The sequence below is a fragment of the Hippichthys cyanospilos genome, chromosome 22 (assembly GCF_059441005.1).
Source record: "Hippichthys cyanospilos isolate Australia breed blue-spotted pipefish chromosome 22, RoL_Hcya_1.0, whole genome shotgun sequence".
In the NCBI taxonomy this organism is placed as follows: domain Eukaryota; kingdom Metazoa; phylum Chordata; class Actinopteri; order Syngnathiformes; family Syngnathidae; genus Hippichthys; species Hippichthys cyanospilos.
This window is the reverse complement of record NC_142390.1, coordinates 3520943-3665121: the sequence shown is the minus strand read 5'-3', so window position 1 is coordinate 3665121 and position 144179 is coordinate 3520943. Positions and strand designations below refer to the sequence as shown.

The 144179-nt window shown below is 43.5% G+C and overlaps 3 protein-coding genes and 1 long non-coding RNA gene across 7 annotated transcripts; 2 read left to right on the top strand and 2 right to left on the bottom strand.

The window, feature by feature from the left end:
• The first annotated feature begins 3087 nt into the window (after positions 1-3087).
• On the top strand, positions 3088-11380 carry tmem168a (transmembrane protein 168a). Of its 3 annotated transcripts, none has more exons than XM_088405770.1 (6): positions 3088-3147; positions 3561-4491; positions 5281-5556; positions 6388-6527; positions 8299-8576; positions 9834-11380. In XM_088405770.1, exons 2-6 carry the CDS (start codon positions 3658-3660, stop codon positions 10382-10384), a joined length of 2079 nt encoding a protein of 692 aa, XP_088261896.1. In that variant the 5' UTR covers positions 3088-3147; positions 3561-3657; the 3' UTR covers positions 10385-11380. The 3 variants fall into 3 exon arrangements, with proteins under 3 accessions (XP_088261896.1, XP_088261894.1, XP_088261895.1); XM_088405768.1 differs by having other exon boundaries at positions 6385-6527; XM_088405769.1 differs by lacking the exon at positions 3088-3147 and adding an exon at positions 3271-3378 and having other exon boundaries at positions 6385-6527.
• A 3274-nt stretch (positions 11381-14654) lies between these two features.
• Positions 14655-16021, bottom strand: LOC148405473 (uncharacterized). The gene is made up of 2 exons (XR_015864266.1): positions 15497-16021; positions 14655-14896 (listed from the first exon to the last, which is right to left on the bottom strand). It is a non-coding gene; the product is annotated as an uncharacterized LOC148405473 (long non-coding RNA).
• Positions 16022-27019: 10998 nt separating this feature from the next.
• On the bottom strand, positions 27020-31231 carry ifrd1 (interferon-related developmental regulator 1). The gene is made up of 12 exons (XM_088406943.1): positions 30991-31231; positions 29927-30031; positions 29527-29608; positions 29223-29347; positions 29001-29158; positions 28884-28934; positions 28642-28820; positions 28415-28523; positions 28191-28325; positions 27611-27739; positions 27446-27541; positions 27020-27372 (listed from the first exon to the last, which is right to left on the bottom strand). Exons 1-12 carry the CDS (start codon positions 31019-31021, stop codon positions 27286-27288), a joined length of 1287 nt encoding a protein of 428 aa, XP_088263069.1. The 5' UTR covers positions 31022-31231; the 3' UTR covers positions 27020-27285.
• An 8409-nt stretch (positions 31232-39640) lies between these two features.
• Positions 39641-95817, top strand: dock4b (dedicator of cytokinesis 4b). 2 transcript variants are annotated; one of them, XM_088406323.1, is made up of 52 exons: positions 39641-39943; positions 57803-57886; positions 59360-59400; positions 59515-59667; positions 60042-60190; positions 60548-60632; positions 61780-61931; positions 63824-63905; positions 63981-64041; positions 64284-64416; positions 64596-64684; positions 67225-67350; positions 68960-69084; positions 69180-69342; positions 70045-70151; positions 71836-71989; positions 72672-72769; positions 72846-72929; positions 73247-73347; positions 73964-74045; positions 74136-74306; positions 75273-75465; positions 75530-75678; positions 76209-76343; positions 76679-76777; positions 77025-77119; positions 77599-77674; positions 77799-77899; positions 77959-78017; positions 78323-78471; positions 78563-78648; positions 79701-79727; positions 79883-79978; positions 80172-80232; positions 80312-80405; positions 80611-80759; positions 80927-81013; positions 81079-81183; positions 81658-81799; positions 81969-82135; positions 83461-83547; positions 84811-84987; positions 86196-86279; positions 87543-87662; positions 88108-88229; positions 88993-89113; positions 89709-89790; positions 90663-90772; positions 91754-91826; positions 92412-92528; positions 92939-93000; positions 93920-95817. In XM_088406323.1, exons 1-52 carry the CDS (start codon positions 39907-39909, stop codon positions 94346-94348), a joined length of 5931 nt encoding a protein of 1976 aa, XP_088262449.1. In that variant the 5' UTR covers positions 39641-39906; the 3' UTR covers positions 94349-95817. The 2 variants fall into 2 exon arrangements, with proteins under 2 accessions (XP_088262449.1, XP_088262451.1); XM_088406325.1 differs by lacking the exon at positions 79701-79727.
• The last annotated feature ends 48362 nt before the right edge of the window (positions 95818-144179 follow it).

Sequence of the window (144179 nt, the reverse complement as noted above, 5' to 3'; positions counted from 1 at the left end):
GATGCTGATTTGTCAAACCTGAGAAAGCACAGCAAGAACCCATATTTTCCCTCCATGAGCCGACGCATGTATAGCACAGCAGAACAGAGCGGAGGGATCTCGAGTGGCCAAATCCTTATCCCTCATCCATCTGGCGACGGGAGGCTGAACGCAAGCAGGCGGCGTTCGTACTCTGACAAAACGCTGACTAATCCGGGCCAATTACCAAATGAGCGCGTTGAGGTTCCGACAGGGACGGAAATCAAAATCGCTGGTTTGTGAAACGGTGTGTTTAATGAACAATGCCGTCATCTTCGGCGCGATTGATCACATAGCGAAGGTCCATTGGGTGGCATCGGGCCGTTGGCTTTAAGGCGGCGTACGGAATTTCGCGTAGACGGGGGGCGCAAACAAATTAATTGTTTGGACCGGACCTTTCCTGCTGTCAGCACTCTAAGTTCATTATCAAGAAGTCAGTCCGGTTCATAAATTCAAGGTAATGAAAAAGTTCGTCCAAAAGTCCAATGAAAGGTATATATTGGGTATATAAAAGGTATATATAGGTAAATAAATCAGCGAGAGAGTCACTTTGCAATGTGCCCATAGGTTGCTGGAATAAAATAATTTCTTTGCCCGCATACCAGAATGGTTTGTTCTTCTGTGCAAGCGATTTATTCATTCAAATCATATTTGAAAAGCAAAATATTTAAACTGGCGTATATACTTCCATGCTTCCAACAATAATGACGGATGAACATTTTTTTGGGAAGATTAGGGATCAGTTTCCAACAGTGAAAGGTGATACAGGTGGCGACAATCCCAACGACGGACAAAATCAACTGTTTTCCCGTCGTCCGCCGTTTTTCAAATGTTTTCATCATTCCGCCGCCCGTCATCAAAATGTCTGTCAGCATCGACGAACTGCCTTCCTGTACTGTTTGCACCTTCCGTGATGAAGACAGCGTTTTCGATATAGCGCTCATGTTGAATCTTACTAGATTGTGAAGCTGTAACTAAAGTTGCAATGTCAAATGGATCTTTTTCCCAATGATAAAAAATAGCAGCAGTCTGCAACAGGGTTTGAGTAACCTTGGGGGTACAAGAAGATATTTCACTGGTTTGTGAGATTTAAACAATTTCTGCATGAGGTTGGGGGCTGAAAATATATTTCACAGGTTGCAAAGGGTGATTACAGGCATATCTTATCATTCACATTGTTTCTTTCATTCTCATTGTCTTGCTTCCAGCATCTCTTTTATTCTCCTCTCGAGAGACAAATAAAAGTCAAGAGTCTTATCCTGTGTTTTTTCTATTCAAAGCAAAAGCGTTTTTCTCTTCTGATTCTGACTTCATCATCTTCCCCTTGTTACATTCTCTCAGACTGCCGCCTGTGAAGATGAGACCAGTGATTGGACAGACCTCTCCAGGCAGGCTGAAGTGAAGAAGGCCACTGAAGGTGGCCAATCACCTGCCAGATGATGCGAGATTTTTGCATTTCGCCCAAGAACCGGCGCCTTTTCTTTCATCAATCCACAAATGACTCTTTCATGTATAATTAGTTCTATCTCATTTCCCCTGAAGCAAACTCCGCACGGCCATGACAAGCGCTTAATGGCTTTACGTCTTACGCATTTACACACTGCGATGGCTCAAATCACCCAAAATGGAACATATTTGGTCATTTATTTTATTGTGTTTTGATGATTTCACGCTTGGCAAATGCGCATTTTTGAGCCGGACTTCGATGTTAAAGTGTGAAACCGTGTCAGGTCAGCCTGGGACCATGTTTTTGTCTATGCCGATGCTTTGTACAGTATCGTGAGGCACATGCAAGGGGTGGTCTAGGTATGTCTGACATTAGAATGAAGGTACCTCCTGCATAATTCAGGTGGACCGGTATCCTTTTTTCCACTACATCCCCCATCCTTGCTTCTCTCTATCATTTTCTCACACGCTTTCTCTCCTGTATCCTCATGCAACCTCTAAAATCTCTCAAATCTCTCCCCTGCTGAGATCCTTCAGCACTTTAACCTTCAGAGGCAAAAGCAACATATCATTTTTACAAGCTCTGATCGTGATAAGGAGCCGCAATGATTCCTTTTCCTTTGGAAAGTGTATCGCTGTACTCAACACACACATGCTACAAAATGATTTCATCACTACATGGGTTAATTATTCAGAGATGTCACATTAAGGTCTAATTGGATAAATGTGACGACGCCTTCATTGTGTTAGCGATCTTGTTACTCAACCAGATATGAATGGAGATGATGAATTAGGATGAACAAGGGCCCTAATGACATTTTTTCTCAGTAGGAATGCCTTATCTTTATTAAGTATATTGTGATTTTTCTCTTGTCATGTTGGGTGAATCATAAAGAAAGTTAGTTTGTTTTCTAATAGGAATATTTTGACTTCTAGCTTCTTTTGCAATGATCTGGATTATTTATTGAACAATTAACAGAAGTAAACAGGACATCCATTTGGCCTTGGCTTCTGTCAAGATTGTATCACTGGAGAGAATTATTGTCACGTGCATAGCACGAAACCACAAAATGAAATTCTTACTCTGTTCACCTCGGCGAACAGGAGACGGCAGCCGTGATGGGCGCCATCATGTTAAACATGTTAGCTAATATAATCATCATAATAAGATAAAGAAACCAGACATACTAAACTATGTACAATACATCAAACTAAAGACTAAACTGGAGACAATAGAGACAATTATTACATGTATTAAGTCATTCAATTGCAAAGATGTTTATGATGTTTGAATTTAAGTTGGGCTTCTGAAAACCGTAGCAGAGCTCATTATGGAAGAACAAAATGAACAGAAATAGTTGAAGGCATGAGGTCGTGTTGATGATCTAAATAAAATTACAGTAAGAATACAATTGTCGCAAATAGTAATAAAGTGCATAAAGAGAATGTTATCAAAGTCACGCAACGGTTTTATTATAAAATTTATTTTTTTTATGATTACTGTATGATTTTTAATTATTACTAACCTGCTGTAAAATAAATAACTTGCTCGAAGCGAAGTGTCTTTTTTCAAATATAATAAGGTAAGGCATAAAAATAGGAAAAAAGCGAAAGGTATGATTTTGACCCTCGCGTTTTCATGTACTTGAGAATCCGGAAGTACAGCTACACATTGTCCAAAATGTAAGTTTAATTTTCACGATTAATATTCACTAAAGTTTAGCGCTGACGTCAAGCTGTCTGCTCTATCATGTGTAGAAACCCGTCGTCTTCATCTTTCTCCATAAAAAGTTAACGAGTTAACGTACGATGATTGGTAAATCAGTGCATATGCTAATGTTGGTTAGCATTCCGTCTCCCTGCCGAACTGCCACATCGCCAGAAAAGTGTCAGCGGGACTCCGGTTATTTAAATGTCAGGTTTTTTTGTTGTTGTAAAACTTCTGTTATTTGATAATGTTCAAAGATGTTATGTGCTGATCGCTTTGTTTTAGTTGCAGCATTAGTAGCAAGTAATTTCGCAGCGCATCTGATATGAGGCTGTATGAAAATCAAGTTCTTGAGTTAATAAATGACTCGTTTTTTCTTTGTTTTCAGGGGGTGATTTCCTACCTAATTTAATTGCACTAAAAGCTCTGCACTGACAGTGGTAGATTCAAAGAATCGATTGCGTTTGGGTCAGGCATTGTCAGCCATGGCTCACGACGAAGAGGAAGAGGAACTGAACGTGGAAGGACCCAAGCAGGTGGACATGATCACATCAATACGTTGCCTCGGTTACCTGTCAAGCCTCAACCTCCTGGCGGCGGTCTGCGTCGGGATGTACTTACGTTGGGAGTTGACGAGCGAGCCCATGATCCTCGTCATCTTCATCCTCGGCCTCTTCGTCCTCGGCATCGCCAGCATCCTCCACTATTACTTTGGAATGGAACAAGCAAGCCTGAGCCTCTTCCACCTGTGGTTTGGCTTCCTGCTCGGTCTCCTGTGCTTCCTTAACAGTCCCGCCTTGGATTCCAACGTCAAGGAATTGGTCGCCAACTATCTCCTCTTGGGCAGCGCGGTCATGAAAGCAGTGTGGGCCGCCACGGAGCGAATATGCCACTCGGTCCGTTACAAGCCCGTCTTGTTGAAGTCCACCGAGTTCCTGGAGTTGCTCGGGTTTGCCATCGCCAGCACCGCCATGCTTCTCACCAAGTCAGCCGCCATCGTCGGACTCGTGGTGGCCTTGGGTGCTCTCATCGTGGACTTGAGAATGAAGTCCCTCCTGGCTTTGCCCAACTTGGTCACCTTCTCCCTGGTCACCTCGTTAGTGTTTTTCCAAGCACTGGGCATCGCCGCCAACCCCTTTGCTTTAGGGTGCTACTTGGGCAGGCTGCTGTGCGAGCCCGTGTTGGACGTGTACTTCAGTGCACTGGGGGCCACTGAGCGCTGGATGCCCGTTCTGACTTTGGGGAACATGTGGCGGAGGCTGTCCCTGCTACCGCTGAGCCTGATGGAGCTGACGTTCATCGTCCTGGCTGCTTTTAAGGTACGAACGAGGGGGGAAGGGATTTTCATGTTGCTGTGAATGAATCCAAAGCCAAAATCAGGGCTGAATTTCGTTTAAATTGACATTGCATACTTTTTACACGCAGTACTAGTCAAACACCCTCTCGTTACCCTTGATTGAAACGATCAGCTCATCTGTAGGAGCCGCATATAACGATCATTTGAATTAGGTGTGTTGAAAGGGAGATAGATCGAAAACAGGCTGGATAGTTCATGCTAGGATGAGGCATGGGCAATCTACGGCCCGGGGGACATCTGCTGCTCGTTAGGCCTTTTAATCTGGCCTGCCGAATTTGAAGAAATTATCAGTCAGGAGGAGAATGATAATGTTAATATCCTGAAGGATAGCAGCACTATCAGTGCTTTAAAACAGTAACTGTCAGCATTTATTTTTTATTTTTTTAAAAGCTATTCTGTCCATTTGATTTGCGGTGTTGTAAGAGTGATTTTAATAAATAGTTAAATGCATTATTAATTAATAATTAGTTATTTCTTTTTGATAACAGATTTCTTCTATGATCCAAAACAGGACACTTGAGGAGGATAATTTTTTGTGGACCAATTTAAATGAAGTTTGAAAGGGTCTAAAGTATAATAAATCAGACACTGATGGGACGTTTAAAGTTTTTTTGTTTTTTTTTTTAAACCCCAAAATGCTTTGCACTGGTTAAAGGGTACTTGGCTGAGAACCACTGCTCTAAAAAGCCTGCAAAATCCACATGGTCTATTTTTTTTAAAATAAGCATGTCATGATTTTCCTCTTCCACAGCTGGGCCACTTGGAACTGTGGTACTTGGTGATCCCAGGCTTCTGCCTCTTCGGCCTCTTCTGGTCCATCTGCCACGTCATCCTCCTCATCACGATCTGGGGCTTCCATACCAAGCTGAGCGAGTGCCAGCGAGTATGGCGGCCCCAGCGCTCCGGCAGCCGCAGCTTGGAGCAGGTCATGGCCTCCAGGGGCATTCGACATTTTTGCCTTATTTCCGAGCGGCTGGTGCTCTTCAGCCTGTTGTCCACCGTCATTCTGGGTGCGGTGTCATGGCAGGTAGGAGACCTCGAACGAGTTGCAACGAATTATCGAACGAATTATCTTTTAGCGTTGAATACACGAAGATAAAATTCTTCATATATATATATATATATATATATATATATATATATATATATATATATATATATATAGGTACTGTGTGATAATGGAAAACTTCTCACTGTACACTTAATAATTACTCACGTCTCACTAATGGTTGGGAAACACATTCAGTGTTTTTGCCACTATTTTGGAATTTATTAGCATTCTGAGAAACAGCAGCATGTCTGCTTGAGAATTCTAAATGAGACCACACGGCCGTGACTCATGGAGTTGGTTTTACATATCCACTTGAGAAACAGCCTATTGGTGTTTTTTTTTTTTTTTTTTTTTAATTTTCCGTTTTGTCTCAGCAAGACAGCAAAATGAGTGTCATGCCACCCAAACACTTGAGATATATTTCCAGTAAATTCCAGAATGTTCTCTACTAAGCACACTATGACTGAGTTGGGAAGCTCAAATGGATCGAGGATATAGACCAAAAGTAAATGTCCAATCCAGTGGACAAAAATGAATTGGCTAACTGTCAAACATAGTGTAATAAATCTCAAGTTCGCATTTATTTTTTTCATTCGTTAAGTGTTCCGTTTTGGATGAAATCATGTTCAGACAGTCATAACAGCGCATGGTGTCTTTTCTTGCATGATCTCGCAGTCGGTCCCGTGTTGCGTAACTATCTTGCAGACTGTCACCACCAATTAGGCGCCTGTGATTGTTTCTGCACAAAGCGCAAGTGACAAACGGAAGGAAATGACTTTGCGGTGCTCTGTTCTGTTGGCGCAGCAGACCAATGGTCTCTTCCTCAGCGCGCTGCTGATCGTGCTACCTCTGGAGTCGTTGGCCCACGGGCTGTTCCATGAGCTCGGGAGTTGTCTCGGGGGAACCTGCGTTGGATACGCTCTGGTCGTCCCCACTACGTACTGCAGGTAGTTTTTGTTTTGTTTTAAGTTAAAAAAACAGTTGCCCATTAGCAGCGTGCTAATGTGGAAAGATCAAACCAGACATCTCCCAACTGGTTTCTTTCTTCCTCATACAAGGAGAAATCTGCATTGCATATTACAACATGTTTTTTTCTGCATTTGCGTTGCACTGAAATTCACCATAGTGAAAACGAGCCTGCTGCAAAAGTCTACCTTGGATTTTTCAGCTTGGTTTTTGCAGCACTTAATACTCGGAGTCCAGATAAATGCTTTGCGAGTAGGACATTAGGACACTTCGAAATTCTGGGAAGAAAAAAAAAAATCACATCCAACTTGCAATTGAGCTTCATTTTTGCTCCCTTCTCAAGCCCTCTCTCAGTTAACGCAAAACCAACCGGATAAGTAGGCCAATAACGATGCATAAACATGCTGCTAATGTTCCGCCCCTAAAGGGATCATTCTGATGCTCCCTTGTGCAGAATACTAAGTCGTACAGCGGTTAGCCATTAGCCGCCGCCACCCCCAACACCTCCCTCACTTTGCTCTCGGATGGCCTGGATCTTTTTTTAATAGGCCGGTTAGTTTTGATGATCTCCTTCCCGCCTAAAGCGTGGCAGCTCTTCACCATATATAAATTATCGCCGTCACGTGAGTTTCACTCAAATGAATTTCCTCCTGCGCGTGGAACCTCTCCGCATCCAGCTCCCATCCCGTCATGGCCGCCTCTCTATATTCGTGGCTGCCGGGCCCACGGGGGACCACTGGGGGCATGATGAGAATGCAGTGGTGTGTAATAGGCAGTTTGATGGCTGCGGATCGTGTTGCAACAATGACAAGAGCCCCACAGGGAGATTACTGCAATCGGGGTGAGAAGGAGAGACTGGAAATAAAAAAAATAAAAAAACACGGGAGGGTGTGACTGTTGGGAGGAAACACACGGAAAAGCTGTAAAGCAAGTGAGCGGGACGTGAGGAGGGCCGCTATTTTGACAGAAAGGGAGGGGCTTGGAGTGAGGATGAAAGAGCGAGATGACATGATGCGGCGTGAATCTCAAACTACGGGCCTTTCCTCCCCTGAGTGCCATGAGATCTAAAAAGATTAGATGAGCTTGCCAAGACGCGGCGAGAGGATGAAGCATGTCATTTTTCTTATTAAAACTCCTGCGTGGGTATGTGGCTGGGCTCGGCATCGTCTTTGCATAGACGGTTAATAAAAGCGAGTTTTCGGCCTTTGGACAAAACTGTCCTTCCGGTGATACAAATTTCCACTGTCTTCCACTAAGCTTTTTAATCCGGCCCGCCAAACTTTCGGAAATAATCATATATCAATCAAATAAAGTGGACGCAATCACACTGACACGTGATCAGAACCCAACAACTCGAAAAGCGTACACTGTCTTATACTGTTAAAAGCAACTTCTTCCTGTCCTTGTAAAGGCGATGATAGGGCGCCAGGCGTCATGTAACGACCCCCCGTTATGCAGATGTCCGGATTGGAAGCGTCAGGTATCGCTTTCATCCCCTTGGCCATGAATAACATCATGCCAGCAGATTAAAGGGGAACGTATGGCTGTGTGATTTGCAGCCAGCCTTGACTTTGTACGCGTGTGTATACCGCACACGTTTTTCCATAAAATGACTTTGCCCTCGACTTTGGTTTTCATTCTCGCTTGTCGTCAACCTGCTCGCCTCGGCCTTCGCTTTCCCAAACTCTGCAATGCGCTCCCCACGAAAACCATCTCTGTAGTTTTTGAAGATAGCAACTCTTCTTTCCTTAGCGCCGAAGGGCAGCCCACCATGCTGCCCCCGGAGCAGGCCCAGCAGTTGAACCTGCGCTCCACGGGCATGCTAAACAATGTGCAGCGTCTCTTCGCGCACCACATGATCCAGACCTACGGCTGCGATTACTCGGCCAGCGGCGTCAGCCTGGAGACTCTGCACGGCAAGCTGCGCAACTTCTTGGAGTTGCGCACTGCCGACGGGCCGCGCCATGACACCTACGTGATCTTCTACAGCGGGCACACGCGCAAAGATAGCGGAGCTTGGGCGCTAGCTGGTAAGACATGTCTTTTTGTTTTTTTTGTTTTTTTTCATTGTTTTTTTTTTGTCCTTAGTATGCGTGTGTGTGTATGTATGTGTGTGTGTGTGTGTGTGTATATATGTATATATATATATATATATATATATATATATATATATATCAATGCTTTTAATCTTCATAGTACCCAAGAAGCATCTTTTCTTATTCAGTAAACCTCCCTAAAAAACATAAACCACTTATTCTCCCACACGCACGCACACACACACACTTGGAGATTGCCATCACCCTGAAAACGGCATTTGCATCCCACTCCGCTTTGCATTCTCTCCCTCCTCCGTCAGTCATTCACAGGCTGATTTGTCACGGTCCAGACAAGTGAGCCAAAGGAGTTAAAATTGCTGTGAAGGACAGAAACCCAGCGAAGGATTCTGGGAAAGTGGACGCTCTTACTGCGGCACCAGTGACAGCTTGACACACTGCCTTTGAACAAAGAATAATGCTCATGAAATTTTTATTTGCGCATCCCAAATAATGCTTGGAGCTGTAATTTACCTCCACGGCACTGCAGATCATGCCCTTAGCTGATTTCACATTTGTTGGCAGGGCAACACAGCTCTGCACTCTGTGCTTTTAATCTGTCATTTTGGCCGCCCCCATTCTGTTAAAGTCTGCCATCTTTGTGCAGTTTACACATCTGATGCGGTTAGACGGACAGTCGGGCAAGTGGAAGTTGACAGGTTTGATCCACGCAGACACATTCTGTCCATCGAGAGTGACGGGATGAAATGTCCTTGAACCACCAACGCCACGGCAGTTAATCCTCGGTCTTCGTGGGGGATGGAGGTTGTGGGTTTCATTTTAGGCTCTGGCGACCGACTCGTCCTTGAGCAAGTTAGCAAACCCTCAGTTCCTCCTGATGCCGGCTCCAGAGAATTGTAGTCGTGATCGGTTCTTACTTGAGCCCAGACAAACCGCGATGTCATTTTCTGTCTATAGCAAAATGGCTGCCTTATGATATGGATGAAAACGTTTTGCTTGATGAACAAACGCAATATTAATGTAGAGGGCCGTGTTTGGACAAGTGAGCCCGCAAAAAGCATATCTCTGTAAATACATTTTTTCGGTTTGACTTCCTTTTAACATAAAATTAACACATTTATTGATTAATTTCACAAACCCCACTTTGAAGAACCACTGTTATATTCACAGGAAACTATTCTTTATCCTCTGCAAAAATTGCTTAATTTAATACGTTTTATTTTTTTAATTAAGGAGGAGAAAGTCTTCATCTTTCCCAGCTGTTAGAGTTATGGAAAGAAAAAAACGCAGGCCACTGCTCCCGTCTAATCCTGGTCCTGGACACAGAAAACTCCCTACCCTGGATCAAAGAGGTACGTAGGATGGATGGGGTCTACATAGCCGTGCAAACAGCCGACCTGTCCGGCGCCGGGCCCGACCCAGAGGCGGGAGAGGCTCCCGTACTCGGGGATTTTACCTCCGAATGGGTGGAGTTCAACTGCAACCCAAACGGCGACACGCAGTGGTCGGACAAGGGCCGCGGCGCGGCGCCCGTTTACGCCGTGTCCAAACGCTGGAGCGACTACTCGCTGCACCTTCCCACGGGCAGCGACGTGGCCAAGCATTGGAAGATCCACTTTCCCAAGGCGACATATCCCATGGTGCATTTGTCCAACTGGTGCTGTGGCCTCAGCCTCTTTTGGTTCTGCAGCGTGTGTATGCGCTGCTTCCGGAGGTGCAAACTGGCCTGGTTCCCACCGGCTATTTTGGACACTGGGCAGGGCCTTAAACTGGTGCACTCGTAAAAGTCACCTGGACTAGTGCAGCACATTTAACCACGCAAACATAATGCTATTGGGTTAAAAATAGCCCGCATCGGGGCAAAAAGGGGTTGACCTAACCCCTTTTTGATCCAGTTTTCAAGCAACCTGAAACAATTCGCTAAACCAATTGTGTTGGCCACTTTTTGACCCAACATGGGTTATTTTTGAGTGTGTGAGACTAAACGTCTTTTTCACCAAAATATGAGTTTCAAGGCATATTTTTACACTCATTTAACACTAATATTCCTGAGCAATTTTCTTCTATTTTTTTTTTGCCCCTGATTTTTGCTTATAGTGCCTTCATATTAAATACGTCACCTTTTCACTCATTTGTTTAATTAGCTCTTGCTTTTGAGAACTTACGGTAATGGGGCTGGCTTTTAATGCACAAAATAATGAGGGCTTTGAAATGTGACGCGATAACACAGCAGAACTTGTCCTTTTTGCTGTGCACGGAGTGCTTCACTGTCATTTTCAATCCAAAACGGCCGTCATGGCAACTTAGAAGAATGACACTTTTCTCCCAGCAGCTGCAAAAACTGAGACATACGACCTAGATAATACCAGCTGTTTGTCATTATGATGCCAAGTAAAATAAAAATGATTAAATTAGCATACAAATCCTCTTTCGACCTCACTTTTTTATTTGTGTCCACTGTGGCGCACATTAGATTTTGCGCCGTATCTTTTGACTCGTTAAAGCAGCTTTGCAATGATGTCTGATGTGTTAACTCTGCTGTCTTCCTGAGACAAAATGGACACAACAGTGGACGCGGATGAATAGGTTGGGTCTCAGGAGGATAAAGCCTCTATTTCTTTTCTGTTGCCTTAATAAGAAGAGTGTCGAAAATGTATATGATGCACATACTGTATATTAACTGCAATGGGCTTCTTTCATGGTTGAATGGTGTCTTTCCCTCATGTTCGTTATACAAACTTATGTCAGAACAGAAGGTAATAAAGTCCTTTTAACAATCATTCATTCATTGTGGTTCCAACGTGGAATTTGTCCGGGAGGGAAATTGGAATGTAATGATGAATTGAAAAAAAGGGAAACTGTTTGAAGCTTTGGAAACTGAGAAAAAAATGTTAGCGAGGTTGCGCGTTTTCATTCGTGCTCCTTTAAACTGCATCCTCAGCAAAGACCGGCCTTAGATACAGTCCAGTTTGGGATACGCCGACAATCATTCACCACAGTATTAGATTATGGGCCAAATTCATCTCCCAAACCGAATTAGGTAATAAAAAGAGCCGACTCCTCTCTCGAGGCCCAATGAGGATGTGCTGAGTCAGAGGCGGCCGATCACGTGCGCGTTCTCGAAGCATGTAAACACACGCCGCTGCACACGTCGTCTGTGGCTAATCACTTGTCACGCAGCGTTAGCTTGCACTACCGGCGAAGTGACGCAACGCTTCACTGCGGTTGTTTGAGGAAATAAATGTGCTTTTATGGGCTTCCTTTTTTTTATCTGACAGCCAACAGTTCTCTGAAGGCAAAGCGAGGGTGGAGGGCAATTTTACGCCCTTTAACACAATTCTCGCTTGCGAGTTTTGCTCCAGTAATTTGGTGCATTACCGCAGGTCCATTCATTAAAATTGCAAAGGGTGTATGAACTCGGTAAAGGAAGACTCGCTTCCGTGCTGATAATTGCTTTTTAATACCTATGAATGAACCCGGGGTGAGCTGGGCGCGATGGCTTTTTGTGTTCCACTCTTTTTGCCATCACTTTCACACATGAGCTAAGCTAAATGTACTAGAAATGGATATAATGATGAATGCTGAATTTCCTTCTTTTATTTCTGCATCCTCTCAGACCGGAGAGAAGCGATTACTGCCTTGTCCCTATGTTCTGAGGACATTACTGATCCCAGTAGGCTCCTACTGTCCACGACAATGAAATGTCAAAGCTATTACCTAAATTCACTATGGGATGGAGTGATCGGAGGATGTGTCCACTGATGGGTAAGCCTCTTTGTATTCTAGCTATGTCGCCATCTCTGGAATTTAATAGGATATTGACGAAAAGCCCACAAAAAAGTAGTGTTATTTAAAAATCGATATTCCCTAGCGCTGTAATCCAAATCCTTTTAAATTATAAGTATCGAAACAGAATATCTTTATTGGCATCGGATGTACTGGCCCGCAATCGGGTATAATCCGGCCGTAGTAAAAAAAAAAATGATCTGAATTTTTTCAAGAACAAACACTTGAAATGCCATCCATCCATTTTCTGTAGCCACTTACCCTCACAAGGTTCACAGGCTTGCTGGTGCCTATCCCAGCTTCATGCACTGGGCAGGGGACACCAGCCAATTGCAGGGCACACAGAGACAAACAGCCATCCACGCACCCAATCACACCTAAGGACAACTTAGTATGTCCAATAAACCTGCCATGCAGGTTGTACCCGTAGAGAACCCGCGCAGGCACGGAGAGAACATGCAAACTCCAGAAAAACTGTTTCATGATTGACAGTAAGGTTAATGTTTTAGGAATAATAGTCATGTTGTCCTATTTTGGACAGTATGACAGAAGAATAATGAATTAGAAGTTTTTGTTTTAAAATTATATAAATATATACCATGATCTTCTTGGTCCAGCCACTTGGGAGTAGCTTTTCCTCCATGCGGCCTCAAGCTTTTTGACACCACTGTTTTAGACAGTTTTTCATTATACCCCAGACAGTTTTGAGACACCCGGTGACTATTTAGTAAAGCATCCCCTCATCTCCAGCCTCCTTGTTATTTTACAGTATGGACTGTATTCATTCCATGCTTCATTTTTGCTTCTGTAGGACTTTCTCTCAGAAACTTTGGGAAGTGGAGCCTCTATAGTCAAATGAAGGTCAAATTTATTAACGGTAAATTAATCATTGGCTCTGTATAACCCTGAAATCACAGTCCTCTTAAACGGGGGTAAGAAAAACACAGGCTTTATCAAATTAAGTCAGAATTAGTTTAAAAAGGGAGGGATTATCTTGTTAATCGGTGCTGTAAATGTCATCTTACAGGTGTCAGTGTAAATAGATTAGTCGTCCCTAATCAAAGATGTAAGTACACTTGGATGAGGCAGATGAGGCAAGAGCTCGCCTGACGGCATTAAAAGTGTAAATGGAAAACTAACAAGACATCATGCTCTGCGGGAGCCGAGTGCTTGGTAATTAGCGGCCGTGTCACAGTCGGGTTGAGGCGAGATTCCCGTTGTGTTTCTGCATCTGGAGTTCAACGTGAGTCTGAGGGAGATGTGATTGACTTTGCTGCATTGAAATCCTAGAGCTAATTCAGTAGAATTTGCAAAACATATATAGAGGCACAGGTCGTAACATCAGTTATTTACGCAGAAAAATGGCATAGTTAAGTTAAGTTAAGTAATCAATGCTTTTTTTTAATTGCCAACAGACTGAACATGTCTGCATGTTTAGCAATATATTTGCAGAAAATCGATGGATGGATATTTTCAACATAACGCCTATCAATACTTTCATAACGTCTTCTTCTGTCTCCCTTTATTTCATTGGCTGAATTTTTTACTGAACATATAAACACAATGTACATAATTAACATATCAGATCATACCTATATACCATCATATACATAAAAAGAAGTATTTGTATTATTTTGCATGCGCCCTTGGGAGCTTTAGGGGCATTACGGTAAATGCAGCAATACACACTCCTCCTCCGACTGTCCGTAGCTATGACGTGCCATTAATATAATTTAATGATAAATAGCCCTACGATTATATTTAAAACATACTGTTGGTCTTTAAGTACACAAATATTTGCAAGTTTTTGAAATGTATAATCGTTTAATTGATTCCTTTTTTAATGGAAACTCTAAATCTTACACTGTGTCCCTTTAACAAGCAACAGTACGCTTTAAATATAATCGTAGGACGAATTATGATTATTAGCGGTATATATCATTTTAAAGGCCGTTGGCTGTAAAATTAGAATATGTCCATTTCTATTTAGTATTTCCATTTTTGGACAGTAAGCCTTTTTTGTGAAAATATACGCACACACACTTCTTAGTACGCCTGCTTTTATACAGCTCACCTATTTACTGTCCGTCAGCTCCCAGTGTTCCCCCTCAAGACGTTTTCTCCAAACGTTTCCTGCACCTAGCGCAACGCTATGCATGACTCACATACATACAAGCGCTACCCGAACTATCTGCAGCCTGTCATACAGCGACACAGTGGTAACGGAGGTATCTCCTCAACCGTGACACAACAAGGCACTCAGGCAGCGACTAGTCAGGACTTTTATATGTTTACTTCCTGGAAAACAAGTCGGCTCCACTATTGAGAGAGGTTGACTTGACAGGGACCAAACGTATGCCGCGATTTGATTTCTTCCACATGATTTCAGCCGGGACGTGTAGTTCATATTCCTCTCGTCTCTGCGTGGATGTGATTGCGTGCACGTTGTCAGTAGGACCCCAGGGGTCCATCAGGAGCTTGTTTGATTGCAGCTTTGAAGCTGGCTCTCACTGAGGAGAAGGGGCAAACAAAGTAGAATGTATACGCATAAAAAGGAGTTATAAGCATGTGAGAGTGGCTCCATTGTAATTATGCTTTAATTAGGACATCCCGTCTCGCCAAAAGTAGCTAGTGTTCAAATATATCATTGTATGTCTAATTTTCTCCAGTTCTTCACAAACAGCAGTAACAGGAAACGATCATCCATACTAATCAACTTACATACTTATTGCAGAAAACAAATATGGGATAACCTATATAAAATTATTCCAGCTCATTATATTGCTGATGCCTTATGCACTGTTTATTTCAAAGAGACAATAAAGGCCCATCTCACATGACACAAATCCAGAGTTTATGTTTCTAATATTGTGGAAATTTTGCCGCAACCGCTCCCCGTCGTTGTTTTGCCATGAGCACGGCCGCACGGATGTGACACAGGACCCCCATTTAACGTCACCCCAGGTCAGACTGCCATCTTTTTATTGTTGTTTATGTTCTAATCGGGGGAAGATAAACGAAATCCGAATTTAGACCCGTGGAGACAAGCGTTTGCCTGCGGGGTCCCCTACCCTTCATGTTTTCTTTATTTACTCATCAATGATGCTTACGTGAGGCCTGGAGATTGGAGGTGCGACATCGGGGACCGACTTTTATCACCCCGGGTGGATGTGGAAGGAGGGAGGTTGGGGGGCGGGCTGCTACTTGGTTCTCGCAGCTAGCCACGATGTGGAATAAAAGCTTTTTATCGATCGTCCCCGAGCGGAGTCGGACACAGCAGTGATTGCGTTCTTCTACAGAGTGCATCAGTGACGAAATGACTTAAAAACGACTTTATGTCCCCGTTGTTGTTTATTCATCGCGGCGCTGTGTGGCCATGGCCTTCCAGATGTACGCCTGCTTTCACTGCGCTAATTAAAACAGCTTGCACTAGCAGACATAGCCCCCACCACTGCTGGACTGTAATTAATTTGCCTGTTTTGGACACATACACTGCCCATGTCAAAACAGCCTAAGGTTCCGTCCTAAAAACACGGGCGTTAATTAATGTAGAACCACGTTTAAATGATCACATTTCCCTATCAATACCGCCGCAGGCCAAGTGTTTATCGTTCCCCTCTGCTGATCGCTGACAGTTTCCCCCGATTCAACATTGCTTCCCTGGCACGTTCGGTTGCCTCATCCGGCACTTACATCATATTCCCGTGCCCGACGGTCGCCAGCAAGGCGGAGCTGCCAGGAAGCCCATTATCAGGCGATAATGAACGGAGACGACCCGATATGAACGGGTTAACGTATGCGAACGGTGGAGGATCATGTGACTATCGGCCTCCGGGACAAACACAGAGCACCTGACCCAGAAAGTCGTTTATAGCAAAGTGAAGCATTACCCCGTCGCGCTCTGCGCACCGACATTCATTTCCATCACGCTTCAGAATAATGTTTCTACTTGGGAAGCGTGGACTGAAATTGCTTTGGGGTCAACTGGACCGCAAGACTGCGTGAGGTGTTTCTGTGTAAGTATAGTAGAGCGCTGGTCAGTCACCATGCTACTCTCATATTAGCCAGGTGATTTATCCGTGCGGACATGCCAGGCGGTCCTCGTAATGGAGGCTTATGACAGCGTGACCGAGTGGTTTCTCGCCTGACTCCCGTTTCCGCATTTCCAACATTTTTGCCCCTAACCCACTTCCCGTTGCCATGAGACCAGCCCTTACAGTGAACCCATAAATATGATTGGGGATTCGTTCATCCCGCGAGATGCCGAATGGTCGGCCGCCGCGGTTATCTTTCAAAATAACTGCTTGAGTGATGATCAAGACGATATCTAGCTTTATTTCAAGGTATCGATACGAATATCGGCCACTCGACTAGTTTTACGAGCACCGACCAGAAATTAAAAATGAGAAAAAGATTTCAAAACTGCCATTATTTTCATGAAATTAAAGGGTATTTTATAGGAATACGCACCATAGATTTTGAATTTAAGCGCCGACTTGACTTGGGATGATTCAGCGGGGTGTATCTGAATTTTTTTAATTTTTCAACAGCCACCAGGGGTCACTGTCCTGGTAAACAAATGCAGCCGCACATTACAGAAGGCTTCATTTTGAGCTGCTATTTCACCATATGAATCCACTGGAGTCCATTCCTATTTTGTACAACTCTCGCTATCGACGTTTGGATGAGTGCCGCGTGCATGTCTTACATTTAGCTTTTAAAAAGTGCATCCCCGCAGAGGCTGCTGGAGATGTCCAGGAGCCATCGGGGAATACATTTTCTATTTGTTGCATCAGTGCTTTAGTGGATGCAAGCCCTCCAGGAAGCATCGGACTCAGCACTTTTGGCAACGATTATCGGCTTTTTTTTTCTTTGCAAAGTGGCTCTGTCGGACACTCGTGTCGACGACAAAACAGGAAAGAACTTGAATGTGAGCGTAGTCGTTTCTTCGATCAGTACGTGTTCCTTTTTTTTTTCATTGTGATTTACCTTGACAACTTCATCAGATTGAGCACGTCGGCGAAAGCATTTTCTCACGTGATTTGATAGAGGCTTTTGCCAGTTCTGATGACATCATTAGAATGAAAAAGAATCACGCAGCATTAATTGAAGAACACATATCGAACGATTCACTGTTCAGTGTGACGTCTCAACACTTTTCTCATCTTGTCAGTACGGCACTAATATTAGTCATTTGAGGCAGAGGATAAGGAACGCTTGATTACTGTTCTTGTTCTAATTCATTCATGTTTAAGACTTTGCTTAGTTCTGCAATATTATGACAATTTTTGGGTCATTTTTATATATATAATTAATCTTTTTGACAAGTCTGACATCATTTTTGTGAATAGATCTCTACTGTGATCCCAAAACAGGATACTTTATGTTGAATATTTCAGGACAAATATTTATGCATAATTATTTCTTTTTGAGAAAAGGTTGAGAACCAATATACATACATACCAATTAGCGTTAGCTGACTTAATCATAAGATATTTCCTTATATTGGATACAGAAAGTTTTATACCTCATTTAAACAGCCGACTTGTATTTTTTGAACACATTTTCCCAAATTGTACCTGTCAAACAGCTTTATGTTGAGACTTTGATTAATACCCGAGTATAAAAAATGTTTCCGCTTATTTTAGTAAGTGGCGGATGCGCCACAAATTTTTCCATATCCAAACGCCACTGTTTTTGTTCATTAATTCTCCCTTTAAGTGCACGTTTTAAGAGCATCTATAAATTCCCGAGGCTTGACTATTGATTAAGATTCCGTGCGTATCCACACAAGCGATTAAGTGCTGATGCTCTGGGGGTTGGGGGGGGCGACTCTGGCTGCAGGTGCAGTTCTGTCGCCGGCTCTTGTCCACATTGCAACCACCCAAAATCGAATACAGATGACTTCATCATTTTTACCTTTCTGGCATCCCTTTTTCTGCTCCGTCCACTTCTCCCTGCGCAACGTTGCTCAAATCCCATTCGCTGCCTCTCTCCCTTCCCAAAGGGCGTTGGTGGTCCGACCCATTCAAGGTTAAGTGGCGCGTGCAGAGAGAAACTCTGCTGAGTCGCGTCCGGGGCCCGCCGTGATCACATCTCATCCCATAACACCCCCCTACACCTCAGCTAGCGATCAATAGTATCCAATATGGCTCAGCTGGCGACTGTCAGCCAAACTCAATTTTATTTTGCAAGATGTGTGCATCTATGAGATGAACACATATTGATGGCTGTATTGGCAGGCGGCTCGTCGGCATCACAGGCACATGCGCGCGCACAAGAGCGATTTTATTTAATAGCAAAGACTTTAATTTAACTATCGTTGCTGTGAAGAAGATGGACAGGCCGATCGGTGCGGCGTCGAGAGAGTTGAGCCCAAAGGCTGTGGGTCGCGACCGAAAGAAGGATGTATATTTTACTTCATTCGGTACCAGTGCTTTGACGCACACGCGGAATTGCTTCTCTCATACCTTTTGGTGTTTTCTTGATCTTGTGCCCTTCATCATCGTCTCCCCCATGATGAAGTCGGGCACTTCCAAGGTGTTTGGGAGCAAATCGCCTGTGTTTGCTCACTCGCCATGTACCGCTTTCAAGGCTTCCCATATATCCTGAGGCGGATGTCCACTTAGTGGAGATATCTGAGGAGTGATGTGTAGAGTTTACAGCAAAGACGCGCGGAACGGGGAGCTCTGTAATGGCATGTTACGAACCAAATCGGGTCATAAATACGGAGTGATCATTTTGTCATCCTGGCACCCTACGCATTGGAAAGGGCGGGATGTCCTCTATTGAGCACACCGGGCTTTATTTGGGCTTCTGGTTCAATTTTGACCGTGTTTTTGTGTTTGTTTTGATGTGACCGTCTGTCTCAAGAAGTTTACACTAATCCAACAGCAAACTGCCGGTGGCTGAAATCGATTTTTATCGAGCCTCATAATTCCATCGCTGTATTTGAGATGGCCACCTTTCTGAGCCTCAATCGTCAATGGGCACAAAGGATTGAGTTATGACTTTCATATGTAGGAGGAAGAAGTGAGATGACTTACAGACCAGAACTCTGCTTCGCGTCCCCGCTCATTTTCATCTCCAAATTACTTTGCTGGCGATAACTGTAAATCACAGCGTGGGAAGGAACGATTTTGCTATTTGCAAAGGGCAAAAAAGTCAAGGCGGTTGAATAACAAGAAGGGGAGATCAAAACGAAGCTAAAGACTAATTAGAGAGCATCAGTTGTGAGGTGGCTGCTTGGAGGTTGAGAAGTTCAGGTTGTAGACCACCTGTCCACAGGTTAATAGATGAAAGGAAGTAACAGTGCATCCCATTGACACCGACACCCTTTGTGAGGGATATGCAATGAGCTTGTTATTTGTTCTCCCTAGACCCTTCCTCTTTGTGTCCACGGTAGTGGACAATTTTTGTTCTTTATATTGCTTTTTTATGTTGAAAAGATGACAGATTTAGGTAAAGGCAATTTTTTTATTGATGATCTTATTTGTAGTCAACAACACGATTAGGAGGGCATGAAACATTTTTCCATTATCTGGCTGCTTGCAAGATTCGAACAAATCTTGTAGTTTTAGGAAAATTGCGAACCTGAGATACATACGTCTGTATTCAAAACCTGTCTGGGTTTTTCAGAGGTAAATTTCATGCATCAAAAGTATTTATGGTATCACTACTAGGTATTAGTTACTAATCACACTGAGAACTCGTTCTGGTATCGGTCTAAGAAAAGTGGTATCGAACATCCTCAAAAGTAATCGTTACTCGCAACCCTAATATCTCATTCGGTTTATCAAATCAAAACCATTTTTCCTTTTAGGTTCGCGTTTGTTACATCCCTAATATAAAGCCGTGTTCCATAACGCTACTCTGTAATGAAAGTGTCGCTCATCATCACTCTAGCACATTCAGAGCTGTTGCGTCCGCCAGTTTGGCGCCGCACAGTTGCCATGGTAACATGAGCAGTAAAGCAGGGTCAGCAGAGGTTGTTCTCACAGACTATCTGATATTAGCACGCTTCCTTTTTTTACGTTAAGAAGTCACAATGTCACCATTGTGCAATGTTTATATGTGTTACATTATGGTGACAGAGGCTGCTTGTTAGTCTTTAAAGGCTCCAGTGAGTTTCCGCGTAGATCATCACTGTTTAATGAGCTGTGAAACGAACCACTGGCCTTATTTTCCTATATGCAGATACAAGCTGCTGTACATGTTTTTTTTTTTCGCATTGCGGCCTCGTATCTGTCACAAGACATGTGGAATGTAAGCTAAAAGGGAATAAACACATCAGTGTGTGGTTATTACACGCATGGTAACGACCACCAACGCAGGTCGGTGATGGAAACGAAGACTTCTCGCACTCAGGCTTCTCGGTTGGAAAAATATCGAGTAAAAGATCAAATATTTCACCTTAAAATACACCACGTAATTCTATAGAGAGGATAAAGAATGTATGCCCGCGAGTATCGTTTTGTTTATCTCCGTTTACGCTGCTGCTTTGTTTGTTCAGTCCGTTTACATAATATCAATTTTCGTCACCTTTGATTTTTCTGCCTTGGTTATGACGTTCCAACCCTGTGACAAAAGTAGTGGCTCATGTTTATGAAATTGGAGGGCAAAACAGCCCAAGCTGAGTGAGACCAAAAAATACAATTTATGATCTGGTAACTGTTTATATGATTACCAAAACCATTGTATAAGGCACAGCAGCAGAATATGTCGTTCTGACGTAACCGGGAATTAGTCATGGCCCACGCATCACAACACAGACAGCCAGGAGATGCGACGACTTCAAATGCAATCCCCGGCCCGATTGAGACTATCGGCGTCATTTTTATCTCTCCGGCGAGGGCCGGCCTTTATTGTTGTGACAGACGAGAATTTATCACCGAGATTACTGGCAGGCGCGGCACCTTACGAGGAGACGAAGCCATCGTGAAATTCCGCGGCAAGCCGAAGAGAGAAGTTGCGTGATTCATGGCCGAGGCGTTCCGATTTAGAATCAGAAAAGCTGATTTATTCGCAGGCTTTTCCACCACAACAAAGTGGGGAAATTTGCCACTTATCGTTTTTTACGCAAACAGCCAATGAGTGAGTGCCCTTGTGTTCGTCATTTTGCTCCGGGTTTATCTGTATTATTGCCTTATTTTTATTTTTGGTGTGTTCTAGCTAGCAACAACTCAAGCTCCTGTTTGATTCCTTTTCAGATCCAGTCTCATAAACAAGTTTATTTATAGTTATTCTGAATATCAGTTCAATTCAACTGAAGGCCTCTAAGTGCTACGATTTCATGTATTCTTTATCGTTTTCATTTCATATCATTTTTACGTAAGCCCTCCTTAACGTTAATGTTATATCTTCAAAACTGCGGGAAGATTGAAGATCGGTATTTAAAATTAATATGTCGATTTTTTTTTTAAAAGGTCGCTTGTCGGCCTCAGAGTGCTAGAGTGAAAGGACAAAGATAAGCAAACCTCGCCTCAGATAATATAAATCTCTCGTCGAGCTTCTCAGCCGCGGTTGCCATGGCGACGCGGCCTGCCAAAAAGCGGACCGGATTTGTGACGCTGACTTTGAACCGTCGGTTTCTCAGCACGGGCACACAAATGATTTTGTTCGCTCTTGTTGCTTTTTTAATAACATCCTGGCATTAAAAATGAATCAACTCATGAATTAAAAATAATAATGAGGTTTTATATTTGAATATCTTGGCATGCAGTGACAAAAATATAGCCCCTTCTTCGCGTGTCCCCCCTCTCACAGGAGAAAGCAATAAAGATAAGCTTGCCGCTAAGAGTGGGTGAATGATGGTCAATTTGGTGGGGCGAGGGTTTTCACATTCATCATATAAAAGCACTTCACTTCGTCTTTTTTTATTGGTGGCGTCGGCCGTCAACCTGACATGCATGGAAATAAACGATCGTTGCGTGTCGTAGTTATGCATTTTTAAATATGACCCGCGGTAATTAAACCATGACCTTTTCAGATATAGTTTTCAACATAGCTTCTTGGTGGGTCAAACAAAAGAAATGTAGATCATCTCTCAACAGCGAATAACAATTAAAATTGCGTTTTAGGCTCTGAAGATTTGAGAGCAACAATGCCATCTACTGCATTGGAGGTGCAATGACACTTTTTCTACTATAACCAAAGCGTGGATTTTTTTTTTTTCCATGTAGATGCTGTTGTAAAATAATTCTCTCGATGCAGTGACTCACATATTTTTCGTGCAAATATCTTTCAAAACAATCTCCCCATCCCTTTTTTGTGTTTGCCGACCGGCTCCTTTTTCTTATTTGTAAAGCGACCGCCTCCCCGCCTGCGTTACAGCCTGCACCGAGTGACCTTGTTTAAATCAGCGCATGCATTGCAGCGCTCGGACTCGCACGCAGCCGGCGGCCCGCGCCTCTCGCGTGCTCACCTTGAGGCCGAGGACATGTTTTGTCTTGTTTATCAACGGCTATCATGTACATACGGCGAAAAGGCCACGCGTCCATGATTATATCACTCCCTCCGTTTTTTGCGATCCACCTGACTGCATCTCGTGCGATGCGGTCTAGATGGTTGCCTTGTTTTTAATTTACCTCCAAAAGACGTGATAAAGGGACTAAGCGGAGTGCAGACGCGCTAATTAAATCGCATGAGCAGCATCTTGCGGTAATGAGATGGCGAAAACATCTTGAGGAGCTTCCTTTATGGGAGCAGCCAATCCTACGGGCGAGTTCGCACGCTGATGAGCCGGCTCGACCAATCAAGACGCTCATTCCGAGCCTTGGCAACAACCTCCGCGGCAAAGCAGAAACAGCAGTGTGATGTGTGCAAAGAGAGGGAGGGTGTCTTTGCACGTGTGTGTGTGTGTGCGCGTTTGGCTCGTAGCGCCTCGTATAAAATGTGTCTGGACTCTCTTGTATTCGACTCTGGTGTGTTTGTGTGTGTGCTGATTCGCCACGCACACGCAACACAATTCCATGTCTTTTTCCAATCTAGTTTCTAAAGCGGCTGGCGCATTACTTCAAATCTATAGTCTGCAAAAGCACACATATGCACTGCAATGCACACGTATACTCAGGTGTGCACACGCATAATTAGGATTGAGCTGGAGATTGGTCAGAGTCAGGAAGGGAAAGAAAATTGATTGTTACAACAGCTGATGTACAGATAAAGGTCCCCCCTGGCCCATATGAATGGAATTCAATTCGGGGTTTGATTGGACCAAACAGTGAAAAGAATCCAAATGAGGAAAGGGGGCATGTGCCTATTACGGCACATTTTCACCCTCTTTTTACAGCCCTGTTGAAAGCACCTAGTTGTAGGGCGTAGTAAATATGTTTGGGTGTTTTTTTTGTACCCTTTAATAATTATATAGTCCTAATGTAACATATGTTTTCACAATTTTAATAATCCATGAATCCAAACAATTGCCAAAGGAACAGTTATGGGCTTCCGTCCATTTTAGCCGCCTGCAGCGTGTACTAAAATTTACATCCGCTACTAATAAATGTTTTAATTGCCGTAGCGCATACGTAAATAAACCATTTATAAGTAACTATTTCTTTTCATAACACTGATGTGGATGATGAAAAGATAGAAACATCATTTTTCATATATATATATATATATATATATATATATATATATATATATATATATATATATATATATATATATATATGCATTTCCCTTCTAAAATATTTTCTAAACTCCCAATGCCCTCAATGAACCTTGAATGATTCAGTTTGATCAAACTATAGTCTAATGGTCTAATAGTCTTTATGAATTATTGAAGCGCTTATAAAAAATTGTGCACACTTCCTTTTTGTGGCAGTGTGACAATACATTCGCGCACTTGTAACTCTTTATAAAAAAGATAAGTGGATGAAAAACTAAATTCCTTCACATTTATACGTTGCACGATCATGGAATGCCGTCTGCTGCTCGGGGAAGTGAACAGAATAAGAGTGGCATTGTGTGGTATAATAATAGTACACATTTGACAATAAAACTCATGAGTCTCGAAGTAATCGTGCCATTTTGATGGTGACGTGTTGTCACCATCTGGGTGAAATTTCAGCTCTTCTTTCTTTGTCTTCTTTCAATGATTTCGCTTTGGTGCAAAACGTTTGTTGTTATTCTTCGGATTAACCCGAACGACGATCAATATTTTTGCCTTTTTTTTTCCCCCCGGCGTTTTACAGACCTAGCAAAGCGAAACAAGCCATCAATTTGAATGATTGTTCAAATAATTGTTAATTGCAGCCATAATAGGGAGGCTATGGTTTTAAAAGCGCTAGCGAGATGTAAATGTAGCTTCTTTCCAATGCATTTCATGAATGCGGATGATGCTTTTTTTTTTTTTTTTGAAACATACTACGCCTCAGCACAGTAGTAGTGAAATGCGTACCCCCCCCCCCCCCCCCCCCCCCCTCCCTTCCTCCCACCGGTGGTAAGTGTATTCCTCCTCAACCCCCAACCTTCATTACTCCGGCCTCATCCGGAGAACAGTTGTCGGCCCTGATGGGGGTCCGCCATCATCAGTGGCCCACATCACGGCGAGGCGGCATGGAACAGAGGGGGGGGTTGAGTTGACGTGGGGGGGGTTATGAAGAGGCAGGAGTGGGAGGTATGATGTGTCTGTCCGTGTTCATGTGTGTGTGTGCGTGCATAACAGCAATGAGTCACAGTGTGGGGGCTGCACTGCATCTGCGCCCGGCACGACAAAATGTGCATGGCTGCACTGCGTTTCAAGGCTGCGAGCACCTTCCATATGCTTTGTTTCCACTCACACACCAATGAAATCTTCGTTAGCGCCATTTGATGATTATTATTCGGGGTTGCTTAGTCACGGCAGCATGGGGGGCTGCGATTTGAAGCACTTTGAGGATTGTGTAATGGAATTCTTTTTAACCTCCAAACCGGGTGCTCAGTATCATCACTCATGCTCACTTTCGAGCGGAGACATGATTAGTGTCAAAGCGAGGGGCGCTGCGGCAGCCAGGCACATGGAGGGAAAGCGCCACCACTTGGCCAGTTTTGGAATCACTGTAAAACGACTGTCTACAAATACTCCTAATTAAAATCCTGTTATTATTGTAATCAATTAGGATATTAACGTTGTAAATTGTTGTAACCATCAGTCTGTGTGTCCGGTTAGCGTTGCTGTCCGTCTGTCGAGTTATCTGTTTGTCTTGTGTCTGGCTAGTTAGCACCTGCTAACTTTCGGTCGGTCTGCCTACATGCCTGTCGATCCATCTTGCTCGAATCTCAGTTTGTTCATATTTTATTCTCCTGTATTTACATTTCTTTGTATAGCTGTGCAGGTAAATTGCCACGTTTTTTTATTTTGCAAACTTGTGCATACTGGAATGATGCTGCATCTAGTTAGCTAGCACTTAGCTGTCTGTCAGTAGGTCAATCGCCAGATAAGATGAACCGGAGCGACAGACCTAATGTTTGTGAAAAAAAATGAAGCAAAGATTATATCCTGAATCATAACAAGGAAACCCTTCCCCATTCCCTAAAATGAGCAAATGTTTCAAAACTTTCAAATTGTAGCCTTTATCTGTTGTAAAATTGACACAAGGCTTATGAACGGACGTCGGTACTATAAATACAATATATAAGTTTTATGATTAAATGTAAGTGGACTACACACACACACACACCCCTTTCCCACATATTACTGAGTTCAATTAGTTTGCAACTGATTACAATTCACGTGCTTTTGATTGCATGCAATCCAACGCGGTATTGTTTTTGCAAATCCAATCAGGATGATCATGTTTGCCGAGCAGACTAGCTGCTACTAATTGTTGATAACCGGGCTTCGCGGTTCCTCTTTGTTTGCGGCAGCCCGCACCAACTCGCAATAACAACAACCTTGGGGATTTCACCAGTGTGTCGGGTACAGGGAGGCGGGGGGCCACAGTGTTCTGCTGGGTACCCTTTATGGGCAGATTCCTCACTCTGATACCAAGTCGTAAAAGAGATTCACACACGCGCCATTGGCGCACAATGACCTTCTCTCAGTGGAAGGTTTCTGCTCTTTAAACGTGCTAAGCAAAGCAAAAATATATACATCTACCCATTCCTGGGGAAATTCATTTGACGGCCCGTTTTGTAAATATACTGTACAGCTTGAAGTTTCTATCATTGAGGTGAAGATTTTATCCCTTTTATTCCCAAGGTGAACGTATGACTCAAAAAAGGCTTTATTATTACAGTTCAAAAATTTCAATCTAAGGAACAGGTACTTTTAGGAATAACTTTTGAGTTTACTTGTGCATTTGTGCTTAATGTGTAGTAAACTATTTTGGCTTGATATTAATTTGAGTGCTATTAAACACCTAGCATTTAGCATGTAAATGCTGAAGCAAAACAAAAAAAACAAAATACCCCCCCCAGTATTAAATCTATATTAAAGACTAATATGTTCCAACACTACTGTAAGTTATGATTTAATGTCCGTTTGACTTTTTTTCCTCCTAATACCTTGCGGCAAAAAAGAAATGCTATGCTAGCATGTAGCCTAGAACATTCCAAAGCTGTAAATTTTTAAGTGCATTATAAGTACTTGTACATTCAAATGAGTTTGCCAATCATGCTGTTTAAAAAAAAAAAAAAAAAAAAAAAGACATTGTTTAGACTTTATTTTCCCATTTTACACCCAATACAAGACAATAAACACCAGCTTCAACACAGTTAACTAGCTAATGCAACAAAACATATTCATAAAGAGGGGTGAAGCAATAATAGTCAATGCTTTGAATCTAATCTGATAACAACTGGAATCTAACGCACTATGTACAATATCACTTCATTCAAGTGATAAACTGTACAAATTACTCAAACGTTACACAAAAAGTATGTGTTAAAATAAGTGATGAGCGGAAAAAAATAATTAGAAGTCGCCCACATCGGATCTCTTGTCTCGAAACTTGCTTCTAGCTTTGGTCCGAGCTTTGAAGGCGGCAGAGTTGTGAAGATGCTGTTGAAACGGAGGTGGGCTTTTAATTGGGGGGGTTAAAAAAACAAAAAAAAACGCGTGAATTGTTGCTTACCCTTTCAAAGCGGGATATTTTCATGGCCTTTATTGTGGCCGAGTCGACCAGCACCGGGGGTCCAAGCCGGAACACATCTCGGATGAATTCGTTGGCCTGCCGGGGCAAAGTTTAACAGTCGGGTTTCAAATTCATGACGTGATGGTAGCGAGAAACAAAACACACCTGCAAGTGGTAGTTCATTCCGGAGCCTACAAACTCCCTGAAGGCATCGTATGTCCTCTTTCTGAGCCAGCTGTCGATGATCATGCGTTCTGTCCCGAAGCGGATGCACTCGCATTGGAAATCGCCCTCCTGGACAAAATAAAAATGACTTTTGGGACGCGCAATCGGTGCTCATTTGACCTCCCAAAACCTTTGCGCCCCGGAACTCACAAAAGCTAAAAAATATATTGGTCCCGACAGAAATGTTTAGTGTCTCAAAAATTGTGCAATGAAAAGGACAAATGAATATGGTTGGCTTGACACAAGGAATATCGTTAGCTAACTTAGCATGAACTTATGTTGCTAGCTAGCTAAGGCTTCATTTACCTCCCTCGTTCCTCGCTGCTGTGGACGAATACATTTCTGATATCTATCTCAGAGTTACACTTGAAGTCAAAATAGTAAACACTGACTTCTACTTGTGATTGTCATCTCCTGCCAACTCCCGTAAGCTGGGTCGTGGCAACCAACAATGATGCGTCTGGGACGCGGGGATGCAGGCAAACAAGAGCGCCGCTCAAGAATTTGCCTTGAGGCTCACCTCAACGGCTTTGAGCACGTCCCTGAAGACGGAGCGTTGCTTCTTTTTGTCCGTCTTGGCCCTGTGCTTGTTGCAGTCGGTTGCAAGCGCGTTCAGTTTGTCGCACAGCTCCTCCCAACCCTCAAACTCAAACTCCTACAAAGACGATGAAGACCAGGAGGGACCTTTAAGATTCTAATGAGGCGTGGAATATTTTGCGGGGGTATTTCATTGTGGAAACTCACCGGGTCCAAGTCCCTGGCCAGCTCGAAAAGCAGCGCGATGGTCTCTCCTGCGGCAATTCTCATGTTGACGTCGTCGCTCTCCAGCAATTTCGGAAGCTTGGGCAGATGTCTAAAGTAAAAAATAAAACGAGGGATAAATATCTATTGGCATCATATCGGCAATTTGGTGATCGCCGTGGTCTACTTCAAAATAAAATTGTAGCAATGAGACCGACGGCGTAACATACTTGTGCAAGATGTCTTTGAGCTGGCTGCCGGTGCAGATGGTGAGCAGCAGGGCCCAGGACAGAAGGGCATTAGTGTGGAGCTGGCTGGTCGGGGCGCCCACGGAGGCGCAGGTGCCGTCCGCCCTGGCGTAGGACCGGCTGAAGAGGTTCTCAAAACACTCCATGGTGGCGCGCACATCCTGGAGAAGGCAAATGCTGGTCATTCCAAGGACTGACCCAACGGCATTCCACTTAGAACTTACCAAAACGTCATCTTCCGCTACTAACGTACAGAGCCCCAAACTTGTGGCCACCTAATGGGAGAAATTGATTTCAGGTTGGCTTCCAAAATTGCCCCGTGGCCAAAAAACGCAACTCACCGCCTGCCTTCCTTCCATGTTGGCCGAGCCGTCCGCTAGGATGTTCCTGAAAACCGGCTTGAGGGTCTTGAATACTTCCTCGCTCTCAATGCCGGAGCCAAGCTGGATGCACAGCAGGCAGGCTAGAGACGCCGCAGCTCTCTGCTCTTCGCCTTTACCTGATAGCGGCACCCCGTTAAAATTTGACCCGAGCCTGTGCGTCTTCATTTTTATTCCTCCTACCTTTCTTCAGACTGCGTTCGATGCTATCGGTGATGGTCATCCTTCGCTCTGAGATGAACTCGTACAAGATGCGCGTGGCCATGGCCGTCTTGAGCCCGTCAAGCGCCCCCTGTCTGGTCTTAGCACTGGGGAGGGAAAAAATGTTTGACGTATTAAACTTCAAAACAACGTGCAATGGTATCTCCAGCGATATTTAATTCAGAAACTCCAGCAGATAAGTTACTTTATGTTCCAATCAATCATAACCCCTGCAAAAACACTTAAAAAGTTAATGTTCCCCCACTTATCCACTTTATCAAAATACCTTTTGTCCACTGTGCTGTCTATAAACCCCTTGAGCTTGTACTGGAAATCTTCTTGGGCTGCATCCTCATTGACCTCGCCACCTAAAAAAACAAAACAGTGTTTTAGTACTTTATCACAAGCTTGCTTTTGCTGCTGTAATTGCACATCCACGCCACCAAGCGGTGCTGTGGCAGTCTCGTCAACAATTTTAAATTGCTGTCCACTTTCTTTTAAAATCACATTAATGATTCAAAAAACTGCACTATTTTTTACACCCTTCGGGTTAAAATGTTTACGATATTGGTGCTCCGGGGTTAACATTAGTTCTACATCAACTTTATTTAATTTCATTTGGGTTAGATAGTAAACATGAATGTATGACATGAATGAGTTAATTTACCATTCCAAAAGATGCTTACCTTCATCCACCACACTGGTGACATCACTGAAGCTGCTGCAATGACTGAGCGTCTCGACCGAGGCGTCCTCGTCGCTGAAAGGCTGCACGTTTCCATGCTGCGCCCCTGGGGAGAAAAAAAAAAAACAAAAACTTATTTTAAACTTTTGAAGTACGCACACGAGACCTGCCGCGACTTATGTAATATTGGCACAGCATCGGTACAAAGCAAACGCCAGTTATCTAATCTGTTCCACTACGCTGCTAGTTAGAAGATAGCAACATGCCGAGGTGATTCGGTTTATTTTAGAGGCGGTGCAAACAGTGAAAGGGCGAGACAACCAGACTTTTTTATTAACCACTACACCTTGAGTAACATTCAAAACCAGCAGTGGAAGAATGTAACAAGCGTGCTGTGGGGATGACAGTCAGACAGGTTGGACGCGAATCGGGGTTATTTGAGTGCATGTGTTGACGTGGACTGAACAGCTGATGTATGTGGGGAAGATGCCAGCACCGCCTTCCAACACGCCCAAAACAACCAGCGAAGAATGTCCGCATTCACTTCCGTCACATTGTTGTTCCAACAACAGGGCGTAACTGCTCAAAACTTGAGAAATAACCCACATTACGTCAAATCAACAGTTTCAAGTCACTTATCGTCTCGGGTTATTCTTTAACGGGGGGGAGTTACTCGCGATTAAAGAGCATTAACAAATGATCTAACGTAAACTAACTGACACTTAGCCAACGTGTGTTAACGAACACTAAAAGTGGATGATCGACTTTCATCGAAGTTCAATCTTTGTTAGTGTCCCTGAGAAAAACAATCTTGTTAAAATAAACATTTTAAAATCAAACAAAAACGTTTACTATCGTGCGTTGGCTCGATTTTCTGCTTTGTTAGCTGCTACGTTAGCCGCAAAATGTGGTCGGAAGAATGCAACTCCATGTTTGTAGTCCGCGCGTGAGACACGTTCAACGCTTGCTAACGACCCAGCGCCCCCTTAAAGAACTACAATTCCCTTCGCGCCACGCTAGGCCAAACAAGGCCGCACTCAACGAGGCCCACTCAAGCCCACTCACCTCTGCCACTCTTCTTCTTGGCCTTTCGCATTTTTTTCGCCTAAAATCTGCCGGGTTTGATCCAAAATCAGCCAATACACGACCAGCTTTTACTGTGCTGTCTTTCAAAATGAAAATAACCTCGCGGCACCGTGAAGAAAAAGGAATTGAAAGCGATCTGGGAGGTACACTGTTGTCCGAGACGATACATTTTCCCTCATACACGCCAGTGCTGCGCTGATCACGCGACCCCACCACTTTTTACCGGCAAAACCGACCAATCAGGGGACAAGGATCTCAGTCGCATGCGCGCACGCGTGACGTGTTGGGCACTTGTGGGCGTCTCCTTAAACGGTCACGTTTTTGCGACAGTTCTATTTGCATACTCTTGATAACGTGTACACGATGTACCACCATGTCCACGCTTCTACCTGACTATCAAAATTTTAAACAAGGACATAATAAGTGCATATATAACAAGTTGTTTCAAAGGTGATAACTGCATATGAAAGCACATACTTTTCAAATTAAGTAAAGGCTAAATATAAAACTTTTACTTCTAAAAATGGCAAAACAAAAGGACTCCCGATAAGCAAGTAATGCACAAACTACGAATGTTAAGTTTTTATTCAAACTTATTTTAAATCATTGCGTCAAAATGTTGTCATATATATTGTGCATGTTACTAACATATACAGTAATATTTTGCATATATCTTATTGCAATTCTTGTTAATACCATTGTTCTTGTTTGTTGTTTTATTGCTATGTATTTATTTGCTCGATTATGCAACGTAGTCTCCTCAGGGAAGTGAACAGAATAAGAATTTAATCTTGTGGTATAATAATACTCCACACATGACAGTAAAACTCTTGAATCTTGAATCTGAAATGCAAATCACGTAAATAACCTAAGAAACACAAAGAAAGCAAACACGAAACGATAAATAATACTAAAAAAAATCAGCGTGAATAAAACTGCATGTGGCTTTTCAAAAGCATCTTTAGCCCACTAGGGGGAGCCATTCCGTTTGAAATTCAAATCTGCGACGCATAATTGAATTTGACCGAGTGTGCGCTCCAAGCATAGCAGACAACCCAAGTAGGATTTATGCATGCAAGTGCGGGGTGTTTATTGGAGCTTTTATTTGAAGTAACAGGAAGTCAAGAAGAAGTGAGCGGATAATCACAAGAGAGAGGCAGCACAGAAAGGCCAGTGTGATGGTCACTCGGCATGCTGCGCACGTTGCATGGGTGCCATGTTGAATCAAAGTGACTCACTTGTTCTGTTTTATAATGATGAGCAAGTATTTAAGACTTCTACAAGCATTTGTGTCACCAGTCCACAGGATAGTTACTGGATGAAAATCCAGTTCTGGTTGTTCTCAGTGGCTCCCATTGCTGTTTGAAAATTCACTTTTCAGCATCAGTGACTGTAAATAAGGTAGTTATCTATAGAAATGGTGTATTTGTGCCTAAAACTGTTAAGAACGTTATCAAATGAAAAAAAAAAAAACAATATAAATCTTCTTTCTAAAACATTTTTTACCGCATAACAATATAAATCTTCTTTCTAAAACATTTTTTACCGTATTTATACAGGTTACAGTTAGTCTAAAACTGAAAAGAAAATAACCAAGTACATCATAGTGCCTGAATTAAAAAAAATAAAGACAAAAGAATAATGTGAATCCTTATTTTATTGCAATCTATAGTAATATTATTTGTCAATTTTGGTAAGTGGACTGTCCTACCATTTCCGACGCAACTCTAATCGATTTATTCATTCGAATTGGATTTAAAAAGCAAAATAACAGAAAAATAGATACATAAAAAAATGTAATTTTAAATTAAATGAATGTGATGAACTCTATTGTTGGTAGTATTTAGTTTCAAAATGTTTTCTTCACTTTTTGTCGCACAGTCCCGTCATTTCCGAATCAGGTGTTCCAGTCACCTGTTTTCGATAACCTTGTGCTTTTTTTCTTGCATATTCAATCTCGGGTCTATTCATCTTTTAGGGTGATGGAGGCCTTCGTCGGCAACACGCCCTTTTTCCTGCGAGTCGCGATTTAATTGATCAAAGCAAGCGAGGCGCGGTGGGAGTGGAGCGACGGGGGAGGGAAAGGAAGGTCGGTCAAAAAGTACCCACTCTGCTCTGCCTTTTCATCTCAAAACTTCAAACCTCATCACCCTCCAAGAGCACAAAATCCCCGCCTGTCTATTTGCAATTCGTGTTTTTTAAACATTTATGGGAAGGCCCACTTGTCTGCTTTAGTTTCCAAACGCAAAGCTCATCAATCAAAAACCCACTAAGCCCTGGAGGTGCGCATACAAATGCTGATAAGGTATTGAGAGTCATTCAGCTGATTAAATAGATTATGCTTGTGCAGTCTAATAAATTGCAATTTATTAGCTCTTCATTTGAAAAGAAAAATATAGTGTTCCCCCAAAAACATAGATTCTACTGTAACAAAATAAATGTGTACTAAATTTAGGAGATGAGCCACTGTAACACAATGTAACAACTAGCTTCATATTCCAATTGATTAGCTCTTCATTTGAAAATGGTCTTTGAGTAAAAAACCTAGATTAAAGCCTAACAAAATAGTGACGCCTAGTGGCTCCATTGACTCCTTACAACAACACAATTAGTAGCACAACAAATATTTGCTTCATGTTCCAATCATCTCTCAATTTGAAAAGAAAAATGAAGTGCTCCTGGCAATGCATTGAAAGTCATTAAATTTGACGATGAACTGCCTTCATGCACCCCTAGGGGTACTCGCACCTCCATTTGAGAACCGCAATGCACATTGAATACAAATCCCCTAAAATGAGAATTCCATCTTTCGTGCCTTGTGTCCAAATAAATTCAGCAGGACTGTCAAATGTGTAGAAGTACAAATTGTATGAGCGGGGACGGGGCTGGCCGGATGAATTCATGCGCTTTTTTGTGCGAGGTTATAACTGCTGCTTGTGTGCACTCCAGCTGCATTTAACATACAGAAGAAGGCCAGTGTGTGTTTATTTTGGCACCCGAGCGGCGGCACACTGCGCGGATTGTTCCGTAGCGGGGCGGAAAGTCACATTTTACAGAAGCAAAAGTCGAACGCGCCACTTTTTGCGAAGCTGGCTTTCGCCACTTTGGCAGCGGCGGCGATCCGCTCGTCGCAAATCATTTGGCGTCAAAGCGCGGCGTGGCACTCGAAAAGGCCGCCGTTTGACACATTTGAGGATGCGTGGCTAAAATAAGACGGAGCACAGACAATATGGCTCCGGGTTTGACGGGTTAGACAGATGCCGCTACTTGAGGCTCGGTTAAACAAATGTCACAGGCTGATATTTATATAATAATCTAACTTATTCCTTACTGTATTTTCTGCACGATATGTTCCTCATTTCTGATTGATCAGTTTGACCGACTTATCTGATAGTTTTGTTGACGTTCCCTTTAGCGCAGCTCCATCTAGTGGATGCATAAGGCAACACCAGCTACTACTGTAGCTTCTATTCTATGGGCCTTATAATTCGGTACACCCTTTATGTGAAAACCGTTTAAAAATAGGCCATTCATTGAAGGCGCACCTTATGGTAGGGAAAATTGAGAAAATAGTTTTATAATTATATATGTGTGTGTGTGCGTGTGTGTTTGTGTGTCTGGCACAAAAAGTTGCAGGGACACCAGTAAGTAGACCTTGTTGGAGTTGCCTGGCAACCCTCTAGGCCACAAAGAGGGGGAAGATTTGGCATTGGTTAACATCTTACGCAAGACCAGGTTGAATTAAGGCTACACGTAATAAAAAAGAATTAGATGAAAAACAATATCTGGGCTATCAGGAGCCCACGAAGGCCTCATCCCCGATGAAGGCCCTCATCCATGCTGGTGTTTCGGTCGTAATAGGTCACGGTGCACCCACTGCGCTCTGCGGGGGTGCGGCCCTCTCAAGCCATGGGAACCTCCTGTGAACCTGCAGTGAGGCCCGCGGGGGGATTCCGCGCTCGCTCGCCAGCTCGGAACTGTGGAAAAACACAACGCCACGGGTGCCCCTTGATGGATTTACCTGTTGAACTCAATCAATAGATGAGAGGAGAGGAATATTTGAAATTGCTCGGATTGTGCAAATGTACCTAATGGCGTGCCAGGGGAATCCGTGATATAACGCGCGGCATCAGAAAGTGATGGATGGAATCGGAAATAGAATATAAATTGCCTCAAAACAGCGGGATGGCGCAAAACCTACAGAAGCGGCTCGCCTGCCTGCGTATGCATTCCAAATGATATCCTGCGGATTGTCGTTGGCTTTTCAAATACAGTATTGAAACACCTTCCACTTTTAAATGCTCTGAAACACATGAAATGTTGGCCTCAGTCATTCTAGGTCATTTTTATTCCCTGTATCGAGCATGCTAAAATCTGCCAATCAACAATTGGCGATGTTGTTTATTGATATATTACTGCTTTTTTGTGAAAAAGCTTAATATGAGGCAAATGGTTGAGCAAAACCTTCATTTCATCGCTTTATTGTTACACAATCTATCAAGTGTACCCCCAGCGTGTCTCCAGAGGGCTCCTTCAGAATCCATCATTTTTTTTTCCCCCCCTCCCTCATGATTCCATGCTGGTAATGTATGCAGACAAGCCAAGATCAAAGATCCATGGAGTGCATTTCGGTGTGTGCGTATGTATGCGAAGCTCTTCAAAAGCGCAGGCAGAGGGCGTGGCCAATTCTTGACTTTCGATGCCCCCATAGCGTGGAAGGGAAGCGCTGCGTATGTTTTTTATTTTTTTGTGGTAATGTGTCGTGTTTTTTTTGTACAAAACGACCCAATGAATTTGTTTTTGCGACCTGTGACAAAAGCGCAAAGAGTTATTTTCATAACACCGCATGACCCAAAACGTTGGGTTATTCCCAGTCCCTTTTTGACCCAAATCGGGTTATTCTTGAGCCAGCTGTTTTTCGACTTTTCGGAATACTCCTTTATTCGCGTATACCGCCATGACTGGACTTCTCCAACCGGAGCGCCGCACATTGGTCACTGTCATCATCAGCCCGATATAATGACCGCGCTAATCACATAAGGAAGGAAATGGCAGATAGCGATCGCCAGCAGGATTTCATTAAGTCAACTTGTCTTATTGGTCCGTCAAACAAAATGACTGACTGTCAGCAATTACAGTTTGCACATCACAGCCGCAAATAGCGAGTTTTGTATTTGGATGGTCTCAGTTAGGCCCGCGGGTAGGAGGGACTTTGCGGCAACGCCCACAGACCGCGCCATGTGCTGATGGAACAGGCCGGGCAGATAAAGGGCAAGCGTGCCCGGGCCTTTCGCCACTCTCCGCTTTTTACACGTATGAGTAAGACTCGTGACTAAAGCCGAGAAACAGAACTTAGTCTGCTCACGACGCTCATTCCACAAGTACTCTGAAAAAAAGAAAGAAAAAAAGGAAACCCCAACCGCATGATTCAGTATTTCCTCTTTTTTTTAGATACACTTTACACAGGGGGAAAAAAATGGTCGAAAAAAAAATGCTCATCTGAAAACATTGGATTTTTCCATATAATCCAGCCTGACTATTAGTTTGTGTCCACCGTTGTGTCCATCTCGTCTCAGCAAGGGAGCAGAGTGAATTGCATCACAAACAAGCATGAGACATCGCTAGAAAGGCCACGATGTTCTCGACTGAGCGCACTAGGTCTTAGCAGGATAGCTTCAATAGCTCAAAAGGTATGGAGAAAAACAAATGTCCACTACAGTGGACAAAAATTGGGTCCCAGGAGGATATACTCCCTGTTTCGCGATGTTACCCGAGACAGTGGAGTCAACTTTCACACTTTTTTTTTTTTTTTTTGTCAAAGGAATCCCTATAACGCAACTAAACAATAAATTCTTCCGTGTTCCATTCAATTTGCTCTTAATGTGAAAAGATGCACTGTTCCTGCCACGTCATTGAAGTGCATAAATTTCAAATTGCTGGTACTAGCAAAAAACCCTGACATGAAGTGCCTTCAAGTACCCCCAGGGGTATACAAAAGTTTTTATCAGCCCTCGTAGTTGGAGTACATGTCATCGTGATAAGGCAAAGCCATTTATGACTGCCATCTGTCCAGCATGTGTGTGTGCGGTAATACACTTGAGGGCACAATGGCGTTTTTCGTCGGCGGGCGTTGGGGGATCCAGGTGGTTGTATACTGTAATTTTGCGCCCACAGAGCGCAACAGCACGGAGCGTGTGAGTCATAAAAACACACTCAATCTGGACCTGCATGTCACCAAGCAAGCAAAAAAAAAAAAAAGAAGCCTTCTGGTTTTATGACTTTTTAAGTGGTAATATGACACAAGTGAAAGCACTTGACCGGTCCGGTTTCTCATGACCCCATTTGTGACGTAGAAATGAACGAGGCCACCACAAATCTGCTCATTTGCTGCTGTTTTTCCATCATGAGATGACTGGGGGAAAAAAAAATTTACCTGATGTCCACTAAACGCTATAAAACCAGTGCTTCTTCACCTTTATAACCCTTGTGCTGTATTTTCTTTGTCTTTACATTCAAGCATTGAGCTGATTGAGCAGCTGAAATTTCACCCAAATATCACGTTTCAACATCTTTGGAAGTACATTTGAAGTGGTATCTCGTAGGGGCGCTGTTTTATTTGGCGAGTCCAGAATATCATGTAACATCAAATGTGTTATTTTTGTCTCGTTTTTGGCCAGAAATTTGTATTACTCATGAAAATGCCTATTGCTATCAAACTTTACAGAATAAACGCATGCTCTGTTTTGCAAAGAGGCACTAGAACAAACTTTAGCAATTATTTGCCACATGCTCCAATTACTTTGCTCTCAATTTGAAAAAAAACATATACAAATCTTGCATTGATTCGTTCAATCCCAAAGATACTGCAAGTAAATGCTTACTTTAATACTTAATGACCTAATTGAATATTTTTATTACCTAAAATTAGTACTCTTTTCATTAATTCCCTAATAATAAAGGTCTAGAGTGCCCCGAGTATGTGACATTTGAACATGGTTTCTGCAGGCTTTTTCATATCACAAATACAAGAAACAGAAATGTTTTAAAATATGTTTTAATAGCTCAAAGGCTTAACGAGAAATGCAAAATCCGACATGAGCCTCTCACTCTTTTGACTTAACATCATCCGGGCTCGTCGTTGGCTATCCTGATGCATCTTCAGAACTGTGATGTGGACAGGAGCCATTATGAAGATTTTTTTTTTTTTTTTTAATTACTATATTTTAAAGCACGCTGCTTTTGTGGGTGAGGATGTTGACTGCTGCGCCCAAGTTGGCGGATGTTTTTGCTATCTCATCCACACTTCCTGCTTTGTGGGAAAATCATCAAGCAGAAAGGCAAGTGATTTCTTTAAAAAAAAAAAAAAATCCTCCAAATCAATAGTTATTACAACACAAAACAAATTACGTATACTAAAAACTATATACCATAATACTATAAAACAGATGATTTAATTTTCAGATGAGACCCTGTATTCTATATATGTTTGAGGAGTCCCTCAAGGTACGATCTCCATTACCCTTCTAATGAAATGTTGAAAAAAACACAAACACAGCAATGTTTTTCCTTTTTTTTTCTCAGCGTTTCCATGATCTTCTGTTTTCTTGTTTATATTTGTTTCCGCCCTGTGTTGCTCCGTCGTTATAATGACAGCGCAATTGATTCACAGTTGCAAAACATCGTTTGGCTCTAGTTGCAAACAAGACCACCTCGAGTCCTCCAAGGGATGAATGTGCGGGGTTTCTGTTTTACTCTGCTACTCCCCCTTCTTCGGCTTATGATTTATTCATATGCAGAGTAGAACATTCGACAATCCAACAATTCACCCCCACAGCTCCAATCACAATGACGGAAGCGAGGCAGCGTGTACTGTACTACTAATCCTGCTCGCTCTGCTTTCTTTTAATTAAAAATGCCCGTTGGAATCTTTCTGTGCAAGAAACGGATACTGTAAATGACAGTCGGGTGACAACCGAGCTCTGACCCTCCCAGCATACAAGTGCTAATTTTTTTCATGGTAAATTCATTCATAATTCACCATTGCTAAAAGGTTTTGAAAACACACACGCAGGAAAGATTTTGTGTAGAATTAGAATACATTAATCTCAGCTTTCTTAATATATATATATATATATATATATATATATATATATATATATATATATATATATATATATATATATATATATATATATATATATATATATATATATATATATATATATATATATATATATATATATATATATATATATATACACACACCTCTTTCTTTCCTGCTTGATTTCTTTCTTGCTTTCTTTTAAATGAACTGACTAAACACCACTTCCTAACCACATTGACGTCACCGGTTGCTACTACAACCCCCACAATGCAGCCTGGTTGTTACAGGCTGTGTTGGCTTTGTAGTTGCGTTCAAAGACACTTCAGATAGCTATATATCTAAATGTTTGGATGCTTAACTTTTAGCGTTAACGCAAATAAAGCGATGTTTGGTTTATTCCGCGTAAATATCGTAGGAGACGGTTAAATCCAAATACTGTTAGCAATGCACGAAAATGGTAGACGTTTCATAAGAAATCAGCTTGAACCTCGATCAATCCGCAATATTGACTTTTCACTTGCTATTGTTCATATGAAAACAACTGTGATTGAATTATTGGTAAGAAGTAGTCACCAAGTCGTCTCCTTTCGCATCGCGTCGGAGTGGTGGCTACATTTCCGACGACACATGAACGCACCAAGTCTCCTTAACGCTACCAGCTGCGGCGGCCGTGGCAGCGGCGCATTCTCGCCTTGTAAATCCAAACAATGACTCCTACTACGGATCGGGGAAAATCACGCCTGTAAAATGCCTCTATTCAGACGGCAAACTTAAAAGCACCGGCCGCAAACATGTGGATAGCCACGGAGCAGGAAAAATACGGCGTCGGTAAGTTTATTGCCTTTTTTTTGGTTGTTGCATGCATGAAAGTGCAATACGCGTGGTGCGTTCACTGTTGTTTGTGTTGGAGGATTTAAGCTGCCAATGATTGTTTACTATGAACGGATGCTTGTTTGTTTTTTTCCCCCCTCCCCGTGCAACAAAAGGAAGCATCCGAGCTGATGATGAGAGCTTGACTGCCACATTGCAAAGCACAGTGTTGTCGCCGTGACCCCCCCTTTTCCCCTTTCGGGTCGCAAAATGAACCGCATCTTAAATATCTGCTGTCTCCGCGGTCCGATTTTGGCCGTTTAAAATTTCTCACTTTGTTTCCTCGTTCATCACAACGAAACGCTTACTTTTGTGTAGATTTAACCTCGCGGCATTGTATCGACGCGTGCGCATCTTTAGATTGTTACAGTAATCAAATAGTGAAGTGAGACCAAATTAGGCGCGACAAACCAAACGTAGGAAGCAGGAGAGGGGGTGTTGGAACACAGCCTTTTATTCCTGCTTGCGTGGTGAGAATTCCTATTTGCTGCCCCCTCCTCCTCCACCGCCTCCACCTCTTCTCCTCCACAATGACATGATCATTGAGATGTGAGAATGTTAAACGTCTCGTAATAATATTCCCTTGAGATCTTCATCTGCATTGTGGGAGTTCTGCTCTACCAATCTAAAATCCGCCAGCGTCAATTTATTTTTATATTTTTCTTCTATATTTTCTATATTTTTCTACTGGTGTGAGTGCACCATCCTAACCTGCACTTTTCGGCCACTTTACGGAAAATCAGAGAAACACTGTGAACTAGGAAGTAACCCCCCCTCATCACGTCACAGACTCTGGTCACAGGATTCTTTTCCTCTTTTATTTTGGTCAATTTCCCCAATCTGCAATCAAAAACTGTCCGGTTTCCGACCACAGTTCCTCAATCCAAATTGTAGGATCCACATTTGACTATCCAATATTCACGTGCACTTGGGCTGGATTTTGGAGGATATTCAATTTAAAGCTTTGATACCCCCCCAATTTCTCATAATTAGATTATAAATGCTCAATCCTTTTCCCCAGAGCAACTTCATTTTTAAGACATTATTTTGCAGCAGAGTGCGGCTTTTTTCGTTAGGGGCCCCTTCGTTTTTCTTTTGAGGAAGGAACCAATGCTTTCCTGTTGTGCCGAAGCACAAAAAGCCTCTGAGACGCCGTGCTGGCATCTCTGATGATTTCAGGTTGATATTTCTGAAATCCTCCAGTGAGTTTTGTCTTGTAACCTGACTCATCGTTTTTGAAGCTTTTTGTATTGTCTGTATCGTTGCTTGGATCACCTAATTGTATGCTTAGTTTCATCACAGGTAATCTGTCACTCATTTTGCAGATGAAATAAAAATGATTTTCATCGTTTTATTCAAAAACTGGACCTTTCAAACTGTGTGGAAACGTAAACACACTAAGATGTAGTTAGAGGCTTGGTTCATTCACTCAAAAACTTGCCTCAATTCACTCAAAAATTCACTCAAAGAGGGGACAAAAAAAATGGCCGTCCAGGCTGTAAGGTGAAGAAAACGTAAAGCAGGGACCTTGTAAACCGGGGGTCCACTGTACTGGATGACTGTTTGCACCGCAGCGCCAGTAAACAACACTGTGGCCAACTCTGGTACTACCACATTGTGTTAGCCATTAATATGGTGCTTTTGTTGTTTTATCCTCTTTTGACCGCAAGAGACTCGGAGTGCCTCGGTTTTCATTTGATGTGGGACCAGTGAGATAAAAATCAAAATGGCTCTCGGCTTAATTGGACGGCCGCACGGCGGTTTTGTTTGATGTCGATTCCTCTCATTGCTGTAGCCGTGGCTCATTTAGGAAGGCCCGGACCGCCGCCATTGATGAAATATGAATGGACTCCAGGCGAGTTGGTATTAAGGCGCCTGTTAGCCTAGCGGTTGAGTGATGAGTGGTTTTTAACCCGGAGCGGGACGCTTAGAAAATTCACGACAAGATGTTCGTATCTGATCCCCAAAGTAACTTAAGACGAGAGGGGGTGCTTACCGTATATGTCGCGTTTCTGTATGCGAAGAGTAATTTATGAAATCAGAAAAGAGATTAAAAAAAAAAGAAAAAGCTGTGATCTGCTATGATCTTTGCAAAAAAATCCGTAATAGAGAAGCCCTGGGCTAAAAGATTGTCTACAAATGGCTGCTACTAAGCAAACTAAGTAATATATGCATATTTTTTTCCTATTATTTTTCTGAAGGAGCATCTAGAAATGGCTGGTGAATTAAAGTAATTAATGAAGTACTGATTGATTACTTTTTACTAACGTAAACGATCATTCTAAGAACTAAAAGGACTACTGTAATCTAATTGCTTATGTTATACACTAGTTACCTACTGATTACGCTTTATTTTTAGTACCTAATTACTTTTGTACTAAATGTTAAGTACTAAAGTACTAAATGTTGTTAAGTAGTTAACGTAATTGGTTGCTTTTAGAACTAAAAGGACTAAACGAATTGCTTACCTTATACATTTGCGTAATCAATTACTTTTTCATTCAGTCGGCAAGTAAGTACTCAAGTAATCGATTACTTCAGGTACTAAAGCACCTAATTGATTATTCTTGATTCAAGGGTTTAGTTGTCATATGCATCGTAATAGGATGACATTTTTTATTCTGCTCACTTCCCTAAGCAGACTTCATTCCATAATCGAGCAAATAATAAGGTAGGCAATAAAACAAAAACAAAAAAAACAGTAATAGAGCAATAAGGCCAGTAATAATGGATAAATACATGAATAGACTTACATTCTGAGCATGTTACGGAGTAGATTGAGTGAAAAGAATGTATACTAATGTATACTAATGAGGCAAGATTGAATGAGTTAAACTATTTGAACGCGTTGGTTTGTATCAACATCCATGCACGAACAGTGATTTTTAGGAGAGGCCGTTCTCGAAATAGAACGCAAGCTGGCGGGCTTATTACTTGTTTGTCGCCCGTGGCCCAGCGGGGAAGGAGGGGTGATGTCAAGACCCCCGCCTTTCCTCCGATGCTCCCCCCCTCCCATGGGGGGATGTCACAGTGAGTGTCGGCGCGTGTAAGGGGCGGGTCGATTGTCACGGGGCGCCCGTGGGCCCCCCGCCGTTTCTCCCGCTTCACCCCGCGGGGGATTAGCTGGTTGTTTGGGAGCGGGGCGCCCCGAGGCCCATTCCGACATTATAGTCACGATTCCGTAATGCGGGAAATCCCGGGGTAAAGTTTGGGGGAGGGGGGGTGTCCAGGTGACGCCCGCCGGCTTGTCACCGCTTCCTGGCGTCCCGTCTCATCTCCATCTGCAAAGATGGCGCCCCTTCACCAACGCCGCCGCCGTCGTCAACATGAAACACGAGTGTAGGCGGTCCCCACTTGGGAGTTGAACACATGCTGAAGACAATGGGGAACGCGGTAATCTCATACTGTAAATCTTGCGAAGAAATCATTTTTTGAGGGAAGACAATAAAGCCCGAATCGAAAGGGTGTGTTAATCAAATTAATTGTCTAAATTGCTGATATTTGCCGATTATTTTAACTTTTCGAACTATGTACAGCTATGGTATACATATAAGTAACACTTATTGTTTATTACACATAAATCCCTACAATAACCTCATGTCACCGAAAATATGAATACATTTCATATTTAATTGTAATTTGTAGATTTTACGGTGATATCACAAGTGAGGAGGTAAACAGCGATATGTTTTTTTTCAGGACCAATTCCAATAGCCATTGAAAAAGTCCACCATAAGTGACAATCCATCCCTTGCCTTTGGGAATAATACAAAGGCGTCATGACACAAACATGGGCAAATGCCATTCCTGGTTCCTTGTTCAATTAAAGCACGCTCTATTTATTTGGACCTCCAATTTCAATGATACTAGCAAAAAGCTTGCTTATCTGTCAACGCGAGATAGAAGGAGATGAAAGGACGGGGAGGGAATTAGATTGTCCTCTTCGCCACTTCTCGCTAGCTTATCCCATTGTTGGCGGTGACGCGGACAAGCCCGCGCGCGGCATTAGTCCGCAGTTATGCATAATGTTATGACAGGCCGGCGGGGGTGGGGGGGTGGGGGTACTTGGGCTTTCCTGCTTTTCCGCTCCGGTGGCATCCCGGCCTGCCCCCACCTTTGGCTTTCCCGGCTATATTTACAGCCCGTATTGCACATTTGCCATGACATCAAGTGCCGGTTTCATCTGTGTTTTTAAAGAGGAACCCCCCCCCCAAAAAAAAAAAAATAATAATATTTACAGTAATATGTTCCATGCAGCCACACTAATCTCAACATGGCATTCCGAATAATATTGCCTTTATGGAATATTAATTAAGCAGAAAAATACAACAGTTTTTATCCATCTCGGGGTGGCCATTTTTCCTCCAGTTGTCGACCAATCATAGGTCACATGTTCTGAGTTTGGTCATGTGACATTTACAAGGCTTTTTTTTTTTTTTGGACGAGTCAAGAACTTCAATCCATTTCGCTATGTTGTTTTCAATCGTTTGGCGAAAGGAGGGTCCAAAAAAGGCAGGTTCGAAATGGAAGCAAAACGAAAGGCAATTGACTTGGATAATTTAATACTAAGGTAATCAATTACTCAAAGTAGGGCATGACAAATTAATAGAATCAATTCCTTCAGTTAATAATGAAGAAAAGTAATGGGTTACTTAGAGTAACAAAGTATTAAATGATATGATTACTTTTAGGTAGTTAAGTACTAAAGTAATTACCTTTAAAAGTAATTGCTTACGTTAGGAAACAATAATAAATGATTACTTAACTGCAGAAGTGCCTGCAGAGTTGTTTGTCATCTGCGTGGGCCAAGGAAGAAAATCTGACTTGTGTGCAATTAAAAAAAAAGGGGGGGGGGTGACTGCCGATGACAATGGCTGTGATTGGCAGATGCGAGGCGTCCTTAATGCGCCAGGAGACACTTGTTTTTTCTGCTGATTTTTGGGGGAAAAATGCCTTCCCCGTGGCTGTAATCCCGTATCGACCATAAAGGAAGCGTACATTGATTTGTGGCAGCGCTTGTGTGTAGTGTGTGACCCGATGTAATCGTAATGACCTCCAGGCTTCCAATTCCCCATAATGCTGGTTTTAGTCAAAGCTATTTCTGCTCGTCCTACTGAAGCCAGTGTGTTAAATGTATTATTAATATGATAGTAAAAAGGGAGAGATGCGGTCATGTAATATTGATGGTGCGTACAAGCGCGGGCTGTCATTGAGAGAGGGAAAAAAAGTTGCACTTCATTTTTGAGGGTCAAATATTCCAGAGTGCAGTGATTAATCGATGACTAATGAACCGATTGCTCGGTAATCGATTAATCGGCCTGGGAGCTAGTTTACTTCGAATTGTCCGGATCCAAAACAAGCGGCGCAATTTTTCTTTTCATCTGTCACTGTCAGTTTGAAACAACGTCAACAAAGAAAATATAAATCACATTTTTTTTGGTTTGGTGAAAAGATCTCCTACGACGAGTCGGTTGATACTGCACACCCCCTGCTTCGGGGTAATATTCCTGAATATTTATTCGAATTATTGGGGTTCAAATAGCCTCCGTTCCGTGTAGACAAGGCCTTAGCGGCAGTGACCTAAATGGACACTTCCAATGAATAATGCCAACGGGAAATGGCACGAGCTCAGCGTGGAAGTTCAGTTTCACTCTCGAGCCCTCCAGTGCAGCTCAGGTCAGCGGGTTTGTCAGGATTAGTTCCAAAGTGAGACAGACGGAGGAAAGGCCTGAAAGGTCTCGGTACTGATAGCGCTAAAGTTTGACCTTGACTCGTTATTCACCCCGTAATACCTTCGGAAGAGGAGCTTGTCTGATCTTTTACTTCAAAAGGAAAACACAAGGTTGGAAAAGAGTTTTTTTTTTTTGGTAGAATTTTGGTGAATGGACAGAAATCCAAAATGTTCCCTGAAGTGCTCGGTTCTTGAATCCTTTTCCCTTTGACCTGCAGGAGCCGTGCATCAAAAGATGTTAGCATTTCCTGCCTCTCGCTTGATTGTTCCAAGCTAGCGGGCTACACCGGCATGACCCTTATCTCGCATTCTGCCTCACCTGACCCCCCCGATACGTTTGAATCCCAAGCCTTCGTTATCGCTCTCTGCGTTCTTTCAAATCCATACTCATCTGTCCCAGATATTCTGCCGTAACGCGCGCGTTTGCCTCCGCATAATGTGTTTATTTGTAGCTCGCACGCATGTGCAGGCGGTAGCCTCGGCGGATCTCACGTCTTGGAGATGATAAAGCGCTCCAGATGCTCTGCGGGCTTAGGAGAGCAGCGCTTAGCTCAGAGGGTCTTTGGTGTGCCACTTGCTCTGCCTCCTGTCAAATCTAACAAAACATGTTATGCTTTCTTTGGAGGCGTGTTTTACGCTGCAATGAGATTTGATAAGGCTGTAAACTGCTTTTTCTTACGCCTCTTCTGATGCAAAATTGTCCTTTTTGTGAATACAAATGCTGCCAAATGAGATTAGCCACGGAAGGAGCTTAGCTCTTTTTCAACTTACCTATACACCCTTTTTAATTGGCGCGCTTTCAATGGATTGGTGCTGCGTATTGGAGTGAACTACCTTCAAGGTGGGCGCTTCGAAAACTATTGATCGATCCCAAAAATGTGAGTTCAAAATGAATACATCACAAAACTCACACTCATTTTTTTTCTCCAGTGGGCTTAAAGGACAGAGAACTTTCAAATGAGATCAACTCCAAAATATGATTGGCAACGACTGGTCGCCTCCCTTTTGCTGAATAATTCATTCAAAATGAATTGTGTGGGTTTGGTTGAACGCTAACGCTTTCAAGAGTGTTTAATTGATCTGGTTGACTAAACCTCCTGCCGTGACCCACTTTGCTTACTCCACTCAACCTGTCTGCCGGGATGGCCCCCTTTTTAAAGTGTTTATCTAGTTAAAAGGAATGCCTTCAAAAGGCACGGAGATAAAACCAGATTTGTTAAATATTTGCATTAATAAGCCCCCGGCTGGATGGCTTTTTTTTTTTTTTATTCCGTTTTAGGGCAGACGCGTGTTTGAGTTGCTTTCTGCTGCATGATTGAATGGGGTTAAAAAAAAACAACAACGGAAAATAGTTTTGGTAAATAAAACAAAAAAACACAATGGAGCAATTTGACCCAACCTTCTTTTGGCCCATTTTTTTACTGAAATTGGGTGACTTTTGACCCAACAGTTTTAACAGTGTAGATGTTGTGAGACATACATATCTATTCTTCCTGCTTAACCATTGACGGTTCAGTCTTGTGGTAGGCCTGAAACCGGGTCCAGCGGATGTGGGGCAAAAAGCACTTCACACGGTTTGTGTCAAAACATTTTGAGGTTTTCCTGAACAAAATGATCCATTCTGCCGTTCTCTTATTCAAACCAACCAGAAAGTTGAGTCGATTTGAACCGATTCTTGGTTTGGTCCTTCATTGACCAAATTATTGGGTTATTTCTACCCAGCGGTCAATTTGGGTTATTTTCAGAGCACGTGAACGGCGAATATTCTAAATGAGCATATTTCCCTGACTCGCATGCTATGAAAAGCGATGTTGCCCGATTCCCAAACATGATCTGACTCCAGGGCCCCCTTTCTCTCGACTGAAAAATCCATCCACTTTGGCTTGAAGTGGCCCCTGCGCGCCGCAAGCTTAACCCCAGCGAGCATCCACCCGGCGTCTTTATTTTCTGACTTCAATCACACTCCGCCCTCAGGGGAGGGAGTCCGAGGACCCCTTAGCGTCAAATGTTGCTTCTAAAAGTAGCTGAAACATATCCCTTTGTGTGGGCGGGAGGGGAAGGAAACCACCCTTTGTTTGACCGGCGTATGGAAACTTCAATAAAAAACATAAGCAAAAACACGGCAAACAATAATATTTGCACGTATGTGTTGCTTAATCCGCAACATCAGCTGAATTCCGGGGCCACTCCATGGGACGCTCTCTCATTCCCTGTGAGGCCCCATGGCTATTCTCGCTAACAAGCAATTTGTGTCGAGAGCCGGCCCCGATAATATCCATACGGACACTAAGCATGGAAACAATCCAGCGTGTGCCACTTAGCCAACATCCACGTTTGGGCGGCATTCATGGCGAGGTTCCGTTTGACGACAGATGGCTTTGTTGATCAAGCGGGAGAGACGGTGTTGTGGGGCTTTCTTCCCCGAGGGGCCCGCGAATGTAAAAATAGCACTTCTTCACATTGAGTAATCTTCACTGTTAATGGATCAATAATGGAAATCTTTTGGCTCATGCGGCCGGCTACCTATTCATCTGACGCGTAATGGCCTGTCGGCTGCTCCGTTTCGTCCTCGGTCGCAAATCTCTGGATCGTCTTTCTGTCTTTAAGCCTCGCTTTCATGCTAAGTTAAAGAGCAGAAAAAGTATCGAGTGAGTGATTTGTGCTCTCTGTCTTTGAAACTGGACTCCTTCCCTCCTGGACATTGTTCGCATCTTAAGGGCTCGCCGGTTCAAAGCCACGCTGTCAAATGAGACGCGTTGTCCCTCATCTTTTGGAATGGTAAACGCAAAGCGCATTATTGTTCATTGCCAGAATTAGTCTTCTAGTCAATACAGTGCCAAGTGAGACCAAGACTTTACCGAGACTCAATTTTCTAGAGTGGGACAAGTCCAGCATTTTTATAAGTTGATTGAGACAAAACAAAGACCATTAGAGGTTGACCGAGACAAGACCAAGGCTTTGGGAGATCGGGACTGAGACAGGACCGAGACTTTTGGAGGCCGAGACAAGACCAAGACTTTTGGAGAACGAAACTACAGCAGGACTAAGATTTTTGGAAACCCAGGCTGAGAAAAAGCCCGCAACTGTATACAGTGTATAGATAAAAAATAATAACATCAAACAAAAAATGACCAGTATCTTTTTATCATTGCATTTGCAACACCAACAAATTTCAGTATAAAACGGTTCCCAGACAAGACCATAAGACCATAAGAAAAGGGTCTTAGGACCAAGCCAGATCTCACGCGCTACAACACTAGCCCAAAATTCATGCTTGTGCGCAGGATCTGCCCCAGCCGGTCTACTTGAACCATTTTCGGACTTCTGCTGTGCCACGCTGACCTAATGAGCCCGGAGAATCTATAAATAGCCACCCGCAAATGGCTCATAGCGCATTTCCTGTAGGATTAGTGCATAGCGTGCATATAAAAAAAATCTAAGGTTTCTCTTTGCTTTAGCATCTTCAGAGATCAACTGTGACCACAGTAATGGCTATGATGGAAACGGGCGGGAAGCAGCCATTGATTTGGAGCGGGAACGCTTCCAGACATCATCAGTGATGATGCGTCACCCGTAAGCTCCGCAGGGACCCTCATCTGGACTGCAGCCATAATCCTCTTTGCCCTAATGCACCAATAACCTCACCATCACCGCCGCCACCTAGGAATACGCACTCCGGGCCAGTGGGCTACATTTGCCCACGATTATATTGATTTTCTCTTCGTCTGAAGACTTTATGAAGTGACGGATATTTGTTAGATGACTTCATGAGCGCGTCTGCCTTTTTTTCTAGTCGGGTTGCTCGTTTAGGAAGGATATTTCCCTAACCCTAACCCTTTCCCCAAGTATAAGGCGTACTTTTTTCCCCCAAAATGAACTCGCAGGTTGCGTCTATAAACGGTTAAAGATTAGTTTTGTTTTTATTCAACTCTATTGGAGGAAGATTGATCTGTCAGCCACATAAGCCGATTTTTGGCGCATTTTTATAGCGGCCGTATAACGGGACGAGCTAAAGGGCGGACGTAAGTTGGTGCAACTCGTGTTTGCTCAGGTCGTCACAGCATTATTTTCAATAAAAGAAAGAAGCAGGCTGAACCACCGTCCGAGTCCATCCTTGTTCACGTGCAGTAATATTACTAAAACGGAGAGGATGGAAATATTATGATGTCTCCAGGTGATTCAATTACAGTAAGAGTGGCGTAACGTTCACTGACCGCTCACGATGTGTGAAATCTAAAACACGCTTGACTTCACCTGGAATATGGACTTTGCAAAAGATTTGTTTTATCCTGTTTTGCTATAGTTTTGACATCGTCGCCAAACCTTTGGTGCGTCCTAACACAGTAACATAAATCCCTAAATTCGACCCCAAAATGAATGGCGCATCCTTTACATCCTAAAGTTGGGGAATACGCTAGCGTAAGCTTGTGTCACATCATCTGGGCGAAGCGAGATCGTAAATGGGAAGGAGAGCGTGCAGACAGTAATGTGACGGGCTGTCAAGCAACGTCCCGCAAAGTATTCCTTCCTCCTCCGAGCCGGGCGGCCAAGCGGCATCCTGATGTTTATGTTTCTCCACTGCTCATTAGCGCGTTTTCTACTTCCTTCCCTCCAGCTAGCGCCAGGCGAGGAACGGGCACACAAATGAGGTTACCTTTTCTGCTTTGTACAACGGTGGGAGGAGAAAAACAAAGAGGAAATTAATCACTCCAGCCTTGCTCGTCCCTCCTCCACATCTCCCTCCTGTAGACTTTTTTTTTTTTGGGGGAATAGTTTTATTTAATTACCGACAGCCTCGGTGCAAGCACACAACTGACCTAAATCGAGAAATTGGGACAGTTTTGTTTCTCCTCACCCCTACAACTCTTTTACTCAAGCGCATTGAATTTGTCTGGGTTGGACCTTAGCAAAAAAAAAAAAAGAGCTGAGCAGAGGTATCATCTTAACAACCACCCAGTCTGCTGGTGCTTCTTGCTTCTCATGCTGCATTAGCCTAGTTTAGCCGGCGCGAAGCTGTGCGCCACTTCCTTCAATTTAATCCGCCGGACGCGCCGGGGAATTGGGATTCTCTCGCGTTGGAGGTGCCTAACAGGAAGAGAGCCATTATGAAACAAATTGGAGAGCAACCTCTTTTGTTCCCGCATATGGCGACGTGTTAATGGGCAAGACTAAGTGCGGAGTAGCTCCTTGAGTCGGCGCAAACTTCAAAGTAGACGCAAGGGATGTTACCGCGTGACGCTTGCCTATTCCTTAATTATTTTTCCGCCGAGAGACGGCTTGAGCGGCATCTCTCCGATGCTCTCCGAGGAACCAAAATGAGACACGCGCAATTTTGGGGTTATTCACGTATCCTAAAAGGTTTGGTTTAAATACTCCAAATTTGGTTGTGATTTGAGGAAGAAGCTTTTGGGTACGTCATTGTTAATCATCCAGGAGTTCCTCACCCCAGTGGAACAATCCCCCGCCATGGAGCGGTGGCATGCCGCATACAGCAAAATAGCCTAGACAACAGCTGAACCCCCTTCATCCTGCTGGAATGCCAGACTACGAAGGCCGTGCATTCAAACATGGTGTTCGCTCTGTCAATTTTCTGTAATCGGTCAGCGGGCGAGCTGAACGCACTCGCAAGTTTTCCCACATGCTGCAGCCAGTATTTGAATATTGTTATATTGTTTTGCACATTTAGTATCATTTTATTAATCTTTACTCCTTGCAGATGTTGGTAGCATCGGCATGACTACAAACCGCAAGATCCAAGCCGTGGATTCCTTTTATAGGAAAGAATGAGATTCGGTGCCAGTATAGACACGGCCTAAAACTCCTTCCTTCTTTTTCCATATGTTGTGGCTCATGAAGAGGCATATGACATGAAAAGGGTTTATTTTTATTCCCGGCCTTGGGCTGGCTGGCAGAGCGGTCTCGTTGCGCTCATCCACTCCACTACTACTACTACGGTAGTTTGTCACCCCTCCATTGTTGTTCTAACGAGAAGTGGCCCCTCCGAGCTCGGAAGGAGGCAACTGAGGGTCATGGAAGTGGGAAAGAACTCTGCTTCGTTGTTGCGCGGGTGAAATCGGTGCTCCTGTGTCCACTCGCTGAATACCTCACTCAGACCAGGTTTCCTTCAGGAGATTCGAACAGGATCTCTGACCGGGAAATTGCATGTCTCTTTTCAAATTAGGAGCAAATTAATTGGAACATGAAGCAACATGCTCCGAGGCTACCGCAGTTCTTCACGAAGGAGCGTAGACTTATCACTTTGCGAATCGGCGTTCAACATCGGAGAACGTACCCGCCAACCCCTCCAGCTTAATGCCGACACTGCGGTGCTTTCATTCACTGTCTCTAAAACACACACACACAATTACGCAGTCTGCCTCTCACTGAGCGCTTTGTTTTATCTGTCAAGGAGGAGCGCTGAATGAAGGCTACTGGGCCAGGATGCGAAGCCAACGCGTACGGGCTAAAGACGACACAGAATTTGAGATTCTCATCCGCCGGGATGGGCGCTCGCTCGCGCGCGCGCTCTCAGCTGTTGGCCGCGCTTCTTTCATCCTCCCCTTTTTGTGTTTGAGCTTGTTTGCGGCAAACTAAGCTAAATCAGACTCTCGGCGGTCGGCGGCGGACGTGCCAAATTTGACGAGACATGAGAACATGTCATAAAAAAATTGGCACGGGCCACCTTCCGTTGCACTCTACTGGAACATGCATTTGTCCTTGACTTGAAGAAAAATGATGAACGTTTTTGCGTGAGCACAAGTTACTTAAAAAAATGGATCAAATCATGATCGTGTCTCAGTTTATTCACAAATGTACTTAATAGATTTTGCCCGTCCACCCGCATAGTCATTCTTCAGTGACCAAGCTCAAAGATGCGTTTGTGGTCTACCTTGCCGTGCGGGTTTTTTTTTTTTTTTTTCCCGGTTTCCGGTTCGCAACTGAAAGCGCGTCGGTTCGCTCACACGAGCGCTTCTATACAATCGGCCGTGTTTGGATGCTGCGCACGGCTCGCGCTCCTCGCACCGCAATGGGGGCGGGGATGGATTTATAATGAGGTGATAAGCACCAGCTGTCCACAAAGATCTGATTTAATGGAATGGCGGTTTCCCGACACATTAGCGCACAGAATATGCCTAAATGAGAAACGTTGTATCATCATTGGCATGTAGCATTTTTTTTTTTAAGGTTTCAGATACAGTATTTGATAATCCATAGGTTCTCAAATGAGGGATACATAAAGGTACTTAAGGGGATAGTTGTGATTTTTACAGGGTTTGGGCAGGTGCAGTACATTTTTCTTTTCTAATTAAGAGCAAATTAATTGGAGCATGAAACAACATACTGCTAAGTTGTTTTATTGTGATTGAATGTGCTTTGTCAGTATCCAGAAATAAATCATGATATTCCATGATCTCTCTCCTGCAGAAAATATGTGCAAAAAAAAAAAACAAAACTCGTTTTATTTTCTCTAGATGGTTCATCCCCTCGACTTCTAATTTGTTTTGAGCCATCTCAAGATTTGGGACAGCAACTGAAACCAAAGAAACGTTTTTACGATATTTGGGTGACTTCTTGAAACCTCATTACCATTTTGTGTGTATTGCAATATGTTTTATTATATATAGACTTGTTCTTTTGAATATAATCCGACTTTTGGGGACGCAATATTGATTGAAAACTCACCATATTTTGCACACTCATAGGGTCAGGTGACAATGAGCTATGAATTTTTGAATGTCCAATTTTGGGACATTTACACGAGTTTGCCCCCTTTCCCTAGAGTGTTAATCAAAAAAAAAAAAATCTTGTATGTGGGTGGCGGCGCATCAGATTTAGGGTCATAGTTTTTCAAGGTTATTCTAATTCTGAATTATATCATTAAAAAAAAAAAAATCCGAGGACCCTTGATAGTTGTTTTGTTTATATAGTGGCGTAATCTTCATCAAATTCGTTTCATCATTTCTCCTCAGCGCTTTCATCATCCTGCCTTGCGCTGAAAACGCCGGGGGCCGTGTTTGCCCCCGCCAAGGATGGGCGGAGCTTCTTTTGCCAACGTCAAATGGGCAAGACGTTCCGCCGTCCTGCCAACGGCAAAATATGCGGCCTGTCAGATTGCCCGCGCGAGCGTGCGCTCGCAACCAAGGTCGCGCTCTTATAGAGGTCGCTTCTGTTCGCCGTTTTGCCCGCGCGTGTTTCTATTTGCATGCGGCATAATTTGTTTTAATTTGATTGAGGAGAGCCTGAAGTGCAGATGGAGGTCGCTGCCACCTACTTGCTAAAGGAAGCGGAGAGGATTTTTGTGAGTCAGAATGCGGCGGGTTGGAATCAACACGCCCACTTTTAACAGTTGGGTGGCAGAGTGAGGCAGATGTTTAGTCGCCCGCGTCTGTTCGACTCTTCATTCTCTCAGGAAAGCGCGTAGGCATCGCTCTTAGCGTGGCCGAGGCCAAAAACTGGAAAGCCGGGGGCCGACAGATGTGCGCTGTGATTTTGCACCAATCCCGACTCAATTATTGGATTCCTTTCGGGTTCTTCACAAATGTGTGAAAGTGACTTGATGATGATATCGCGTTAAGGATTAAAAATCTTGGCAACAAGCCCACGCATGCTTTTAGTGGACATCAGATTAACATCTACGAATTCGCTGACCTATTTACGCCCGATCCTCGATTCACCGGACCTCGGATTTAACGGGCGGAAAAAAGTGTCCAGTCTTCTCAAAATGGTGTTCCGCAGGGCTTAATTCCAAGGCCTTTGTTGTTGTCATTGTAGATAGACTGATCTGGTTTTTTTTCAGGGCGCATATCGCCAACGATTCTTAACTCATTCAATCCCAAAGACTTTTTTTCACGTTTTTTTAAATATCCATGCACCCAATTCTAGATTGTTCCTTCAAGTGTTTGGTTAAAGGAAGATCTAGTTTCTTAGTTATTCTCGAGAGTAATTGATGACATTCATACCCAGTTGCAGCACGGCTGCTTCTAACATAAAAGTAAATATAAAACTTAATATAAGTATCTTACTTGTGTCGTCAAGAGTGTGTCATACATTTTGGATTTTGAACATGAAGGACTCGTGTTGTGCTAACCGCAGTCCCCGCCTCGAATCCATGAGGCCTCTACAGTTGTGGGATGTATTTAGAGCCTTTTTTTTTTTCACCACAGAGTGCGATAAATGTGCACGGCCCTTTGATTTGGGAAACTGTGTTCATAGTGTTGGCGAAGACAAAGCATAGCTCAGCTAGTTTTGGTCGGAGTCGGAATGTTTTCATGTCACATGGGCCGGACTAAAAGTACTCTTCTGGTGGTTTGTCTGCTTTACGTGTCAGGTCTGAGCGAGAATGTGGCCAGTGAGCGTGCAGCAGAAGGAAGCAGGCAGCGCTTAAGGAAGTTAAAAGATTCAGTTTTTTTGTTTTTTTTTTCATTAGCGGGGTTTTTATTTCAGTTCTGTTTGTTTGCTCTAAAAAAAACAATACATGTGAAACAGTGGGAAAGAAGTGCCGCTTCCTTCTTTTGATGTTTCATCATTTTTTTAATGCTTTTATTTTGTCCAAAAGAATCTCACAAGAGAAGCATTGAAAGAAGACATTAGAGAGCTGAAATTTCACCCAGGTGGTGAGAACGTCAATCTCCATATTAGGAGGATAGACTTATAATTTTACAACTCACTGTTTGCTGTTTTTATCTATTAATTTTATAATATTTTGTCTTTTTGTAAAGTATCTTTCGGGTGTCTTGAAAGGTGCTGACAAATAAAAAGCATTATCATGATTATTACTCAAAATTAAACCAATTTCTTCCACACATTTGTGTTTGAACGACGTTTATTTCATTGTAAAATAAGTCGAATTATGTTATGGTCGAAGCATACATTTAATATATTTATTTGCTGACCTCCTACATCGAAAATATTCACTTTCGTCAAGCGCTGTTGTCTTGCCTGTTTATGGTCGAAAACGTGATTTTTTTTTTTGTCTGACTCGCAGGCTCGAATCATAAGAAAAAAAATTACGGTACTGCAAGAATGACAATGAATAAAATGACCCAAATATGATGAAAATACCGAACAAGTATTAAATGCGTCATGGCAAGTGTTTCCTGGCATGTTTTATAATGCTCACACTTTCTGTATATTCCCACGTAGGAATTGAATATTCATGAAGCCTTCATTTGGCAGCAATGCCGGCGAGGGGAGTGCCACCAGTTACTGCGTTAACAAATTAGCATATTAATGATATAAATGCTGTATAATGAACACGTGGGAGTGGATTACGCACGTGAATCATTGTCGGATCAGTCAAGGAGAAGAACGTCAAGATAATGAGGTTAAAGCGTCCCGTAGTATGCGTATTAAAATACCCTTGAGTGTAAAATTGCACAACAGCAAAAATATGGAATATCATGTTTTATCAGCATTTATATGATCTGAAAGGCTTTTTTTTTGGTCTTTGCCGCTATCGCCTCCTCCTGGCTGCGTTTGTTCTTCTAAGGGGCGTCAGCGAGCCAAACTTAATGCGCTTTGACAAGCCTGCACTTTGAGTGGAAGTGGAGAACACCTGTTAGACCCATCTGAGACGAGAGGCCTCCGCGCCGACTCCGCTTGGGAAGCGCGTTGACCCAGTCGACCTATAAATATGCTTTGTGTGTGTGTGTGTGTGTGTGTGTGTGTGTGTGTACATATATATATATGTATGTATGTAAAATGTGCCTAATACATTTTGATGCTACTTTTTCTTCTTCTGTTTCTTTAGTTGGAATTCCCAACTTGTGATACCCCCCTTTTTTTAGATAGAGGCGTTCTCCTTAGTTGTCATTGCAACGTCTTCAAGAAAGATGATGTAGAAAACATATTTAAGGCGTTTGTAAAACTTCCATGCATATTTAACAAGCCGGGACTTGGATTTGCTACCAAATGAGCAAAGAGCACATCAAGCGGAATCATGCTAGATGTTGCTTTTCTTCCGATTCACAAGTTCAGCATATCTTCTATAACAACCTTGACGTGAAGTGCCCGAGTGACAGCGTCACGGCTGGTGATGGAAATAAGTGTTGACGCATTAACCTTCCGCGCACCCCTTGACACAGCGCATCGCTGTCAGAGCCTTCTCGCTGCCCGCTTGTGACCCGTCAGATTTTATTGAAGCTTCTTTGTCTTCTCTGTTGTCAGCATCTATCGCTTCACTCAATTCTGAGGACCTGTCGCAATGTGGTCATTTATTATCATGTTTTTTTTAATTTGGTATTATTAAAAACCAAAAAGATTGCTGGGTTCATTCATGTGATGCCATGCAGTCATTTCAGGACAGCGTGCAGATGGTTGATGATTGACATGCAACAGACTCTCAAAAAAAAGACCCCATGCTGAATAATTCACCGCAATGTGGTTAATTTATACATTGGGCACACTTTGTAAGTGTTAATGCATTTGCTGTGGTTGAGCTGCCATGTGTGGGTATGTGCTTTGGGTGGAAAAAAAAATGTGGCGCACACACGAAATGCTCTGTCTTTTGAATGATTACGCAGTCCGGTGACTTATCTTTTTTTCCATAGTCCTTTTCGCATGAATGTATTTTTCAATGAAACACAAGCAGGAGATTTAATCTATTTTACTATGACCGAGTTGTCCTCTGTTGGGCACACCGGGCCTTACTGGAGTATCTTGAATGGGTCAACCAAAACTGAATAGCGGGCACGAGTGAATACCAGGAAGTGAATTTTTGTGTGTCCTCATGGACATGTTGGTTAGAAATGCATTCATAAATCATCTACACGACAACTGTATCGATTCTTGGTATCGGTACATACTTTTTTTTCTTGTGTATTTTTTCAAATCAATCAGCCTCAATTTGTATTCATCCTCACTATAATTTTCTAGGATGCGTAATTCAACCAGTATACATAATTATGACCTACTCATGCACATTTACATCCCATTATCTAGTTATTGTTTTTGTGCTCCTTGGAGATGAATGATAACAACACATCTGCTTTCAGCCGTATTCTTTAGCGTGTCCTATGCAATTATGCTCTGCCATAAAGGATGCATACTGTATATTTAAAACACTTTTTTTTCTGTACTGTTCACAGTGCTGGCCAGTTTCCGGGGCACCGTCCAGCACGGCCTCCCACTGGAAATTGGCGACACGGTGCAGATCCTGGAAAAATGTGAAGGTAGGAAATATTCCGGCGATTCCTTCACACGCCAAAAATCTCATCGCAGCTGTTCTCATTTTCACTTCCTCTAATTGTCATATAGTGCCGCTGCTGCCTATTACCGCATATGTAGCGTCCCTCCATGGGGATGATGTGAGAACCAGGGAAGAAAATAAATTGGTTCTGCTTGAGCAGTGACGCGTGGCCCCTCGCAAATTTCGCACCCACCAAATGTCCTCAAATGAAGCGGATGCATGTCGACGGGTCACACGCCCGACAACATGACCCAGGCACGGATGCTCGGGTGTCTGTTTTTGCACTCAGTGGACCTCCGCTCTCAGTAAATATCACACAGCTCACTGGAGAAGCTTCTTGAGGGACTTGCGAGAAAAATGAGCGCTGGGATGAAATGTCTCGCTGTTATTTCCTCTAAAGGGAGCTGACTGTTTTTCCAGCCGTGTAGCCCACGCCGGGTCTGTTTTTCTCCTCCACTTTAGCTTCAGGACGGCACTCCTGGTAGTGTGATAACCAAGTGGTCGTGCCAGTTTGATCTTTGACACGTTGTCACCATCTAGGTGAAATTCCAGCTCCCTACTGCCTTCTTTCAACGCAATGTCAAGGTATATCAATGTGGCATTTAAGGGACTAGGAACAATTGGAAAAAATAAATGCAATACTGCATGTTTTCTGTTAGAATAATCATGCAGAGACGAGACACAAATGGAATTATTTGGCAAAGGACATCAGCGATACAGATGAAAAAAAAGAACACTGTTTCTACTTTTAAATATGGAGGAGGCTTCACTGTCTCTACTTTTAATTTACTTTTATTTATATATGTGTGTGTTTGTTGGCAGATGCTAATGCAATTTTCTTCTCACTATCAGCACCATGCAACTTTATAAACTCGGGAAAACTAGTTGGCGTTGTGTGGTTGTCAGGTTAAGCAACCTTTTGGCTCTTGACACGCACACGCTTTCTCTTCCTGTTTGTACAGCCAGCTAGAAGGATGTGGTGTTTAATACACATCCGTAAGAAGTTGACAATAGCTCAGCCAGTGGAAGGCACCATCAGCATCGCGCGGAGAATGCCGAGTGATGCGAGGCGCTCCAGTCGCAGAGACGGGCTAATGGCTCTGCCTCATGTCGACAACACGCTTGACACTTCAAAACACCGCAAATGTGTTGCCGAAGACGTGCGTCCCCCGCTTACTTGTCGTCAGCCGTGTGATTTTTGACGTTGATGGGCACTCTCTTGCTGCATTTTTGTTCAACGTGGATGCGGGGATTGAAATCGGCTGTCGCTTACACGTGTTGTTTTCAGATGCTAATAATCACTTATTCATAGTTAACGGCATGTATAAATGTGTGTGTGTGTGTGTGTGTGTATGTATGTATGTATATATATATAAGTATACAAGTAGTGTTCACACCATGAAAGAATATTCACTGTGACAGCCTGAAAATAAAAAATTCCGCTTGGTGTCTGCAGGCTGGTACCGAGGTTTCATCTTGAAGAATCCAAATGTCAAGGTAGGTAGTTTTTGTGACAGCCACCGTGTTTTCACAGGGTCTACATAGTCTGGCTAATATCGGAGCGGCCTTTCCCCTAAGCCTTGACACGACCTCGGTGTTGTTTGCCACCAGGGCATCTTTCCAAGCAGTTACATCCACCTGAAGAATGCACACGTGAAGAATAAAGGGCAGTTTGAAACCGTCATCCCCGTTGAGGACTCGGTCATTACCGAGATGACTTTGACGCTGCGCGACTGGGGGGCCATGTGGAAGCAGCTCTATGTGGTAACAACCCCTTTCTAGTTTAGGAACTCGTGCACACACAAATACACGGCAATCTTCCAAAAAGGAGCTTTTCTTTGAGCGTTCATCTCTATCTCCGATTTTCCACACATTCATTAGCGGGATTGATTACGTTTGTGACCCATTAAGTTATCTGGGGCGCTGATTAAAGCGAGCTGATGAATACTTACACATCAGAGCGCGTACGTTTGAGGCTGAAAAGCAGCAGGACGTCCTGGCTAATTTGCACAAATCCTTTCGAAGTCGCAGCTTTGGATCCGGTCGTCGGCCGGCATGAAAGTTTGATATTTTGCGGCAGATCGTTTCCCACGACCCGCCGCGTTTGATGTCGCCGGCGTTCTCGTCCCCTCCCGCAGAAGAACGAGGGGGATTTGTTCCACCGGCTCTGGCACGTGATGAATGAAATTTTGGACCTGAGGAGGCAGGTGCTGGTAGGCCACCTCACCCACGACCGAATGCGGGACGTCAAGCAGCACATCACGGCCCGATTGGACTGGGGCAACGAGTGAGTTGAGAGACGCTTGCTCCGCCTTTCCTTTGTTTTTCCTGTCTTCCACCTGTCTCGCTTTTTTATTTTTTTATACCGCCCTCCCCTCGGTGCCGCAGGCCGCTGAATAAATGATGGATTAAAAACTTCTGCCACTCTCCTTGGAGCCTTCACTCTATATTTAGGGACATGTCTTCTTGGCATTTTAGGGACATCTGAGGATAAAGACTACGCAGCGCCAAAGTGAAACAACGATTTATTTGTCTTTGCAAATTAAGAGAAAATTAAGTGGAACATGAAACAATTCCATCCGAATTGGGTCTTTGTCCATCTGCGCTGTTTATATGAATCCCGCCATCCACTCTTTCTCTGCAGACAACTGGGTTTGGACCTGGTACCGAGACAGGAGTTCAGCATGGTGGACCCGGATGAAATCAGTGTGACGGAGCTCTACAGACTGGTGAGTGCTTCCACGATTGGTTTGCTATTTTCTATGAAATCACCAATCATATCGTTTACAGTATTATATAAATCAAAGGCATTTCACATCAAAGAGAAAGCGTCCAAACTAGACACCCAGGGAGCTGAAATTTCACCCAGATGGGTTCATCCTGGCCACTTAGTCGAAGCACCACTCATGGTAGTTATCGCTCGACCAGGAGTGTGCCATCCCTTTGCTAAAATACTGTGAATAGAACATGGAAGAATTTGTCCAAAAAATGGACACAATACCAACTGAGGGGATTATTCGAAATTATTTGAACTTCATTCAAACTGAAAAGTCAAATCGTTGCATGTTTCATCAAAGCCGGAGCCTTATTGATTTGGAAACGTATACTACACTTACATCTGCGCGCTCCCTTGCTTCACATCTCCTTCACATCTTCAGAGCGCTGTTACCATGACAACCACCTCTGCGATACAGCGTCGGCAAAATTGTATCTCACGCGCGCACGAAAAGAGCGAGACTTTCCTCTCACAGGGGTAATTGAAGCGCTTAATCCATCTGTTTTATTTTTTTGTTGGTGTCGTCTGCGCAAACAAAAGCAAGCGCAGCAGGACGCTAGCGTCAATGTACCTGTCGCCAAATGGCGCTCACAAAATGAGCACTTTTGGCGAAGGTGGGACAAGGTAGCGAGACAAAGGGGGGAGGGTGTCGACAAAATGTTGCCAATATTGCCGGGGAAATCTTTGTTTTGGAGAACAATTCTGCGCTGTTCTACAACAACAGTGGAGTGGATTAATTCAACTGAGATCACAATGGGCTATGGGGGGGTCCTATTGTGGGAATGTGTTAACGGTATTCCTCCTAGGAATGATTACTGGAAAGAGTAAAAATGCACCATATTATGTGTGTGTGCATGCATGGAAAAAAAAAATTATAATTACAGTACGGAGTTTCTAAAATGTGATTGGCTGGTGTAGAGATTTTTCTTTCAATGGGATTAAGTCTATTTGATTTGCTCTCATCCTGTATTTGAGGATTTGCAGCTTATAGCTTTTGTTACCCTCAACAAATCCATCGTTTTGTTTCCTTCAATGTTTTTCCACGCCTGTCTCCAAAATTGATTTCATTTTCTCGGTTTTGCTATCGCGCCCCGTCGCAGATGGAGCATCGGCATCGCAAGAAGGAGACGCCGACGCCAGCCAGCACCCATCACTTGTTTGTCCATGTCAAGAGTCTGATGAGCGCCAATTTGGGGGAGGAGCTTGAGGTCTTCTTCCACATATACGACGGCAGGGAGAACCGGCCGCTTAGGTATGGGCTAAACGCCATCGACAGGTACACATCCGAATACATAAGTTCTTATGTGCAGTGTTCTCGCCAATCCTTTCATCATTACATCACAACAGATCTAGACGTGACAAATTTGGGTGGAGTAAGGTTAAAAACATGAAGACGCTGAGTTTTTCATAGACGCTTCGTCGGATGGTTTAATATTTATAACATGTATCGTCTTTGAAACTCATCAATCGGAATGACTTGGGTAGGTTACGTTTACACGCGGGGATCATATCGGTTGAGGCATTCGGTTCGGCCGTGAGACGCGCACGTCGATCCGTTTGCGTCCATGCCTCGATTGCATCAGTTGTCCTCGAGGAAGGGGGGAAAAATCCGAGCGTGGCACCCTGCCAGCTTTGTCTCTCGCTGTCTGGCGGCGCAAGTAAACAGACTCGCACATTTACACCGGCCACCTGGCGGAGAGCCATTTCACCGCTTGAATCCGGAGCCGGCGCCCTCTGTGTGTCTCAGACCAGATGGGGGTCCGACCCGTTGCCCCAGCACCATGCCAACACCAACCGTCGCCTCGCACCGCACTCTTTTCTCCTCGCTGCGCCGTCAACGCACAACTGCGACCTTTTCTCGGTTTTAACAGCAACTTACGCTGTCCTTATTTACGACATCGCTAGTTAGCAGAACCCGCGTTTTACCCACCCAACCCCATCCCCCTTCCCGCGGGTGAGGGCGCCGCTCTAAATGCAATTATCGACGTCAGGAAAGGGAACGTTGAGTGCTCAGCGGGGCTCAGAGGGAAGGGAACCCGGCCGTTCATGTTGTGTTAATCCCAACCGCTGATAGAGTGAGATAAGGTCCCACGGGGGGGGTAAAGCTCGGTGATCAACACACCAGCAGTAAGCAAAGGCTGGCAAGTGATGTGGGGAGGACATGTGTGTGCACGAGTAGCTGTTAATTGCCGGTTTTAACAATAGACTGCTAATTAAGGTGGAGGAAAGCATGCTGTTTGATGCGTAGGAATCTGCCTCTTATGCTCGGATAAATGGCGTGGAAAGTTACAGCTGATGACGAGCATCCGCGTGGAATTCCCAAGCGAGGATCGACGGAGGGACTACAGTGTTCCCTCGCCACTTTGCGCTTCACTTTTTGCTGCCTCACCTCATTCTTCAAAAGACCGTTGGACTGCAATAACTCCCGCGCTCAGTCCTAACTCGGATTCCGCGGCGGTCTGACTGTTGCGGCCTGTTAATACTCGCTCTTGTTCAGAACGCACTAATCCATAAGGGCGGTGCGCTTATGGCAGTGAGCGAGAGAGCTCTTGTGTCTTCCACAAGAGAAACAGAAAATATCGAATACCGATTGAAATGCTGCGCATGTTAGCTTGCGTTATGCATCCGGGTGCTAGCCTGAAAAAGTTCTGGAAAATCATTTAAAAAAAGAGTGGGAACTCTGAGCAAAGTTTTTTTTTTTTTTTTTCCCGATGTGTTCTCTGCCCTTGCACAAGTGGCCATGTCACCAAGTTGGCTCATTTTCAGGCGCTGTGGTGAATTACAAGGCTTTCTCTCCGCTTATCGCGCCAACTGTGAAAGTCACCTAACTGGATTAGCGACCCGGTCTTGCCAGGGCCCAGCAGGATGCCTCTTCCGCTTCTTTTTTGAGGCGGCAGTGCAAATGTGAACCGCCCTTTCCGCTTTCGCTCGTCAAACGCTTAATTTTCGGGTCCTTTGTACTGATTTGAAAAATTATCCCCTGTGTTTTTTCAGAAAATTAGCATTTTGCGGCTTGTTACACGGCTAGTTTGGCACATTATTTCGCCCGTAGCTCTCCATTTACCCTTTTGATTGTTTTCAATGCTAAAAAGTGTTTAAAATTTCCCCGTGATATTTTCTGATGCCCTTCTTTTCTTGGTACAGTGAAAGGTTCTTTGTCAGGCTAAATAAAAGTGGCTTGCCCAAGTCGCCCGAGAAAACAGAGAGACAGTGCACATTGTTTGTGGTAAGTGGTGAATACCAACCGTTGTCATGAATCCCTTACCGTCCATGTCAAAATGATGTTTTATGTTCCCATCAGGATCTGGGGAGCAGCGATCTACGGAAAGATGTCTACATCGTCGTTCACATTATAAGAATAGGTGGGCATGTACGATCTTAACCCATGTGCGCCATTTTTATCATTTTTGCGTCTTTTTCTTCCATGTCATTCTTGCAGTATTTTAACCGAGGGATTGCACAGCCCTGGTAGGGGTCGTGCTATGTTGGATTTTAACATGTTGACATCTGTGTGAATTTCCATTGAACTCAGTTCAACGCACGTGTAGAAAGACCTTAATTGAGTGCAGACAACTGAATGATATTTTTGTTCATCCTTACGCAGGGCGAATGGGCGCCGGGGAAAAGAAGAACCAGTGCAGCGTCCAATACCGCCGCCCGTTCGGCTGCGCTGTCGTCAGCATCGCCGATCTGCTCACGGCCGACTCCAAGGATGACCACCTGCTCAAGGTTTATGCGTAAGTAAACAGCCGACGCTCCGCCGCCTGTTTCTTGACGAGCTTCCAGGACAACAGACTTCCAAGACCGAAAATAGCGAGTGTTAAGATTTCACAATGCTGTTTAACGCCGTTCATCCTATTGTCTCACTGTATTCTTATCTCTGTACTCATATTTATTGCTCTCTGCGGTGTCTTAGATGCAACACAGAAAGTGAGTGGCACCAGATTCACGAGAACATCATCAAAAAGGCCAATTCCAGATATAACCTGTCTGGATCCAACACTGGTAAGTCGGGTCATACGGTCATACGAAGCTTCATAGTGAAACGTTCAATCTATCTAAAATGGGGGAAATTTTCCATATAGTTTGTCAAAACAACATGCTTTCTGATGCAAATTTTACATGTAAACCTTTGAATGAGTGCATAAAAGTGTTGATATTTCTCTTTCAACAATCCAGGATCATAAGTGAATCAGTTTTCGGTCGGTCTGAGTCTGCGTTTTTTTTTTGAAGTTCTTCTTTCCAGAGGAGCAATTGAAAAGGCTTACATGGCCGTCTCCACAGGAAGCCTGCAAAAGCTTGCAAAATACAATCACACCATTGGTATAAATAGCCGCGTACACGGAGGCTGAGAACAACAGCATCAGCAGATTCCCATGGCAACAGGTCGGCCGGAGATGTCAAAAAAGTGTGAAACAGTCACAGAGGTTCTACCTGAGATTGCGTCTTTGCACTTTGCAGCAGCTGAACCTCAGACTGCGAAAAGTACATTTTACGAATGTAAGGCGATCATAAGAAATATATCATCATTATTTGTATTATATCTACCTAAGCTAGTGTTTCTTATTAAGCTTTTCTCGCTCAGAACATTAGTATTTTTTTTTCCAAAAGAAGAAGGTGATTTTAAAATACCTTCGACTTAGGACCAAGCACGTTTTTCTTCATTTAGGAAACCATAGAGAAAAAAATCTTATAAGAACAGACTTATTAGAATTATGTTTACCTAAATCTACTGCATTGCAGTCATTGTTTTGATTAACAAAGTCGTACTCCCTTTTTTGTTCTGCTTAAAACAATAAATCGTGCTTATTTTTTTCTGGGTTTCTTTTCTATGTTTTGTTCTTGCAGTGAAGGACGTGCTGGTGACACCTTTGACGCAAATGCACTTAGTCAGCATCTTTCCACTTTTCCCGGAGGACAAACATTTCCTTCACAAGAAGCTAGAGATGATGGTTTATCATGAGCCATCCCTCAAATTCATACGACGCATGCGGCAATTATGCTGAAAATCACAGTCGATTGAAGTGCCACTCGCCGTGTAATCCAAACGACGGAGCGTAAATCCCGATTCGTTATCTTAATTTATTTAATGACAAATAAGGCGGGTTGTCATCTATTATCGTCTCTAAATTAGCTGTACACTATTTTATGTCTTAGAAGGCTTTAAACAACAAAAATGGTGCTGTAAAACATGTAGACAAAGTAACCTGAGAATTGAAGTGAAATTTCAGCTCCCTAGTGTCTTCTTTCAATGCATTCCTTTTGATGTTAATCGACTTTGATGTAAAGATCGAAAGCTGGACAAAATTAAAATAGATCCTGCAAAACATGTAGACGGACAATCACAATCCTAGACTGGATTCTTTATCCTCTGCAAAGAACAAACCTTGCTTGTGCTTATCTGAAACTCCTCACTGTGTCACCCCACATGGAGGCTTTAGAAAGGAGCTGCAGATCCATGCATAATTTAGTAGCCTTGATTCATAACACTTAATGCCAGCGAGACAATTAAACAGAGTGCAATGGTGTGAGAAAATGCGTGTGTGTGTGTGTGTGTGTGTCATCTTTGTTTTTGCATGGAAAAGACCTGGCGCAGAAACAGCAGTGTCTTATTAGCGGCCAATTAGAAGTTTTAAAATGAAGAAAAAGCTTGTTGAGGAGTGATGTTCCCATGTCCTGAGCACTTTTTTTTTTTTCTTCGAAAAGACGTCATCTTCCGACGCATAGAAATTGGTTTCATAAGCATGTTTGTGCAAGCGATGAGTCAGGCCAGGTACTTACTTGAGCTCTCCGTTCCTTTTCAGCGTAGGCACAAGTAAGCAGCTCTTTTTTTTTTTTTTTTGGGAGGTGGGGGGCAGCGGAGGTTGAGGACGCCCTTGTCAGCCCGAATAGTAATGAGGTCCGCCTGGCCAAATGTTTCACCCCTGCGTGACGGAAAAATAACAATTCGACCCTTAGTTTGAATTCCCATCATGCCTCCGCGCCACGGTGAAGAGAGACTCTTATGTCAACTATTTTGCAGCGGTGCAAGCTGCAGAAAAATGAGTCATAATTCTTTTTAAAACAAAAATGTTGCAGATTGAAGTGCTTATTAAATGCGGTGGCTCAGGTGGTTGCTTTCATTTGGACAGAAATGTTCTTTGGTTTGTGCTCGCCAAACATTTTGCCAATAACTTCAATTCATTCTACTATAACTCAAAATTTGATGGAATCAATTTGCCAGGTGTTTTCTATTTGTGCGGTATTTGACATATTGGAAATTTTCCATTACTTTCTTCTGTTGCATCACATGACTTGAGAGGCCACTCGTAGCGTCGCCGTTTTCATCTCTCCGACGGAAAACCTCAAGCGTGACCTTTTCTGCGTGTACTTTTATTCATGCTGACATTCCAAGTTATCCCATGAGGGCAGCTTTGTATAGCGTGCGCTTTTTAACATGAAAAGACGTATGAATAAATCACAGGTGTTATTGTTTGTTGTTCCCATGTCCAGCGGCTGTTGAATTCTACCCGCAAAACACATGTGATGCTTTTTTGTGTTTTCAGGTCTGGCGGTGGCGCTCCAGCTTCTCCACGGCGACATCGATCAGCTCAGGCGAGAATACATGTTGCTTTTCACACGGGGCGTGTCCATCACCAGGAAACTGGGCTTCTCTGACGTCATCATGCCAGGTGGGACACCGCCAACTAATATTTCCGTTGCGAGGTCCGATTTTCAACTTTTATCCATCTCATTGAGCGTTTTTTTTTTCTTATTCTTATGCTCTTATTGCATATGTTGACCTGCCTTTTAACATCCACGGCAGTTGCCTTGGTAACACTCTCATCCACTGCTTGAGTGCAAATTCCATACACTTGATTAAATATTCATATTAACTCTCAGGTGCGGAGTGTAGATACGTGTCTGTCAAATGATGCAGATGCCTCAGGCTTCGGGACTGTTGTTATGCATCACACGACTACTACGGTACATAACAAAAGAAAAAAAAAAAACGCTGATACCTTTCATTTCACTTTAGCATGGCTGGACCAAGACTTTTTTTTTTTTTTTTCGTGTGAATTTTTCGGTAAAGCTTCCTTTTGACAGAAGCGGGGTGCACTGTCTGGTCACGCAGATAAAGAGCAAGCGCAGACTGCGAGTCCCCCAGCGCCTCACTAACACAGATTTATGTCCGCTCTCTTTGTCTCCGTCTGACTACAAACCACCTTACACTCGCTGCTCTGGCTTTCCATTCCTGACCAAGGAAGTCCGCCTGCGGGCAAAGCAAAGAGTCTCGCTGGCTCCTCTGTGAATGACTGCATCATCCCGTCTCAAAAAAGACCCCCATTGTCCCCCACCATACCTTCTCCACTCCCTTTTTTCTTCAACCAATTGTACTCAAGATAATTGAGTCTATATTTACCTGCAGTGTATTTTATTTCGCTGTTGTGTTGGGTTAGAGGAAGACACTCTATAGAATACTCTTTGTTGCTATAGTTACCTCTCAAGAGCAGGAAATCAATGTTGACCCCAGAGATGTCATTATGAACACACTTGCACCTCACAAGTATATATATATATATATTTATATATATATATATATATATATGGGTGTGCATGTATGGGAGTGTGATTCCCCTTTGTGAGAATAATAAAGGTTATCGTAGACACAGTTAATATGATCCTTTTTTTCCATCTTTCAGACAGTTTGAGGCAGACTAATCTCTTTAAACAGCGACCTGACATGTCTTAAAGGCAATTAACCTTATTTTGTAGCTTGTTGGACTCACTGCATTAGCCCATCAGCATTGTCTGTTAAAGGCTGACCTTGAAAATATACTCGACTTGATCAGCTCTGTTAATAGATTAGTGTCCTCCATGTCATCCAAAATATTTTTGATTAAGTTATTTCTTTGGATAAGAATGTAAAAATGTACAAAATGTATTATGAAGTGTAATTCATTTCAATTCTGTTGAGATGTAGTGACACGCAAGGTTTTATTTTTTTTTGTCTGGGGATTTGGACCCCATCATGTATCAAAAACCAAGGGCGTGCACACACACACAGGGGGTGTAATGGCGTCCACCTGAGTTGTGTGCAGGTTGTGCCCACAAGTGCAATATGTCCCCACAAAGACAGTAAAATCCGGAATTCGGTCCCAACTATTTAGCAACAACCAAGGACGCGCGCACACACATGCACACGCTTGTCCAATCTGTTGGGAGGTCATTCGTAACACTGCTTATTTGCATCATCAATGCCATTTTTTTTTCCTTTTTCTATTTTTGTTCGCCTTGTAGGAGAAATGAGAAATGACCTTTACATCACACTGGAGAAAGGAGAGTTTGAAAAGGGTGGGAAAAGCGTTGCCAGGAATGTGGAGATCACCATCTACTTGCTGGACATTGATGGACAAATCCTGAAGGTATTAAGCCATTGACATCCTGAATCATATTTTCTCAGCACAAAACACCTCATTGACGTCCCATTTCGATCATTTTTTTCCCCCTTCACCCTCAGAGTCAAGTGGCCGCCGGCTCGGGGGAACCGGGCGGGGACGAGTACCATTCGCTGGTGCTGTATCACAACAACAGCCCGCGTTGGGCGGAGCAGATCAAGCTGCCCATCCCGGTGGATATGTTCCGGGGATCGCACGTTCGCTTCGAGTTCCGACATTGTTCCAGTAAGTCGCGACTTCCACTAAGTAATTCCTGTCAAATCAAAGGGAAGTAAAAAGTTCATTTATTTTTTGTGTACTGATAATGCATCGTACGAATGAAAATGGCAGCTTATGAAATCACACATGCTCTTGGCCAATCACAGTTCCGCTTGAGTGTCATGTGAGCAGAACAATTGGAGACACGGGTCATCACCTGAGCCTTGAGCACATGTAATATTCTTTTTATTGGTAAAAAAAAACAACGTTTTTTTAAGGTATTATACATGAAAAATGTAGTTCTTTCTTTAATTATCGAATAAAATATTACATTTTTATAAATATTGATGCTGGAAATGGTGAGTGTAATGCCACTTTAATTAGGTAAAAATAATTCAATCATTATACAAACACACACGTATTTTTTCCAGCACTTGTAAGCTACCAGCCTTCTACTTTTATCCAAATATTTCCCCTCTAATCAGATGATGTCTGCGCTTTTAAAATCATGTTGTCATTCCCTGTCAAAAATGCTCATCCAAGGGCGGTTAAGTCACTGTGTTTTGTCCAAATTTTTTTGCGCGTGCTGTGTTCACTGCCCCCTGACATCTCTGTTCCGAGCTGCGGCGCTGATACGTCAAAAGCTTGATTTGAGCCTGCAAATGTATTCCGCGGCGTGCCGGGGGAACATCTAATAACGCTTTGGTTTTCATGTCGGCCTCCCCGCAGCAAAAGAGAAGGGAGAGAAGAAGCTCTTTGGCTACTCCTTTGTACCTCTGATGCAGGAGGACGGAAGGACTCTGCCAGATGGCACCCATGAGCTCATTATCCATAAGGTACAGACAAAAAAAAAAAGCTATATTTATCTCGATTCTTATTTTGAATCCAGGCGGTCATTTTGTTTGGTCGGAGCCTCTTCAGCCTCCCGTTTTGTGCACACAAGCTATTTGTGTGCATCTGACAGGTTTCCTCCCAAAAGGGATCACACACTGTATGATTATGTGATTCACGCCTTCTAAGTGCATCCGTGCAACAGGGTGAAGGCCAGTGAAGGAAAAAAGGATTCAAAATTCCGACTTGCAAGTTATTTTAACCCCTGGTGTCAATGGTCGAACGGTTTAGCTTGGCCATCAAAGAAATTGCATTTGCGCGCATTTAGCAATGATGAGTGAGGTAGTCATGTTTTCTTTTTAATGCTTTTTGTTAAATGTTTCGAGATCAGTGGCCCAAATCGGGTCGAAATTGACACAGAGGTAGAGCTGCACAATTCGTCAAAATTCTGTTTTCTCACAAATGTGTCCTCATTCTCACTTTGAAGGGTTTGTGAATTAAACAACACTCTAAGAATTCTGATTTTGTTTCCAGAATTCTGACTTTTAGGGAAACATTCTCACTTTAAGCCCGAATTCCGGCTACTTTCTCTGAATTCTGACTTTCTTACTTTAAAAAGCGTGTAAATAAAATCTTGACGTAAAAATGAGAAATGTGAAGCGTTTGTATTCGTACTGGCCAGAAATAACGTCCACGTCTCTTCAAGCCGTAATTCTTACTGTACGCGCTTTAAAAAGCTGGCCCGGTGTGCCTCGTCGTCCGTTTCCCGCGTGTCCGTATTACAGACTTGAAAAGACGCAAACCCGTGGCTTCAAACCTTTTGGTCGTGACACATCAAAAGCCCGGAGCAAATAAAGCGACCAAAATTGTCATTTTAAAAACGTCCTGCTCGGCTTGTAATTGCAGCCTGTGTCCTCAGCTGCAGGCAAAGGGTGCGTGCGCAAACCTCAGGCTCCGCGCACAATGACACGCACGCCGCATTGATTCATTTGTCAGCCGCAGGGGCACAGCGCCGCTCACCCGCCGTCTGATTTTTTTTTTTTTTTTCATTTATTTTTACCCTTCTGCTCGCTACAGGCCATCGGTAGCATTGTCAAACGCTTTCCTCGCCGTCCTCGGTTGGTTGGCGGGGGTAATGTCGGATGAAAGTTCCCGAAGAGCTGAATGAAAACTCGCGCTGGCCTAGTTTCTCGTCAGACCCAAAATAGATGCTGAAGCAGCAGTCCAAAGTGTGAGCGAGCTTCGGCGCTCAGGCGGCCTCAGCTCGGCGCTAAGGCGGCACGCTGAATCAATAAAACCACAACAACCCCCGTCTGTGATTGCGTAACTCCAACTGGCAGCGCTGAGAATAAAAAAACAAAACAAAAAACTGTGGAATAATGATATAACAGGTTGATAGTGCGAGGGAGTCACATGATTGACATCCGTTTGTATTATGTAAGGGCAAAAGGATGATAATGGCAATTTTTCACACTTTTTGGGGGTTATTTTTTGAAGGCTGAATGCAAAATGACAGAAAATGCAAATTTGCTAGAATGAAAATTCCGACTATCATAACCCTCGTCCAAATTTTCAGCTGCTCATTAATTGAACCGACAGGTTGGATTCGGACCGTGCTCGTTTCCAAGAAACATGCCAGAAGCAAGGATTTTTTTGCATGAAATCATTTTTTTTTTTCTTTGAATCCAGTGTGAGGAGAACACCAGCTTGGCAGACTGCACTCGCTATCTGAAGCTGCCTTTCTCCAAGGCCAACATCCCATCCAACAACCAGACGCTGAAAGGCACCAAGGAGTCTTTCTGGATCACCAGCTTCCTCTGCTCCACCAAACTCACACAAAATGGTAAAAAACAAAAAAGTCCTTATAGGGACTTGCATTTCTTTTCCTTCCATTGGATGCTTGCCTGACGAATTGTGTTTAAGCTCAGTCAGCTGTAAAAAAAATGAATATTTGCACAGTAGTGGTGGACACTGTTATTATAGTTAACTAAACGCCTGATGAAAGAAATACCTCTCACAATACAGCATTTTCCTGAACATTTCATGATATTAAAAGCAAGAAATATGGCCAGCATTGGCCCAATACCAATACTACCAACAATACCAACAAAAACAATACCAATACCAATGCTAATATAACATGACAGACAATAAACTACTCACGCACAGAAAATGCTTATGTGTGACAAGAAGAAACTAAAGGATGCTTCAGGTTAATCCGAATCTGAAGAGACAGATAAAAGCGACTTATGTTTTATTCATGCGTACGCCTGGCGATGCTGGGGAATCTGTTTTATGCGGCTAAAGTTAAAAACGTCTCCGTTTGTTTGGGTGGGCCTCCGTTTAAATGCCGTAATTTGTGTTGACGTGGCTCTCATGACCCCGTTTTGGTTTTCACTTCCTTTCGTTTTCGTGTGTGAGATGTGTTGAATATGACACCCATTGCAACCTTGTAACCGCAACTAAAATTGCAACAAAAAATCCATATCGGCCGAGTTTTTAGCATATGCGTATATTTTCCGCAGGCGATATGCTGGACCTGTTGAAGTGGCGAGCGCACCCCGAGCGGATCAACGACAGCCTTTCCAAGCTGAAGGAGATCGATGGCTCGGAGATCGTCAAAGTAGGCCAGAAATCGCAGCCGATTGATCCGAGATGTGATGAAGAGAAAAAAAATTCTCTTGTTTTTTTTCTCGCAGTTTCTGCAAGACACGTTGGACACGCTTTTCGGTATTCTGGACGAGAGCTCCCAGAGATACGGTCTCAAGGTGTTCGACTCCCTGGTAAGTGCTTTCTTGAAATGGCGCCGGCCGCAAATAAGAATCGAAACGCACCTGCTGTCAAAAGATGTAACACATGAAAGCCCCGTGAAGCAATCTCGCCACCGTCACGCCGCGCTGCGCTGATGGAGCTTCGTCTCGGAGCACCTGTTCCGCGCTCGGCCCGGCGCGCCCATGTGACGTCTTTGACAAATTTGCTTAGATTTATTTTTTGCATCAGCCCAAAACTGACCAAACGTAACTATGGAAAAATGCCATAATAAGAGGCAGAAATCGATACAATCACTGTCCTTTTTTTTGTTTGTTTTTTTCCCTCCCAGGTTCACATCATCAACCTTCTCCAAGACAGCAAATTCGAGCACTTCAAGCCAGTGATGGACACGTACATTGAGAGCCATTTTGCAGGAGCTTTGTCATACAGGTGCGGATTGTGACACCAATGGACTACGTATTGTTTTCCTATCAAAATTCGTCTGCGAATGTATGGAAATGCTTTGGCGCCCTCTTGTGGCTGAGCATAGGGGAGAAAAGTGCTACCTTTTTATAAACACAATGCCTGTCTGCTTTTCAATCTGGGGGGGTAAATTCACATTTAGTGTACCTTAGCGTGAGATTATACAAATTAATCTCTATGGCAATATTCTACTTTTGTCTTACATTGTCGTGTCCGCTGGATTGGACACTTGATTCTTTATCATACCCTACACAGTGCTCATGTGCTCAAATTATTCATTTTGCTGTCTTGCCGAAACAGAGGACAAAACATGAAAATTAAAAAGCTTGATCTTGAATATACACATGCAAATTAGGGTCCAACAGATATCGGTTTAAGACCCACGCAAATGTCGTTTTTTGGCAAAAACTATACGGATGGCCAATGTTTGAAGAGCTATAATGAGCCAATTGAGGCGGACACTAAAAATAAGCCAAATTTGCCATCCATCACATCACGACGTCGATTTGAATTCTCTCGATTGTTCGTCCCGACCCACAAAACAGTCCAATAAACCTCCAGAATGCTGTGTTTTGTTGGGAAGGGACCTGATCAAAGTTCTCAAGTGGTACGTGGACCGCATTGTGGACGCCGAGCATCAGGAACACATACAACAGGTTCTCAAGGTGAGAAACCATCTATTGACAGATTATGGACGCCGTGTTTTAATAGCTAGAAGCTTCCAATGGTAAAGATTTTCCCTTTACGTCGTCCAGGCCAGCGAGTACATCTTCAAGTACATCATCCAGTCCCGCCGCCTCTTCTCCTTGGCGACGGGAGGCCAGAGCGAGGACGAGTTCCGCGTTTGCATTCACGAGCTCTTCATGTCCATTCGCTTCTTCCTCTCGCAGGACAACAAGGGCACCAGCCCCGTGGCTCAAACGCAGGCAAGCCCAAACAGCGCCGCGTTTTGTCTGTGCATTCCCACCCCCCCCCACACACACACACACACATTTCCTCGCTCCAAGACCAGCACTCAATGGCGTCGTAATTGAATAATTTCATGCTCCCGGTGGGTCTGGAGTCAATCTGCGCCGCGGCTCCTTTCCTTTTCCCTGCTGGGAGATCTGAGAGCGGCGGCAAAAGCGCCGTCACGGATTTCCAGAATGGGCAAAACAAACAGGATGAGGATGCCTGTGATAATGACAATTACACACACTGGCAGCAGCTCTCAACGTGTGTCTTCACTGTTACTCAACAAAAATAGAACGATTCGAGACAAAGATAAGTGCCCTTTTTATTCAGCAACACATTCGATTCGGCCACGAATATTTGTTACTTTTCAGCTATACTGAACTTTAGGAAAAAAAACATTGAAATTTGCACGCCTCCTTATATTAACTGGGTATATTTCCCCCCCAAGTCAAGTTAAGCTGAGCTGCAATAAGTCGTTTTACACACACACACATATATATATATATATATATATATATATATATATATATATATAATTACACTAGCGTAAGAGCAATTTCTATTCAAGAGTTTTATTGTCTTATGCATATAATACCACACAATGAAATTCTTATTCCCCGAGCAGACCACGTTCCATAATCGAGCAAATAATGAGGTAGGCGATAAAACAAAAGCAAAACAAACACTATTCATGAAATGAATGTTCGCGTATTTATTTATGCATTCATTTGTTTGTGCTAAACATATTGTTAATGTCCCAAATGATAGAAAATCCTCAGTCTGCTTTTTATTTTTTTTAATGAACACGTGCCCACTTAAATACCTATTACAGGCTCATTTGTAGCTTGAGTGCTTCCGGCTGCTGGGAGTCAAGAAAAAGATTTGGGTCTTCAGGGAAAGTCGGTCTTTATTTTCTCCGCGCATACTTCCATACTCAGGCGGTGTTCCTGCGAACGTTCCCGGCCGTTTACGGCGAGCTCTTGAAGATCTTCACGGTGCGCGAGGTGGCCGCCTTCGTCCGGGAGACGCTGGGCAGCCTGCCCGCCATCGTCCACGCCGATTGCCCCTTGGAGGCCGTCAAGCTGCAGTGCCTTGCCAAGACGGTGGAGAGCCAGCTGTATATCAACCCAGGTGAACCCCTTTGGAAAGTTTTTTTGACAGCGGGAACCTGATCGGGTTTGTCCCCCTTTTGCAGAATCCAGGTGCATCCTGCTGCCGGTGGTGCTGCGCATCCTGCAGGCTCACATGCAAGAGCAGAGAGATCTGGTCATGTGCGGGCGGATCCTCACCAGCATGCTGTCGCTCATCAAGAAGGAGGAGAACGGCACCTCTGTGCCCAATATGGTAGCCATTTTATCCTAAAGACTTTTTTTTAACATTTTCGGGACATTTAATCGCAGGCGCGGTGCTACCTCTACAAATTCATTTGTCCCTGAAGTCATTTTGCAACATGAGTTTTCGTAAGTCAAGGTGCTTTTAACATGTAAATAGCCTAATCCGTTCCAAGACTTCTGAGATTTCCATTTAGTGCGTAAGAATCATCGCCGATTAACACATTCAATCCCAAAGACATTTTTGAAATTCTTTTCAGTCAAGACATTTCATCGCAGGTAGCGACTTATGAAATTATTATCATTCCAGAAGTCTTTTTGTAACATTAAGTTTTTGTAAAATTTACTAAAATAGAAGTAAAATAAAATAAAAAAAAATAGTAGGATGTTTTTTGTTCAGACCCAATTTATTCGGAAATTCCTTCGGCAATAAAAATGAGTCAATTAATAACCCATAATGGTTAGGAACTAGGAAACCAATCGTGCCAATGCATGTCCTCACAAGTTTAGTCGTACAAACGCGTGTGTGCGCGCGCCCGCCAGGAGCCGGCGGCGTCGGAAGAAGTGGACCTGATCGTGGAAAGCCTGCTGGGAGTTCTGCTGAGGACCATCCTGGAAATCAGCAACCGACCGCACCCCGCCGGGCCCGCCATGAGACTTCAATTCCAGGATGTGACCGTATGTGTCCGTGTTGGCGTGCGCTCCTTTTGGCAAAGTAATTACTGATTTGAAATGGAGTTGCTGCAGCCGAGACTATAATTGTGCCAACATCGTTAACGCAAATGCCAGTAATTAAGATTTATAACGCAACGCACACTCGGGGGGTTTGTGTTGAGTAACCATGAGCTCATCATCGCTGAAGGATACTCGGGGGCGGGGGACACTCGTGCATATTTTGCAGCTAAAGTTAATTAAGGGCACTCGTTTGATAAATCGTTTATTTTGGCCACCAAATGCAACTGGAGTTCCTCAAGGACAAAACGATTCCGTTTTTGTGTGCGCCATCCTGCCAGGGGGAATTTGTGGCGTGTTTGTTGGCGCTGCTGCGACAGATGAGTGACCGCCACTACCAGCAGCTGCTTCAGGCGTTCGGCAGCAAAGACGACCTGAGGGTACGGCCGCTCGCTCCGCATCCCTGACTCACGCAGCAGCGCAGTAATGCCGGCTGACGTTTCTCCAAAAAAAAAAAAAAAGATCACTACCGCACATAAAACAAATCCAGCTTTCCAGTAGCAAAAGATCATGAAAAGAATGCTCTGAATTGTGAGCTAAATCTCACAAATTCAACTCGTATCTCAAGCCGCTACTCTAATCCAAACACACAAGTGACTTATGGCTGTAATGTGTTCTTTGTTGCAGGATTTCCTCCTTCAGATCTTTACGGTCTTCAGGATTCTCATCCGACCAGAGATGTTCCCTAAAGATTGGACCGTCATGCGATTGGTTACCAACAAGTAAGCGAGCTCTCCTTTTGGCTTTTTTTTTTTTTCATGCGTATGGCGTTTTTACAAAGGGGTCAATAGAACACAATCTAGCAACAAGTCATGTTTGAATCAATTTGTTTGTAATTTGAAAAGAACGCGGTAAAGCTCCTGCCATAGCATTGAATTCCATTTGCTGATACCTGCAGAATTAAAAATTCATAAAAAATTCATGTACCCCTAGGGCAGGGGTCGGCACCCCAAAATGTCGAAAGAACCATATTGAAACAATAAAACAAATTTGTCTCCGGTTGTTGTCGCGGGGAAAACAGAGTTTGTTTGTGTACTTTTGCGATTTGCGCTCCGGTGTTGACACCTTCTTGTTTTCAAAAATGAATCAAGAGCCAGCGCAAGCGCTCCCCGCCTTCGCTCTCGAGGTTTCTCCTATAGATGCAGTTTTTAATCCGAGGTGACGTATCCTCGCGAGTGACTCTCTGCGGTGCTTCTTACAGCGTGATTATCACCACCGTCCTCTACCTCTCGGAAGCCCTGAGGAAAAACTTTCTCAATGACAAGTTTGACTACAAGGTAAGGTCAAAATCTGAAAAGAAAGCCACGGGCGGCCAAGCCAGACTCTCCCAAGCTTTTTATGCTTCTTAAATCAAGCCCATGTTCGGCGTTGGCCTGCCGCTTGAGTTTTTGTGTTTTTCAGGTGTGGGATTCGTATTTCTACCTGTCAGTGTTGTTTATCAACCAGCCCTGCCTTCAGCTGGAGTCCTTCTCACCCTCAAAGAGGAAGAAGACTTTGGAAAAGTAAGTGGCAAGTGGCGCGTCGGCGTCGCAACTTCACACCGCGGTCTTGTGCCCGGCAGGTACGGAGACATGAGGGTGATGATGGGCTGTGAGATCTTCAGCATGTGGCAGAATTTAGGTGAGCTGAAGTTCCTTATTCCCATGGGATTCCGTATTTACCGCGTTAGAAGGTGACCTGACGGCTTTCCATTTTCTCAAAAGCTGCCATAAAATCCGCTGCGCCTCATGCAGATTTTTATTTTTGGCAAACAAAAAATAACAGCTCCAAATAATGGATTCATAATGCGACCCCAGCCACCACTGTAGCTTCTATTCTATGTGCCTTATAATGCTGTGCACCTTATATATGATTTTTTTTTTTTTTTAAAACAAGCCAGTCACTGCAGTGTGCCTTACAATTCGGTGCGATATTTTTTTCTTCAGGGGAGCACAAGTTGAACTTCATCCCGGCGATGATCGGTCCTTTCCTGGAGGTGACGCTGGTGCCGCAGCCCGACCTGAGGAACGTGATGATCCCCATCTTCCACGACATGATGGATTGGGAGCAGAGGCGCAGCGGCAATTTTAAACAGGTACATCGCGGCCTTGAAACTCCATTACGTATGAACTCAAGTTGAACCTGCGACGCAGATTTGAAGCTTAAAACCATCTTCCGGTATGAAGGTGGAGGCGAAGCTAATAGACAAGCTGGACAGCCTGATGTCAGAAGGCAAAGGCGATGAGACGTACAGGGAGCTCTTCAACAGCATGTGAGTTGGAGGCCAATTGCTTGATATCAATGGCAGCGGGTTCATTTCAGGTGTCTCAGTACAGCTACGAAATCGAAACTGTCCTAATATATATGTATTCATATGTTATGTGTACTTTACACAAGTAATAGTGTCTTAACCCGCAGACACACTCTGTTGGGTTTTAATTACTTCAAGATGTATTTATGGATTCCTGATAAAAAGGTGGGTGCGGGTCAGCGTCCATCTTCAGCCACTTTGCATCTTCACACACACACACGTCTGTGTCCAGTCTTGGTCCACGCCGTCCTTGTCTTTTCAGGTTTGTCCCCTGCATGCTTAACGTGTGTGTGCGTTGTGTGTGCGTGTGTACGTCCCATTTCGTTTTGTTTTTTAGCTGCTTTGGCCTTAGCATCGGTGTAATTTTAATGAGGATGCAAATCATTTATTCATGGTCTGTCCTCTTTAGTGAGACGTTTACTGCGGAAGTGTAGAACTAACAATGTGGCGTGAATATTTTTGATTAAAAATAAAACGTATTTGTAAATACATTCAAACCTGACTTAAATTTAAGTCTACATATAAGCCAACTGTGGCTTTGGGGTCTTTTGCGGCCCACCAGCGGCTATATACTCCTGTGCAGCATATCCAGTTGTTGTTGTTTGGGTTTTTTTTTTTTTTTAAGGGGGGGTAATCTCCATGTAAACAGAGACAAAGATGCTATCAGAGTAGTGAATTTGAGTTTGAACCACTCTTTTACTCACCACCAGGGGACACTCTTCACTAATGCGTGCAATCATGCGTGTTATTGTTGTGTTGGTTCAGTATTCTAACATGTGTCGGTGTTATGTTGAAAACATGTTGGTGCTCTTCTTATTTCTAAACATGCAGGCAGGGTTGTTGATTTCTTCCTATAATGCATATGTGGAGGTCAATACGTAGAGGAAAACAAATCTTTTCACTTTTTTTTTCACCTTCTCGTGCTACTAACCCAAAACTAACCCGCGTGTGTGTGTGTGTGCTGATATTAATCATATTAATTTATCCCGCCTATGCTTCCCTGCCTGGAGTAGAATTCCTCTGTTTGGTCCTTACCCTAGGTAAGATGCTCTTCTTTGTTTTCTCGGTGTCGTCTTTGTGAAGGGTGGCACATTGCGGTCCAACGTGAAATGCTCCTTTTGTTGTCGTCAGGTCTGGTGTCTTCCCCTCGTGTTTTTTTTTTTTTCTCAATATGTCTTTGCATCTGTTTTGGCAGCCTGCTGAAGAAGATCGAGCGTGAGACGTGGAGGGAGAGCGGCATCTCCCTCATCGCCACCGTCACACGACTAATGGAGAGGCTGCTGGATTATAGGTGAAAGAACCTGGACTAAGGTTTTTTTTTTAGTGCACAATTGATTTAGGAACAGCCCTTTTTAGAGATTTTGATTTGGGAAAGATATAACTATAAGTAGCAGGGAGTACATGCCTGGACTTATAAAAGACGTAAAAGTATGGCTTTGGCAATGAATGCGTTAACAGGCTCTGCTCTTGCGCTTTGGTCTCAGGGACTGCATGAAGCTGGGCGAGGTGGACGGCAAGAAAATCGGTTGCACTGTCAGTTTATTGGTGAGTTCACGTAATGGAAAAACTCAAGATTTGCGACCTGTGTGATTTCAGCAAATTTCTTTGGTTTTTATCTGCTCAGAACTTCTACAAAACTGAACTAAACAAGGAGGAAATGTATATACGTTATATACACAAGCTGTATGACTTGCATCTGAAAGCGCAGAACTACACAGGTACAATAGTTTGGATTTTGTTTTTAATCTGCCTGTTATTTTGTTATGTTCTGCTTGTAATGTTTCATTAATGCGAGATGTGTTCACAAAAATAAATCATGAATTTGACAGGTAACGAGTGGAAGCACATGCCAAGCACTATATTGAATATAAATATATATTTGAATTAATATGTTAGTTTTTGTGACGTGTTATAACCCCGCAGAGGCGTCTTACACTCTGCTGCTGTACGACGAGCTCCTGGAGTGGTCGGACAGGCCCCTGCGGGAGTTCCTCAACTATCCCATGCAGAGCGAATGGCAGAGGAAGGAGTTTTTGCACCTCACCATCGTCCAGAACTTTGACAGGGGCAAGGTGAGCAGTGGAAATCCTCACTATTGTCCGGAGCTTTTCATTGAATTAGAAAACCTGCACATTGAGTTTGGTGACCCTGCTTTTTAGTCGACTCTTTAGCACTATCTAGTGGGCACATTCGGTAGTGCCGCCGAGTTGGTTGAAGTGTTTGCGTTTGTTGTCATCAGTGCTGGGAAAACGGCATCATCCTGTGCCGGGAGCTGGCCGACCAGTACGAATCCTACTACGACTACAGGAACCTCAGCAAGATGAGGGTGAGTATCCCATGCGGAATATAATATCTCATATTTTGATTGATTGTTTGTTTTTGTGTGGCCAGATGATGGAGGCGTCGTTGTATGACAAGATTATGGACCAGCAACGGCTCGAGCCAGAATTCTTTAGGGTTGGATTCTACGGAAAGAAGTTCCCCTTTTTCTTACGGGTAAATAATAACTTTGGATTTCGAGTATTTGAGATCCGCACATTGATAGTTGTCGCTCACTGATAATCCTCAAAATCAATTAACGTGCTCGATTAATTCACGTACAGCTCGTATAAGGTTGCGAAACGGTCCACGCCAATTGGCTCAAGCATTTCTCGTTGGCATAAATGACGTTTTTCATTGGACGATCATTCTTTTATTGGGTGAAATGAAAATGTATTTAAAGCACTTGGCGTTGAAAGAAAGTGGAAACGTAAGGCTTGACCTTGGAAAGTCGTTCAAACCGTAAACTCTTCATTTATTCCTCCTCCCGAGTCCCCAAAGAAGTAACAAGCCCAAAGGGAAAATTCCCTTTTCCAATACAAGCGTCCTTGAGTGTGATGGGACGTTGAGTCCTACCGTGCAGTAACGGCATTTGTCCGTTAGGTGTCACTGTAACCCCACGCTGCTGTTCGCTGCCATGTCCCTCCTCAGAACAAGGAATTTGTGTGTCGCGGCCATGACTACGAGAGGCTGGAAGCTTTCCAGCAGAGGATGCTCAACGAGTTCCCGCACGCCATCGCCATGCAGCACGTCAACCAACCGGACCAAACCATCTACCAGGCCGAAGCGCAGTGTATCCCTTTTGAAATGCGACCGATTTGTTGCTATCTCGTTTCCCCCTGGTTGGTTTTCATAAATTGCCGTTCATCATCTCACCTGACAGCTGTACACGACCCAAAAAGTTGCCTGCAAATGATGCCGTTTTTCCTTGAGCTATGACCCTTAAAACGCGAGGTTCTCAGACTTGCAGATTTACGCGGTGACGCCGATCCCCGAGAGCCAAGACGTGCTGCAGCGCGACGGCGTGCCCGACAACATTAAGAGCTTCTACAAGTTCAATCACATCTGGAGATTCCGATACGATCGTCCCTTTCACAAGGGCACCAAAGACAAGGAGAATGAATTCAAGGTAATCTAACGAGACGGTAATTCCTATTTCAGGAAATGATCCAAAACACAGATCTAAAAAGTGAGATGGATTTTATGCCTGAGATTAACTGATATGTTTTTATAAAAACGCATTGTTGTGAAGCAGCTTTGTCTCCTTCCATTCACGCCTCGCGCAACAGGCAAATCATCAACGTGCACTCACAGGTATTATCCAGTGCCTGTATTGCACATGTATTATTCATCCGCACTCCTGTAAACTAATTATAGTTCGGAACAGTCGTGCGCATTTTAGCGACGATGAGCGCAGGCATTCAGCCGCGCGTTTTTTGAATGAACAAACACGCGCTACACGCCCTAAATGAAGTCGGCGCGGTGGAAAAATGTCCAAAGGTCATGATTTCCTTCTCACCCGTGCTGTATAACGTGTTCTTTTCATGTTTGCCCATGTTGAGAGCTTCACGGGCTTAAAAAGCACAAAATCAATGAAGGTCGCGTTTGCTGGCGAGCGAGTCCGAAGAGCCTCCTTCATCATCGATCCGCAACGCTACCGGAGTGTCCTTGAGCAAGACGGGCTATGCTCAATTAAGCTTCGACCCAATAACAGCCGTTTTCCAGGAACCGCGAAACGAAATTTGAACAAACATGCGCAGTGCCGTGGGAACGTTAAATAGCGTTCTTTAATGTAGTGTTGAATATTTCCAAAGAGTAATCAGACTTTTAAATGTGATCCCCGAAGGAAAAAAAAGTGAAGACTTTCATACCCGCAACTGAATGGATTTTGATATACGAGCAAGAAATGCGCCTAAAAGTACCGTCATTCTGTCGTTTTAAATCGTCGTTTTAATTGGACGGCCATGACATGCATCACCATTAAAGTCACAGCTGGACGCATACTCTAATATACGTGTATAATGTACATACGGTATACACGGCATACGCACTCTTCTTACTGTCATGTATGAAGAAATGAAATGATTCAAATGTTTTTTAATTGTTATTGTTATCCGGGTTGAATATTTATGGTTACTGTTTAGCGTTATTTCTCTCCATTTTATGATCGCCATTATTTTCAACGCTTTTACAGTCCCTTTCGCTTTGATAGCCTTCCCGCAGCAATCGGCGCCGTGGGTTCGACCTTGTCGAACGTCGGCATATTGACGAGCGCGCTAGCCGACGAGCTAAGTGGCGCGATGTCAATTGATGGTCGCAGATATAAGACGCGACATGTGACCTACTACTTTAAGTGGATTCTTGGCCGGCGAGAAGTGTTTTTCCTAACGCTTTGTGTTCAGCGCTCATAAGCGCATGTGCCAATCACGTTGATTCTTGCGTGTGACGGTGCAGAGCCTGTGGGTGGAGAGGACGACCCTGACGCTGGTCCAGAGTCTTCCCGGCATCTCGCGCTGGTTCGAGGTGGATAAAAGAGAGCTGGTGAGCTTTCGCAACAACAACAACAAGAAGAAGAAGAAGAAGCGTGTTCTCATTCAGAGAACGGCCGTAATCCACTTTTGAGTTTGCAGGTTGCCATTTAGAGCACAGCCTCCGTATCGATCCGAGTCCTTGCATTGAACGGCGGTAATGGCCTCGGTCATGAGTTTGGACTTATTGGCTACATCTAATCGCCCCGGCCTCTATTGGATGCCGTGCTAAAAATTTAATTGTGTTGCTTTCATGACAAATGTCCAATATTTGAGACGGAGGTTTTTTTTTTTTTTCTCCCGTGAGGGCTTTTTTTCCCTCATCGAGGCGTGATTTGTTTTTTGTTTTTTTCTTTTACGGACCACCATTATAACGTATGTCTGTGCCGATATATACATATGCGCGTTTAAGAGCGTCTTGTGAAATTGCGGATTACAAAAGTAGTGATGACAGCTCGCTGGTGCAATAGCATATGAAATATGGCACTGGCAAAGCTCTATTAAAGAGGATTAAGGCATCGGTGTGACAAGGGAAGAAAAAAAATAGATGCGGCATGTGTGGAAGAAGGCTTTTTTTTCAAGCGCCATATTCAAGGGTGACCCAATACTAATTAGCTCTTGCAAATATTGCACTTCATCCTCTAAGCCACTATGCCTTTCATACACACAATAAATATAAAGATTACAAATTCGAAAGGTGATGAAAAGCATTTTATCGTCTTTCAGCACATTGTGTTGGTTTTGCGGCCCGCAAACGACACTGTTAACCGTACATGCAGGCAGTTGGCTTTTTAATTGAAACGACTTTAATCACTCTGTAATGTGCAACTGCACAGCACCGCATTTAAAAGTAAGCAGCCACTATTGCCCAATGCTTAAAGCACAAAATGTGCAAAAACCGGAGGCCGGGTTGAAAAACGCCTCTGCTTCCAGGACGTATTAGCAATTAGCCTGTGAGCATAAGGCGCAGTGAGCGCAAATTGAAAATTAGCAACGCGATCGCACATTAAAGACGCTCAAGTAATTGCTGACTTCAATTTGCTGAGTATAAGTAGTTGTTTGCCCCGAAAAGGCCACATTAAGGATATTGATGGCTTCCATCTCCTGCACCCAAGCGGCTCAAAAGGAGCTTTGGCTTGCATATCCTCCCGAGACCCAGCCTGTATATTTATGCCCGCCGTTTTGGACTTTTTGTCTCGGCGAGACAGCAACGGGTTGGGCTTGATATGTCTCCTAATGCGTCGACTTTTTCCATATGAATGAATTGTGGTCCCAGGTGGAGGTGAGCCCGCTGGAAAACGCCATCGAGGTGATCGAGAACAAGAACTTGCAGCTGCGCACGCTGATCACGCAGTGCCAGAGCCGGCAGATGCAAAACGTCAACCCCCTCACCATGTGCCTCAACGGGGTCATCGACGCCGCCGTCAACGGGGGGCTGGCCCGCTACCAGGAGGTATGGTCGCATGAATGGGAAGGTTTTTTTCAGTGTGACGCGTTGGATGAAAATTGGACAGCGCTGAAATATAGTCGTTTGCGTACCTCAATTGGGGGGAAAAACACTGGAGGATTTCTTACCTGTCTCGGGAAACGGTAATGAATCGCTAATTGCCTCAGCCCGAGAATATAGTTCTTCAAAAAGAAGCGCGCGCAAGGTGGAAGGGATGGATGGATGAGGCCTGAAGGGTAGACGGAGCGCCGGATGAATCCAGTGAAGAAAGAGCGTTTGCACTGCATCATCCTGCAGGGACCATTCATGGCTGGAGCCGCAGAGCGTCATCTTTTAACAAGGCGGAGGAAAAAGACCATCTCAAATGTTTTTTTCATCCTCCACGCCGCCAGTGGACTCGCTCACCGCGTCGCATAGCAACCGCCTTTTCCACAGAGGGGCGCATCGGCAGTCGAGCGTTTGCGGCCCGCGCGCCCGTGTTTACAGTGAGGGAAGTACTTTTATAATAAGCGGCATTTTCACCGGAGGTTCTTTTGCTGAGGGCAACTCAAATCAAGCCGAGCGCAGCCCGGGCCGCCCGTGCAAAAATATGCTTAATTTCCCAGCGTGATTGCGATTGACAGCTGTGGAGGGACGTTCCGCGACAAATTAAGGCAAAATTGTGGTTATTAATATTCAGATTTATTGCTTTAATTTGAGCCCGAGTCCCTTTTGGAAGGCGGCGGCGGAGGGGATGCTGTCGATTTATTTCACCCCCTCCCCATCCCCGCTCCATTTCTAATTGGACTTTTTGGAATGATCGACTGAGCCACTTACTTGCTCCCCGGAATTTCCATGAAACCTTGACGCCTATTGATTATTTTTTTTGCTGCTTTTTCATCTATTTACGTGATGCGGAATCTGGCTTTAATGAGTGACGTGTATGGCCGAATGAGTTTGAATCAAAAGCCCTGAGGCTTTTTCTTTTCATGTTTATTTTAAACCGCCATTTGTCTAATTCTGGTCCGTGAACTTGTTAATTTTAGAAAAAAAAAAAGGACTTTTGTTCTACACGTGAGTTGGGATGTTTGTTTCTTTGTCAGTGTGTTCTTAAAACTTTATTTTTGTGTCAGCCCGGTGGGAATTCAGGTAACAAGGCAAAGGAAGCAAAAAAAAAAAAAAAATCCCCCTGCTGTTCCATGTTTGTGCCTAACAGATGTTTTGTCTTCACACAGGCCTTTTTTGTGAAGGACTACATGATGAATCACCCCGAGGACGGAGAGAAGATCGGACGCCTGAGAGAACTCATGTTTGAACAGGTTGGTAACAGTAGATTAAAGCCACTCTACGGTCTTTTATTCTTTATTTATATAAGAAGTGTCCCGGTCTTCCTCTAACAAAACCGCTTGAAAAAGATGTAAACATTCTTTTCCCCCACGCGAGGCAACATTTATACAAGCAGTGAATGCTAACAAACGGTGGCGCAACACATATAGAGGGGCGATAATCTTAGTATCTTACTAAAATGATTATAATAAATCTGAATTTACATTTCTACCTTCCTTTTTCCTTCCTTGCCATTTGTAGTCGAGCAGCAAAAATAAAAGTAAACCTGAATGAAAAGTATTATTTTAAATTTAAAGACTTGTCGCCAATATGAGTCAGCACTGTTGACGTGCAAACAAACGGTGGCGCAACACATGTAGACAGCTAATATAACAGAGGCTTATAAAATCCAGAATTCAAATTCTGATTTTAATTCCTTTTTTGAATCCAAAGTATCATTTTCAAAATGTAGATTTGTCCGCCGGTATTAGTCTCACCCTCCTAAAAGCATCATGATATTTTTTCGATGTATTCAACCTGGAATTTTAAAATAGCCATCAATATACGCCAGTTTGCTTGGAAATGCATGTGTTTTCTGAATCTCCTCATTGAACAGTTCCTCAAAAATTGCGGTAACCCACGGGAGCTTGATGACAGCCAGTCGCATTCCGCGGGGGGCGATTTAAATCAAACCTTTCGCTTCGGCTGAAATTAATGAAAAGCAAACTATCATCAGAGTGACGCATTATTGTTTAAGCGCGGTGCAGAAGCGGCAAAAACACATTAAAAGCCACGTTGGCCGCGTTCCAAACAAAACAAAGCCAATGGCGTTGCTTGAACGGCGCCGCTTTGGATGTCTGACTGCTCTAATAAAGGTGCGAAAACAGGACACATCTGTTTGCGCCATGATGCGTGGCGGCATATGTTGAATATGAATATTGAAGCATAGGCGGGAGGCTGGCAAGGGCAAGAGACGTGTTTGAAGAACGGCCACGGGGGAGGACGGCTAGGTCGCGGGGAAAGGAAACAAACGAGGCAGGAAGGAGGGGAAAGGAAGCCGGCCGGCGCTCGCTACGCCACGATCCGCCGCGCGTCGTCGCGACCTCTTTGCGGGGAAAAAAAGTTGAACCAAGTTCTCGGAGGTGAACGGCCAAACGCCCGAGTGGCTCAAAGTTGCCCAGAAAGGGCCACGTTCCGCTTTGCCTTTCCTTTTCGCTCCCGATCCATCCGCAAAATGGCTGCCGTTTGTCTCGCAGGCGCATATTTTGGAATACGGCCTGGCTGTGCACGAGAAGGTTGTACCTCAGGACATGAGGCCTCTGCACAAGAAGCTGGTGGACCAGTTCCATTTGATGAAATCCAGTCTCGGAATACAGGTTGGTACTGCCTCCGGGTATACTGTACTTACCGTATTTTTTGGGGACTATAAAGCGCACCGGAGCATAAGCCTCACGGATAAAAATTGAACAGGAAATTGATTTTTGTCAGGTATAAGCCGCACTGGACTTTAAACCGCACGTTGTAACATCAGATATTCACTTGAAAGGTTTTTAAATCCTATTTTGTTTTTGTTTTTTCAACTGCAACATCAGCCTTCAACATAGACTGAACCCAAAATATTTTCAACGTAACATCGACACACTGGGATTGTTAGAATACTGCTCCAACACATATCGATGTGCCCGATCGGGTTTACGAGTGGAGAGTTTGATTGATTGATATTCAAAAATTTCAAAAAGAAAATGTAAAGTGTGGCTTTAATTTACATTATTTGTTTGTTTTTTTCCATTTTGAACGTATTTTTTTTCTCCCAAATCTCAGGAGTTTCCAGCTTATGTGCGCGCAAGTCCGGTGCACTTCACCAACGGAAGCCCACGCACATGCAGAAACTCTGTGCCCAGCATCATCAGCCCAGATGGCGGCAGAGGCGTCGCCAGACGAAGGTGACAAAACTCACACGAAAATGTGGCTTTAATAATGAAGTCTTTGCAACTTTTCCACCTCAAACGCCACTTTGTGGCTTCCTTGTTCAGCTTCAGACTCCACCTGAGTACGCGTCAGGCCGCGTAGGGCTCAACCGCCGAGTGTGTGAGCAGCAGTCAAATGTTGTGCGCGCGTGTTGATGTGTTCAGTGACCCTGCCACGCTGTCTCCCTGCGACATTCTGCCTCTGCAATTTGATCCCGGGGGGCAGCGGCGGCACAAAGGAAGCTCCTGCCCATGTTGCACGCGCCTCCTTCTTGACATTTGCCTTTTCAGCTCTTTCAGTTTCGAATTGCATATTTATTCTTTTTGCGTGAAGATTTCGAGCAAGTCTTGTGTTTCCTCTCTCAGAGAAAGCTGTCATTATCTCCCGAGCTGACATTTTCCTCTCATTTATGTCTGTTTGTCCTTCTCTTCCTCATCCCACATGCGGCCCACGCTGCACCCCGGTGAGTCTCAGAAATTGGCCGAATATGTTATGAAGATGCGCGAAGGCCTTTAGCTCTCGCAACAAAATGTTCTTTCCTCGCACTTTTTGACATGCGTATCCTTCCGCATCATCCAACCGATCGGCATCGTTCGTACAAAATCGTACAATCTTTCGATCTTCCTTTCAATGCCGTTCCTCATCGGCCGACATGATTCCAGTTTCGATCGTTATAGCCTCGATTTTTCGACAAAATTGCCCCAAAAATGTAATTGCAACATTTTTGCATTGGTCTAGTCTCCTCAGCTACCCAGCGGTGAACCGCTACTCCTCGTCTTCGCTGTCCTCTCAGGCGTCCAACGAGGTCAGCAACATCACCGGGCAGTCGGAGAGCTCGGATGAAGTCTTCAACATGCAGGTACTTGAAGGCATCACGCCGAGAATTCCCATCGACAGCTTCAGAAAGCAGAGCTTCAAAAAAACTCGAAATTGATCGTTGTTTGGCGTGACAGCAAACGGACTGATCCGAGGGAACGAGACAGCTGAAAAAATGTTCTTTGTTTTTGTGCTGGTTTGAAAAAAAAAAAAAAAAACTTGAACATTTAATAGGGGCTTTTTGACAGATGTTGCCATGGATGCGACTTCGCTGCAGCAATCGGAGGCTCACGTTGCACCATATTTTGTGTGGAGGCTGGATTTTAACTTTCATTTATAGGTTCTATAGCTTGTATAAATCTATGCTAAAAGTTCTCGGTCGCATTTTGTGACGATTTTTCTTAGCGGGGCCCGCCCGACGCGGTCTTGTCCTTGCGAGGCACGAGGCGAGGAGCTCGAGTGCCTTTCAGCGGCCGATAAAGCCTCTTGAGCCATTTTGACTTTGTACTTTTTTGGAGCACGCCAGGCGAGATGGCCTCGTTTGACGTTCCACTCATGAGAACACCGCTTTGACGGCTCACGGTAGCTTGTTTTTTTTGTTTTTGTTTTTTTTTTTCTTCCCTCAACCCGCCTACCAGCCCAGTCCGTCTACCTCCAGCCTGAGCTCCAACCACTCTGCCTCGCCCAACGTCACCAGCTCAGCGCCCTCCAGTGCTCGAGGTGAGAATCGCGTCAAGTGTGCTGGCAGGCGCGAGCAAATGCAATTTCATGTGGTGACGGGAACCGCATCGTTTTCTTTACAAACTAAGAGCAAATGAATCGGAACATGAAGCAACTTGTACCTAAAGTTGGTTATAGTGACTCCTTTATCCCTTTATTATTTTATATGCATGCAAATTGCCTTTAGTGATGCTCATTTCTGACATTTCTTAATTGGAACATCAAGCAACTAATAGCTAAAATAAATCGTGACTCCTGTGCAGTACGCTGTTTTTTTGTGTTTTATTTTTAAGAGCTTTTCACTGGTTTCGGACTTCTTGGCTGAAAAAATCAGGGTGTTTATCATTGGAAAAAAGGTTGAGAACCTGCGATTATTGTTATCGAATTTGCATGCGCTTGTAAGGACTTTAAAAGAATTGCTTTTCGAGACGAGGCTGCCTTAGCTGATTTGTTGTTTGCCTTTCAAGCCACGGGTGGGAAACCAGACGCTTTCAAACGTTGATGTCATTCCGACTGTTCCGAGGTAGACGGCTCAGGCTGCACGTAGCGCTTTAACTACGGCGGGGAAGTTGGAGAATGAGAAGTTAGAAAGTGAAAAATGCAAGGAATACAAATTGAAAGCAAGCAGAAGAGGACGACTCCAAGCTAAACCTTTCGGATCCCGTCGCGGCCTTTGCCGGATATCTTAAGTTCTTCCCTCGCCCCGACTGTTATCGCACTATATTTCTGCCCGGCCCAAATCATAAAAAGAGAGAATATGCGGTGACGTTTCTAGACACGTATACGCTTCACTTTGGTGAGCGGCTGGCGAAGGGCCACTCCCCTGCCGCGCTCTGCGTGTTCCCGCTCTGACTCGTGGCCGCCCGCCGCAGGTTCGCCGCAGATGGCCGAGAAACACAAGCACTCCAGAGAGAACGCCTGCCTGTCGCCGAGAGAGAGGCCCGTCAGCGCCATCTTTCCCAATCCTCTGGACCCCGCGCAGGTTAACCCAAACATTGCATTACATGTTACTGTGTAGGTTATACGAGTATCGATTAGCACGGAATAGCAAAAAAACCCACATCCCGAGATCCCTCTCCTTATGAAATTTATCATTTCACGACGTCGTTTTTTTTGTAAGCAAAGGTGCTTTTTACATGTAAATAGCCTAATGCAAAATAAACCTTTTAAATATTATTAATGCATCAAAGTGTAACAAATACATGATAGAATCACATCAGCGCATAATAATCATGGTAGCACAAGGTAGCCCCCAAAGATCACATGAGTAGCGCGCAGGCCTGTTCTGCAAATAGCTTACAAGGGATGGAAAATTGATGATTTTCTTTGAATATTATAAAAAAATACATGTATTACATTTACATTACATATTGCACTTGATTTACATGTTAACTAAAGCTGTTTCCCTAATGTTATTGTGAAAAATCATTAGCATGATTGGCGATAGCGTTAGCGTACTGTGATGTCCTCTGATTGGCTTATCGTTATTTCACATGCATATGCACTACTATATACATGAATCATAATTATACTGTATTCAATAGCAAGTTCAGATCTCGCGTGCATTTGTTTATTCCGTCGCATTTAGGCAAGCCTTCACCAACGGCTATTGAAAAGTGTCAGCGAGCAATCGAAGCCTTTAGAAAGAATATTGCGCCGGCTTTTTTTTTCACCGAAGGCCATCCCGCTCGCACTCCAGTCTCGGTGGCGGACTTCATTTAAAGGAGAAAAACAACGGAACGAATATACGTTTGCTTCTGAAGGCCGTTCCACTCCCCCGCACTTCTCATGTGTAGTTGCGGGATAAAAAAAAAAAAAAACTGCAAGGCCACCATGTTATTGCGATTAGCTACAAATGGAATATAAACCAGCAGATTAGTAGCCGACTCGTTTCGACGCCGTACGTTTTTCGCACACTTTTGGGGCGTTTATCTGACGCTTTTTCTCCCGTGTTTGTTCGCAGAGGGCTATTCCTCACCAAATAGGTGACACCACTTTACCCCGCAGCGACCCCAACCTCTCAGCGCCAGACAAAGGTAACGAGCGATACTTGACTGACGGAAAGGCGCTTCTTATGAAGCTAGCGCCGTTTCTCGGAAAGATCCTCCAGAGTGTTTAATTAATAGCTCCCTGACTGTATCAAGCACGTCACAGCTATTGTGTCTGAAGCCAGATATGTAATTAGAGTGGGCGTTTGCGTGAGTCATACACTCTCAGAGTGATGTGTGCGGAATTCATAAATATATCGATGCCAATCCAACGGTGTAACCCTCGGTTTTCCTTTTTTTTTTAGCCCAGCAGAAATGTGTTTTCTAAGGCGAAAAAAATGCAAATTTCTGCATAGGTTTCACCAAATTAGCTCTTTTAGGGATGCGCACATGGTGAAACCTGTTTTCGGTCATTTTTAGCCTCTGAGTGTTTTCTTTAATGCTATTTGTTTGAAATGTCTTGCTCAAATGGCCCGAATATTTATTTATTTTGATTCTACCCATGCACTTGACTTTAATGTTCCGTCGGTAAACGTTCGCTCATCCTCAGCACGGTCATTGTGTTTGTGCATGCGATGCATCCTCCATCTTGTTGTCACGGCGCCGTTGTGATTGTGATGTCTCCGTCAAAAGTGCGAGCCACGCCTAGTAGCTGGAGCCTCGACAGCGTCAAAGAAGGCGTGCCGTCCTTTTCTGACCCTGTTGCCAAGCTGCTATGCCCTCCCATCCCTCCCAGGCCACCGTATGCAGGTATCCCATCCCATATGCAATGACTGTCACTACATTTGTGCCAGTTTTACTAACCAAAATGACCGCCACCCCCATGCGGGTTTATTATATCAGAGAAGCGTCCTTTTGAGCCGTTATTTACTTATTTGGCCCGGCAGTGTGATAAACAGATGCTTGAGGTTTTATTTTATTTCTTTTTTTTTTTTTTTCGCCCTTGTCGCAAAAGGCGACGGCAGCTGTTGTACGTCTAAAAAGCATTTAAGGCCGCCCCAAGGACCCGCACGACACGGGCGAGCGTTTGATTCATTCACGCCGGGAGCCACGGGGCCGTCTCGGAGCCGCATGTGTGGATGTTTGCATGAGTCACGGCGCGGCACAAAACATTTGAATTTGCCCTCCGTTTCAACCGCTCTTGCTTCTCGCCAACGCAGGCTCTTCGGTGAAAAGCATGAGGTCGCAGTCTCCCGTTCTCATGTCCAGGTCGCCGCAAAAGGTTGGTTCTTTTTCTTCTGATCTGGTTTTTACGATGCTTTGCCGTCTTTGAGTGGTCGCGGAAGAGTGTAATAGAAAAATAACCCCAAAGCCCCTAAAAAAGGCTGCAAAAATCCATGAATGTCATTTTTCACCCGTATACTTCTGAACGATTCTAGTTATGAACTTTACATGCTCCGAATGATCCAAAAGTGTATCCTATTGCTCCTGTGGACAAGTAGTTTACTAGATGTCCTATAAAGCTTTAGGAAGCGTAAATACATGTCTTAATGAGGCTAAGCGCTTTTTCCCTTCCGCTCTGTCATCTTTGTGTCCTCGTCACAAGTGACAGCGAGAAGCGTGGCGCTTTTGTCGCAGGTGATGGCTCGCAGCCAGTAGAAGAATCTCTCCGCAAGTGTCAGTGGTGCGCTGTCAATCACAGCTGAGCGTATGTGCGCGTGTCTTTTTGCGCGCGGCCTGCTGACATAGCTCCTCACCATGCATGGAGGGTTCCACCCCAAGTCCAGCACCCTGAGACAATACGCTAAGCGGAAAGAGGGAGGCTGAGGACTAGAGAGCGTCAAGGCCACGGTCCAGGATCAAACATCGAACATACAAGACTTTATCAGCAAGATGGCTTTGAAAAATCAACTGCTGGTTTTGTATATATGTGCATTTGTCCGAGCGATGTTTGGAAAAGACAACAAATTGACAAGACCGCATGTCCAGCCAAATAAAGATAGAAAGACAAGAAGCAAGTAATGAGGTTTTTTCAAGGATTGTAAATTAGCAGACAGCAGCGAGCGGCGTCTAAACGAGACGAAGACGAATAGTAACGAGACGCGCCGGTAAATGGGCGACTGCCTGTAGTCAATTCGGCGCGGAGCCGCAGGAGAAGAGAACCGATGTTTATCCGAGGTTGTTTTATTTTTGTGTCCCAGGCCGGCGTCCCGCCGTTCACCCCGTCGCCGACCGAGTGCCACTCCGCCGGCCTGGTCTCCAACTCGCCGGCGCTCTCGGGCAGCTACAGCAGCGGCATCTCCTCGCTCAGCCGCTGCAGCGTGTCGGAGGCCTCGGGCACCGAGCTGCCCGGCGGGGAGCCGCACGCCGCCCCGCCGACCACGCCCGCCCCCGACGAGCCCGTCCGGCGCGAGAACAAGACGCCGCCGCCTTACAGCGTCTACGAGAGGAACAACCCCCGGCGGCCCGTTCCGCTGCCCCACAGCCTGTCCATCCCCCCGCAGACCGACCCCCCCGCCCTGCCCCCCAAACCTCACCAGCTGCGCACGGGCAGCATGAAGCTGGACGCCACCTCGGACCCTCGCGTCCCCAGGCCCAGGCCTCTTCCCCGGAAGGTGTCCCAGCTATGAACCTGGCGCCAAGAAACACACTGGCATTATTTGCACTTTTCTACCGGGCACGCTTTTCAACTCATCCCCCCCCTCCAATAAAAGACAGGCCGTTTTTAAAAACTGAACTTGGTTTTTATATAGCTTGTGTTTACACTTACAGCAACGGTTTTGATAGGTGCCATCATTTCATATATATGTATATTGGTATCTACTGTATGAGGATTGTTTTCGCCTTAAGTATTGGGAACCGTGAATCTTGCAGTTTTGTTTTTTTCTTTTGGAACAATTGTACATTTGTACACTGTATGGCTAAAAGGGTGCACTTTGACCGGATCGGCCGTCAAACTGGTCCCGGATGGCCGGAACCCTTCATATTTTCCACTTTTTTTTCTCTTCCCGAAACGCGGGATTCAAACGATCAGCGGCGTTGAAATGCCCGTCGGCGTTTTTACCAGTAGCTTGAAAATGCTCCCGATCATTTGAATCGGGCGCGTTTGAGAGCGAAGCGTCGAAAACATGCAGGAGACCGGCCCTCCAAGACTGGACTTTGACAACTAGGGATTCAAGACAAAGATCGCTATCGTCATATCCGTATGGTAGGAGAAAGATCTATTTTCTCACTCTCTTTTTTCCAATCAGCTTTGCACTTTTCAATGAAGACTCAAACAGGAAGTTGGACCAAACACGGAGGCAAATCTTGGCATTTTTGCATACTTTCCAGCCTGAATCTGTCCTTGACCATACTGCATGAGCTTAAAGGGGCGGGGTGCAAGTATTGTGCCAAAGTATAATGCACAACGGAACACTTTTTCCCCCCTCCATCTCAAGTAGTGCCAAGAAGCCAAGGAAATGCTCATCTCAGCAAATAGATGACTTTAAACGCTCTAATCTACTGATCATATGTAACTTTAAGCACAATTCTATCATGCTGTCATTAAGACGACAAGTACTGTTATGTTTTCTCCATTGGACAAAGTCAAAATGACGTGTCAAGTTTAGAAGTTGTAGACTGCACGAAGAAAATGACGTATTGTGAAGATCTGTGCCCGGTCCGTTCCCAAAACCGTAGAGGACGCTCAGCATCGAGTATTCCTCAATCATGAGTCCGGCGATGCAGTTTTTGGAAAATGAGTTGGGAGGGGATTAGCTTTAGTATGTCTCATTTTTGTAGTTGTTTTATGAGTTGTTGTGTATTTTTTTTACGTTAATTATTCCCATTAATCAGTTCTCGAGATCCTGTAAATGATGTGATGAGATTAATGTAAGTAAGCAAAAAATGTGTATGGCTTTTTATGTAAATACTGTGTTTTTAACAAAATGTAGTTATAACAATTTACAGCTTTGAATGTAATGTTGAAGCGGCAAATGATTACTATTATTATAAATGTGCAAACTTTTATGGGTTTTGTGAGTGTAGAAAAATAAAAGGTCATGCTTTAATGACGCCTAACACTTTTACAAGTTCAATAAAATGGCCACTCAATGTTGCTAGCTGTGTTATTAGATTTTGAATTCAAATTGAAAAATAAAAACAAAACTGGGAAGCTATTTGGAAAAAGTGAGTCGCGGTTTTTAGCCTTGTTAAATTCTTTTTGTTCAGTTTTTAATGTTTTTGTGCAATTATTTGGTTAATAATTACTAAAAAGACTTTTTATATGTAGATTTCTCCGAAATTTGGCACATTTATGGTTCATCTGATAGATGTGGTTGTGGTGAAAACGACGGTTTAAATACCCCCTTCCATTTAGTAACAAACAACTGCCCGTTTCTGAGCATGTACCGTAATTATTTTCTGCAGCATCCGGGGGGAGACGGTCCAATCGGATCCATTTCTGAGGAACGACGCCGAAGGCCCCAAGAAAAGGACAGCAGGTAATATTTACAGCATTGCTTTGCTATGAGGCGCGATCCCATTAATAGTATGTAAATATTACGAGCCTCGCAAAAGTGCTGTAGCTGCACACACGCATTCAGCATTTTTCTCATTCATTACATTCAGCGTGAGGTTTTTTATACAGACACTAAACATCCTCCATTTAGAGCATTCACGGCTAATGATACAGAATTATCAGAGGTGCGGCGGGTATTAATGCTGTGGTGCCCGGGGTGAATTTGGGAGAACGCACAGCCGCCAAGAAACCCAAGGTGTTTGTCTCGTTCCGCAAATCTCTCCGGGGAGAATGGAAAAACGTCTTATCTGACTTCTCCACTGGCGGCGGCTCGCTCTGTTGTCTCCTTGTAGATTATTGGAGGGATTTTTTTGCCCGCACCTGCCAGCTTCAAACGCCGGCGCTTGTTTTCAACGGCGACGCCGGCGAAGTTTAATTTTTCCGCTGCCACCGGTTCTCAGAGGGGCCGTCGCTTCATGCCCAAACGGGAGAGATGACAAGCTTTGAAAGCAGATCAAGACAGGAAACGGCAGCGGGGAAATGGCGTTTTGCGGACGGGATGTCTTCCATGACAGAAATGTGAATGGAATTTCGTTTTTCGTAGTTTGGCGAGATTTAATTCCTTTTTAGCGCGGATTTGTTAGCTCTAATTTGTTTTTGAAATTTAGAATCACTTAATTTATCCCTTTTTGAATGAAAAACGCTCTAAATCTTACACAGTGTCCCTTTAATCTTGGAGAATCCAAGAACCCTTCGAACAAAATATCATTAGAAACTGATTCAGTCGGTTCTCCAGGGTTAAAATAGAGTAGAGTGCCGATGTAAATTAGCAGTTTATGATTGATCTGCGGAATTTGACAAATCTCCAGTTCGGCCTTTTGAAATTCAGTTTTAATCCTAAAAAAAGCAGATCGGGCAAACCGGAGACCTTTACCGCCCGTCGGCAAGAACACCGACGAGGCGTAGACGACGCCTTATTCGCCAATTACAATTTCCAAGGAAAAAAATGAGATGAAAAGTTCAAGCCTGAACGCGTCTTGTTCGGTATCGGTTCCCAGCCGGGTTTATCCGCAGGCAATCGGGCTCCATCGGAAGCTTGGCGAGAGTAGGGTGGCGGCGTGCGAGGGGACGGGGGGGGGGCAGTCGGGGAGGGTGTCGCGGCATAGCGCGTCAGGGCCGCGGCCCCGTCCATCTGTCTCCATCAATGAAGTTGGGGCGTGCGTTGGCTGGAGCCCACGGGGCCCGCTAAGCGCCAGCTGCTAGCTGCCTTTTACGCCGATTCCCAGCGAGCGGGACATATTTACAGTAAAACTAGACCGGGGCGTCTCTCGCCGCTTTTTCACCTGCTCTCACTGAATAAAACAAAACAAAGGCCTCACGATCACGCATTAGTATTAGTCGATATCTTCCTGGAGTGAGGTTTACTTCAATTTCAGGTATATTCCAACGCTAACCGTGACGCGCATGGCGTATTGAACCATATTCGCTAGCGTCGACAAGCGGACAAGCCGTTCCCTGGCCCGATGCTGATTGCCCTCCGCGAAAGTGTCGCGTCCTATCGAATAAGACCGCGGGCTCCAAACGATGATGCCAGCCCGGCGGAGACCCCGAAGCCAAGAGTCCCCAAGCCAAGAGCGAAATCAATTACGGTCTAAATGGCAATGCGATTAGTGCTCGCTAATGTGCTTCTGTTTCTCCCGTCCCGTTCCGAACGGCGAGCTTCTTATTTGGTCTCTTTGGATTGGAAATTCACTGAGCGAGTGGAGAGTTGTGGAAATGTCTTTTCGGAAAACACTTTATTTATACTTTGTACTCCGGAGATGACAATCAATAACTCCTGCTGGTTGCCCAACCTTGTGCTTCCATTCACACATTTTTGCCACCTTAACCTATATGTATGTGTGTATATTTGTGTATTTTTTAATATAATGTTTTTATGTAAAAAAAATAGGGATGGGAGTCTTGACTGTCTCACAATTTGATTAAATACCGATGTTGGGGTCTACGATTCAATTCAAGAATCCATTTTCAATTCAAAACGATTCCTGACTCAAAATGTTTCGATTTGAGGAATCAAAAAATGATTTCTGCTTTAATTTATTGAGGTGCAAAGAATCATCGTACAATTTGAGTCTGCTTACTAGAGAATAACAAAAGGAAACGCTGTCTTTTTTTTTTAAATGTACTACATGTTAATTTGTACGGAACAAATATAGCATAACGGCTAGCTATAAATTGTATAGCTTCTAAAGTATAAGATGAAAGAGGTCGAAGAAGCTACATTGTCATTTGACCAAGTGAAAAACTGTTGCCCCAATGGAAAATATTATTTCTCAGTACACTTATGAGACCTGAAAAAAGTTCCCCTATGGCTACGCTTGTGAGAACTGTTTTTTGTAGACCGGTCTTCACTGGTTCAGACTTCTTTTTGAGGGTCAAAACTTGATTTTAGAGCACGGGTATGAATTGGGTTATGGTTATGGTTAGGACTTAGGAAATGCATTCTGTCCTCACATGTGTGTCTCATGTGCTATACGCATGACTTGCTCCAACATCCACTTTAGCAAATGAATCCGCCTCTGTCAGACATACTGCACTCTTATCCGACAAAAGCCGCACGTCTTGGGCCATCATCTCCTTCGCCGTATGGAAATAATGAAACGGCGCCATGCTCCGGTCTTGATGCTTTCGACCGCTTGAGTAGTTTCGGCCGCCGCGCAACAATAGCACGCAATGTGTGTGTGATGAGAGAATTGATGGCGCGGTGACATTAGTTGGCAGGCCCCAAAAGGAAAATGTCGGATTCTCCATCTTGGCCCGTCATGAGGAGACATGAAGCCACGGGTGGCAGAGATGAAGGGACGCAGGTGTTTTTGTGCGGTGTCGCGTCATACCTATTTGGAAATGCGAGTCGGCTGCCAGTACGTCGTACGAAAAAGATGAAAGATTAATATGCTAATCGGACTTAAGCGTGACGGCTGTTTCATTTGCAGTTCGTAACGAACGGGACAAATAGCATCACGGTGTGAGTCATTATCATGGCAACATCTCGGTAATGCTCAATATTAGTGCCCCCATTTGCAAAGCATTTTTGTATTCACGCATGAATATTTGTTTAGATGTATGTACAGTGGACCCCCGTTTTACGATGTCCCTGCCTTATGTTTTTTTCACGTTTTTTCGTCCCCTCTTTAGGGTTGGCTGTGTTGGCCCGCCACATGACGATTTATATATAAATAGTGGGGTTCCACTGTATATATATTTGTATATATTTTCAAATTCTTAAACCATAAAACCCATGCATCAAAGTGTATGCATTGTTACATGTTTTAAATATGTTGAATTGTGTTATTTTTGTCTAAGTCCTTCTTTCAATGTTCTTCCCGTAATTAGATGAAGTGTCAGCTCAAGCGCGACATTTTCTCTTTCTTTGACTGCACCCACTCTCCTCAATTGCCCATTTGAACTTTTTTGACGTTTCACCTGCTCGATAGAAACGTCGACGAAACACCGCTTTCCTTTCCGTTCCCAGCTTTTTCATCATTTTCTTATAATCTTTCTGTTTTTTTCCCACCTCTGCCAGGAGAAGGTCCCAGAATGTGAAGCCAACGTTCACCCTAAGTGAGTCAGACGTGGGCTAAACAAAACTGAAGAAGAAGAGAAAAGAAAATGAGGTACGTGAGCATGCCCTGCTCGGGTCCACACTTGTTTTTTCATGGCAACGGTAACCTTTAAAATGTTAATTGGTGTACTACGTGTAAACTCATTTGGAGACGGCGCTCTGCCTAAATATAGCTGTTGTTGCGTTCAGCGTTATTTATATTACACTGGGCTGACATTCAAGGCAGCTTCCCTGTAGTATTTTAACATCAAGAACAAGACAGTTTCAGCAGAAAGAATAAAAAAACATATATATGTATATATATATATATATATATATATATATATATATATATATATATATATTAGTGCAGTATTTTGATCATATTTCTTGCACTATTTTAGCCAATAGATTGCACACTCCTGGTAGTGAGGTAACGAAATATTTATGCCGTTTTGACATCTAAAGATCAAAGGATTGAACAAAATATTGCACAACCAATTTGCAAACATGACCGTCAAAGCTTTTTTAGAATGGTTTTAAATGCGGAAAAAACATCAATCAAGAGTGTTTCTTTTCTTGCATTTGTTGAAAGTGCTTTTCATTTTCCACAACTTTCCAAGCAAATTGGATTTGGCGTTTGTAGCGGTAGTCATAATTGTAGTAGTGTGTAGTAGTATGTTCTCATGAGATCATTTGCAGTGTTACGTGGTCTCCTTCACCCCATGCTGCTAGCAGCAGGTCTTTTTTGTTGCTTTTTCCACTCTTGAATCTTGATTGCTGGCGAGAACTGAAAGAGCCATCATGCTGCACCACATGTGGCTGCAGCAAAAAAAAAAAACAACTGAGAATATTTCCCATCCTTAAATCACAGCCTGTTTAAAGATTGATCAACTGTGTTGCAGAGCATTTCCAACCCCCACCTTCCACAGAAGGACATAAAAAAGGCAAATAGACCCACAATACAACATTTTTTTTCATGTTTTGCATAAGACAATGTGAGGTGAAATTCCTATGTTTAAAAGCAAGTTATTGTCTTTATCCCGCTGTGAAGCGTATGGCGAGCGTTGGTAAAGCGAAACTTGAACAAATCCAACGAGCCATAGATAGGCTAAAAAAAAGCGTGGTCTTTAAACTACATTCAAAAGTATTTCAACCTTATTGCTTTTGCTTATTACTTTATTGCACCTCTGTCATGTGACCTGCTGCAGATGTGCCTAGATCCGGCCGCTAGTTTGCTAGTTAGCACGGTTTGCATCATTGTGTGGTGATGTTTCGAGCGGGGATTTTTTTTCCAGACTTGAGCCACGTCCTTTGCTCAGTCGGTAGTTTAGTAGCTAGCTAGCTTAGCAGCAGCCATTCGTTATTCGTTAGATTATGGAGTTAGCTAAAGTAGTTAGCCTTAGCCAAGTAGTTAGCTAAGTATCTTTATCTATCTGTCCATCCGTCCGTCATCGAATCCTCATTCGTTTCATATGATTCGTCGTGATGATAAAGCGTATCAGCATATTGAGGGGCGGTATTACACACAAATAGAGGAAGAAAAATGCTTTGAAAATGCCATTTTGCCAGGGCATATTATACGCAGATGAGGGGATTTCAGGTGATTTTAAATTTAATCGCGCTCTGTGGAAATATGGAAGTAATTCTTTTTATAAACAGTCCCTGGTGCCTCATGAGTTTATCCAGCAAGGGTTCATTCGAATGCAACAATGTCTGCAGAGAGTGAGAGAAGCGAGGCAAGGGCTGGGTAACTTTCACCACCAAACATCAGCCGGCGCGATAAGATGCCCGTGAGGTACAGCCTAATTAAATAAAATCGCTTCTTTTTCATTAAAGACGCGCGTCTGGCTGCTGATGTTGTTTTCCGGGATCAAGCGGAGCAGCGGCAACGCGTCGGCTGACCTCGCGCGAGTTCCAATTAGAGATGCTGACGAGTCAAATGAAAGTGAAAACTTTGACTTACGTTCAGGTTGGAGAAAGGCGGCGTTAGCGCGCAGGGATCGCTCGTCTGCGTGTTCTCTTGACGGGTGGCCAATTAATGGAGTTGCTGTGGGCTGAGATGCTGTCAATGCGGCAGTTTGTTGCGCGGCCGTAATTAGTCAGCGCGCAAATCGGTCGACCTCCAAAATTAATTCATTCATTTCACCAATAGCGTTCGTGAGGCCGGAAACGGGAAACCCTGTGGCAAAAATCGATGGCGTGGAAACCTTTCAATCCATTACAGTAGGCCGTAAAACATATTGCTTTGTGATTTATTTTGCACACAAAGGCACTTAAACAGCTCGAGTGGCGCTCCGATGCATATTCATTGCGAGCTTTATCGGGTGGCGCAAGCGTGACATATACCGCCCGCCACCCGCCGAGGCACTTGAGGGAAGCTGCGACAGAATGGGCGGCGGCTGTTAACGAACCTGCTGCCAATCCCCGCGTTAGTTTGCGTCTTGTCAACACTTCCTCTGTGAGGATCCTCTAAAAGGTCTCGGAAATCGCAGGTTAACACTTGGCGAGCTGTTGCGCGCTTGGAAAAATCACACGCCGGGAGAAGATCACGTGAGCCTATTAGCGCTTCAAATATGTTCATTTTCTCCTCATTTTTCAGAAATCTCACTTAGAAATTCTTAGAAGGTCGACAAGTAGCACGATGACAATTTTTTGCCAGCCTGTCGAACCTTCCTCAGTTGTGTCAGTCATTTTAGAAGAAATACTGCACAAGAGTTAACTTTGTTGTCTTGCTGAGACAAATCGAAGAACGCAATAAAACGCATGACTAGGTTGCGTCTCGGGAAGACATAAAAAGTTCTTGTTTACTTACGTGTTATTCTTTGAGTGTTCATTTGGATTTGGACGGACGTTTGCTTGAAAAATTCGCTGAAGGGACTGCTTGTGTGTGGGGGCTAAACGCACACACGCAGCGACGCTCGTTTCCTATCTCGGTGAGCATCTGTGGGTCCGTTGCCAGGAAGCATTGTTTGAAATGTCTGTTTGGGTGGAGCCCTGAAGGTATGCACTCGCAACAGCAGCGATGCACTGTGAAGTTCAGTCGTCAGAGGGTGGATGGATGTGAAGAGACAGCTGGAGTGGCGGAAACACACAAGTACAAATGCGAGGCTCCGTTGGGGTCAGAGGCAATCTCAAAATAGGACCAAACCGGCTATTTAACCAAAATGGAGGTTGCCCCTGACGTCCATTTTTCTTCCTATATGCTGTCTATGCGTCATCCGCGTACTTAATTGTGCTCGTGTTGTTTTGGGAGGCGACAGAGTCAAAGGTGAAGAGTGTGTAAAGCAAGGGGCTCAGAACGCAGCCCATATATGATATATGCTCTTGCTGTTTCATGGAAAGTTCCCGATTATTATGTTTCCCCCTAGGCAAGGCATGGAAAAAAATGGGCTCATTTAAATATTGGAACACAGCCGATGGATAACTATCTGTCTTATCCAAACAAGATTGAGCCAGTTGTTTTCCTTTCTTCTTTGTTCAAATCTTTGCTTGATATGTTCCAAAGAGTCTTTATAGCATAACGGAGACGTTTGTTTTCTTCTATTTCCAAAAAGGAAATCTATTCCGCTAACATCTGCCATATTTGCAGATGAGTTGAACTCAGGACACTTCCAAACTTTTAGCTCGTCTATTTAAACGTCTATCTTCCTGATACTATTTGGGGATGATTTTATCCTTTAAACGCTGCATTTCTTCTGACCTCCTCATATACTGGAAAGACATCCATCATTTTTGTCAATACATAAGGAGAAAACGGACAACAAAAGACGACTCGTTACTTTATACATGTTTGATAGGTTACTGCATTCTAAATGCGAACCGTCTTGTATATTTATTTGTGTAAGATAAATAATGGAGCTGACATGTTAGCGTTTTATTCCTGGATGAACTCCGCGCCACGGTGTACTGTATAGACTTTCGTTTCCAGCCCAGAGGGGGCACTGTGTCACTGTGTGGGGGGATGGTGCGCTCCAGGTCAGTGAGCAAACTGCAAACATTTATCCCCTCCTTACATCACCACCTCTCCTCCTGACAAAGTGCACACGACTCCTCCAAGGCATACTAATGCCGCTGATGTGTATTAGCCCCCGGAAAGCTGCCGTTCAGCGCGGCCGCAGCCAGGTGCGGCGAAGGTGTGCGCAAGCCCACATTTCAAAATATCACAAAGGTCTTTTTTAAGTTAAAGAAGCCACTAATTATATATAAACTAGTAAACGCAAAAAAATGTGCCATGTGACTCATCTGAATGTGAGCTGCCTGCATTGCAAAGGATGAATTTCTAATGCGTTTTATTTGTATTGTCATCCCATAATAAGCAGCAAACAAACATGCGTGACATGCAAAATGAGCTGTGGCAATGCTAATGTCATGCATGCAAGGCACAGTATACTAATATATATATATATATAATATATATATATATATATATATATATATATATGGACTGTGACTTGTCTTTTTTTATTGTAATGCCAGTACTTTCTTGCATACGTGTCTTATATCTCACGCCACAATGTCCCTTTTTCCGAATGTAATCTTAACTTTTTCAGCAAAAAGCCAGTCATATGGCTCGTTTTCTCCTCCTTAAGAAACGTGACAGATGAAAAATGGAGGTTGGGTAAGAGAATTCCAGGCAAGTTTAGCTTTGAAACAGCGTGCGCGCTCGGCTCAACCAATCTCGCCTTTGCAGGCGTGCGCCGGCGCGCTGCGGGGAGCCAGGCGGCACTCTGTTGTGCTTTGCCGCGAAAATGAGAGAAAATGGCAGCAAATGAAGTTGGCGGGCTGGGGAGTATTGTTCTCCTGCTCGTTGTAATGAACAGACTGGGGGGAAATTGGTCCCAGGTAGGCCTTCTCTTTCTCATTTGTCAGGTGGGCTGACCACACACACGGGTGTGTAAACACCTGCGATTTGACACAAAGTGATTCAAATACATGAAAAAGTTCCATCCCAGCCCAAATACTGTTCTAGTTTTGCCAAATAAAGACACGGCAGAAGCGATGCCGTCATGGACTTCACTTGACCTACATACACCCTTACTGTACTTTTGACCTCTTTTCGTCATGATCCAAGTCATTTTTAACCGTTACAGTATAAATACAGATCACAGCCTTCTTATAGAAACAAATTATTAGCCCGAGGTGGCCACTAGCTACACGACCATCATTCAGTACCACGTTTTAGCCTAACAACATCGGTAATTCGTTCAAACGATACGAAAAAGGGCCTAAGATTTACTCTATATTTCATAAAGGGTTTTTAATTTGACGGGACGTGATGACTTTATGAATAAATTACCCTCTCACTGTCACTTACTCTCTCTCTCTCTCTCTCTGCGTTTTATTTATTTATTTGTGCCTGAGCGAAAATCAAATATTAACAACAACACAAATCAAATGTAGCCTCAGTGTTAAGTATTCACATGGGTTGGCTTCAATTCATAGCTTTGCGGGAGTTCAAGAGGCAGATGCCCCATCGATCCGCCGCCATGGCCGGCGAAAATTGACGATACACTAAAAGTAGTCGTAGTTGAGGCTTACGCATCCCCGCGCCATAAAAAGTTGAAGGGATTGATCGAGTCGCGCGGATAACGTGGAGAATGTCCTTATGATGTATAATCCAAGGAGGAAGTGCTCCATTTTATACGCGCTCCATAAAAATGAAAATGCTCTTTTACGTATCGAAGAAAGAAAATCGCAAAACAGAGATAACAGGCCGTCGAGGAGGTGCACTTTTTCAGTCAGTTAAAAAATGTCGGGGAAACCATTTCTTTGTCTGTCTCTTCCCTTCAAAGGACCTCATGCTATTTAAAACTTTCCACAGTTAAATATATGCATATAAATGACCTCATTGTAATTTCTTATGAAATCTTAGTTTTGTCGGTAGAAACAGCGTGAAAGAAACAAGTGAAATGTCTCGTTGACTAAAGCCACGCCCCCTTCAAGATGTCCTTCAGACACGAAAAACAACAAAGAAAAAGCTAATGTCGTCCCCAGCGGAATTTGTAATTTCGCTCTTGGATTTGTGAAGCGGTCCTAAGTGAAATGATGACAGACTCTGATTGTCCAGCTTTGTGCGCCCAAACACACTTTTTCACCATTTAGACATTTTCCACAACAAAACCTTGTGACTACATTTGTAAATTTGTATCCTGAACAAATTTCATTTCATATACAACTGATAAGTAACTGTACAATTAACTGTAAATTTCGACATTTCACTATAGTTAACAAAGGAACTCATTTAAAGCCTATTTAAAAACTCTCAATTATACTAGTTTATTTTCGCCCGTTTAACCAAAAAAAAACAACCTAAAACAAATTGCAAAAACGTTTGTATTTCATATGATGTGTTTCTGTAAAGCCATAATCCGTCATGCTGTATATTTCTATTTTTTTGCTTAATTTCTTATCAGACCCGTCCAGCAGTGCTTATCATCATGAACTATTTCATTACCATTTTAATTTGCGAGCAGCCACTCGAGGACCGCTGGCACGGAAATGCAAACTTCCTTTAAAAGGAAGCCCGCCGGCTTTGTTTTCTTATTCGTTCTGGAGTCTGCGCGATTGGACGAAAGCCTTAAAATGACCAGGATTGCGTTCAAGGACCTCTCTGCCCATTGAGAAGTCTTGATAAGATGATTACAATGGAGGCGCGACCGTTTTTACTTACACTCCAAAACACACAGTCAGAGTAAGCATTAAGCGAAGGAGCTTTTGTTGATTCTCCTGATTGCTGTAATTAAACAGCTTTTCGGAGGAGCGAGCGCCGCGGCGCCATAACGTCCACCCTCTCTTTAGCGCCATCGCAAGTCAAAAGGCCTCATTAAGAAGAAAGCCGGTCCCCAAAGTGTCGAACGGGAGCGCTCCCGCTTCAAGCGAACGTTGACCTCCGAACCTCCATTATTGTAGCGACGTGACACGCAGAATACGCGCGCCGTAATCCTCGGCGTTGAGCTTGTTTTGTTTTCCGCGTTTAACCTTCCCCTCTCGGTTGAACTCATTATCTCTCCTATCTCTTTCTCTGACTCGGCTTGATGTCTTTCGCCGGAGTGTTTATCGCCGATGAAATATTTAGTACCTGGAGGACTGGGTGTACGTAGCGCGTATTTCTACGCGTGCCTGATGGATGCGTACACGTGGCGCGTTTCATGTTTCAACTTAAGTGGAAAAATATCTGACACCGTTTAAATATTATGTTTTCCTCCTCACTTTTTTGACAGGCGTCTCTTTACGCATTTCTCCGCCCGTTCTCACCGTTAAACGTTCTCCAACACCTCACGCCACGTGGGCAATTATTTTTCGATCCAAAAATACAATTTTCCCTCATTTCTCACCTTCTTCGAATGCCCATTCATTCCCAGTGACACATTCGGCACGGTATATTCATGTCATTCTGATTCCACATTCCAAACGCCGTTGACATCTTTTTTAAGATAGAATATCTCGTACTTGTTTTCTTTATTTATTTGTGCTGCGACTATTATCTGTTGAGTCCGTGCTAATGAGGTAGAACTTGCACATTCCTGAGACATCCCATCAGGAGGTGACCTCTCTATCTCTATCTCTATCTCTATCTCTATCTCTATCTCTATCTCTATCTCTATCTCTATCTATCTATCTATCTATCTATCTATCTATCTATCTATCTATCTATCTATCTATCTATCTATCTATCTATCTATCTATCTATCTATCTATCTATCTATCTATCTATCTATCTATCTATCTATCTATCAAGATCGAGTATTAACAGGCAGTAAAATCTATCTATCTATCTATCTATCTATCTATCTATCTATCTATCTATCTATCTATCTATCTATCTATCTATCTATCTATCTATCTATCTATCTATCTATCTATCTATCAAGATCGAGTATTAACAGGCAGTAAAATCTATCTATCTATCTATCTATCTATCTATCTATCTATCTATCTATCTATCTATCTATCTATCTATCTATCTATCTATCTATCTATCCATCCATCCATCCATCCATCCATCCATCCATCCATCCATCTGCATCGAACATCAAAAATGGGATGTGGATAAAAGGAGAGAAATGATGCTGTTCTTGATGGAGGTTCATATTTCGACTTCTGTCCGCTTGATTTTTTCACCACTTCCGGTTCTCATCTCGTCCAGCGCGCTATTTCGCTAGCTAATTCAGAGTGAAGATTGTTCCGACACCAACGGATCCACATCCGTATCCCGAATCCCGAATTGGCCCGAAATTGACGTCAGCCTAAGAGAGTTTAATTTGAGTGGAAGCAGGACAAAAGGAGGAGACAGGCTCCGTCAAAGTAAATAAGAAACTTAGACAAAAACCATGAAGTGCGCGCCATTTTTTCCGGAAAGAGCTTGCTCTGACATCAGCTGCATGATGCAAAAAAAAAAAAAAAAAAAAAATCAACCAAGATGGATAAGTCAGAAAAGTTTCATTTCCATCACCAATCTGCGTTGCTTGGCAGCAACTCCGGAATGTGGCCGGGCAGGACAGACCCACCGCATGCAAATTAAAGACATTTACCACATCATGCAAAAAAAAAAAAAATCCATGATAGTGATTTAATTAGGTACAAACTCAAAGTAACACGTACCTAACACATGCACGCAGCTACAGATGGTGCAAGTGGAGAGATGTGTGAACACAATTACTTCTTGCAATCTTTAACACTTCATTTAGTGACAAGCCATTGTTTTGACTTCATATTTGCTTGTTTTAAGTTTAAGCAAAATCTCTCACTGTTTATTTTCAGCATTGTGGCGGTCTGTGTGAGAGGACCCTGTGGAAAAACAAAATACATGCAAATTTGTCGATAAATCAGAAATCAAATTCGGTTACATTAATCCAAACATTCGAGTGTTGATTTATGTTGCCGGCACCAGCATGTAGTGTTCTTCTTTTTTTAGCACACCGCTTGACATCTCTTCCCCCCCCGCTCACGCCCATAAAGCCAGTCGTCTAATCACGCCGACGACGGTAATGACGCGGAGACAATTAAGCCAATGCATTGACACACTGAGAGCAAAAATGAGGATAATTATCTCTCCTGGTTTGCACCCAGTCAAATTTAGGGTCTTAAATGAACGTGCATGTTTTTGGAGAGTGGCCATTGTGTGGTATTTGACGTCAATGAGTAATTTATTCGTTGAATGCTGATGAATTATTTGGAGTATTCTTTTTCTTGAAGAACATAATTACAAATAATTAAAGCGTGATGAAATATATTTGCACTGATAATGATATTGATTTACTCAACATTTTCATCCAAGGGTTTTTCCTCTTTAATTCCCATTTTATTTTTATGTCAAATAACACCTCTGTGCCGACAGGACCTTGATCATGATAGTTTTACACGTCACAGTTAAATATATGCGTAGAAATGACATGGCGGTATAATTTCTTATTAAATATCAGTTTTATGGTACTGGTTTCTTTCTTGAAATGATGCGTCATTGTTTTTTTGTTTTTTTTTTAGGGGAACTTCTGCTCATCAAAAGTACTTGCATTGTCAGTATTTGGTAGAGCATTCATACTGGTATTAGTCTGAAAAAAAATTCACGATAGGACCCCTTTAAGCTGGTATCCCACTGGGTAGCGGTTCTTTTGAGCTCCAGGGTCGCCATAGGGTCGCTAGACATCAAGGACATCAAAAATCTTGTCGAATTGTCGCAAATTTGCGTCGAACTTTAGTGAGCAGCTACGTTTGTGCACACAGTGGAATAACGGCTTTAAAAACGTGCGCGTCGACCAGCGATGTGGTCAGATCAGGCAGGGCTTTTCTTTTGGAGGTTTCCGGTGCGATTTTGACTGTGCTCCGTTGTGCACGTCGGACACGGTTTGCGTCCAGGCGCTGTCCCGCAGTCACATGTCAGGCATTTACAAACCTGGACAGCGCAAGACGGATCACTGAGCTCCGAGCCGCCGCACATCCCCTTTTCCACGGACAGCCTTCCGTACGCATTACTCATCCCCGCGCCGCCTCTAACTACATTTTCAGCCGCGTCCCATTCCTCCCACTGTCGTTGCGTGCTGCGGCTGAGCATCAACAGGAATCGCGGGCCGACGTTTGCCCGGTTGGATGTATTTTCAAAGCGCGGATATTCTTCTCTTTTGCCTCATGCCACTTTGAATGACAGGCTCCCCTGTGAATAGTGCTTACGTTTCCTGCGGTGCACTGTCTGCCACCTCAAGTTGTTTTGGCCTCGTGTTTGTTTGCGCATATTTGCATGCGCATCTCCGCGTGTGGCGCGCCACCTGAAAGCACCCGCTTCCTGTTTGGTTTAGTGTACACAAAAAAGCTTGAGAGATGTTGAATTTGCCGTGATGGAGTGAGAAAAAAAAATCGATACCTCGGATGTCTAAAAATACTCAAGCCCAGTGCATGTATATGTTTTTTTTTTTTTTTACCGCAACGTTTTTGAACCCAAAAAGCAGAGAGGTCAATGAGTAATGTTTTCAGCTTCCAATGTAATATCCGTAATCAAAGCAATGTGTTGAAGGGGCCTCAGGCAAAGTTCTTAATCCCCGACTCTTGCGGGAAAGCGGCTTAGGTGCAGCATACAAGAGATGACAGGTGACTCTAAACGCTCTTTAGCTGGAATGTCTCGATGCTGAGATACTGCACTAAAGCTGGATGTAAACTCGAACTTCATGCATCATAAGGAAGTCATTTGTGTTTTGATTGTCGATTTTGAAAGGCTAAATAAAAGTTTGCATTTTTGTGTGCTGCGACACCTTCACACATAAACGTGCGCGAGGGAGGCAGAGAGGCCCAAACACAGTAAACAATCGTTGTTGCCGATCTAACACCATGAGTTGGTGTGATCATTGTTACGGAGGAGTGCCGAGGGTCTTTGTTATTTCTTTTCTTAGACTCGCCACCTGCTGGATTTGAATTGCACATGCTACATTAAAACAGGTGCTAAATGTCATACTAGCAGCAATTTCTCACGGAACATAACATTTCTAGGACCGTGATGTACAAGCTGCAATCAATTCCAAGGTGATGATGTCACCTTGACATTTTGGTGGGGAAAAAAATGACTGCTCCCTCATTTTAATGAAACCCTGATACAGCCAGCGCTAGCTTATTGCGCGCGACCCCTGTCCGAGAGGATCCGGGCCAAAATTGAACTGACCACTGCGTGATGAATTGGTTCCTTTATCCTCAAGTGGTTTTGGACCTTTATTTTTAGGACGACTACAAAAGGCGCTAGCCGCCAGGGACTGCACTGTCTGCTTTAATCCAGCAAGTTCTGAATCTCCGGTATGATGCTCGTATCCAAGAACAATGCACCCTGGAGCTGGGGGAGAACCTGAGCATGGGTTAGGGAATAGAGAACTACTTGGGGGTGTGGACAAAGTGAGATAAATCCTTTGTGAATACACAATGTCGTGTCGGGAAATGTTCATTGGATGGTTTTGTCTTGCGAGTGTGCTACTTTCTTTTCGTGCATTGCTCTGCATTATGTTTCCATATCTTAGGTCCACGCCTGTGAGGGTTGTAATCTACCATTCCTGAATTCATTTTAACGCTAAAGCGTTTCAATTTCACTACATGGGAGCCAGGAGTGTTCCATTAAATATTCAGTATTATAGCCAGAGAACCTGGTTGGACCAACAAATGATGGTGCACTTTGGTTGAGGTCACCTTGAATATACCATTAGACATGGAAAAGGAATGGCGTTTAAAGCTACCAAGCTGCCAGGAACAAGGATGAACCGCACCGCTCACCCCGGCTTCATCAAACCGGAAGCAAAGATAAAAATAGCTCCTCGTACTTCTGACAAAGAAAAATGTCCCGGGTTCAAACGAACCTCTGCCGACAGACCCTCACTTTAAGCGCTGTTGCTTGAGATAAGCTTTTATATCATATTCACGTTTTGGGCGTTTGACATTTACTGTACGGCACTCTCCATGTGAGTCAAAATTGAAGATATATGAAAGTAAGTTATTGGTAGACAATGCGCATGATTTTTTTTTCTGTGAAATGCATCACAGCCATTTCACTCATACATTGGCATAATGCATTTCCTAACGCCTAACCACTACCATCAGAAACGATTGCCTAACCATAAACCAATTCATACCAATTCTCTTGAGGTCTAAACAAGTCTGAACAAATGTCCTGTTTTGACCAAAACGTCCTCCTCTGTACATCTGTGTAAGGGTGAATCGGCCCAATACTTTAATGGCTGAATAAGAGCCAGAACCAGTTTAGTTTCCAGTGAGTGTAAATAAGCTACACGGTCTCCACTGAAGTGTAGCCTGCATATCATCAGGGTTTCTAGTAATGAACTCGGTCAACTGTGGCCCGGCGTCGGAGTGCCTCATTACTCCCAGCGGATCACAACTTTATTAGGGGCCATCATGTCAGGGTGAAAGTATGATACATGGCTCTAAAATAGTGAACCGTAAAGCAACATTAATTTGGTCCATTTTGCGTTGAATATATCCCTCAGTGAAGGTAGCTCCGAGAGATAGAGGGTGCTGAGCGCGCCCCTTGAAATGAGCTGTGTATAGCTTGGCTGCCTTGCTTGTAAAAGGAGATGCGGAGGCGCTTGGATAAATTATTCCATTTTAATACGCCGTTTTTTGAAGTACAACAAACCTTCCATTTGGCGACAGGTGTTGAGAGCGATGCTGCTTGAAAGCAAGAATGGCCCGGCGTAATGTACTCACCGGGCCATTTTCTGGATGCGCAATCGCGCTGAATAATGAAAATGGCTTCACTCAACAGATCCATTCAGTTCTTAAACAGCGAAGCAATGCGCAGAGGAAAATAGAATACCTGATGATTTGAATTTGCCCGTGAATAATGGTAACGGGTGTATGTGAAACACTTTTACGTCTTGATAAAATTAGAATGGTGGCCATATGACACTGTTTTTGTTTGTTTTCTAAACATTGCACTGTGGAAGTACATTGTGGATCAGCTTTGTTTAACTACGGCCTTTTTTTGGCCCTTAAAAAAGCACCGGGGCATTTTTCCATCACGTTGCCAGCTCCGGCGGGAACGCCGATGCTTGCCTCGCTCCGCTTTAGTAAACCCCATCACCACTTCCAAGTATGGAAAGCGTGGAGTGGTAGATGAGAAAGAAAGAAAGGAGAGTCTATGCTGCACATTTTTTCCTATGATGAGGTGATGAGGGCCAGTTATTATGAAGAGCGTTTTACGCTCCCTGGAGGAAGGGAAGTGTGTTGGTAGCAGACACAGATATTCATTACAGCAATAAAATACAAGCTCTTGGCTAGACCACCATCTGCGTGAATATATATTGTGTCTATCTGCGTAGGCGTACAAATTAATTACAAACTAATCTACCGTTTGAGCAGTCCACATTGCGCTCTGATTTTTTTCAAATCATTTAAGTATTAAGCGGTGATGTATATATATATATATATATATATATATATATATATATATTTAAAAAAACAAAACAAAAAAACAACCCGCAGATAAGCCAGACTCAAGCAGCACGAGAAAACCGTTGCGGGTTCTAGTGGGTAAAATTCGGTATATGTCCTCTGCGGTGGTCACAAATGAATAGGCTGGGTCTCAGGAGTATATATTAAGTGCAAATCACGGACTCTCAGCTGGCTCTTTATTAAAAAAATGGGTCAAGAGCCCCCAAGTCTTGACCGGCAACCTTTAAACCGCCCGCCCGCCAATCTTTATCCCATTCCTCCTCGCCGGGTACTTAAACACAAGCGCCCGGGTCGGTCCGCCGCCCTCCCTCCCGCGAGCGCAACCTCGCCGACTTCCATCATCTCAGCTCGGGAGCGCTCACCTTCGGCCCGTCTCGTTCCCCAGCCCGGACTTGCGGTCTCCTATCCGGGGTTGATCTTTGCGGTGATTAATGGGAAAGGGAGGCGGAAAGACCCCTGCGTCCCGGAGCCCCATCGCAAATCTCCCACCCCCGTTGGGGGCTTAGTTCTGATGTGAGAGCCGCCGCTATTCTCATCCCCTTTTTATTGCTGTTTATGTATGTGTGGCACCGTAGATCTTCGGCGGAACGGGTGTCACAACACTTTGGGTGCCGTGAAATATGGGAAACACCTTGGCGCTTTGGTGATGAAAGTGGCGTGACAAATGTGGCTGTATTGATGCCTTCCTCCCTTTGCCTAATTTTACTCCGAGTGGGTTCCTTTCCATTTGCGCTTTTTATAGCCGCTACTTTTAAACATTGCTCGGGGAAAGATGTGTGTTTTTACAATATGCTTTCATTATGTTAATCTTCCGTTGAAAAGATTCTGCAGAGAGTCTTTAAGTCATAATACCTTCCAGAGGGCTTTGTAAATGACAGGCCTCGGTGGCCATTTTTCATGTGGTTGCTAGGGAAACGGGGTGAATCAAATCCGCGCGAGAGTGCGTCCGTGCTTGTTGACTGTAACTGTGTGAATATTAGACGGTCTTCCTAATGGCTCGCAAAGCTCCCGAAAAGGTGCGCAAACAGCGGAGCAATTGAACAAGCGCATAGACAAGCGTTAGGATTAGGAGGATAAGGATCCCGCGGATAGATAAAGGCTTCCTAAAAGCAGCTGAGAACGCACGGAATCGTCTCATATTTCCCCCCGTCAAGGAAAAATATGTATTTATGCTCCGGGGCTTCCATTAAGATCTTGAAAATTGTCCCTTTGTAACGGCAATCATTTGTGATCACTGTGAGACTTGTCACCCCTTTTTGTCGGTCCATGATTCCTTTTTAAAGGTGCCTGAAGGCTATGCCTGGCTTTAATTGGCCAGCCAGTACTTTGCTGTTGCTGGGCCATTGATTTTTATTTGCATTGTTATTCGTTGATGGATACAAAGCCAGTGGCACTCTATTGATCATGCTTGCCGAAGCAGCATTGAGAACAAACTGGGCGGTGGAAAGTGTGTGTGATTAATGTTAGAATTAGAAATAATAAAGATCGATATTACGGTACTCCGAGCGAAGAGTGATTTGTGCGTGTGTTTTTTCTGAAAATCTATTCACGAGGAAGTGTAATAATATATGTTGAATATTATGCGTTTCTAATGCAACTGCTGTGCTGTATTTTGTCCAATCAGCAGGAAAGCATTGAAAGAAGACAATTGGGAGCTGAAATTTCACCCTGATGTTGACAACCCGTCAAAACATGGCCCGACCACTTCGTTATCACGGTACCAGGAGTGTGCCATTCCTTGGCGGAAATATTGCAAGGATGATGTGGAAGAAAGCAACCAAAAGATGACCAAAATACTGCACAAGCATTCAAATATTTTTTTAGGCGCTTACAATATACCTTCCAAAAATATACATATAAAAACAGTTCACAGTTTTAAAACATACAGTATAATTCGTTGTTCTTCAAGATTCACGCCATCTGGTCCACCATGCATTTGCGAAATTCCAAGCTCCACTGAAATGAGAAGTGTCTGTTGCCGCTACTTTCCAAGAATCATTTCTACGTCAAAGTCATGTACAAACTCAATAGCAATATCATGAATATTTGAACTTTGTTCCAGCCGGTGTTGAGAAAAAGCGCACGCGACAGAAATAATTCCTCGTTCTCATTTAACGTCTGCTAATTAGTTGCTGCAATGCCTCTAAAGCCCTGTTTGTTCTTGATCTACCTTATGCTAATTTTCCATCTTGAAGGTCAGACGTGACATCCCGCGGTTTAGCGGCGGAAGGTCGCGCCATGCTAATGTTGTGTGCCGCGTGTTTACTTCTGCTGCGCGTCGCCTCAATTTGGATCAATCCACAGGTAAAGATTAGCTGTGTTTAACAAGCCGACTTTGCCGCATCTTGCTAGTTCCCTTTCACTATTTGCTGCATTGAAGGTTTGCCAGAGCGATCCCACTCGCTCTCCGTGCTCGCACCGATGACAATGATGCTAAATGGATTAGTACAGGTGATTATTTGCATTGTTGCTAGCAGGGTCCGGGAGCCCGTAGAGGCGATGTTCAAAGAGCATGCGATTGCCCGCAAGAGATCTCAAAGCGTCATTGGCGTGACGGTAAAGTAAACGAAGGAAGAAAGGGGATGAAGAGACCGAGGAGGGGGTGAAGTGAAGAGGCAACAAGTACGGGCAAGAGAGGGGATAACAGTGAAACGGTGCTGGGTGGCGTGAAAGGGAGAAGTCAAATCTTTACTCAGCACAATGCGGAGTGTCTTGGCCACAGATGAGTCAGCCAGAAGGATGGGTAGCACATGGGGGAGGGGTTGAAAAAAAGAAGACAGATGGATGGAGGTGTGAGAGATGGAAGCGGGCGACGGCATCTCGACGGGGGAAGAATTGTGTTTCAGGAATACCGTGCCAAAAATATGCTTCCATCTTGCTGCCAGGGTACGGAGAGGGAAATATGAATGGTTGCTGCTGGACCGGCTATAAATAGTCAGGGGATGAGACGGGATTGCGTGCAAAACAAAGTGGGGGTCATTTTTTGGGGTGAAAAACGCATACTTCATAGGCATAGTCGACACAGAGCCGAGGTTCTTGCTGACGGGTGGTATTTATCTGCTATACGTGCCAAAAGTGGAGATTTGCAAAATGTTCCCGGTCCACGTTTGCGTCTGGCAATCATCAACTGGAGATTTGGGTCATCGCTCTACTTCCCAACAAAGGCGTCGACGCCGGTGATGTTAAAGAGCTCTACACACGAAGGGGGGAGAATATGGTGACATATAGACAGGGTTCAAACATGAATAATCTTGGCGAAAAACACAGAGCGACATCCTCTACGCCTCAGAAATATTTTTGGTTGAGTCCAAGAACTTTCTATATAAACGAACCGTATCTGCTTTTGTCAGATGATGGGCTTCTGATGCCTTCACCCTGCCACCGTTTTCAACTCTCACTTTACACCTGAGTATAAAGCGGATGGGATGAGACTCAGAACCTTCAAATCTGAGACCGGTTGGAAAAACCGAAGTCCAGGTCACAGATGAGATCCTATCCCAGGTCTTGTTCACAAGAGACCACAGTGATAAGGTCCACTTGGACACCTCTCTGATGATGTCTTCTTAGAGTGTCCATAGGACAGGCATTTAGGGAACAGTCCACAAGGGGGGCCGAAGTCCAACGCTTTGTCTGTTCGGAGATGCTCTTTCTTGGCTTCTTAATTAATGAGCCTCACGCCAAGTTCAGAAGTTTCCAGACAGCTGAAAGCCAAGCCCGTTGGGAGTCGCGGGTACGGAAAGATCAAACACGACAACTAGTAGGCAGCCTTGACCTCCTTTTAAATGCTCAACTGTCCTTTGTTCTGCGAGTTTTCCACTTTATCACGTGTTTCTTCCACCCATGCTGATATGCAGCCATCTATTCATATTAGACACTTTCCAGATAGCACAAGCTGAATAAGATTGATTGGAGATTGAAGCATTTTCACTCGCCATGCCAGCACCGCAAAGGGAATTATTCATAGTTGAGTCTGGCGCTTGTAGCGCGATGCTGTTTCATTTTGACAGTTTCTTGCTAGCGTGTCATGATATCCTCGTCTAAAAACATTTTTAGCGTCAGCAATCTGACACATTTGTGAAGGAAGCAGATTACGTGACAAAGGTAGCATAATGTCGAGGATCTAGCCGTTTCTCCCAAGTAAACGTGTAATTTACAGTATGTACGACAACTACATACTTACACACCGGATGAACTAGTAGTAATGGATTAAATGAATAATGTATTATTCATTTTGCATTTAAGGCTATAGAAGCGTCTTACTACTACTGTCTTACTGTATCAGTGCAGATTTCTTGGAATTTTGCCATGTTTATCATGCATCCGTGTTAAATAACTGATGACTCATATTAGATGACATATGGCTTACAGACCAAGGCTATTTCAACATCTCTTAAGCATTAGTTATTGATTTCACCGCTTTCAGAAAAATGATACATAAAATGCTTTGACCTATACATTCCTCATCAGCTAGCAGCTCATCTTTTCCTCATTGTTTGTTTTAAAACCAGTGGCTCGTGAAAGTTACTTTAAGGTCAAGTTATCTCCCCCCTCCCATTTAGAGTTCATATAGAATGATGCAATAAACTGCTTGAATGCTTTATTGTCTCATTAAGGAGAGGGACTCCTTGAAATTCCTCCCAAATTTGCACTAAATAAACTATAGCGGTGAGGTAAAAGTAGGTAAAAAGTCTCGGATGCTTTTATTTGCCTAAATTCTTCTTATGTGAAGTTGTCAAAGAACTGAGAAAGGATTATAAAGTCTGTCAGGCTAAGCTGTGAGGAAAGCACTCTGGGAGCCAGTGTGGGTAGTGAGGTTTGTGAAATGTGCAATTTAGCATGAAGACAATTTCATACTTTCGGTTATATTTTGGAGCCACAAGTCTGAGGTGGCATTGCTGAACGCTTGGCATTCTCTTTGGTCATGTGCTCGCAGGAACAAATTGTTAGCGGCTATGAAACTTGGGCCAAGTTGTCTGTGGGATTGATTGTCAGCCTTGTTTTTTTTCGCCTTTCCGTCACATCTTGCATCCATCGCACGAGTTGTTTCTCTCGGTTCCCCGTCCCGCAGTGTTATCAAGTGCCTTTAAAATGATGTGAACGCTTGGATGGAGCCGACTGGGGTTTGACCGAGTTCAAAACCCTCGGCTGTGGCCTCTTATTTGGGGCAGCAAACCCAGATTCTGCAAAGTCTCGGCTTGTACTTCCGCTTCATGGACATCTTTGCCCCGAAAACCTCTTCGCACGCCTTTACCGAGATGTTACTACCAAAAAAATAAAGATGCACACTCATGCACGCACACACAAACTGTGGCTACTTGGGAACAAATTTGTAAAATGTATTTAAAAAAATATATATATATATATATATCCTTGACATTTTTTCTTCAATTTTTTGCTGCTGTGGCTTATATACCAATGCGCCTTATACTCTGGAATTATGGTACATCCTATAGTGTCAAAAAGTGCATTTTTTTGTCTTGTTCTCGGTTTGCTTTAACTACAGCCATCTAGCTGTAGTATGAGCCCTGGAGGAAGTAAAATTATTCCCGACTTTCATAATTTTTCTCGCAACGATAAAAAGAAAGACGGTCATTGCAACATGTGTCCACAAGGAGCATGAAAGCACATCATTTGAGGATCTGAAGAGAAGCTTGACACTCAGCTATTGTTTGGTGCTCTGGCCACAGGGCCTTCACACCCTGCTGAGCTCAGTGAATGGACAATTGAACATGGTGCTCGCTTGTCGTCACACATCGCACTCAAACATGCGAGGCTACTGAGATCACTCGGCCAAGCGAGGGAGAAGACGGCCATAAAAGGCAAAGGGCGGAAGACGTTTGAATGCAGAGACGTGATAGCTGTAAAAAGAAAATCCTGATGTGTGGCCTGTTTAATTGAGGAAATATCACCAAAATGCTCAGCTCTAATATATATATATATATATATATATATATATATATAATCCGTAAGTGACATTTGCAGTAAAGAGACGTCTCCCTGGACAGGACAGGATGCACAGATAGCATCAGGCCGTCCCGCTTGCATCTTGCTGCTATTCCCAACCGCAGAGTATCAGCGCTGTCAAAAGGATAACAACTCCAGGAAGGTCACGCTTTATAATGTTACCTGTCAGGCAGCCAATACGGCATTGCCCTGGAAGAAATTTAATTAACTTGAAACGACAGCGGAGAAAGCGGCGACATTAAAGGGATTGAACGATAACCAGCTTTTAATCCTGTCCTGGCAAAAGAATAGACGAGGGGAAAAAATCCCTCTCTATCGAGCCGGCGTGACTTTGACGGAGGTGGAATTCTTTTAACGTGATATGTGGTGTAATTAGTAATGCGCGTGTGTTTACAAGATAAATAAACCACCCTCGCTCGCCTTGATGTGTCAGGAGTCTTGGTTAAAGAGAAACCGATACGCAGAGGTTCTGTTGGCTGAGTCAACAATTTTCTCCTCAAAGCCAAAGAATTTGAGCGCTAAAACCAGCATATATTATGAACCTTCTAATACTGTCTTTTTTTTTTTGGGTAAAATCGGGTAAAACTGCGTTTTGGGGTAAAAAGTGTGAACTTTTCTTTCACGGTGATACTGCGTTGCATTCATATGCATTGTTCCTCCTTTCTCAAATAAATAGATAAACAAATAAGTCCAGCTAAGGGTCCGATACCGCGCGGTACCTGTAGGCTACCGTACAGGACCCTCTGATTAAAAAGAAATGACGCAGCTGACTGCCAATCAGGTGACTGCGCCGCCAGCCGTCAATCACGTCCCCACGGTGGCACCGGCCTGTTACAGTTCAACTGGCTCCCGATTCCAGATGTGGGTCGATTGTTGACATATTTTCTGTTTCCTGACTGCAGATTGTCACAAGCTACGTGGAAATTGACCACAGGATATTTCAAAGTTAATGAATTTTCTCCTGGTTGTCACGGTCAAGACCATCCGCAGCAGGTGTGGGACGCGCAAAAACGAGCGAGCAAACATCGCCGCAGCTATCTCCAGCCCCAAAAAAGTTGCTGGCGATGCCTTCTCACAAGTGGAGTTTGAGAGGTCGACCGAGCCACCCGACAAACTGACAATCCGTAACGTGCGAATTCGAAGTCCGTTCCTGCAGAAGAAGATAACGTCAATGCGTTCTGGGACGAAGATGCAACTATGGCCGCATCCGAAAAACAACAAACAAAAGCGACTCTTTTCCAAAACGTTGTTCACTAGAAAATCGCTCACAAGAAAAAAAGTGAAGAAACTCTGCTTTCCTTATTCCCCTTGAAAAGGAACTCTATTTTGTTTCGGATGCAAAATATTCGCAAAATAATATGCAAATGCAGCAGTGCGCCTTGATGAACAGGAAGCATCTTTGAGCAAGGCCATGGTAGCTGATGCTGGATGCATTGATTCTCAACTCAAAACAAACAAACAAACAAACAGACAGACAAAAACAACTGGGCAATGAGTTTTGGATTATTTTATTTTTTTTTACCAGCCTCATCAAAGATCTCTCTGCAGAAAAACAAGAACAAATCCCTTCAAAGGTAACGTGTGCTTCTGTAATGCTGCCATTATTATCTGTGACATTATTACCTGTTTGCTGTTGTTTCTTATTGAATATATTTCTGCCCGACTGCATGATTCCTAAAGATGTATTTTTGCTATAATTGAAAGTTGTTACAGTAATGCTAGTACACCTGAAGTGTGTTTGGTCGAGCATGATGTATATATATCCTCCTCTGCGTGTACATCCCAAGCTAAACGAATATCATAGAGTTGACTGAAAAAAAGTGACAAAAACGTTGTCCAATGGAGGATAAACTTTTCATCTTCTCATTTAAACATATTTGCCAAATAGTTCTCTTCTCGACCCTTTGCGTCACTCGCTTTTTGTTCTTTGAAGCCTTTTTCAATGCACATCACTAACCAGCAATCGGTGTATTTATTTCCCTCTCCTACTTTGCGTGTACAGCCTTTTGGGGCATCCTCATCTTCTAAAATATTCCCTCTGAAACACTTATTCTAATTAGCAATCATTCACACGCTGGACTAATTAGTCCAAATGTTTTGTACTGTCTAATCTAAAACAATTACGCCAATGCGAGGAGACTGAAGTGAGGGTTCAACAAACCGTGCTCAAACTCATTTAGTTTGACATGCATGGTTTGATTTGATCTGCCTGTTATGGTGATGAAGAAGATTGAATTCAAACTCTACCAAATAAGCGAAATGTACGTATAAGTGTTTCTCCTACGAGGACTTGAAAATGTAGGGATGAGTCACTACCCTGTCGCCACTCTAAATTCTTGTTTAATCTCCATTATAATGAAAATAAATAAAACACTCAACTGCATTTTAGAACTCAGCTTTATCTCCCTGATGTTCAATAAAATGCTGAATTTACAGATACCAGTTTACACCGTGACCGAGCAGGGTAGAAAGGTGTGTGTGCACATATATATATATATATATATATATATATATATATATATATATATATATATATATATATATATATATATATATATATATAGCTATACAATACTATGGTGCAAACATCGCATTGAGAGCGACAACGAATACTAAATACTTATTGATGAATAATCAGCCACGCTTGGTGTTTTTCATTGTGTTTGAATGGGCATTGTGGTATATGCAAAGAATGCATCGCAATCTCCTGCACACACACATTCACACAGCGTTTGTCTGGCAGCGGCTGGCTGTGTGCAAATGAATTTCATATTACAGTAGGTCACTGAATTCATTTCTGAAAAGGCAATTGGTATAATCTCTCAAGGGACTTGTTGTGAGTAGTGGGCCACATTTACTGTGTTAGCCTTCCACCCCTGCCTTGATTAAGAAATACATCTAGCCGCTATCAAACCATCAACTCCACGCCGTTCGTTTTCAACGGACACCATGGATTGAACTGCTTTTGTCTGTAGTTAATTTTGCGAGCGAGAACTGCCTCAGAGGACGGACTAAGCATTTTTTTTCGTCAGATGAATGTTCGCCAAGCGCACGCCCTTTGTTTTATGAAATCCTTTAGTGAGGGATCATCGGAAGGAAATCTGGCGTGCAGCATGAGATGAACTGGAACACTGAGGAAGTTGAGTTGTGAAGGCCGTATAAAAGGTATAAGTGTGGATGAATCGCATATTGAAAATCAATGCTGCAATTCAGTGGTACCTCTACCTCCAAAATTATTTTGTTTCAGAGATCATTCCATAATTGGAATGTTTCCTAAGTAGAGGTATGTTTTACATAGGCTAATCCGTTCCAAGCCGCCAAAACATGCCCCCTTTAAATTAATATTGTTAATTGTAGCGGTTGATATGAATGAATGAATGCAGTTCATTTGTTTGCCTTTAGATGGCGCTGGTATATTGGTGGTGCGTGCAGATGACTTTGTTTAGGATGTTTATTTGTACATTTTTATTTTACATTACCAGTGATCCAAAGGAGCAATAATGAATGTTTTTGGATAATTTGGGCCATATAGGTTTACTTTAGTTTAGGGTAATGCAAAGTACTTCCTGTGTGCTAACATCAGAAGCAACAGCACCCTGGTTAACTAGCGAACTAGGAAGCGTTCAGCGGTTTGTTTACAGTCGCTCAAAATAGTATAAAAGTTTTTTTATGTTAATAGGTCCAATATTAGCCATAGCTAATGCCAATTTTATATGTGTTATTCCCACGGTTTGAACTGTTCAAGCGCTGGTGTCTCGAGTCTCATTACTATACACCGACAATTTTCACATCCTGAATTTTCCTTCGTAAGGAGACATTCGCAAGTAGAGGTGGCGTTATATAAGTTTGGCTCTGAAGCGTGAGGTTTACTTAACGTTAAAAAAAAAAAAATCTGCCAGCGGCGCTCTTGTTATTTAAGAATGAAGCATTGGAGAAGAATGTGAGCGCTGCATCACCGGCCCAAACATTGGGTACTAAATGGAGCGTCCCCCGCTCTGGCAACGACCTTGCAACGAATCTCACCTCCCCCTCCGTAACCCGGAGCTGTGTAGCTTGCTCAGCGCTGTCTCTCCCACACCTTGTCCCCATTGTTGCTGATCTTATCGTTCAGCCTATCACAGGACTAATGACCCCAGCAATCGTTGCTGACCTGTCAGGGGAAGTGCATCTGCCAAAGAGAAGGGAGGAGAGTCCATTAAAAGATTAATGCAAGGAAGTGGGCACTGTCCTCGCGGACCTGTGGAGCTCTAAAGCAGTAACGGGGCGGATTTGATTTATTGTCATCCCTCCTCCTTACGCGCCTTTAAAAGGCAAAGAATGATGAGTCTGATGTCCGGGCGGCGCGGAAACAAACAAAATACAATATGAACACAAATTGCTCAAAAATCAATGTCGTTAAAGTTTAAAATATACTGCTTTTGAACAAAGTCTGAAAAACCCATTTAAGATGGTTGTTTCATAAATATTCATGAGGCGGATGAACCTTGATTGGGTTGGGTTAAACAGATAATTATCTTTCAATCAATGAAGGTTCTTTCTGCTGATCCGATCTGGATTCTGGTCCGTTGGTCACGTTTATTTTTGCCGGAACTCGTTGCGGGCAGCATGGTATTACTTACCACTCGGTGGTGACTTGAAATTCAGTGTCAGTCATATCAAAACGTATCACCCTTAAATTAAATTCTAGCACAGTACATCCATCAATACAAATAGTCTTTTGTGAGAGCTGGACGCACTGGATGCACTCTCATTTGTGGTTGTGTATACTGGCTAAAAATATGTATCAAATGGCACCTTTTGTTTTCGCCAAAGAGTTTTAAGAACACCGAGGTGTAAATGCAAACGCGGCATTGCAAATTCTGACAAGACTCATGGCCCCATTTGTTCAATGGCTTATAATGGCCCTCCTACCATTTACTGTGCGTGCACCATTAGCCCATGATGACTTTGCACTCGCCGACTGAAATTAACAAGGTAGTTAGGCGTTAGGGAAAGTACAAAGTATTCCTGGACCCAAACAATTAACGCGCCACTAAATCAGCATGCTCACACATTGGAAGCAATCAGTCAGCTGAGATAATAGCGACGATGGTTTAGTTAGCCTTACAATCCATACTAAACAGCTTCTTGCGTGAAATATTTGACCGGGACGTCCTCCAATGTCATTGTACTCAATTCGTCGAGCACAGCCCACTACACAATAAGCAGCATCCTGTAAGCACGGAGTTTTGCGGTTGCAAGTAATGGATAGAAATGTAAAAATGGGACGCGGCGGACAAAAGACAAATGGATAGGTCAAGGATTAAGGCATTCTGGAGTGTCGTCCAACGCACTAAAAGCTTTAAGCCTTAACAGGATTGTTTGAAAGATACCTCAAGCTCACTCGGCTCATCTTAATGATTGGTTGGCGGCCTGTTTGATATGCAGCACGGGTAATTAAATTGGTGGGTACAGTTCTGCAATCGATATGAGCCCAGTGACATAATGTATTACTGCATGTTGTATATACTGTACGTGCGCGCATATAAATCTGCTCAACGTCGAGAGGGCCTGCCTTCCTTTTGGTGACGGAAAGCAATCAGAGTTATGCAAATAATCACATTTCAAGGTGACGGCTTAAGTTAAGGTAAGGTAAAGGTTTAGGGGTGTATTAAGTCTCTCGGAATCGTGTGTAAGTCAAAGTAATGTCCTCTGGAATGATAGAACCATGCCTTTGCGTGCTCGCACATGAGAGGAAGGCGGGAAGTCGGAGGGCGGGCTTGGGCCTCACAAATCGCGAGCTAATTCTTTATTATGACAGATGAACTGGAATCTTTTGACTGGAGATGCCATTACGGGACACGGCTGCTTTAAATGTGGGTCACCTATCGACTTAACCTCACGTCTGGCGTCAGCAGGGCATCATTGGTGTGTAATTATGCCTGGAATAAATAGGGCATTTGGCTAGTGGCACTCCACCACACAGCGGCTGCTGTAATGGACGGCGTGGAATCCATTTGTTCTCCCCTCTTCTGTCCTGATCCCTCTTCTCAACCTCCATTAACTCTCTACATTTTTCATTTCTTCCTCTGAGCCCCCGCTAGCCTTTGGTCGGCTTGCCATCTTTGTTTCTGTCCTTTTTTTTTTTTATTCGGGCTCCACTTGATCTTATCCTGCGCTGTCCTAGAGCCAAGAAAAAAGTAGCTCTTAAAGTGCTAACTTCCTATAACCGTTCATGGATATTTTCAGCTTGGACTTTCACCTATTTAGCGCTTTTTCGACCTTACAAAGTAAGTCAAAGCGCTTTACACTCAGTACCCGTTTATTTACTGATAATGCAGGATCAGGAGATTCTGGGGGTTCAATGGAATCAAACCCACGGCCTCTTTGCTGGGAGATGCGTACTCTGCCGAATAAAACAAACTCAGACCAGTTGAAGATAACACACGGGGTCCCACAAGGCTCTATGCTTGGTCCTGTATTATTTATATTATATATTCATGAATTTTGAAAGTATTATTTGCTTATATTACAACTTTATACTGCAAAATGGATAGAAATGGAACATGCTTTTAGCTTGAACATATTGCTAGCCAGGAGGAGCTAAGAATCAAAACAATGCAAGGCAACAGTTGCGTGTCTCGCTGTGGGCTAACCGGCTCAGTAATTGGTCCTTGAGGCTTTTACCTGCTGCCATCGACCGTTCAAGTCAAGCGACTTCTTTTCGTTAGGTCTTGTTGGCCATTTAGAGCTCATTATTTTCCAAAGTAATTTAGCTGTCAAGAAAAGGAGAAGAACATTTTTTTCTGTCTGATTCAACGCCAGGCTTAGTTAGCCAAACGTTTGCAGCTTCTTTGATGCTCGAAGAGAGGAGACAAAATGAATGAATTTCCCATAACTTGGCCTTTGTTGTGGAAAAAAGAGAAACGCCAACCAGTTTTCCTCAATTCCAACTTCATTGTTTTTAATCTTGGCTAATTAATTTGAGTTCCTCGCAAAATCGTAAAATAGTCGAGGAGAGCATTGTCTATGAAGTTTTATGTGAATCCGCCGCTCGTGTTTGAACAGCGTACTCCAGTGCTACTCAATAATTAAGCGCTTTTATGAGTCACTCAGGGGATATCTCCCATTCAAAGCATATGGATGATCTTCTTAAAAGACTCGTGGAAAATCTCTTTAGCAAAATTCTGTTTGGAGGGCTCGCTTTCATTTTTCCAGCTATAGACACATCTAATGTTTATCGCAAATCAAGCGGCGATGATGTGATGCACAGCAGGAGAATTGCCTTCAAGCGCTTTTCTCAACTCAATATTCTATGTTCACAACCAATAAACAGTTTTTTTTTTGGGGGGGGGCTTTTCCTCATCTTCAAACATTTAGCGCCTAATTGTTTACGAGCCGTTTTCATCATTTACAGTTCTTTTTTTGTTTGTTTGCTGATAAATTATAGTACTTATGTAATAAAAGACTTCCATTGGTACTGTAGTTGTTTTCTGGAGGCATTCCAATTGGAAGCCCACACGTGATTGGTCGGATGATGTGGAGGACCATACAACGAAAACATCATTTTAGGTTTATTTCTCAATTTCCAAAAGTGAAAAAATTGTAGAAGAGAATGAAATGAATGTGGAAGAGAATGAAAACGTTGTATGTGTTCAGACTATTTTCCACGCCAGTCTCCCAAAGCGTCATAAAGCATCACCAAAATACCAAGATGTTCAACGCTGTTATCTGGTCAAAAAGGTGCCTCCTTTAAAGAACTTTAGAAATGATTGTTTGGCGACCTGAAACAGACAACAAAAGCACGGAATAAAGTTCAAACATCTCTTGAACTTCAAGTCAAACAAAGCAAAAGCAGAAGTTCTTCCTTGTTCCGCGGTAACGCCAAGCTTAATAGGCCCATTTCTGTCAGTTGTTGCAGTCTGCCCTTTGCTGTCCAACAGGCAGACAGCTAAACGTTCACTTTAGGTACAGCAAGTCACATGGAAGCTGTAGGTAGCGTCTCTCTGAGTGCTCGTCTCAGGCTGACAGCAGGCAGTCCCCCAAGCATTCCGGATGAGCCGTCCGTGACTGATTTCTCCCAGGCATGGCAGCGCCGCGGGAAGCTAAATGCACGTTTCTCTTTGATTCGCTTTCAGTGTAACGCTGCTTGACATTTTGTCTTTTGGGTGGGCTGTATGTATCCACAAAGAGCACATTTTCATCCTTTCTTGTTTTTTTTTCTTTTGGTCCCTTATACGCAACCGCATTTCAGGAACCATAGCAATCCAGGAACTAAATGGTGTGCCAATGCCTATGTTTACATGCAGTCAAAGAGGCCCTGTGATTTAAAAGTCATCGTTGCGGTGCTTTTACCATACTAGAATGTTGATTCCTCACCCTAAATACGTCCAATCATTGATGGGTTTCTAGGCATATTTAGCGCAGGTGAACATGACTTATCACGACAGAATTTTTTTTTACCTCCCCTTCACCACCGTGCAGGAATAAAATACCTCATCCACCAAGTCGGACGGTTATCGCTTCAACATGTTACGATTCGTGGATCACTGATACATAAAGTCAAAGTGGATGGAATTCTTGCATTCAAGGTGTCATCTGTTTTATTGGATGTGAAACACAGAGACACACGGGAGGACTCATGCAAATGAGAAGTGACGCTACTATATTTGTCGGCTCAAAGCTTCCATATAATCTAATAATGTTGACAACGTGACTGCAAGGCTTTTTTTTCGTGTGTTTCTGTCGAGATAAAGAATTCAACATATCTATTGTTATCCATAGAAGGATGTTTACGCCGACAGTGTGCCAATATGAGAATAAACATTCAGGTGTGAATAGCAAGTGCCGGAGCCCCTTATGGCATGTGTGTGTACGCTGCGGAACAGTTGCCAAGGCGACGTTATCACCTATTATCCTTCACTGAATGCAACAAATCTAGTCTTGGCTATTCATGTTGTTTTTTTTTTTTTTTATAGGAATGAAGGTGACAGAGTGATGGCGCAGAGAGTTCTTTATTGATCAGCACAAGACCCGATTTGTCCCCTGTTTGTTCTCCGGTGGCAGTTGCACACGCCCCCCAGTGTGTGCGTGAAGCGCTGCTGCTTTCTCGTTCGATTGCGGTTTATGGCAGCTGTCATTGGTATGCGGAGGAGGACGTACCGCAACAAGAAGCCGAGACCAAAGAGCCCCGTGGGAAGGATGAGTTTCTGAGGTGGGTGTCAAAGGTTGCCGGCTGGGTGTAGAACAATTCGCTAAGAATTTCAGGAGGAAACGAAAATCAAATTGATTGGGGGAGTTTGTGCAAGTCATCTTGTTGTTGGGATGATGTCAGTACAAAACCATGACAACCGTCTTGATGTTTTGAACAATGGTCAGTTGTATAATCCAATCATTAATAATATCGTAGTCCTTTAGATAGTGTAGTAGTTAGTCTTGACTTCCCAAAATCTGGGTCTTGACTCAGGCTTGACCTTCAAAAATGTTGATCTTGTCTCGGTTTCAGCCTCCAAAAGTCTTAGAATTGTTCGATCTTGACCTCCAAATATCTCGGTCTTGCATTGGTCTCAAACTCTATTTCAGTCTCAATATTCTCAAATCTTGATCATCTCTCAGTTTTGGTTAGCATGTGCTTGATTTCAGCACTATATATAGGTGAAAAAAAATAATAATCCAAAAATAATTCCAGAGTTCTTGAGCACTTTTCAAGTCCTCATATCAACTCAACTCTGAATGGTAATAAGCTGAAACTGACATCATTTTAAAGCTAAATTCATTGTTTTTCGTAATACACTAATACTCTTTAAACATCAGAATGTACTCAAAACACCTTTTACTACTATTAAGAAAACAACCACAACTGTTTGTACAGCAACGAATAACGGTTAAAAAAAACAAAATAAAACCAATCACCTTTCATGTCTGGTTTGCGACACGGTGACCAATTTCATGCAAAAATAAGTATAGGATTCGAACAATGTGCAATTTTACAAAGCGAAACCTATTACAGTATGACGCACAGCTCTGTACTGCGCAGATATTTCCATCCCGCCTACACACCTGGGTGGCAAGCTGAGGGTGTACCTTTCCAGATTGTACCATAGAAAACTGCACAATCCAGCTTGGTGGGAACAGGGTTTTAGTTGCATCAATTTGTTTTAAGCTGACAAATGCTCACAGCCACACAGGCGCTTAAGCCCATGTGGGCCGACATTGTTAGTGGCTGCTCTGAGTGATTTGAGCAATCCGTACATGACTCGGCGTCTTAGGCTCACTACACCCCCCCGTTGGTGTCTTGAGTGTCAGAAGCACACAGTGAGGTTGTGCATTTCCTGCTGATGATACAGGTAACAAAGGCAAAAGGTAATGCTTGGCTAATCAGCTTCTGCAACTTTTGCAAAAAAACTCATGAATGCACACAAATGCTGTAGTTGCAATGGTGTCAAATTAGTATCAATTGATAGCTCCTGTTGCTCCAGCTTGATGGAGAAAGTCATAACGAAATGGCTCGGGGAACAGGTCTATAAACTCTCGGTCCAATCCTGTGCAAACGCTCCAAAATAACCCCCATTTTTTTTTTTTTTTTTTTTAATGGAAGCGAAATGCGCTTAAACGCACAGGCGCGCCGCCCTCCAAATAAAAGCCTTGCACCACTTGTCTTCCATGTCGGGTTCCGAGATGGCCTTCCTCTGTTAGAGGAGATATATGAGATGGAAGATACAAAGCCAAGGCTCTTAATAAAAATCATCCATTTTTGTCAGAGGCGGCCAAGGGAACATTTGCAGCAGCGTCAATAGACTTCTACTCCCTGCCTTCGCTCCCCCGCCACTTCTCCATCTCGTCTTTCCATCTCTCCGCCTTTCTTTCAGAGGATACATCGGTAGAGATTGTGTGTGTGAGAGAGCCAGAGCATGCCCTAAAGCCTCGCCTCAATCAATCTCCCGGCTGATCTCGTCCCTGTACATTTTTGGGCACTGGGAGTTACACTTATCATAATGCCCTGTAAATAATACTCATTAAAAAAGCTACGTCGAGAGGGAAAGAAAAAAAAAACTGCATTCAAAGTTAACTGACGAGGCATTCACTGACCGCGGGAAATCTCAAACACACTTAACGTGCAACAAATGTATTTACAGATATGAACTCAAGAAAATGTAAAGAGTTTAGGAAAACGTTATATATCCTGTTTTGCTATACTTTTTACATCGTTGCCAAAGTGTTGCAGAAAATAGCAGAATTGGACCCCAAAATTAAGAACGCGTCTTATATTTTGGGGGATTGCGTGCTATTGACAGGATTTTATGGTAAGCAACAAGCAACCAGACATTTTTTTTCCCGATGCGCATATGTAGGTGTGACTGACTAAAGCACCCCTCCATGACTAATGTTTGGAAAGTAAATCCGCATCTAGTTTATTGCTATTTCTTTCTCGGTAGACTATGAGATGCCACATGAAGAAAGTCGTGCCATTTGACATTTTCAAATAATGCAACCCAGTTCTTGCTGTGCCATGACTCATTGGCTGCATATGTTGAGGAGTCAGTCCCGCGAGTACCGAGGGGTAAATGTGATAAGAAAAGGCGTAAACACATCAGTCATAGTGGTGTTGCGGAGGTTGCTGATACTCTCCTGTAGGTGGGATTGTCATGCCTCAGGATGATGGTGGGACTTCTCTCCGGGAGAGCATGAAACAGGATTACCAGCACATCGGCGAACATGCAAACCACCGTGCTTTATTTTGGGACAACTAACGACTGGCTTTTTTTTTTTCTTTCTTTGTTTATACCATGAACTTTATCTCGCTGCCACAGGAGCGTAAGTCAAAATATTAAATCGAGTAAATCTAATGTATGATGTGGGATATAAAACTGATGATCAGCTTAGGGCATTTTTCACAAATTTATAAGTCACGATTCCAAAAGAATATATTGTCTTAAAAATAGCAATATGGTAAGGACAAAAAACAACATTGGAGGCCTGTGGTCCTCGATCTCTTTGGCAGCTCCGTATTAAAAACAAAAATTGTTAGCATAGTTTGTTGCTCCAAACACAAATGCAAGTTATACAAACAATACAAAAGGCAGTATTACACCAACAGTTGGAAATCTGCTCTGGACCCATCTGAGATCAAATGAGAGTGTGGTCTGACGAGTCCACATTTCAAATTGTGAATTTATCCTAACTGATGGATTCATGTAATCATGCTCACGAAGGTATTATCTTCTAGTGAACAACTGATGTTCACATATTGTGATAATTGACTTTTATGCTTATGCTAATACAAACATTACATTGACATGACTACATGTACTAAGACTACAATAAAGTTAGCACACATTTAGATAAAATGGACTGCAAGAATTCACAACCTCTCAATAACTTTTCCATCTCTTTTCATGGCGCTAATAAAACCCTTTTGCACATCAAGATAATTTAACACATTGTGATTTCACCTCACTGCTGGTTGTGACATGCCCATTTATGCATGCCAGTCCCATTATGACACCGTCACATAAATCATCAGGCAATATCCATGTGTAAATCATTTGCTAGCACATTGGCACATTTTAAGAGAGGCTCGTTATATAACTAAACATCCTTTGCCCTCTCGGAGAAAAATATGAAAAGTGCTTGGCTTGTGCCGTTGTGCTGAAATGACCAACTGCCGCATCCGTTTGAGTCCCTGACTTTTTTTTCATACTTGGCTGGCAGCAGTCACTGTGCCACATGCCACCGCAGATGTGGGCAACCTGAGCCCTGTCAATAATGGTGGCGTGGTAATTCCCCCGATGTGTAATGCAACATGTGCACCTCTTTGCACTTATCTGTTCGGTCTGTCAGATTTCATACCTGAACCGTGCCAAGTGTCCTGGCTCTCTACGGTGTCAATTTGAGCACTTCTGGTCTTTAATTGCTATCAAGGCGTGGAGTAACCAATGTGGAGTCTTTTTTTTAAAGGAATCTTCAGCTTTCCACGCCGACTTTCATCAATTTTCCATCTGCGTCGCCACTCACATGTTTTCAAATGAGCCTATTGCAATGCGTACGGATTAGCTGTACATTCGTATGTGGGTTGTGCCGTCCGTCAGGCAAGAAGCAATTGGCGGGCCGCGAAAAGGGGAAACACGTCTGGACGATAAGCAGCCAAATATTCTCCTCCTGCCCGCCCGTCTTATAGGAAATGTGAGTAATTTTCCACTTGCGTCTAGACGCTGCACTCTTCTTGACTTTCTGCGTTCCAATCATAATATGTATGCAAAGTAGATCTGCAAAGCATGTGCTTATTTCATATGTTTTTGCCCCACTAGCTTCATTATGAATGCTGTTATTTATTATGGAAATGCCAAGCTTAATGAAAAACACAAACTCCTGTCGCTATGACATGAATGTGCAAGCAGCGCACCTGCTCCTTGGTTAGATCCATATTGATGAACATCTACATCCAATATGTTGCTCCATTGATTCTTCATTATTCCAATCCCCGAGATCATTCCAATGTGGCGTGGCGGCAACGTGTACACAATTAATTTGCGTTTCTATTAAAAGAGCCATTAAAGGCATGCTGCACAGCAGTTTATAATTAGAAAAATAAAAATGGTTGCACGATTATCAGGCAAATGTGTCATTAGCATTGGGCCTGTGTAATGTTTGCTTCCTGGGCAAATTTAAACAGTGTTTAGCCATGCTTGTGTTGATTTATGCACAAAAGCAAGTGAAATGTTAATTAAATATGACTTTATTGATGCCAAGAATTATTTAAAGCTTAAGAAAATACAGAAGGCAGTTTTTTTTAAATTTTATTCATATAACATCATCATTCACCTTTGCAATCAAATGTGAGCATGTTTTTTTTTTAAACCCGAGCAATGTTCAAGCACAGGGAGCCTGTGAACAAGCTTGTTGTGAGCAAGATAATGGAGAAAAGTGCGAGCAAAATACAAGGAAAACTAACTAAAAGAACTTATGTTTATATAACCTATTTGCGAAAAAAAGTTCCTATCCCTCAATTATAGTGGCAGTCAGTGCAATTCACACTTCGGCCTTGTCAAATGCGCCATATTACATCGAAAAAACTAAAACTACCAACAATGAACTGAAATTGAGCATTTTCAAAGTCTTTTCAAATAAACATCCCCCCCCAAAATCCTGATTTGAATTCAAATAATTGAATATCTTAATGACGAATCAATACACTCGACAAGCGCAGTCAGATATGCACAACAATGTCACGTTGATAACGATACGCATTTGACTCGACTCGTCCTCAAATGAGGGAATCTTGAGGGAAAAGGGGAGACAAAAAAATGCAGTTACAGCACATGGACATGATTAATGATGTTTGTGGATTAGGATATCTTGCTGTTTACATAATCAGCAGGGTCCCCGTTGCTATTCGCGACGTCGGGTCGTCAGTGAGCAAACCATTTTGCACCGGCGCTGATTGCAGCCGCATTGTCTCAAACTCTTGATTCCTGCGCGGCTTTAATGAAGAGCTCCGATAATGAGCGCTGCTAAATGCAAAACATGGCGGACTTTAATAAATGACCACATCCTATTAATTCCAATTCAGTTTTAATTATGTCGCCCCTATTCGCAAAGAAAGTTTCTAAAAAATATACAAAAGAATTCCACAAGATTTCAAGAATTTGGCAGTAGGATTCAAAGAGAATGGATCATTTATTTTTAATTATTTCATTATAAAAGGGCCACAAATGGTCCTTGTCCTTATGTTTCTGTATTAAAGATGATACGGGTCCAAAAGACACGGAATCCCAGGTTACCGACAGAAGATATAGGCGCCTCTGCGGGAAAATATCGTCTCTAATTATGAAAGAAAATTCCCAGTAGTAATTGCAAAAGGATTAAAAACCCCGCGTATACGCTACGGTCCACTACATACAAATGAGTTAAGCGACGGAACGTTACCAATGCCGAAAGGTCATGGCGCGCTTCATTTATGCACCTGTTTTTCCGAATTTGATGTGAAGCGCTCAAGCGTTGGGAAGCGCCCGAGCGACGCAAGCGTGAAATATCAAAATGAAATTCATTGTTGGCTGGAGAAATAAACGGCGGCGGCTTTGTTGCTTATGCTCGGCGGCACTTTCAGCGAGCGCGTTTCCACTCTAGACGTGGGCTCCCTCCGACGCGGCTATCTTGCGTGACACAACGTGATGTATTCTTTAACGGGTGGGAGCTAGATGGCTTGTGACGTCCTCGTGTCTCAGGATGGACTGTGGATGATGTTATTCCAGCTGACAAGCTTCTGCGTATCGGGCCCTAATCACATTCCTGCTGCATGTTCTTTTAACATGTTCCCGTCCATGATTATTTTAACAATGGGTTTCAGAGTGGCCGCATTATCACTTTTCTCAGTAGTACTATGTATTCTATTTTCAAGTTTGATGTTATTGTCATGTTATTTTGCCTTTTGTGCGTTTGATTTTTTAAATCTTTACATAAAAGGCATTTCACATCAGAGGGAACACATTGAAAAAAGACACCAGGAGCTGAAATTTCACCCAGGTGGTGACAACGTCTAATTTCAACATGGCGTGTCTATTAAGTTACCACACTACCAGACGTGTGCCATCATGGCTAAAATATTACAAGGATGATACTGAAGAAAATGACCGAAAAATACAGCATAAGGTTTCATATAATATCGCTTTTACACTACTTCAAATTATATACATTAATTTTTAAAGTTGCTTGCGTGTTAGCAATGGCTGTCACTTTAGTCACAATGGTATTAGTCCCATATGCATGTTATATTGCATGCTTCTCTGTGTGCATTTGCATACCCTACCTGCTTTTATGACGACTGAAGCGGCTTGGACCTGGCCTTGCTTTTCACAGTTTTCTATTGTACACCACGCAACCTATTTTTACATGAAATTATAATGCAGCAGAGCTTAATTTGTCGCAATGCCTTATGTCACAGAATTAAATAAAGCAAGCGACCCCCAGGTAACTCGTTCACGCCAAAGGTAACTAGACGGTCCTACGCACATGGTCGTTGAGCGCGGCAGCTGTGCTTGATACATTACTGCATTAAATCAAACCTAATTACTGCCATCTCATTGCTCTTATGCCCCGAGAGCCGAGGTGATGCACGAGCAAAAGTATGCCATTCCTCAGTCTTGTGAGCTAAGGCATCATAGAATATGCGAAACAAAAAAAAAAAAGGGCTGGGGCAGATGTTGGTTTCCTGATTAATGATCTTGATATCTTCCGAAACATGGAAGATAAGGTGACTAGATGTCAAGTTAAGCGTAAATCAAAGTCAATTAAGTTCTCTTTAACGGTTTGCCTGCTGTCGTTGCTGTTTGTTCTGTTGGCCTTCAAGTTTGCTTGCTAGAAAATGGCTTTTTTTTTGGGGGGGGGTGACTTTTGAGGATCAACTGACACACTTTGACATCAGCTCTAGCACTTAGAGGCAGGAGGCTTTTTGGGGACAGCCCCACAGGGAACACATCAGAACCTTAGAAATGGGGGCAATGTGTACAAGCTTGTTTAAAAAAAAATGTGGGACTAAATGACAAGAATGGGCATGTGGAGGGTGAAAATGGTGATTAAAAAGTGAGGTTGAGGGGAAAAAAAAGCGGGGTAAACTGCGAGGAGAGATTGCGGCTCAGCAGATTGCCATGCCAAGCCACCAGTCGTCTCTGGCGAGACACACTGGAGGTGTGTGTCAGGTCAATTAGTAGTACAGTGCTTACATTTTCCCCCTGACTTCTTTCATTAGTGTTTTTGTCTGCAGCTTTGAGCTTCTTCAAAGTGTCTCCTTCTTGAGTCAGATGGTGGAAGTTTTACTTTTCGACGTGGAAGCAAGTCAAGGTGTCAAACGTCGGACAAAGTCATATCTTTGCGTCAAACTTTTGAAAGTTTCTTCGAAAGTCCTCAGATTCCCAACCCGATTTGTTCTTCCAGTCAATTGCAGTCCAATTCCGACCACTTGGTGTGGACTGTTACACTCGTAAGCGGAGAATGCCCGCTGATTGTGCGATTCATTTGCTGATTTGGTTAATTCCGACGACTTTACAGAGTTGAAACGGATGGTATCTTGGCAATTATGGATTAACTGTTGGCTTATGAGGAAAGCAGCTGAGCGTATTAGAGGGATATTATATGACAGGCCAAAATCAAGGAAAATCTGATGATTTCACGGACGTTCATTGGCTAATTGCAGTCGATGACCACAGTCTTGCCATGAACTATTCTACAGTTTTGGTCCATCATTTTAGACGTGTTAAGTGTCTGGGAATCTGGGATTTAAAAGACAAAAGATATTAAAGTTTGAGTCCACCTGCATCATTAACATACCCAAGAACCCCCCTACTACTTTTTTTCCGTAATGTTGTGCAATGAGCAGCCTCTTAAATGCAATGATTTCCTAGCAGCTATTCTGCAGAGCGTTTCTTAAAAACTTGATCATTTAATCTTTTTGTCCCATCACTTTCTTGACAAAACTACCGCGTCAGTGACCATTCATCACGTGCTTCCGTTGTGCCCATTCGAGTCTTAACCGAGCGAACAAATTGCCGTCACACTTCTCAAAACGGTGTGATCGCCTGTCACAGCCTCTCTCCTCTGCTTGCTTTATTGGATGTAGCTCTCCCCTCAAGATGTTTATATCCTTTTACAGCCACTACGGCCACCAAAACAAAGAAAAAGCCTTTTCGGTATTGCCAGACCCCCGGAAAGCCGGGCAGGCCGGGCAGGCGGTCGGTTGACTTTGCGGAATACAGACGAGGGATATGCGGGGGCTTTGGCGGCGGGGACATTCTTCAGATCCATCTTCCCCCAGCTTAAAGCCTCAGTAGCTGGCTAATGGCCGCATGGCAGACACTTCTAGAGGTTACGGCGCGGGAGATGAGGGATCTGGGAGAGGCAAAGCCCAAATGAGAGGTGATTTCCCCAGCAGAGGCCTCTTCATTTGGGTGCTCTGGAAGGTATCAGTGTTGCTGCTGCTTGCTTGGGCCCCTGAGGAAAACAAGTAAATTGCTCCCCACAGGTACATGGCAGCGCTAATAAAGTGGATGTGACAATATGTAGAGTGCTGACCCTGCCGCTGCATTCCGTTCAAATGCATACTCTCTTTATTTACTACGTGGCCCCCATGGGTTGTTTTATAGTTCCTTATCTGTCTGTTGATCCGTCGATCTATCTATTGATCGATCAATCCATCAATCTAGCTCAGGTTATCTTAATCTCTCTTTCTCTTTTCTATCTGATTAGCGTTTCGTCTGAGCAGCTGTCGCCCTGTGTCTGTCTGTCTGGATTCGGCAATTTAGGGCGTCGGCCCTTCTACCGTCAAGTACACTTTTTTTCCCCCTTCTTACCTTCATCCATTTACCTATTCAGTCCTTATTCCTGCAAGTTTCCTCTTTTTTTCGTCCACTTGTCTACTTTTTCTTCCATTCTGTCCGCCATTATTCTTTTAGCCCTGTCTTCCATTCTTCATTCAGGTGTTGCATTCACCTTTCCTTCACCGTTCTACACTCCATCCATCTATCACATCCACAATCCCCTCCATTTTTCCTTCCTCCCATTTTTCTTGTCTTCCATAGACCTCTTCATCCATCATTCCTTCCAACCAAGCACCCATGATGCCTTTTACCCATCTGGCATTAGTCCTCTTTATAGTCCAGCCATCCATCTTGCATTCCTCAATCCTCCTTTTTCATCCATCCGTCCTTAAGCCACCAGCATGCAGCCATCTCCTCTTCTTCTTTTCCTCTCCATACACATTGTCCATGTCTTTGTTTTCGCCTTCCCAGCTGGCACCCTTCCTCAGCCGACAAGAAGGTAACCCAATTCAGCGCGTATACCTCTGTGTTTTCTGGGAAAAATCCTCTGATGTCCATGTAGACACGAGTTTGGAGCAAAGCTTTTATGCGGTGTTTGGGCTTGTCCGTGACAAAAGCGCCGGTTTAACATTCAAGTGAGTAGGTAGCGTAACTGAAGGCAGACAAGGCCCGACATCAAAGCTGTCATCTTGCTTTGTGAACAAAGGCGTTCGAGCCTCAGGAGTGGAACAAATGTGAGGCCGGGCCGGCTCCTCTTCCACTGACGCGGAGGACAATGTTGCCGCAACGCTCCCGTGGCCTATTGCGCTTTATTCCCGTTCATTACTAAATGATATCCTCACCTTCCTAACAGGGACACCCAATCTCCTTCCCGATGTTTCCCGAGCATTTTCTGGAGCCGCTTATCCTCGCAAGGCTCGCAGGCTTGCCGCCGCCTATCCCAGCTGACGACGGTCACATAATATTGCAAGTTATTGCGCCGTATGTCAGGTTTGAAAGGCGACTCGCTTAAAAAGGCAGAGCACAGAGCATTGAACTTGTGGCCATCTTTAATTGATGCCAGTATACCAGAGGGACATTTTAAGATTCATTTAAGTCAGTGAAGATGAGAATTAGAATTCCAAACTGCGGAACACACTGTTGGAACAGTCAAAGGCCGTGGGCCTCCTCTTAAATGTGTGAAATGAATATTATATAAAGGCATAAAAGGTCCTTAGTGAAGCGATATGAAATTGAATTACTGATAGGAACAGGCATATATTTATAGAGAAATCAGCGTAGGATAAAGCCTGCTCATTTATTGCCAAACCGATGCCGCACCCTGACACGTTTCCTAAAAACTGCTGACACTATATGAATTCAAATCAGCCTTTTTTTTTCCTTCTGTGGTGAAGCAATACTTCATTAGCTATGATTGGTTTCTTCTCGCCGCGAATACACTGTTATTTCTTGTGGATAAAACAAAAGCATCCATTTTTTTTTCCAACGAAAGACAGGAAGAGAAAGCTCTTGACGAGTTAATGAATCAGCGGGGATAAAATCAACAGTAGCGGATGTGCAGTTGTGCAGAGTAAAATTCAATTATTCAAAAAATATGGCTTGGGAAAAAAAAAATCTGTGTGCAGCCATGAATAAAGTCGGAAAACGCATAAAGCAAGATGCTATCACTTGGTTACGGTTCCCTGGTATTGAAACATTTCATATGGAAAATGTGATAGAACCTGTAGTAGATTTATTGTTATCAGTGAATAACCTATTTTTTTTTGGGGGGGGGGTGATAAGGACATTATTTTTTAATTTTTTTTTCCCAGTACTTAGGCAGTGCCTCAGGGCTGTGCCTCTCCTCGAAAAAAAAAAAAAAAAAAACACTGATTAGCATAGGTAAAATACAACATGACATAAAATGCTTCATAGTGTTTTCCAATGAAAACAAATTTGAAAGCATTTACAGATAGATTCAAAAACAACGCAAAATACAATAGGATTGCTTACTAAAATAGCTTCAAGAACAAGATTGTAAGATGCAAAGGTGCTATGCTGTTCTTGTTAGCATTCTGTGTTGTGTACTGTTCATGCAGGGGGAGAAGGCTTGTTCTTTGCGATGCCTGCTTTGATGTGTTTGCAGTATTTATAAGGTCTCAGTCTTCATTCCCCGGCCTGACTTGGGCGAGCCCATAGAAACAATATATCTGGCAGATTGCCGCCGTGCCGGGCTGGCCGTCAGTCAGCCCTTTCCTTTTAACAGACACCCCCAATCGAATAAAACGGCGAGACGGAAGACGCGCGGAATAGGAAAGGCCAACGTTCGCGCCGACGGATCCGACACCCATCCGAATGGGTCACGGCCGTGTTTTCGCACGTCTCCTGCCGAGACGCTTTAGAGTTTTTATTAAAACGGTAAAAAGAACATATCGGCAGCGAGCGGACGTATTTCACTTGGCCGCCGTGTGAAAAGTGGCGATGAGGCCATCCTTGCTTTGACGGCGCCGAGTACCATTGGCAAAGTGTGCTCACACCGTTGTTGTGGGGACGATGGCCGCGGTGACCACATGGGAGATAGACTGAATCTCTGTTCAGCACCATGGACAGTTACAACCATGCTTGGAGGTTTTCTCCTTTCTTTTCAGAAGAAAATTTCTGTAGTATCAATAAATTTCCATTGCAGCATGGTGAATCGGAGAAAGTGGTTGGTAGTCGTGTGAAAACCAAATAGTGGGCCCCCAGTTTACGAGATTAATCCGTTCGGCGGTGTGGATTTTTGGATGAAGTTAAGGATGGAATTTGGAAAACAATAAGGAAAAAGTAGCAAGACAAAAGAGGCTTTTTTTTTTTTTTTTTTTTTTTTAACGAGCAACCAGCTCATGTTTGAGCCACATGATGCAAAACCTCTACTGAACAGATCCTTCATATAAGAAACGGCCCCATGCAGCACTTTTGCTTTCATTTCAAGCTTTCAGACATGACCTTGACTCAAATCCATCAGGATGATGAACACCAGCCTAAAAAAATCCAGAAATCATCCCCCCCATCCGCAACGATTTGCTCGCACGCTCATTGGAATTAAAAGCTTGTTCCGTTCGCACCCTTCCACGCTTCCAGCACCTATAAAGTGACACGGAACCTTTTCCTCATCGCAAGGCATAATTATCATAAGTGTTGTGCGGCAAAAAAAGAAATAATTGCCCTCACTCCACGATTTTCGCACCCGCTGTTTGTGAACAACACGAAACGTATAATTCAAACTGTTTTGACTGCGATGATAGACTTTTGATGAGAGACAGAGAGAGGCCGGGAGAAAGTGCTTTTGGGTAATGAAGCGGCAATGTCAAGGAATGATTTATGGACGCTCCCCGCCATGTCAAATATCCCATTCCCCCAGAAATTCAATTCAGGCCACGCGCAAAGTGATCAGTGTGCCGTTTCCAGAAATTGGATAGCATTGTTTGTTTAATATAGTATCCAAGGCCTTGCAAGTGTTAGGTCAGCACTATTTCCACATCATAGCAGGGCAGCGCGCCGCGTCTAGGAAAGATGGCGCCGGAATTGTGTTTGCGATCCCGGACGGATGAGTCACGACCTCCGGGCCCGGCCGGCTAATTAACAGTTTACAAGCGGCGGCGTCAGGACGCAAAGTCCATTTGCGGTTTACAATACGCCGTCAAAGAGGATCATAAACTCAAATAATTGACATGTAACGCTGCATATTAAGTATTTGTTATAATTTGATTTTTGCGAGGGCGCTGCGGCACTCGATCCGGCTCGTGGTCATAACCGTTTTTGCGCCATAAACTTCACGTCGTATTTTGATTTTCTTTAATAGCGGTTGATCAGACAGCTATGGTTTTGCCACACATATGTCATCTTGATTATTCATTTGTGTCCGCTGCAGTGGACGTTTTTTAGCTTCTTACTCATTCGAGTGACCCTAACAAGTCCTCGTAGGATATCCCAGACATGATATGATAACATGAACCGTTAGCATTTAATTGCAGGAATAGATTTTCTTGTCTCATATCTGCAAAATCAGCACTTTTTTGCAAATTTTTTGCAATGCAAAAACATTTTTTCGAGTCACCATAACGATTTAATAAGTTCCTTTATGTTACAATCAGTTTGCTCTTATTTTGAAAAGATTTTTTTTTTCTTTTTCCTGTCAGGGCATTAAAATCTCCCGTACCCCCTGAAGTGCCATCACCGTCGGGGTAAACGATTATCTTAAAATAGCTGTTACTGAGGGACGTCATGGCCAGAATTTTGGTTTATATTTGAACTTGCCGGATCCCAACTTTCACAAGTATCAGAACCCGGCCTTTTGCGGAGTGGCTCCTTTTACCCCCTGTGACATTTACGCCTGTTCTTGTCAGCGCGTGGCTCGACAACAACCGTAACCTATCACGGGCTTCCATCTGTCTTCATCGGGAGCACCTCGCCGCGCAATCACAGTGACCCATCTCTCCTGGGAAGTGTGAGGAATGGATGTGACTGGTGGAGGAGGGCGGCCATGTTTATCTTCCAGATGATGCGTTAGATCCCTGGCAGCCTTTTGGTGTCAACCAATCAAAATGTATCACCTCGTTTAACCGTATAGCGCGCAAGCGTTGAACAGACCCTGACTTGCCAAGCTATAATCAGTCTGTGGGAAGTGGGGGGAGGCGGTGGGGGCGGGGCTTATTCATAAAGGCCTTGGCTGACTGAGCTGTGTTGTGGGTGGGTCCCTTCAATGAAGCCTTGATCATCACAAATGCACATCAGTAGGGCGCTGCTTTGTATGCGCGCGGCAACCGCACTGGTAATCAGAGGGAACAAACTTAACTAAGCTTTTAATTGTTGTTTGTGTAAACGTCTGATCCCATTGAAATCGCTGCGCCGGCACCAAGGCGCGCATTTGACAATATACCCTCTCCAAATGCAAAGTGGAGATTTGTGTTCTGTCGTCGTAAAGCCAAGCAATTGTGATGCGGCGCTCTCTGTGAAGTGCTTAATCAGAGGACGCACGATTCTCATTAGCGTTACAGTAAAGCCCTGTTAATTGCGGGAATACGACCCGGACGCATTCGCCACAGCTGAAAATCTGCAAAATGGAAACCGTGTCACGTATCACACGTATCAATCCATTCGGTCAATGGTAGCATTTTTCTATGATCGCGTTTTGATAAATAAACAAATCAATCTACTCTGATCAGACCTTAACAAACCTTGTTCAGTGGTCCAAGGTAGTATGAGTTGCATTTTTCTGAATATTTTTGTCAATATTTTTTATTTAGTGGCATCTTTTTTGTAGCGAAGCTCCATCTCTATCCTTCATTTTATTTTAACTGTTTCTATTAGCATTCCCACTGATGTTTGTCGCCGGTGCCTTTTGTCGGCCGTGCGTTCGCATCTCACATATTACACGCATCGTTTTGTTCGCTCGAGCAAGCGGGATATAGCTGATTTCTCCGTTTTGAAAGGTTCGCGTTGGCACGCATCATCTTTTTGCAGAGTAACAATAAAGGCTGTCATGTTTGTTGAAAGATCTTCAAGGGCTTTACCGCGCTCATCTCAGTAGTTGCGCCACGCTGAGCGTTTTCACAATGCTGACTCCCAGAGCCTCTGTCCTGCTCCCGAGCATGAAAAATGGAACACCGATGAATTATACACAACACCTGCTCGTTTGACATGCCAAATATAAGGGCCTTATGCCACGGGACAGGAGCTTCTGCGGCGGCGCACCTGTTCCCTAATGTGACAAGGCACTGACGCCTCATTTAGACGCACCCCCCTACTGAATCATTCTGTCGGAATGTATTATTGATACATGTAATCTTTCATGTAGCTCAGCCTCTGACCCCCGCACTGTCGCTTTGACAGGTAGACTGTATCGTGGAAGGGACTCTTTGATGTCTCCCACATTAATTGCTTTGCGCAGAGATGAATGCGGTCAGAGAGGGGAGGGGTATTGATTCATGGCAGAATGGCCGCTAATTCTGTGTTATAATTACACTTATAAGTGTCACGGGTGCGGCCTTAATGATCTCAGTGCAAAACTGCATTCGAGGATCACACACATTTAGGACCTTAAACTGATCTTTTTGTCACACTGAAAGTGAATATTACATGCATGTAACTTGCTTATTTCTTTCAGTGCCATGAAAGAGTCTTTTAAAATCGTACCAAAAAGAATAGGCTTGTCAAATACACCACATGTATTATAAGGAAGTAAGGAAGAGATATCAATCCTTCATGTGCTAGCGCCCATAGCTGAAAAACCCACAATCAAAACATACAGAGGCAGAATTTGCTCTGCAGCATTTTATTTGATCAGCACGCCACTTTCTCAGAGTGCATATGTGGAAATTGTGTCATCAATAACAGCTAAAGACAGACTATGACCTTTTGTAAGCTTTCAAAGGAGCACGGGCGATGATAGCATTTAACTGGCGGCTTCTCCCGTAGCACACCTGCCTTTTTACTCTTGCGGCATGCTGTTTCCATTGCTCTCGTTTCTTTATTATAAATGCCCTGCCTTTCCGAAGCCAGGATAACAGTTGCAATTGCATTCGCGCGGCACGGTGCGCAAATGGACACTCCCCAGGATTGCTTGTCAAAGGTCACACAAAGGGAGGCAAGGGCTTGAAACAAAATCCACACGGCCGGATATGCCCGGCGCGCAAAAAAGAAAAAAGAAA

Excerpts from the sequence above, each read along its gene's own strand:
- ifrd1 (XM_088406943.1), bottom strand. The coding sequence starts at position 31,021 with ATGCGAAAGGCCAAGAAGAAGAGTGGCAGAG. Across the intron at positions 27,740-28,190 it reads ACGTGCTCAAAGCCGTTGAG|GAGGGCGATTTCCAATGCGA; the intron begins GTGAGCCTCAAG and ends TATTTTGTCCAG. Across the intron at positions 27,373-27,445 it reads AAATATCCCGCTTTGAAAGG|CATCTTCACAACTCTGCCGC; the intron begins GTAAGCAACAAT and ends CCGTTTCAACAG.
- tmem168a (XM_088405768.1), top strand. The coding sequence starts at position 3,658 with ATGGCTCACGACGAAGAGGAAGAGGAACTGAACGTGGAAGGACCCAAG. Across the intron at positions 5,557-6,384 it reads TGGGTGCGGTGTCATGGCAG|CAGACCAATGGTCTCTTCCT; the intron begins GTAGGAGACCTC and ends CTGTTGGCGCAG. Across the intron at positions 8,577-9,833 it reads CGGAGCTTGGGCGCTAGCTG|GAGGAGAAAGTCTTCATCTT; the intron begins GTAAGACATGTC and ends TTTTTAATTAAG.
- dock4b (XM_088406323.1), top strand. The coding sequence starts at position 39,907 with ATGTGGATAGCCACGGAGCAGGAAAAATACGGCGTCG. Across the intron at positions 77,900-77,958 it reads AGGAAGAAGACTTTGGAAAA|GTACGGAGACATGAGGGTGA; the intron begins GTAAGTGGCAAG and ends TGTGCCCGGCAG. Across the intron at positions 80,233-80,311 it reads GTTGCACTGTCAGTTTATTG|AACTTCTACAAAACTGAACT; the intron begins GTGAGTTCACGT and ends TTATCTGCTCAG.